The sequence below is a fragment of the Leucoraja erinacea genome, chromosome 27 (assembly GCF_028641065.1).
Source record: "Leucoraja erinacea ecotype New England chromosome 27, Leri_hhj_1, whole genome shotgun sequence".
Lineage (NCBI taxonomy): Eukaryota > Metazoa > Chordata > Chondrichthyes > Rajiformes > Rajidae > Leucoraja > Leucoraja erinaceus.
In genome coordinates, this window is record NC_073403.1 from 10,488,155 (window position 1) to 10,615,489 (window position 127,335).

At 41.7% G+C, this 127,335-nt stretch overlaps 6 protein-coding genes across 9 annotated transcripts; 3 read left to right on the top strand and 3 right to left on the bottom strand.

Annotated features, from left to right (window-relative positions):
- Window positions 1–3,513: 3,513 nt before the first annotated feature.
- kat2a (K(lysine) acetyltransferase 2A) lies at window positions 3,514–39,953 on the bottom strand. The gene is made up of 18 exons (XM_055657008.1): window positions 39,687–39,953; window positions 31,308–31,431; window positions 29,852–29,997; window positions 27,144–27,233; window positions 26,169–26,350; window positions 23,943–24,134; window positions 23,112–23,218; window positions 22,104–22,214; window positions 18,812–18,948; window positions 16,558–16,766; window positions 15,857–15,983; window positions 14,557–14,667; window positions 14,293–14,436; window positions 13,849–13,963; window positions 9,338–9,374; window positions 7,249–7,312; window positions 5,523–5,607; window positions 3,514–4,312 (listed from the first exon to the last, which is right to left on the bottom strand). Exons 1-18 carry the CDS (start codon window positions 39,936–39,938, stop codon window positions 4,119–4,121), a joined length of 2,427 nt encoding a protein of 808 aa, XP_055512983.1. The 5' UTR covers window positions 39,939–39,953; the 3' UTR covers window positions 3,514–4,118.
- A 2,091-nt stretch (window positions 39,954–42,044) lies between these two features.
- Window positions 42,045–50,589, top strand: LOC129710199 (uncharacterized). Of its 3 annotated transcripts, XM_055657011.1 has the most exons (4): window positions 42,045–42,174; window positions 43,824–43,846; window positions 46,354–46,594; window positions 50,380–50,589. In XM_055657011.1, the coding sequence occupies exons 1-4, from the start codon at window positions 42,163–42,165 to the stop codon at window positions 50,434–50,436; spliced, it is 333 nt and encodes a 110-aa protein (XP_055512986.1). In that variant the 5' UTR covers window positions 42,045–42,162; the 3' UTR covers window positions 50,437–50,589. The 3 variants fall into 3 exon arrangements, with proteins under 3 accessions (XP_055512986.1, XP_055512984.1, XP_055512985.1); XM_055657009.1 differs by lacking the exon at window positions 50,380–50,589 and having other exon boundaries at window positions 42,048–42,174; window positions 46,354–48,207; XM_055657010.1 differs by lacking the exon at window positions 50,380–50,589 and having other exon boundaries at window positions 42,056–42,174; window positions 43,824–43,850; window positions 46,354–48,207.
- Window positions 50,590–54,349: 3,760 nt separating this feature from the next.
- LOC129710201 (heat shock protein beta-11-like) lies at window positions 54,350–55,443 on the top strand. Its single transcript, XM_055657012.1, has one exon. It carries the CDS (start codon window positions 54,610–54,612, stop codon window positions 55,258–55,260), a length of 651 nt encoding a protein of 216 aa, XP_055512987.1. The 5' UTR covers window positions 54,350–54,609; the 3' UTR covers window positions 55,261–55,443.
- Window positions 55,444–58,431: 2,988 nt separating this feature from the next.
- On the bottom strand, window positions 58,432–59,491 carry LOC129710202 (heat shock protein beta-11-like). Its single transcript, XM_055657013.1, has one exon. The coding sequence runs from the start codon at window positions 59,296–59,298 to the stop codon at window positions 58,645–58,647; it is 654 nt and encodes a 217-aa protein (XP_055512988.1). The 5' UTR covers window positions 59,299–59,491; the 3' UTR covers window positions 58,432–58,644.
- Window positions 59,492–65,445: 5,954 nt separating this feature from the next.
- On the top strand, window positions 65,446–66,629 carry LOC129710203 (heat shock protein 30C-like). The gene has a single exon (XM_055657014.1). It carries the CDS (start codon window positions 65,600–65,602, stop codon window positions 66,251–66,253), a length of 654 nt encoding a protein of 217 aa, XP_055512989.1. The 5' UTR covers window positions 65,446–65,599; the 3' UTR covers window positions 66,254–66,629.
- A 13,878-nt stretch (window positions 66,630–80,507) lies between these two features.
- Window positions 80,508–111,471, bottom strand: rab5c (RAB5C, member RAS oncogene family). Of its 2 annotated transcripts, none has more exons than XM_055657016.1 (6): window positions 111,312–111,471; window positions 86,964–87,228; window positions 84,016–84,167; window positions 82,988–83,110; window positions 82,689–82,782; window positions 80,508–81,459 (listed from the first exon to the last, which is right to left on the bottom strand). In XM_055657016.1, exons 2-6 carry the CDS (start codon window positions 87,127–87,129, stop codon window positions 81,344–81,346), a joined length of 651 nt encoding a protein of 216 aa, XP_055512991.1. In that variant the 5' UTR covers window positions 87,130–87,228; window positions 111,312–111,471; the 3' UTR covers window positions 80,508–81,343. The 2 variants fall into 2 exon arrangements, with proteins under 2 accessions (XP_055512991.1, XP_055512992.1); XM_055657017.1 differs by having other exon boundaries at window positions 111,308–111,469.
- Window positions 111,472–127,335: the final 15,864 nt, after the last annotated feature.

Genomic DNA, 127,335 nt, shown 5'->3' on the forward strand with positions numbered 1-127,335 from the left:
GGGACAAGGTCCCATCATTTATTTATTTGCCTCCGTGCTCCACAATTTGAGATTTGTAATAGAAAAAAAAACACGTGGTTAAAGTGCACAGTGTCAGATTTTATTAAAGGGCATTTTTATACATTTTGGTTTCACCATTTAGAAATTACATCAGTGTTTATACTTAGTCCCCCCATTTCAGGGCACCATGATGTTTGGGACACATGGCATCACAGGTCTTTGTAATTGCTCAGGTGTGCTTAATTGCCTCCTTATTGCAGGTATAAGAGAGCTCTCAGCATCTAATCTTTCCTCCAGTCTTTCCATCACCTTTGGAAACTCTTATTGCTGTTTATCAACATGAGGACCAAAGTTGTGCCAATGAAAGTCAAATAAGCCATTATGAGACTGAGAAACAAGAATAAAACTGTTAGAGACAAACCGTAGGCTTACCAAAATCAACTATTTGGAACATCATTTAGAAGAAAGAGAGCACTGGTGAGCTTACTAATCGCAAAGGGACTGGCAGGCCAAGGAAGATCTCCACAGCTGATCACAGAATTCTCTGTATAATATAGAAAAATCCCCAAACACCTATCCGACAGATCATAAAAACTTTTCAGGAGTTAGGTGTTGATTTGTCAATGACCACTGTCCGCAGAAGACTTCATAAACTTACAGAGGCTGCACTGCAAGATGCAAACCACTGGTTAGCCGCAAAAATAGGATGGCCCAGTTACAGTTTGCCAAGAAGTACTTAAAAAAGGAACCACGGTTCTGGAAAAAGGTCTTGTGGACAGACGAGACAAAGATTAACTTATATCAGAGTGATAGCAAGAGCAAAGTATGGAGGAGAGAAGGAACTGCCCAATATCCAAAGCATACCACCTCATCTGTGAGGTAGTGGGGGTGTTATGGCCTGGGCATGTATGGCTGCTGAAGGTACTGGCTCACTTTTCATTGATGATACAACTGCTGATGGTAGTAGCAACATGAATTCTGAAGTATATAGACACATCCTATATGCTCAAGTTCAAACAAATGCCTCAAAGCTCATTGGTTCATTCCACAGCAAGACAATGATTCCTAACATACTGCTAAAGCAACAAAGGAGTTTTTCAAAGTTAAATAATAGTCAATTATTGAGTGGCCAAGTCAATCATCCGATCCGAACACAATTGAGCATGCCTTTTATATGCTGAAGATAAAACTGAAGGGGACTAGCCCCCAAAACAAGCATAAACTAAAGATGGCTGCAATACAGGCCTGGCAGTGCATCACCAGAAAAGACACCCAGCAACTGGTGATGTCTGAATTGCAGACTTCAAGCAGTCATTGCATGCAAAGGATATGAAACAAAACATTAAACATGACTTACTTTCATTTACATGACATTGCTGTGTCCCAAATGTTATGGTGCCCTGAAATGGGGGGGACTATGTATAAACACTGCTGTAATTTCCACATGGTGAAACCAAAATGTATAAATATGGCCTTTATTAAAATCTGACAATGTGCACTTTAACCAAGTGATTTTTTTTTCTATTACAAACTCAAATTGTGGGGAACAGTGGCAAATAAACAAATGACGGGTCTTTGTCCAAAACATTATGGAGGGCACTGTACCTAAAGAAGCTTTTACTATTCTCCTTTATATTCTTGGCTAGCTTACCTTCGTACCTCATCTTTTCTCCCCGTATTGCCTTTTTAGTTATCTTCTGTTGCTCTTTAAAATTTCCGCAATCCTCTGGCTTCCCGCTCATCTTTGTTATGTTATACTTCTTTTATTTTTATACTGTTCTTGACTTCCCTCGTCAGCCATGGTCGCCCCTTACTCCCCTTAGAATTTTTCTTCCTCTTTGGAATGAACTGATCCTGCACCTTCTGTATTAATCCCAGAAATACCTACTATTGTTGTTCCACTGACATCCCTGGTAGGTCCTCTTTCCAGTCAATTTTGACCAGCGCCTCCCTCTTGCCTCCATAGTCCCCTTTGCTCAACTGCAATACTGGCACTTCTGATTTTCCATTCTCCCTCTTAAATTGTAGATTCAAACATATTATGGTCACTACCTCCTAATGGCTCCTTTCCCTGATCAAATCCGGTTAATTGCACACAAAATTCAGAATTACCTTCTCCCTCGTAGGCTCCAGTACAAGCTGCTCTAAGAATCTATCTCAGAGACACTCCACAAACTCCCTATCTTGGGGTCCAGTACCAACCTGATTTTCCCAGTCTACCTGCATGTTGAAATCTCCCATAACCACCGTAGCATTACCTTTGCTACATGCCAATTTTAACTCTTGATTCAACTTGCACCCTATATCCAGGCTACTGTTTGGGGACCTGTAGATAATAACTCCCATTAGGGATTGTTTACCCTTACAATTCCTCAGCTCTATCCATACTGACTCTACATCTACTGATTCTTTGTCACCCCTCGCAAGTGATTGAATTTCATTCCTTACCAACAGAGCTACCCCACCCCCTCTGCCCACCTGTCTGTCTTTTCGATACCTAATGATCAACAGAACCAATGGCTTTAGTGAACTCAATAAAGGTCACATAAGTTCTCTGTAACCTTCTTGTATGTTTTCATGCAATGGGGAGTATGTCTGTCATGTCTCCATCCGGTGCACAGAAGTAAATGTAATTGCATAATAGCTTCTTCCCTGTTGTTATCAGACTCTTAGACAGAGTTCCCATATGTTAAGAATGTAATCCTGATCTTCCAATCTGCCTTGCTGAGGCCTTTGCACATTTTATCTGCACTTTCTCTGTAGCTGTAACACTAAGTTTTGCACTCTTTACGGGAAAATCATTTTTTATTTAAAAACAAACATGGTATATACTTTTCACAGCTTAATGGGCAAGCCTCTGAGGTGGAAGTTGACCATTTGGCATAAATAAACATTTGGATACTTAACATGTTGTTGAGGGAATTAGGGCCAACAACAAAGGTAGAAATAATACTTAATCTAGTTTTCCACATTTTTGCAGGCTAAAACTAAAACATCTCGTAATGTAAACTCCAATGAATTTGAATTAAATTCATGAAAATGAAAATCCAAATAAAGTTCAAATTAATTGCTAAATATTTAAGAATTCTTAAACATTAAATAACCTTACACTCAAGTCGTAGAAAGCAAAAAAAAAAAAAAAAAAATCAAAAAATCTCCACCAAAATCACAATCATTTGTTTCGGTTAATCTTAATGATAAAGATATTGATATTTTAACTGTTCATATTTAAATTATCAAGGAGTTCCTTACAACTATTTTATAAATTTCAATGAATGTTCATAGTAAATGCTTGTGCATTGTTGAAGACCGTTGTCGACATGATCATATGTGCAATTACATTTACTGCGTTACCAGATATTATAAAAGCACATTGCCTGAGTAATAGACTAATAAGTAAAACAAAATGTGCATTATTACTGAACCCATCATATCGCCCATGTGCTATGCATTTTACTTTGTATGCAAAAAAGGGCAATTTTTCTGTGAGAAATAAGAATTACAATTCTGGAGTGAATTTACTGCTGTATTTATTTACACAAGCAAAATGTTACAGCAGACGTACAAAATGCAACTCAGTTTAAAAAAATTACAAAAACTGAAAGTAGTCAGGCATCATCGCAACATGCCCTCATTGTTTACTGCCAGGCAATGCTTTGAAGTCACAGACTCCACAGAGTGAAAGTGAGAAGCTCACTGTGGTGTGTGTTTTGGTGAAAGAATCTGCTTTGTACAAGTTCCATTATTGATTTCAGTGTCACAATTGCAACTTGGTGATTATTTGTATGACGCACATCATCCTTGTCAAGACCATGGATCACCTGATGTGCAGGCTGAGCATGTAATGTCTCAATTACTCGAGTACTTTTGACAGTAGAAACTGCATGCAATGAGATGGAGACTTCAACAGTTAACACTGGGACACTCTGAATCTTTGTAAAGAAAACAATGCACTGTGGGTACCAATGGCCAGCCCATGCAACTACCATAATGGCATTCAAACAAATGATCCCATTTACTGCACAGACTGAATTACAGATTAGTAGTTTATCCTGCTATCTTCACAGTCTGTCAGATTTGAACGTCCAAGCTTTCATCCATCTCATTCACAAATGTTTTCACTTGTCCAAAAGCCCCATTTCTTTAATCTTGAAGTAGAAAAATTTCTCCAGCATGTTGGCACATTTGCAGTACTCGCTTTCAGGGGGGTTATATTCACGGCAATTTGTGATGATACGTTGAACATCAGCAATAAATAACTTCTTGGAAACATAGTAGCGATTCTTCAGCCGGTCACTCATACTCTTTAGGTCTGAAGCAACAATGAGAAACAACATAGGATTCTTTAGCCCACGGAAGGAATTTGGTTTGCAATTTACTCAAAACAGAGGGAGCAAGGAAATCTAAAAATGGCAAATAATTGAATTTACCATCACAATTACAGACTAAGTGTGCTGAATGGCCATCTTTCGTGATTCGCCTCCCCACTTTTGCATCTTATGCAAGATGGCAATTTTTTGTAATATTAAATGATACACTTATTAATGTTGAATTCACTGATCTACATTACAGGTGGAAATTTACATTTTTAGATCGTCAGTCTGCCTTATTTTGGATGGATGATTTATTAAAGGTTTTCAGGAAGTTGTGACTAGAGAATTGATTATAGATCCCACAGCAATAACTGCATGAAAATGACATCCAAGCCAAATTCTCTCTTTATAAAAGCATGGAATAAGCTAATCAAAAGATATGGTATCCATCAGAATAGACTGTGGCTCAAATTCAATTAACAAGAGTGGAATGAAAATGTGTTAAACTTACAGACTAACTTTTTAGAGTCACAGCATTACTGTGTACCCAAACAGACCCTTCAGCCCAACTGGTCCATGCTAACCAAGTTGCCTATTTGATTCAGTTCAATGCATTTGGCTCATATCCCTCTAAACCTTTGCAATCCATATACCTGGTCAAATGTTTTTTAAACATTGTAATTGTACCCATATCTATAGCTTCCTCTGACAATCATTCCATATAACCACTACCCTTTCTGCAAAAAGGTTGCCCATCACTTCTTTTTAAATCTTTCTATTCTATGCTCCCTTGTTTTAGACTTCCCTACCCTGGGCAAAAGACTGACCATTCAATATGTCCATGCCCCTCAAGATTTTAAGGTCTTTAAGGTCAGCCTTCAACCTCCTATGCTCCAGGGGAAATAGACCTAGCCTATGTTGTCCCTCCTTATAACTCAAATCCTTCATTCCCAGTAACATCTTTGTGAGCTTTTTTGCACCATTTCCAGCTTAATAACTGATGTCTTTCCCTTAGCTCTTATATTAATAGACCTGTTTTCCCCAGCTAATTAAAGTTGGGTTAAGAAAGAATCAACTGCGGTCCTTGATGAGCATTGGTACATAAACTAACTTTACTATTGTTCAAACATTAATCTGGCCAAATCAAATAGTTAATTAAAAATGCTCCTTTATAACAAAGATGAATGAGCTAACATTAATTAAACATACCAATTGGAAATCGAATAATTTCATAATAATCTGGAGCCTCAGACTTCTTCACTGGTTCCATGAAAGGCCAGGCACTAGGATGGCTCTGTTGAAAAAAGTTGAGGTACACAAGGTAGCCAATAAAGGAATGAAATAAGGATAATTTAAGTAACACAGTTAGGCTTCCATTCAATACCATAGTGAAGATGCAAACAGCTTGTAACTCCCTACATTGCAAGTTCAAATCACAGCAGAACTACTACTGGGGTGTACCCAGAGAAGCTGGTGCTTGCCTATGGGAACAACATCTAATATATCATAGGGTGTGTTATATCTAATGTATTTGTTCTGGGATTCAGGAAACTGAACACAGGTGGTGTCCAGAGATTACAATATTCTCCTCACCATCTCAACCAGAGTGTATGAGAATATGAAGACGTGGGGGTACTTTGGGATTGAAAGGGGTTAAAGTATTCTGTCTCTTGGAGATCATGGGATACTTAGTGGCCGATTGAAATAAAGTTTCACATTCTTTGCAGTGACATCATCATTCCTGTAAAACATGTGATATTTGATGCTGTTATGATTGGCTGAGGTATTATGCTGTGCATGGCTGTGATTGGGTGGAAAGACCGTCCCCACCTACCTAACCAGTGATATTTTGATTGATGATGATTATACTGTGGTGACTGGTTTAATAGGTTACTGTCTATTGTAGGGGACTGCCCATTGTATTAACCATATACATCTATATGTTCGTTCCTCTGTTCTGGCACATGCTGTCCTGTTCTCCATGATGAGTGTTAAAGTTTCAGCAGGGAGAAATGGAAGCAATGTCACCATGGTGGAGTAAAAGGATTTTACAGAATCAAGAATCTGTTTTTACTGAACCAGACGCAGGGGTGCAAAAACCGGAATTAACATGAACACCCAAAGAGTCAGAGACATGTTGAAGTTTTGCATTCAAAATCTATCACTTTAAAACTGTTGCACTATAACACGACATTGCTGGTGGTGTACTCCAGTTAATGTATTTGCAGCCCAGAGGTTAACAGAATCATGCATACAGTCAAAGAATTTTAACTGATTTACTGCATCAGTGATATATTTAACTGCTTGATCTGTCCACTACCAATTCAGCATTGAAAATATATATCTTATTTATTTTATGAATCCATTAAGTCAGAGATACAAAATAGAAACAAGCCCTTCGGTCTACTGTGACATTCCACCGATCACCCATTTACATTAGGCCCTTTTTCATTCTCCCCACATTTTTAATCAACTTGCGCAAGATGCTACCATACACCAATAAATGGAGGGGGAAGGTGGGGGAGGCATGGGGCAATTTACAGCGCTAATTAACCCACCACCCACATGCATTTGAGCTACAAGAAAACCAGAATAGAAACTGGAAGAAACCTATACAATCACAGCAAGAATGTGTAAACTCCATTCAGCAGCAGAGGTCAGGATTGAACTTGGGTCTTTGATGCTGACAGGCAGTGACTCTACTAGTTGCGCTACCATGTTGCCCATATTCACCCAATTCAAAATCTGATTGTACAAGTGGAATTTTATGACACATTAGAAAATGTCTAATGTGTCATAAAATTCCACTTGTAAATTGAAAATGTCTAATCAACGTCAGAAGCCTAGAAGTCAACTGCAGAGCTGTTGTTTTTACACATCAAGAAAATTATACAACCATGTGCCAGGTACATCTCTAGCATACTGTTCTCACAACCTTTATTTGTGCCAGAAGGTTTTTCAAGGAATTGTGCAGCTGGTCTGGGTCCTTCAATTCTTTTCTGGAATACAAATACAGTAGAAATTAAGAAATTAATGAGAATGTATATTAGCGTAAACAATTTTCACTGTTATAATATGAAAGATGTATAAGTGACTGACAGGTGGGGTCTTGATTCAAGCAGGAGAAATCATGTTATTTTGCCATTTATCCATAGGATTCATTTATTTAGTCAACTTTAAAATGCTGATTGACTGAACAAGAAATAAATCTTTCTTTTATGGCCGATTTGAAAAACCACCACAGTAATATTGCATCGAAATTGAAACCTCTCACTTTCTTGCACCGCTTTCACTTTCAAATGTCAATAAGCTCAATGTAAATATTTAGGAAACAGTAAAACAACCCGTTTAAGTAATTCTTACAGGTCCAGCTCTTCATTGTAGGACATAAACATAATGCCACTTTGCAATGCACTATGCCACACTACAATGCACTATGATGCACTACAATGCTGATAACTGTTTACTGCACTCTGCATGTTTCCTTTGCTCTATCTACTTGGACTTTGAAACAATTGTATATATACACAAGGTATATTTGGATAGTGTACAAAAAAGCTTTTCATTGTACCTTGATGACAGGTGACAATAAACAAACCTAAAACTAATTCTTAAATTTAAATGTAATTCATTAAAAAACGCCTGGGAAATATTCAAAATTAAAATGCAAAAAAAGTTTACATACATTTAAAAATAGATAGATTAATAGAGGACCAGATAAATTAAATTCTTCATTAATGAATGCTCCTCTATCAAAAGTGGGAGAATTCATTGCCCACAGCACCGCTCTCCCCTTCTGTGCACCTGCAACAATGAAGTGGCCACGCCAGTTTATAACAGGACTTGGATGATAAACTGTAATTAATATTAACCATTGAAGTGCTAGGTAATGATCACTCCCAAGAGAGAGCCCTGCCTTTTCTTTGACCTTCAGCAACACCAACAAGCCTCCAACCATCAACATATTCTGAACTCAAAAGTGAAGTGTACCAAATTGTAGGGGCTTGAAGAAAACTGATGCGGTCAGGTTATTAAAAAGAGATCGTTAACTGCTTGGGAACAGTTTCACTATACACGGTGGCAAAGATCAGCGTGTGTAACAACTGATAGGAGGAGCTTGGACATCACTGCAAACAATGGCCCCTTCATGGTGTGAGGTGCTTGATATATCCTAATCATTCTAAATAAATAAGGACGCCTGTTTTTGAGTAATGTGTTCTGTGTGAAAGTTGTTAGTTGAATGTCCCATGTATTTTGTCTCTAGTCATGTTCAGTCTTTAGTGTTTTATTTTTATCTACATAGTTTCTTTGTTTTGTTAGTTATAATGTGTTCAGTTTTTAGTTAAGGTCTGCAGATATTGTCATGCTTTGTTTTGATGCAATATAACTATTGTGCCATGTTCAGTCTTTAGTCTTTTAGTTTTTACATAGTTTCTTCGTTTTGTTGGTTATGACGTGTTCAGTTTTTAGTTAAGGTCTGCAGATATTGTCATGCTTTGTTTTGATGCAATATAACTATCGTGCTTGAATAAAAGTTTTTAAATGCTAGTTCAGGACTCGGCAAATCATTGAGAATTCAGTGATCCTACATAAATTAAATTTAACATTCTGGTTGTAAAAACAAAATTAAAAAAATATAAAATATATATTTAAAAAATTGGGCACTACTGTCAAATCCCATGTAGGAGGTGTTTCCTCTATCATCAGAGTGAGGCCATGTACAAACTGGAGGAACACCACCTCATATTCCACCTGGGTAGCTTATAACCCAACTGTATGAACAATGAATTATCTGATTTTAGGTCATCTCTAACAACCCTCCCTCCCCTACACTCCCCTGTGCCTCACCTGGTCTCACACCCATTTCTCCCCTCACCCTATACTTCCTCCTCTAGCTTCATAAGTTGCAAATGATTTTTTAACATTAAAATTCAGAAATACTTTGCATTTATTTTAATCCCTAATTTCAACCTACCAATCTCAAGTTATCTTGATATAATCGAGCCTTCAACAAATGTTCTTACCCTTTATCTTTGCCACTGGGTTTCCATCCAGTTTCCTCTATTGGAAGGAAAGGACAATTATTTCAGTTTGGGTTAATGATTTAAAATGTAACTTTGAAAATACAACATTCAAAGGAGCTGATGTAGAAAAGGCTTCATGGTTCTTGGCATCCACATCAATAGCAACCTAACCTGGTCCTTTCACAATAATGCAGCAAGCAATAAAGCACATCTGCATTTTTTTTTTACTTTCTCAGGCGTCTGGGAAGATTCAAGATTTGGCACGTCCACAAGGATTCTCTTGAATTTATCCAGAAGAGCTATTGAAAATAATTTGAGGAATGTATATCTCAGCCTGATATGGCAATTGCTCTTTGTTTGACCACCTCAACCTCCATAGAGATAGAGTGTACACATACACCAGTCCCTCGCAGACTTGTCACTTCACTGTATCCAGTCCATCTTCATGGTGTATTTGCATCAGGTAGACTGAAAGTATTGACAAGGATGCCCGTCACCCAGGCCATTCCCTTGTCTTTCCTCTACTTTCTGGCAATATATACGGATGCTTGAAAGCCTGGAGGTCAAAACTTAAGAAATAACCTCTCCATGGCAATCAAGCACCTGAACCAATAACCTTTCCCAGAGAAGTTGCTACACACGCTTACTTTCAACTCTACCTCCTTTATTCTGTTATTGCACCATTCTGCTGTGTTCCATTTATCATTGTATTTATTGCTGTATTATTGAGTTTACTGTTTACTTGACAGGGTGTTTCATTGCACGCTAGTGTATATGACAATAAACTACACCAATCAGAATCTTAAGTCCATGATGATCATTTTCCCCTTTTCCCTTGCTACCACATTTCAATTCAATAAAGATATTGAATTGAACTGTGAATTGAGCCCGAGCAACTGTGACGTGAACAGGAGTTTACCAAGTTGCACAGGCTGCAAGGATGCAGTCATTTCTTTTGTAATTGACCTTTTTAAATATTAATAATAGTGATAAATAGAGGTAAACAATTGTGTACAACTGAAGTTGAAGTATTGCAAGTGAGCATGCTTCAATATTTTATTAATTGAATAATTAGCACTAATTTTCCATGACGGAAAAGGTTTCAATAAACTGATTTCTGCATGAAATTACACATGGAACAAATCCCTAAATTACTGTCAATATCTTGGCATATTGATGGATAACAATAAATCTGCCATTAATTAAGATGCTGGAGAACAATATTCACAATGGAAGTTGGTAGACTTGTAAATCCTACAAGTCACCAATAGGTGGAGCTTACTTCAAAGCCTGCAAAGCACAAGGATACTCTGCTGCATGCATAAGTAAGTTGGCAATTCCAGTGGCAAGCCTCATATTTGGAAGAAATTTGTGAGATTTTTTTTTTTAAATGGATATTTGCAAAATGTTTAATTTGCTGCTATATTTAAGAGGGAGTTAGATGTGGCCCTTGTGGCTTAAGGGATCAGGGGGTATGGAGAGAAGGCTCCAGGATACCGAGTTGGATGATCAGCCATGATCATATTGAATGGCGGTGCAGACTCGAAGGGCCGAATGGCCTACTCCTGCACCTATTTGTTTGGGTGCATCCGTTAATTTATGTGATTTAAATGAAGTTGTTGGGCTCAAAAAGGTAGAAATTCATTTCACACTAAAGCATAAAAAAAGGCATTATTAGATGTTACCATTACAGGGTCTCCCCAGTTTACGAACACCCAACTTATGGACAACCCATACATATGAACAAGCATTTGGGAGACTAGCGGGATGAATTTGCTGCAGGGCTGCAGCCATATTCTGTCACGTAGGAACTCAGTACACAGCAATATCGTTGTATATTACAAAGAATTCCGTATGTATGAGTTAGAGACCCTGGTTTAACTACACGCTACCATTGGTTGACTTATATTTTTATTTAAATATATTGCTGGACACATTTGGGACATGCAAGCTGTTCGGTTATCAAATATTTCTCAGGAACAGAACCCTTTATTACCTGGAGAAGACCGGTACAAAAAATGCCTCAAATTTAAATCCAGAATGTAGAAACAAAGAACTGCAGATGCTGGTTACAGGGTCTTGGCCTGAACTGTCACATTATCTGGTTCTCCAGATTTGCTGCTTGGCCTGCTGAGTTACTCCTGCACGTTGTATTTTTCAAATTTAAATCCATTGCAGTCAATAAATACATAAGGCGGGGAAAGGGTAACTAGAGAGAGTGGGACCAAATGGGTCAATGAGGGCAGAACTGTAGATGTTGTGTACATGGATTTCAGTGTAGCATTCGACAAGGTTCCGCATGGTAGGCTGCTCTGGAAGGTTAGATCGCATGGGATCCAAGGAGAGATAGCTGAATGGATAGTAAATTGGTTCCATGGAAGGAAGCAGAGGGTGATGGTGGAAGGTTGCTTCTCAGACTGGAGGCCTGTGACTAGTGGTGTGCCTCAGGGTTCAGTGCTGGGCCAGTTACTGTTTTCATCTACATCAATGATTTGGATGAGAACATACAGGGCAAGATTAGCAAGTTTGCTGATGAGACAAAAATGAGTGGTTTTGCAGATAGTGAAGATGGTTGTGAAAGATTGCAGCAGGATCTGGAATCGATTGGCCAGGTGGACAAAGGAATGGTTGATGGATTTTAATACAGAGAAGTGTGAGGTGTTGTATTTTGGGACGTCAAACAAGGGCTGGACCTACACAGTAAATGGTAAGCTTCTGGGGGGGTGGTGTAGAGCAGAGGGATCTAGGACTAGCGGGGCATGTGTCCCTGAAGGCCGAGTCGCAGGTAGGTAAGGTGGTCAAAAAGGCTTTTGGCACTTTGGCTTTCATCAGTCAGAGTACCGAGTATAGACGTTGGGAGGTCATGTTGCAGTTGTACAAGACATTGGTGAGACCGCATTCAGAATATTGTGTTCAGTTCTGGGCACCATGTTATAGGAAAGATATTGTAAAGCTTGAAAGGGTTCAGAAAAGATTTATGAGGATGTTGCCAGGACAAGAGGGTGTGAGCTATAGGGAGAGGTTGAGTAGGCTGGGTCTCTATTCCACGGAGTGCAGGAGGATTAGGGATGATCTTACAGAGGTGTACAAAATCATGAGAGGAATAGATCGGGTAGATGCACAGTCTCTTGCCCAGAGTAGGGGAAGCGAGGACCAGTGGACATAGGTTCAAAGTGAAGGGGAAAAGATTTAATAGGAATCCAAGGGATAACCTTTTCACACAAAGAGTGGTGGGTATATGGAACAAGCTGCCAGAGAAAGAAGTTGAAGCTGGGATTAAACCATTATTTAAGAAACAGTTAGATAGGAACATGGATAGGACAGGTTTGGACGGATATGGACCAAGCGCAGGCAAGTGGTATAGCTGGGACATTGTTGGCCGGTGTCAGCAAATTGGGCCGAAGGGCCTGTTTCCACACTGTGCCCTAATAATTTTAAATACCAAAGGATGAATATACACAGGCAACTGGCCCAACGATGGCCTGCTGGTGCCACCTCTCAAGGCTAATTTCTAAAGCAGAATATAACCTTCAAGGGAATGAAAGCACGAAAGCTTTGCCAAAACTAATTTCCTAATTTTCATTGAAATAAACATGTTCCCATGACCCATATTCAGGTCCAAAACATGGTTTAAATGGACTGATATCTTATTTTCATATCAACATTTAAAAAGTGGTGTTCATATCTATCTGATAACAATTAAAAAGAAACACGGTCCACAAATCCAAGTTCATTGTGAAGTCAAAAGCAATTTTCCCAAGCTGTGTAAACAATGTTTACCGGAAGGCTGATTAGGCAAATACCATTCTCAGTCTTGATGACAAGTCAGTGACTTTGATCTGGATCGGGTCACTGCGAGAGTGAAATGAGATCAGCAAGATTTAGGATTGTCCTGTATAGTCCGAGATGTGTGTCACCAATGATCAACAAGAAACGCAGCTGTTCTGAATGAGGCAGACAGCTGAAAAAGACAGACTATAAAAATTACTGGTTCACAATAAGATTAAGTTTTAGAAGAATGAGAGGTTATCACACTGAAACATAATATTTGTTGGAGCTTGAAAGACTGATGCAAAGAGGATGCATTCACTGACTGTGACCAGGGGCTGCAGTTAAAATTATGGGCATGTCATTTTGCACATGCACAAGGAAAATGTCATCATTCAGTGCGTGGAGAATATTTTTGGAACACTCTCCCCTTAAGGGCTGTGGATGCTTAAAATTGATATCAAGGCATATCTGGAGAAAAATGGTGCTGAAATAGCTAGACTTTTATGACCAGTAGACCATGCTCCAAGCATCAGATGGCCTATTCTGGCTGCCATTTATGGTCTTGATTTTGAAACATTACTCAATGATAATCTGCATATAAATAGGCCATACATTCGTGCATGGTATTTACCGTGTACTTCTGGAGTAAATATATACCATAACCATTACATTCTCATATTCAATGTACCTTCAGTACTTCAATGCATTCTTTATTCACTCTTCCGAAATGGAATACTTACGAATTCCAGGTATACTCTCTATGGGTATCTGCCGAACTCCTTCCTTGAAGCAGGTGAGGCCTGGGTAAACCTTCCGGATCTGTGCTTGTTTTCTCTCGATCAGCTTCTTTATTATCTGAACTCAAAATAGAAATTTATTACTTCACTTGCAGTGGACGGTAGATATTTAGTACTGGTTCTTTTGGGACAACCGATTCACATTGTGCTAAAAAAATAAAATAAACTTTTCCATGTTCTGTGCTGTCCAGCAAGTGAAGCATTATGTCGCTAAGCCAGTTTCACTAGACTGGAACCCAATTCGTTTTTGAGTGGTGAAAGCGTTATTTAAAGTTATTGCCGTAATCAGCGCATGTCGGCATGATCACTCTCATGACTCGACGAGAAGCACTCACATGTGAGAGAGTTCAAGTCAAGTTGGCCTGCAAAGTTACACGATGGACGTACCTCTTTTTGCTTCTTGATTATATGTGACAGTTCTGTGTAGGGAATTCTGGGATTAAGTTCACATTCCATCAGCGTTGCTCCTTCATAATCCTTGATGTAACCCACATACCGGCTTTTAGGAACTTTTATATCCTTTGAAAAACCCTGATTACAAGAGAGAATAATGTACAAAAAAGTTCGATACCTTTTTCCAACTCCTATATTTGATCTTTTATTACATTTCTCTTTATTCTATAGAAAAAAAAAAGAGCTAAATGGCATTACCTGCTTTTTGAAGTAGCCAATGGCATATTCATCCGCATAGGTCAGGAAGTGTAAAATATTGTGTTTAATGTGATATTCTTTTAGATGATTCATCAGATGTGTCCCGTAACCCTGGGGTGAATTAAGATTTATTTATTTATTTATTTAATGTTCTATGCATTTATTGATGCTTATTATGGGTGTATGACATTAAATGAAAACTGTACTGCACACACACATACATATATATATATATATATATACAGGCACTCCGCGACTTGCATAATAGGTGAGTAACGTAAACTCATACTTAAACAATCCACAGTAGGTCCCTTTTCTTGAATGACGTGTTATTGCAAAGGGAGGAGGGCTTCCCATCAGCTTCATAGCTATAAAAGCGCTGCCCGTGCTCGCTGCTCTTCCAGTTTTGGCCACTTGCAACTCCTGGCTGAGTCACCGACATCTTACTCATTGTGCACCACTGAGCACCTTCTTCATCAGCTGCTGCTCCGCCCAGTTGACGTAGCTGTTGTGCGGCTCACATTGTAAACCCTGGCCAAAAGCGATTTCTTCATGCTGCTGCCTCCAACAAGATGCGCATAGTTATCGTGGGGCTCCCTCCCCCCTCAACAGCCACGGTGACCAAGTTCATCCTGTCAGTGGCAGCGGCCTGAAGAGACCACTGTGAAATACCGTGTATTTCCTTTAGATCTAACAACAAAGCATCCTCCACTCTCCCAACCATAAAATCCCATTCACTTTTGTGATCAATGGACCAATACACACCTACTGCTGCAATCAGAGGTAATCGCTCTCACTCCCCCACTATGCCCAGCAACATTCCTAGATTGCAGCCTTGTGACGCACCAGAAAAAAAAAATACCCGTGGGTAGGAACACAACAAAATACTTTTTAAAGAATCTTGTGGTTAAATCTGTAGGCATTCAAGAAACACATCCTTTACAGTTTTCCAACCTCACCTCATTCTATTTTAGTAGGCAACATGTAACAAAAATATCATTTTTAGTTATAAAACAAACTATGAAAGGCCAATAAATATGTTTAAAGGATGAAACCCTTCAAACAACCTTCATATCATTTTTTGCTGACTATAAATGGAGAAAAATGCTTCATGAAGAATTAATTGCAACACCCAGATTTAAGGATAACATGAGCTTGACCAAAAGAAAACGGAAGCAATTAGCATTTGGACAAATTCTGCCTCTAACTTTGAAGGTTCATCTCTGTACATGCCGATAACTGCTGAGTTTTGTATATCATTACAAATCACAGATATGCACTACAGGGACTTATCGCTTACCTTCACCTGCTCATTGGAAGTCACAGCACAAAATACAATTTCAGTGAATCCTTGGGTGGGAAACATTCTGAAACATATTCCTCCAATAACTCGGCCATCTTTAATGAGGGCCAGAGTCTTGTGCTTCCTGCAGTGAAAGTACGATTTTATGACATTTTGATTGAACAGCATTCGGAAAGTTTACTAAAACATTACAACATGTATTCAGAAAACTCGCGATTTCAAAACAATTATTTGCCAAGCTTACACCAGTAACAGTGAAATATTCACCAATTTGTGTGTTTTTGAGAAATTTAATCTCAAATTATATGTTTTAAACCGTAATTATACTCATACTGTCCAGTATGTGTCACATTCTTTTTGCTGTCAGCTAATGTTTGGTACTGGTTAAAATGGCAGCAAGTCCAGAACTTCCATGTAAAACATAGGAAACCCCAAAGTTAACAAATTTTGTTGTGATATAACATATGTAATATGTTCTTCCACTGAACTCCCTGCAACAGAACTGCATCACAAACATATAAATTGAAAAAAATTTGGCTGCACACTACTAATAATAACACCGCTTGACTTTAAAGTAACTATTAAGGCCAATGCCATATATTTTCTCATTATTTATAAAAGAGCACACATTAGAAAGGTTCATTTGTACACGTCTCTCTACAAATGTACGAGTGAAACAGAGCTCCAAATGTACGTACGGATCAAAGACAAGGCGTGTGATGTATTCTTTTGGCATTCGTGGTAACTGATGAGAGAAAACATTTTGCAAGCCAACCAGCCACATCATTATTTTCTTGTTTGATCGCTGAGAAAGTGAATTTCCTATGACATGAAATTCAATGACACCTCTTCGTTCTTCTAGACGTGCTGCTTCATCACGAGCTGCATTTGCTGACAACAGATTTGTCTGAAAGAGATCCAAAAAAAGTGCCATTGAAATTCTAATAATCATCTTAAATTGTTTCAGTTCTCCTTGGAGAATAAATGAGCTCAATACAGTGCATGCAAACCTATTCTGGAAGAGCACGAGAGCAGAACATTAAAAGAACTGCAGTGTTAATACAGCCTAATTTAAGCAATTAGCATTGGTTTATTATTGTCATGTGAACAGAGATACAGTGAACAACTGTGTACTGAGATACAGTGAAGAACTGCAGATGCTGGCTTATATTGAAGATAGACACAAAATGCTGGAGAAACTCAGCGGGACAGGCAGCAACTCTGGATAAAGAAGGGTCTCGACTCGAAACGTCACCCATTCCTTCTCTCCAGAGATGCTGCCTGTCCCGCTGAGTTACTCTAGCATTTTGTGTCTATCTACAGTGAACAACTGTTTTGCATGGTATGCACGCAAATCATATCATATGAAAACAACAGCGATAGGAAACAGAGCGCAAAATAAGGTTATAGCTACAGAGAAGGGGCAGATAAAAACAAGTGCAAAATCGCCAACGAGGTCAATTGGGAGATCATCCTTTACATACGAGCAGGTCCAGCCCGCCCGCCGCAGAACCGGGAAGCGTGCCTGTAGTAGGGCCGAGGCTCATCTCCTGCTTGTCCCTGAAGACCGGGAACTGGAGGGTGGAGAGAGTCGGCGACAGCAGAGGATGCTGGACAAAGGTCCAGTAAGGAGAACTGGGGGTGTCCCTTCCTTGCCCTCAAAGCCGGCTGTGGGCATGAAGGCTGAGCAAGGAGAGAACCAATGGTTCACTGGCGATCCGAATGGAAGCGGCGGCGACTGCAACGGACGTTCATAGCAAGCTGCAGCTGGGACTTTGAAAATGGTGACTATTACACATGAACGCAGTGGAATACAATACTTATTGGGATTGTACTTATGTAGGGCAATAATCTTACTGATCGGAATGCAATAAATGAATTCCACTGCACCTTGGTACATGTGATAATAAAAGAACCATTAACCACCTAGGAACTTTAAGCTCTCGTCCATCTCCACTTCTGCACCATTAAAGCAGACTGGGGTGTGTACTTGTAAATAAATATTTGGGAAACAGGTTATGTTGCATCAATTTATCTTTTGCTAAGCAACAAACAACTCACATCCTGAATCAGAATTTCCTACAATTTTTCTTCCCCCACCCCAAGTAAAACATGGAAGACATACAAAAAAGTAAAGTATCTTGAATGTCAATAATTGCAAAGATTCATCCAGGACATCTGTAGAAACATAGAAACATAGAAATTAGGTACAGGAGTAGGCCATTCGGCCCTTCGAGCCTGCACCGCCATTCAATATGATCATGGCTAATCATCCAACTCAGTATCTTGTACCTGCCTTCTCTCCATACCCTCGGATCCCCTTAGCCACAACGGCCACATCTAACTCCCTCTTAAATATAGCCAATGAACTGGCCTCGACTACCCTCTGCGGCAGAGAGTTCCAGAGATTCACCACTCTTTGTGTGAAAAAGGTTCTTCTCATCTCGGTTTTTAAAGGATTTCCCCCTTATCCTTAAGCTGTGAACCCTTGTCCTGGACTTCCCCAACATCGGGAGCAATCTTCCTGCATCTAGCCTGTCCAACCCCTTAAGAATTTTGTAAGTTTCTATAAGATCCCCTCTCAATCTCCTAAATTCTAGAGAGTATAAACCAAGTCTATCCAGTCTTTCTTCATAAGACAGTCCTGACATCCCAGGAATCAGTCTGGTGAACCTTCTCTGCACTCCCTCTATGGCAATAATGTCCTTCGTCAGATTTGGAGACCAAAACTGTACGCAATACTCCAGGTGTGGTCTCACCAAGACCCTGTACAACTGCAGTAGAACCTCCCTGCTCAAATACTCAAATCCTTTCGCTATCAAAGCTAACATAATTAACTCGGTGATGGTGCTAGCGATAGTGGCCTGGTGCTCGTCAGTGGGGTCCTGCCATAGTCCACATCAAATGACTAGTAGCATGCATTTTAATCATTTAAATTAAAAATTAACCCACCTCTGGACCTAACATAGCTGCTGGATCTGTGATTGTCAGCATTACTTCATTAACCAGCTCCATAGGAATGTCACCCATCACTCGCATTCTTTTTGCATCTTCTAGGGTCATGGTGTCAGGCAGCTTCCTTTTCTCTCCTGTAAAGTACAATACACCAACTAAAAGTATTCAACATTAATACATTTTGTCCCAGTTGGTCAGCTGAGCCACGGTTCACAATTATTTCACTGCCACACGAGATATGTGATTTTTAGTCTTGAAAGGATATTATGTACAAACTGGATTGGGATCAGTTCAATGCTTCCAGCAACGAAACACATGAGGTTGCAGGGCAGTGGGCTCTGGCACAGCCCTTGCCACCATCAAATGCATTAAAAGGTAGTGCAGCCTTAGAAGGTGGCATCCATCAACAAGAATTACTACCATCTGATCCATGCCCTCTTCTCACTGCTTTCATCTTGCAGGAGGTACAGAAGTCTGAATTGGCACACGGCTCTTTAAAGGAATATTGCTTTCTTATAATTATCAGGTTCTTGAACTAACCCACACAACCCTAATCCTACCTTGTCTAACTTCAATCAACACAACCTGGGGTCTCAGGATGAAGGTGAGGGAGGCGGTATAGGGACCCCAGGTTGTGTGGATTGAAGTTAGACAAGATAGGATTAGGGTTGTGTGAGTTAGTTGCCCTCTTTACCACCATCCAGGGATCCCAGCAATCGATCCAGCTGAGACAGAGGTTCACGTCCACCTCCTCTAATCTCATCTACTGCATCCGGTGTTCCTGAAGTGGCCTCCTATACATCGGCAAGACCAACTGTGGACTCTGCCATCGTTTCGCCGAACACTTGCACTCGATCTGCCAAGGCCTACTGGATGCTAACCATTTTAACTCTTCTTCCTATATTGAGCTTTCTGTCCTGGGCCTCCTCCATTGCCAGATCGAGGCCGCAGGCAAACTGAAGGGACACCTCATATCATATTCCACTAACAACACAAAGGTATGAACATTGAGTTCTCCAAATTTTCTCCACCCACACCCACCCCCCACTTCTTCCCCCACCCACCTCCCCCCTTGCACCCGACCTGGAATCACGCCTATTTCTCCCCTCCTACATTCCTTCCTCTAGCTTCACAATTCTCAGCCCGTCAATCCTTTTGACTCGCACCTCCTGTCTTTTCATCTCTGTCCTTTGTTCCACCATTTGCCTATCAAAATTTCCCCATCACCAATTTCAAACTATTACCTGCCAGGCCATGCACTGCCCCTCCCAGCTTTTTGCACTAAAAAACACAAATTACCCCATTAAAATGTCATTCATTATTCTCTATGTTTTAGGAGCAGAATATGGTGAGCTATCCTAAACATGTTAAAATATTTAGTAAATATGTTAACATATTTAGGAAAATAAAACAAATATTTCTTGAAGAATAAGAGTTTGAGTTATCCTGGCTCTATGTCATATTATTGAATTGCACTTGCAAAGACCATGGAATAAGTCAATTCAATATCCTTTTCAGGAGAGGAAAATCATTCGCAGATGGGACTGGTAAAAGGAGGGAATAGTCAGAAGTCTTGGTCCCCATTATTAGCCGTGTTGGAAATTTTAGGTAGTACAAGGGAAAGGGCAGATATCGTGCCGTGCACACTGCCAAAAGTTAGAGCAATTTCTATGTAGCCAGCAGGCACTACAGATACTGGAATCCTGTGCAAAAATACAAAATGTTGGAGTAGCTCAATGTGTCAGACATCATCTCTGGACAACATAGAGAGTCTGAAGGGTCCCAATCAAAAACTTTGCCTATCCATGTTCCCCAGAGATACTGCTAGACCTTATTCCAGCACTTTGATTTATTTGGAACAAGTTTTGTGGCTGCCCTGGAAGGCAATCATAGTAACTCTAATGTAATACAAAGAGAACCCAAAAGTTCATTTGTAGACAGAAGGAACTGCAGATGTTGGTCTACAAAAAAGACACAAAGTGCTGGAGTATCTCACTGAGTCCGGCAGCATCTCTTTCACCTTCCACCCATATTCCTTCTTCTGGCTTCACATTCTGTGCCTCTTCCATCCTTATCTCACTTTGTCTTTCGTCTCGGTGGCATGGTGGCGTTGTGGCAAACAGACTTATAGCGCCAGAGACCCGGGTTCAATCCTGACTACGGGTACTTGTCTGTGCGGAGCTTGTACGTTCTCCACGGGACCTGCATTTCCTCCCACAGCCCAAAGACGTACAGGTTGAAAGGTTAATTGGCTTGGTATAAAAATGTAAAATTGTCCCAAAAGTGTGTGTGTGTGTGTGTGTGTGTGTGTGTGTGTGTGTGTGTGTGTGTGTGTGTGTGTGTGTGTGTGTGTGTGTGTGTGTGTGTGTGTGTGTGTGTGTGTGTGTGTGTGTGTGTAGTGTTAATGTTCAGGGATTGCTGGTCGGTGCAGACATTGTGGGCCGAAGGGCCTGCTTCCGCAGTTTCTCTAAACAGATTACCCATCCATCTGCCAATGATCTCCCTCATTTGTTTCTACCTTTCACCTGCCCCCACCACTCTTCCAGCTTTTGCCCCTCTACTATAAACAGTCTGAAGAAGTATTCCAACCCAAAGCGTCGCCTTTCTATGTTCTCCAGAGATACCAACCTGACCCGCTGAGTTACTCCAGCACTTAGCTTCTTCCAGAAGTTAATTTCTTGGCGACTTGTATTTTCTCTACCATCAGCATTCCAAATCTAGCCCTCATGTCAGTACACTTAAGCAGAACATTTCTGAACCATGGTGTATTTTGCAGTAGTATAAATATTTTCATAAAATAGAATGTCGATTACCAATAAAACATATGTATAAACAGAGGACTGATGCCATCAAGTGTCAAAGATGCATTATTACAATTTTTGGGGGAAATAAAAACCAAATATTAGAGGCAACTTGGTTAAATCTTGCATATTTCGGTAAGCCTTTATCAACGTCGTTTGTTACACGATATTTCATATCCATTTGTTCAATTAAATGGCAGATGCTTACTCAACAAGTACCAAGCATTCCAAACTGACACAGATTCTCATCAATTTAAATAACCTTCCAATTCAAAGACTGACTTATGCTAAGTGGGTGTCGCCTAATTGAAATAGAACAAACTTTATAAAAAACATTCCAAGCAGATGCGACACTACTGAAAGAATTATATCATTATTTTATATGAAAAGTACAAGTAATGTAATCGCATTACAATGCTTTAAAATTGTCCAGCTCTAATATCAGATTTGAAAACATTACTTACAGATTACAGCAATGCAGCAATTACCTGATGCTGGCTCAGAAAGTCCCATGTCAACACTGATGGAAGCTGGACTTGAGGTACTATTGATGCTTCTGCTTGATGGAGGGTTACTAGGCACTGGAGATGGAGTAACGGCTGAAAGCAAAATAACAGTATTATTTTCCTAAATACAAAGTTTCATACACCCTGCATTAAAGCAAACAAAGTAATGTAACATGACCTGTTGACCAACATACATCAAGAGGATCCCACGCTCAAAACATTTATTTTTTATTTTTTAAATGACAATATTTTTTAATATTTGCAGTGCAGTTGTATTTTCAAATTAATATGTACAACGTACATTAATCCTTTAAGGACTGAAGCAGCATTAAACTACTAATTTTAAATCTGCTATATGAATATCAGGCATAAGTAAATATTCAAAAAAAAAAAAAACTGTAGATGATAGAAATCTAACAAAAACAATATACTGGAAATATTCGGTATTTCAAAACCATAACGGAGGAAGAGAAAACAATTAACGTTACAGTTCAAAGAGAAAAAGAAAATATTAATACAATCAGGAAGAACAACAAAGAAGAATAGGAGGGAGAGAGCATGTGGGCAAGGGAGCAGAATCAGGCCTGGACAACAAAAATAAAAAATTAAAAGCACAGGCAATTATACGGATATTAATGATTTTTGTACTCAGGGCAAGGTTTGTTGATACTGAGGAATTCAACCAATTCTCATATCAGGCATGCAAAATCAATGCACTGTTAAAGTTCCTTTTAATCTGAATTAAGATTGTTTCATTGCCTCCCATGGATGAGCACCCTCTTTCTACAGCAAGACATTTTCAATTTCACACACCAGTTATCTCATGTTATCACTAAATGGGATTACCAGCCCGTGCTGAATTAGGAACAATTTCATGCTTCAGCCCATGAACTGAAACCTCAGGGTACCAGGTAAACTTTCACTGTCTGGATCTCCACAGAATCTGACAAACATATACCTACAATGACTATTAACACAAGAGTCAGCTACCTGTCTGTTGTCCCAGTTGCACTCCTTCTGAAGCAGATAAAGTGAAATCAGAATCCCATATTGGCGAATTCAGCCCATAAATCTCTTCCTCCAGCATAGACAGAAACCTACGCAAATAAATTGAAATGGCTGATGAAACGGAGCAAACACCAGCGATAGCAAAGCTATAACAATGTTAAGTTAAAATCATACATCACGTTAAAAAGGTTTAAAAGTACAGTTCAATGTAAAAACATCTAAAGTTAAGAAGGCTGGTTACAAGAGAAATTTAGAACAATGATACAGTCAAGATTATACAGAAATTGGCTGGTTTGGAACAGGTACATTTCAGAGCAGAGCATCAAATAATCCAAACATTAACATATTTTATATCGACAAGAATACAGAATTGTTATATTTTCCAGAAGTAGTATTTTTAATAAAACGCGTCCTGGGGAGATAAACCAGGTCACAGACTTTTCACTGCGTGTATTTCATGCAATTAAAAAGATTACTGCTGGAGTAGATGTGCATTCAGGGAGCAATACCAAGTCCCCTTGATTCTGTCTTACAATTACTTCTGTCAAGAAATGCGTGCACTAGGTACCGGAAGCCCGCATACTAATTATTTCCCAAGATATGGCTGTTTATGCCAGCTCTTTCCAAATTTGTTTAGTTCAAGCATCTTGAAAATTGAGAGATTGGTGGGGGGGTGGGGGGAGGAAAGAGGAGAAAATGTTAGAGGCTGCTTCAAAGAAAAACTGTTCTGCTGCAGCTGCCTCTATAATAGTGCCAGATATTGCTTCTTTCATAAGCAAATGCTACATCAGAATTGAGGCATTAACCTCTTACTTTGGAAAGTGGGTCAGAATAAGCGTTCGTTTTTCAGGCATCAGTTTATCCTTCTCCACTCTGAACTTCTCGAGTAGCTGACGTCGGGTTACTGTGAAGATGGAACGAAGTAGCGTCCGTCCGAAGACATGTGTGGTTTCATACCGCGGAAGGCTGTCACAGCTTTGTGGTACATGACAGTAGCACAGCCACCTAGAATACAAACAAGTTCACAAAGTATTACTCTTTAGACTTTGGACATAAATATGAGGAAAATCAACATGAACAATTTTGCAGTGCATTCAGGATTATTATTTTTTTAATTTTGCAAGTGACAAACATAGTAAAAGCTTGTGGTGGGTGCCTGGATGCACTGCTAGGGGGAGTGGTGGAAGCAGATCCAATAGCAATATTTAAGAGGCATTTACACATGGCATGGATAGCAAAGGTTTAGAGGGATATGGGAAGAATATAAGGCACTGGGCTTACTTTGTTAGTATGGATAAATTAGCTGACAGATTGAAAGTTGTAACTAGCACAAATTATTGTTGCACCCTCAACTAGTTACAATCTATATTAGTGAGTTGAACAAAAGGACCAGGTACATAATAGCCAAATTTATTGATGATTCAAAACTAGATGGGAACGCAGGTCATGGAGGATAGAGAGTCTGCAAAAGGAATATTACTATGTTAAGAAAATGGAAAAGTATTCGTTTGGTGGTATAGAATGTGATGAAAATGCAAGGTTATCCAATTTGGTAATGGGTGTGAAAGAAGACTGGCACCCTGCATTTTTCACAGAGGTTACGTGCTTGAAATGCAGCTCATGAATCAAAAAGTGCGCAACTTTAACATATGCCAGACACCACACGCAACTACACCGTCATATGGTGCCAGGCAAAAAATTGAGCGTGTTATTTCAAAAATAGGAGCACATAAATTAAACTTCGATAGGAATTAAACAAGTGCATTATTCTAAAAACGCATAAATCAAACACACATAAAACACGAAGTGTCTATTATTAAAAAGGAACAAGACCACAGGATGCAATTGTCACAAAGTGATCTGGAGGTCTTCAAGTACAAACACAAAGTACACACGCAGCTACATCCAACAATTAGAAAGTCAAATAGAATGCAAGTCTTCTATTAAAAAAAGGGAATGGAGTTTAAAAATTGAGAAATCTTGCTACAACTCTGCATTTTAGGCAGTCCATCCAGATATAGAATAATTTGCTACCATTCCATTTCAATCGGTTCCATTGGCTTCCCATGTGATTTAGGAGGGGTCAGCTATCTTGTTTTTCAAGCCAGTTCTTCGTGACCAGTGAAAAATCTTCCCTTCATCTGCCCTGTCAAGCACTGTAAGCTGTTTCAATTAGATCACCTCCCATTCTTAAAAACCCATAAGAATATCCTCTACATAATCTCTTATTACATTGCAAAGCCGCCACACCAGCAACAAGTAATGATCACTCTGCTCCCTCTATGTTGAGTTTATGCTTTCTCAGGAGACCTAGGTCGTACACTCAATGTGTAATCTCACCAACATTGTACAGTTGTAGTAGAACATTTTTTGTTTTAAAATCCTGCTGCAAAGGACAATGTATCATCCACCTTCTATCATCAGCCACTTGAAAACCAATGGAAGCAAATCATCCTCAAATCGCACAAAGTGGCGCAGCTGAAATTGCTTACTTCACCTTCATGTTAGTTTTCAATAGCTCCCAACGTGTGCATAGAAGCTCCATAGATTTGAGACTGGACAGTTTCAGAAGACATAATATTTCCTTCCTCCTTCTGTGCGAGACCACCACAGGGGTTCATACTGCATCTGCTTACCAAGCTAAGGCTACCAAGAAGGATTTAAGATACTATGCCTCAGATGACAAAATCTTGTACTTATTTTCCAGTGATCATGCCCATTGGGGTTTAGACATTCCCATCTCAAATTAATTGTGGCAGAATCAACACAATTTCTGACTTCAATCAGTTGCAACGAAAAAAGAGACTCATTATTTGGCAACCTAAATCAAAGCAGCACAACAATAAATCCTACTGAAACCATAAATGTTGTAATGTAATAAGGACTTTACAGTACACGAGTGTTAAAAAGGACTGCTGGCATCTTAATGCATTCATAAAGTTTCTTTCCCTTACATCAACATTCCTGTTTGACAAAACAAATATGAAAGTAAAACCAGCAATAGCACCCTCATAAACCAACCTCTAACGCTTCCAATACCTGGTATAATTAACTTTGTATGCATCAACATCTTCATTCTGCGACCTCTGCCGGAATTGTGATGGAGTTTCCAGCTTCCAGTAGTTCAAACAGAGGAGAAACATTTTGGAAAGTTCAAACATAGTTTGCTTTTCTTTGGCAGGAATGTGACTGAATTTGTACTGAACAAAATTTAGAATTCCCTGAGAGAAACAGAACATTAAAGATTTACATTTGTGGCACATTTATGTTCAATATTTATTCTTATGTCTTCCTCTAAAATATATTTTTCCTTTGTTTCCTGTAAAATGGCCCATTGCACATCATCTAGTGAAATTGTTAGGCTCATTGTGGCCAATTTCAACTTCTGAGACTCCTGGCAGATTGAATAAATTGATTGCCAGCAAGAAAATATAAATGGAGCTATTTTATACCCAGGGCTCATTTATATTGTGCCATTCATCTGAAAGCTTCAGATCGTCTCCCAACACAGACTGATACAAAAGTGTCTAGCTTAACATCTGCTTGTATAGCAACCACGTAAATATCTGGGTGATATCAGGGTAGTAAACACAAATTATGAATATAAACCCAATTTCAGAGACCCAAGCACTTAATCAAGCCAGACTGCTCGGTGCACATCCAAATGGTATCAGTTTCAACCTCAAGGAGGTAAAAACATCAGCAAATGCTTCAGCAAGGTTTACTGCCCTTGGTTAGTTAAATTTCACCCAGGTAACTAGATATTGAACCAAACAATATACAAATTTAGAAATTTGTTGCAGAAAGAAACAATAAAGAGTGGTTTTTTTTCTCAAAGGTTTATCCTCCAAAATATGAAGCAACTTTTAGATTATCGCATCTTTATCATAGTGCCGATCTTTTAATCATAACTTATTTATGTTGCTCCTTTTCAATGTGGACATAAATGTAATAAGGATTGTCTTCTCTACTTACAATTGAATCTCACTTAAGCTTCCAGTGTTAAAATCTCACCTGCTCTATACTTGGTTTATCAAAGGGGGGGCTTCCCAACTTTCCTTCCACGACAGGACGTATCATTTGCAAGATGCATTTCCGTAAAAGCTAACAAGAGAGAAAACGTGTCAGCTTCTTAACTTAATTCAACATATTGAAGAAAAATAGAATGGAACAGTTTCAGTCTGAAGCATACATTATATTCAGATTTTTGCTATTGTTCTACATTTTGCATGACTTTCAAGTTCCCTCAAGAAACTGAATTGTAACAAGATCAAACACAAATTGCCCATTCCTCACAGTATAGTAACAGATTAATAAACACACAGATTAGGTAATAGGCTGATCAGGCCATTGATGAATTTGTCCCAATTCATTTGCGTTCCAGAATCAAAGTCAACTATCCCTCAAATTGGAATTTGCCATATTTAAAAAAAGGTTAAGCACCGTTTTTCAAAAACTTAATTGCCTTTATTTCTAACCCATTGCACAATCTATGGCCTTCATGACAGAAGATTTGAGATTTAAATTATGGGTGACAGAATAATGTCAATGGTCCTCAAATCATGAATCTGATTCAAAATGTACCATTGGTATGAAAATCCTCGCTCATCATTTTTCCCCATAGATAATAGCATCTTGTTCGTCTCCTAATTACGAAAACTATTTTAATCTCTCATTAAGAATTTGACTTTAAGATGCGGACAAATACTACTCAAAATTAGATTTAAATTAAACATCAATTAAATTAAATTAAACATGAGACCCGTCTCATTTGCTTTCGAGGTCTATCCAACCATCAGAAATTCCAAATCTGTTATCTCAAACGAATTCTGCTCATTGCATTCTTGCTTTCATTTAATTTTATTACATGGTTTGGCAATAATGTTCTGGAGTTATTGGATTGAAAATTATGAATTGAACCAAGATATGAGCACATTATCTAGGTTGTAATATCAATATAATATGGTATGGTTCCGGTGGGCGGCGCGACTCTCGTCAGCAGCGGCCTCTGCAGTCTGTCCGTTTTTTATTATCTTCTGTCTAAGTTTTTATGTAGTTTTTGTTAATTTTGTTGGGGTGTGTGTGTGTGGGGGGGGGGGGGGGGGGGGGGGGGGGGGGGGGGAACTTTTTAAATCTCTCCCTGCACGGGAGACCCGACCTTTTCTCGTCGGGTTTCCGTTATCGTTGGGGCTGCAACGAGGAGCGGCCTCCAACAGGAAGAGACTGGGGACTCTGGTGCCGACGACTCACCGTCGCCGTCGCGGGGCTGGCCGAGTCCGGAGCGGGTGGAGCGGTGGAGGAGCGCTGCTGCTGCTGCTGCTGCTGCTGCGGCCGACCGGAGAGTCGGAGGCTTCAACGGCAGGTCTGTGGACGGCGGCACCGGGAGCCCGCGGGTCCCTGGAGGGAGACCGCTTTTCAGGGCTCTCGCAACGGCGACTTCCCCCGCCCGAGTTGCGGGGTCGAAGAGCTCCTGGAGCGGGGCCTACATCACTGCCCCGCGCGGCTTGGAATGGCCGCAGGACTCTGCGAGCGCACGCCGGGGGCTCTAACATCAAGACCCGGTGTGCGACCTCGCACCACCCGGCGTGGCTTTAATGGCCGCGGGACAATCGCCATCGCCAGCCGGGGGCTTTGACTTTGACTCTGACATCGGGGGGGGGGGGGGGGGGGGGGGGGAGGGGGAGTGCAGTGGAGAGATAAGTTTATTTGGCCTTCCATCACAGCAATGTGATGGATGTTTATGTAAATTATGTTGTGTCTTGGGTCTATTTGTTTGTAATGTATGGCTGCAGAAACGGCATTTCGTTTGGACCTCAAGGGGTCCAAATGACAATTAAATGTATCTTGTATCTTGTATTGGTTTATTATTGTCACATGTACCAAGAGACATTGAGAAGCTTTGTTTACTTGCTATCCAGTGATATCAAACTACCGAGTACAATCAAGCCAAACACAAGAACAAAGAGGGAAATATCAGTGCGAAATATGGTATTACAGCATTACAGAGAAAGTACAGATTAGAGAGACAGTTACAGAGAAAATACAGGTGAAAGTACAAGCTCCGTGGTGAGGTATGAATGCTAGAATCTCCAAGACTCATCCCCTCTGACATCTAGGCAAAAACTCATTATAACATCTACAGATAAACTATTATAGAGTCAGAGAGAATGAATCAGCATTGAAACATTGTTAGTTATATCGCTGTATAAATATATAGTTCATCTCAACAAATCCCAGAGATAAAAGCAAGTATTTGGTCATTTATTATTGCTGTTTGTGGGACTTTGCCATTTGAGCATATCACCTTGCTTTATATCAGTAACTACACTTCGAAAAGGAACTTCAAGTACTTTCTGCATTGAAAAAAAATATCTGGGCCATCCCACACCTTCTCCCCGAAATAAAAACTAAGTGCAATAGTACATGCTCACTCAAAGCAATTTTAAGATTTCAAAAAAATTCAGGGACCAAGGGTTTATTTTAGTCCATAAACTTTAATCTATTAGTTCATTTATATTTTTTCTATATACTCAAGCCAAATGTTGCAACACACTGTTGTCACTGCAGCATTTCCTCTAGATATAGCAAAGGAAGCATGTCAAATGTCACCACTCATGGCTTTGCAAATGCTATATTTAACATAGGAAATATAGAACTACTGCTTCAAGTTCTCAGATCAAGATGAACTAAATCATTGACATTTTTTTTAAAATTAAACTTACTTTGAAAAGATAAAAATACACTTGTTTTGTATCAGTGTCCTCCTCTTTGTGAACGGACATGAACAGATTCTCCACATCCACCACCATCCCAAGCAGTCGGTTAATCTCATCTTCTGAAACATTATCCAGGTGAGAAACATGGTCCGCTAATGATCAAACAAATCACACAAACATAACAAATCCAAACATTAAAAGCTAAAAAATGAGTTAATTATTTTAAAACTAGATCTTATTTCTAAAACAACTTCAATATCAGGTTGATTTGCAGCTTTTGGAATGCAATCATCTCGGCTCCAGGCCATCCTCGGGATAATGTAATGGGCCCCAAACATCATCAGATGCTTCATCAATTAATTCCCTTCCACCATACGATCTGAAGTAAGGATCTTCAATGACGAGTGCACAATGTTCATTTTCATTTGCAAACATTCAGCAGCCCAAAAGGTTTAGCCAATAATGAGGCCTAATAAGTTGTGTAGGCAACAACGATCTCTAACAATCCTCAGAATATCACCAAAGATCAGAAACTCAATTGGACTAGCAACATGAATATTCACTGGAGCTATAAAAATGATCAGAGGATGGATATTCTGTCAGAAGTGAATAACTTCCAGTCGCTCAAAGTCTTCCTGCCACCTACAAGGCAGAAACCAAGAGTATGATGAAATGCTCCCCAATTTCTTGAACAAGAGCAGCTCCAACAATATTTAAAAAGCTCAACTCCACCCAGGACAAAGTATCCAAATTGACTAAAACTGCATGCACCACCTAAACATTAATTAATCCCCACCTACCGTGTACTGTGGAATCTATGGACCATCTAATAAATGCACTGGTTACTGATCCAGCCACCTCCTGAAACAGAGCAGTACAAGTGCTTCCGTGTTTGGGAACACAAACTGGTTTGTTCGCCCCACCCCATTCTGATTGGAAATATCTCACCATTTTCACCATTTCATCAATTCCACCATGTTTAATTCCTGGAGCCCACTTCCCAACTGCATTGTGGACGTATTTTCACCAGAATGACTGTAGTAGTTCAAGGCAGCAGCTAATCATCTTCTCGGGGGGGGGGATTATGGATGGGCAATAACATGCTGGCCTTGCCACTGTTGCTCAAGCTCAAAAAACTGAATGAGTTTAAAAATAATTGTGCAGCATCTTTGATTCAGCAAAGACCATTATCATGTTCCAGGAAGTTACCAAATTTTGATACACTGCCTCAAATGGAGATACTAGAAGAGTAGCCATTTTTTTGTATGCACCTTCAAAGAGAGGTGAAAATATTTAACAATTAAATTCTGGAGTGAGTAGTCAAAGTTTTATTCCATAACATAGGTTTTAGGGTTAACCCTATTCCCAGGATTGTCTAGACATCTGTCAAATTACTGCATCAACCGATTCCCTCAATAAGTTTAAGCGTCAAGGTGAAATCTCAATCTCCAAAGATATTTACCCAACGTGTGGCCACAACTGCGACAGGGTTCACTTAGGCTGGCAGCTGGCTGCTGAATATCCATTCTTGGGGCCGTAGGAGGGTTGGGATTTTTCCAGCCATTACATTTGCAGGTATCGTTAGCCTAGAGAGAAATGAGATTTAAAATAATACATTTTCATCAAACACAAGTCAGACCAATATATTATATATTCCAAACATATCATACATTATAAAACACATCATTCATTATAAAAAGATAGAGAGGAACACACTCTGCTGTTTTTCACCTCTGGAAAAGTAGCTGAAACAAATTAGTAAGATATCATAATTATATTGCTCAGCGGGTGAGGCAGCATCTCTGGAAAGAAGGAATGGGCTAAGTTTCCGGTCGAGACCCTTCTTCAGACTGATCAGTCTGAAGAAGGGTCTCGACACGAAACGCCGCCCATTCCTTCTCTCCAGAGATGCTGCCTCACCCGCTGAGTTACTCCAGCATTTTATGTCGACCATCGATTTAAACTAGCATCTGCAGTTCTTTCTTACACAAAACTATATTGCTGGTATATTATTAATTTAATAACAAGTTTCCTTAAAGTTTAAAAATACAATAGTTATTCTTGCAATTTAATGTGCTGCATTTTACTCTGCAGGTGTTTATTTTGTCAAATGCCAATAAATCAAAACTGTCCGACTTTAAAACATGCCCTAATTCTGTAGTTTCACTCTGCCCTACTGTGACAACCCCAAAGATTTTCCCAAATAAAGTTTCCGCTCTTGCCCCGCCTCCAAGAACATGCATTCCATCAGCGCATGTCCCATTCATTAACTGCACCTGGTTTCTAGGTTTCTCCCCCTGGTTTCTCAGGGAATGTTTGTGGTCACCGTGCTCTGCTTCACTCCTATCCCTAAGGACCTCCTCCGCTGTTCCTGTTCAATTCTGATTTATTTTATTGGCCTCTGGACTCTGCTCTTTTCACCCCAAAGTAAAGATGGTTGCTCACATTCCATTCCACATAACAGTCTGTGATTGCTCCGCAGGATTTTGCTGATGGACACCTTTATTCTGTGGTGCAATGGGGACTTTCCCTTCCTTTACCCAGTACAGTTATAGAAACATAGAACATAGGTGCAGGAGTAGATCATTCGGCCCGTCGAGCCAGCACCACCATTCAATATGATCATGGCTGATCATGCAAAATTAGTACCCCGTTCCTGCTTTCATCCCATATCCCATGATTCCGTTAGCCCAAAGAGATATATCTAATTCTCTCTTGAAAATTGCACTGGACACTATTTTGTTTCACTGGGACAAACACACCATCTAATTTTGTACATATAGCCTCATTTCCACAAATACCCCTCCTAAACACACTAAAGCCCATTTACACCATTCATTTAAATTTGAAATGTAGATATTCCTAAATCTTAAATGTTTCAATTTTATATTACTACAATACTCCCCAAGCTCCCCTGGTAATTCATGTAAAATCCTGAAAATCTGGGATTATTTATGTGGACCTAAACGTAGATGGAGAGCAAATTTTCCAAACATCTTGCTCAATTTACATTTCAACCAAAAGCAGATTTTCAACTTAATCAATTAATTGTTATATGCAAACTTTTACTGTGTACAAACTGGCTGCCACATCTTCCTCAAATACAATTGACAATGCTCCAATACATTGTTATGGTGTGCAAAAAAAGTAAATCGTCTCTTTTAGATTATCTTTTGCTGTTAAATAAATTCCTCAAATAAACTCCAACGAATTTAAATTAATAACAACGTTATTTTTCTGCCACCTCAAAACCATAGCAAAATGCAATTTAGTACAATGAAAATCAATAACATTTACAACTTTAAATGGACAAAGTCATTTTAGAAAAGTTAAATTGTCTTTTCTCCCTCAGTATGAAGGAAGAAACTACAGATGCTGGATTAAACCAAAGATAGACACAAAACGTTGGAGCGGGTCAGGCTGCATCTCTGGAGAAAAGGAATCAGTCTGAAGAAGGGTCTCGGCCCGAAACGTCTACTTTCTCCCTCAGTGTTCACTTTTTTTCAGTCTTGTACAATTAATAATTTGTCTTCTTTCCTTTTACAATTGCCCTGAACTATGCTCCTTTATGTGTCTTTTGTGCACCTGCAGGATATCCATCTTTGTCTGATTGCTAAAAAGAGACACAGATTTACTTTTTTTTTTAAATGCATTTAAAATTCCTACCCATGAAATAATAGGTATACAAAAAAAAAACTAGGTTTTAGAAAACTAAAGATATTGGAAGGCTCATGACATGACGCGCAATAAAATAACACAATCTTTGTGTTCTCCCATATGTTGTACATATCATATTCTGTCTGAACAAGGGTCACAACGCAAAACATCACCTATTCACGGCCTCCACGGATGCCGCCTGATCTACCGTTACTCCAGCACTGTGTCCTTTTGTGTATTAACTGGCATCTGCAGTTCCTTGTTTCTCCATATCTCCTGATTGACAGCCCCTCAAATTACAACATTCTTTGTTTAATGTCATTTTATTCAGCATCAGCCAGAATATCCAAAAATACAGCAACAGAAAAAAATGGCCCAAGTATGGACTGCAAATAAATAAATATGATATTAAATTTAAAGGAAAAGCAGCAAGGTTGACAGTAAAAGCAGGATTGAAAATATTTCATAATTCAGCAAAAGGCATTCAAGAATTTGGTTAAGAAAGGGAAAGTAAAATAAGGGAACAAATCTCAGAAACACAGACTAAGAGCTTCTATAGGTATGCAAGAAGAATCGATAGAGGGAAAACTATAGATGGAGTGTATTTAGATTTTCAGAAGGCATTTGATAAGGTGCCATACAAAAGCTGATGCACAAGACAAGGGATTGATGTATTGAGGGAATTGTGTTAGCAAGAAGATTGGTTATAGGATAAAAGAAAGAGAGGGGATAAATGTTTTTTTTTCCAGGCTAGAGCGATAGAATAGCGAAGTGCCCCATAGGTCAGTTATGACCCTCAATATTTTACATTTATATTAAAGACATGAAGAAGGGAAGAGTACAAGATATTCACTTTTGCTGATAGTACGGAAATAGCAGATAGGGCATATTGCAATGAGGATAATGAAAACTGTGCAACAGGACACAAATAGGTTGAGCAAGTAATTGAAAGCCTGACAAACTAAGTTTAATGTGGAAAAGTGTACATACACTTAAATAAGAATGTAACGGCAAACCATTTTCTGAATAGAGAAAGGCTGCAGATGAGTAAAGTACTGAGAAATATACTGTTTGCAAGCACAAATCATAAAGTTATCAGGCTGGTGCAGAAAGTAGTCACAAAGGCATATTGGGTTTATTGCAAGGATATTGGAACTTAGAAATAGGAAAGTATAGCCACAATTGTCTACAGTACTCAAGGCGAGTCCACACCTTGAGTACTGTAAACAGCTTTGGTCTCTTTATTTAAGAATGAATATTTTGAATTGGAGGCAGACATGAAGAGATTAATTAGGCCAATTCAAGTGAGGTTTACACTATCATGAGCAGCTAATGAATCTCAGAGAGTGGTAGCGGTGTGGAATGAGCTTCCAGTGGAAGTGGTGGAGGCAGGTTCATTGGTATCATTTAAAAATGAATTGGATAGGCATATGGATGAGAAGGGAATGGAGGGTTATGGTATGAGTGCAGGCAGGTGGGACTAAGGGGAAAAACAAATTTGTTCGGCACGGACTTGTAGGGCCGAGATGGCCTGTTTCCGTGCTGTAATTGTTATATGGTTATATGGTTAATGAAATTAGATCTATATGCGAGCCCAGGTGGAGCCCTGTGCTGTACCCGTTTTTCGTCTCCCACCTACATTCCTTCCTCTGGCTTCACAATTCACAACTCTTCTATCCTTATTTCACACCTTTTGTCTTTTCATCTCTGGCCTCTGCCAATCAAAAAACCCTCACCCATCATTTGCCAGGCTTTGTCATGCCCCTTCTCGCTTCCAGGTTTCCTTTCCCCCCAACCCCCACCCGTGTCAGTCTGAAGAAGGATCCCAGCACAAAACTTCACAATCCACGTGCTCCAGAGATGCAGCTTGTCCCACTGAGTTGTCCGAGCTATGCATCTTTTTTTGAAAACCAGTATCAGCAATTACCTGGAAGATCGCAGAACAGCAGCAGCCAGACCAGTGAGTGAAAGGATTGGCTGAAGGAAGGCTTTCTCCTAGGCGAGTAAAGTTCAGGAGGTTTAAAAAGAGCGCCAAGAGTCAGCCCGGGGCAATTACTTGGAAGATCGCAGAGCAGCAGCAGCCAGACCAGCAAGTGAGTGGATTGGCTGAGTCATCCTAATTAGTTGAGTGGATAGTTGACTTGATTAGATAAAATTAAGTTCAGGACTATGGAAGCGGCATTATTGAAGGTGAGGTAAAGTGCGAGCCTTTCGCTCAGTGAGGAGGGTGATGGAAGGAGGCTACACTTGCATTGGTTGTACGGTTATTTTAATATAAATAATTAAACTGGTGATAGCAGGAATGTTATTGTAGTGCATTTGTTGCAGGATGTGGGAAGTCAGGGCCACTACACCTGTGGGAACTGTGTCCAGATGCAGCTCCTCAAGGACCGAGTTAGGGAACAGGAGCAGCAGCTGGATGGCCTGTGGTCCATCTGGGATGACAAAAGCTTCCTGGACAGGACCTACAGTCAGTTTGTCATTCCAAGACTGCAGGAGGTGCGATGGGTAGAGACAGAAAGAAAGGGGATGAAGCGAGTGCAGGAGACTTCAGTGGAAGTACCTCTTGAAAACAGGTACTGGGAGCTGTCGGGTCAGACGACGCTTCCAGTCTGGGCGGCGGACAGGTCTGTGACTCTAATACTAGCGCTGAGACTCGACTGGCGAAACTGACATCAGGCAGAGCCATAATGGTGAGCGACTCCATTGTACGAAGGTGCGGACAGGAGGAAGGTGTTGCCTCCCTGGTGGGTCCAAGATGTCTCAGACCGACAAGAACATCCTTGAGTGGAAAGGTGAACAGCGGAAGTAGTTGTGCATGTAGGCACAAATGACTTGGGTAAGAAGAGGTAGGAGGTTCTGCAACGCGAGCATAGAGAACTAGGTAGGAGGCTGAAAAGCAGGACTTCTAGGATGGTTATCTCTGGGCTGCTTCCAGTACCTTATGCTCATGAGGGTAGGAACAGGGAGATAGGGGATCTGAATGTGTGGCTCAGAAGTTGGTGCAGGGGGCCAGGGATTTAGATTTCTAGATGACTGGAATCTCTTCTGGGGCAGAGGTGACCTGTGCAAAAGAGTCGGGTTGCATCTTAATTGGAAGGGGACTGACATTCTGGCAGGCAAGTTTGGGGGGGGGGGGGTTAAATGTGACATCTCTAAGTTTGCAGATGACACAAAGCTGGGTGGCAGTGTGAGCTGCGAGGAGGATGCTATGAGGCTGCAGGGTGACTTGGATAGATTGAGTGAGCATGGCAGATGCAGCATAATGTGGATAAATGTGAGGTTATCCATTTTGGTGGCAAAAACAGGAAGGCAGATTATTATCTGAACGGTGTCAGATTAGGAGAAGGGGAGGTACAACTAAACCTGGATGTGCTTGTACATCAGTCACTGAAAGTAAGCATGCAGATCACGGTGGCGCAGCGGTAGAGTTGCTGCCTTGCAGCGAATGCAGCGCTGGAGACCCAGGTTCGATCCTGACTACGGGTGCTGTCGGTACAGTTTGTACGTTCTCCCCGTGATCTGCATGTGTTTTCTCCGAGATCTTCGGTTTCCTCCCACACACCAAAGACGTACATGTTTGTAGGTTAATTGGCTTGGTAAATGTAAAAATTGTCCCTAGTGGGTGTAGGATAGTGTAAATGTGCGGGGATCGCTGGTCGGCGTGGACCCGGTGGGCCGAAGGGCCTGTTTCCTTGCTGTATTTCTAAACTGAAACTAAAGGTACAGCAGGCTGTGGAGAAAGCCAATGGCATGTTGGGCTTCATTGCGATAGGATTTGAGTTTAGGAGCAAGGAGGTCCTAATGCAGTTGTACAGGGCCCTGGAGTATTGTGTGCGATTTTGGTCTCCTAATTTGAGGAAGGACATTATTGCTTTTGATGGAGTGCAGCGTAGGTTCACCAGATTAATTCCCGGGATGGTGGGACCAACCTATGATGAAAGAATGGATCAACTAGGCTTGCATTCACTGGAATTTAGAAGGATGAGAGGGTATCTTATAGAAACATATAAAATTCTAAAAGGATTGGACAAGTTGGATGCAGGAAAAATTTTCCCGATGTTGGGGGAGTCCACAACCAGCGTTCACAGTTTAAGAATAAGGGGAAGGCCGTTTAGGACTGAGATGAGGAAAAACGTTTTCACCCAGATTTGTGAATCTGTGGAATTCTCTGCCACAGAAGGCAGTGGAGGCCAATTCACTGGGTGTTTGCAAGAGAGTTAGATTTGGCTTTTAGGTCTAGGGGAATCAAGGGGTATGGTGAAAAAGCTAGAAAGGGATACTGATTTTGGATGATCGAAGGGCCAAATGGCCTACTCCTGCACCTATTTTCTATGTTTCTATCTGCAGTTCCTTGTTTCTAAAATGTACATTGACCTTTACGGCAAAAGGCTTCAAGTAAAAGGGCAAAAACGTCTTCCTAATATCATGCAGAGCTTTGTTAAATCATATTCAGACTATTGCATAAATCTTTTGCCTTAAAAAGATTGTTGCTGTAGGAGTGCAGTAAAGATTCACCAGAATGTTTCTGAATGGCAAGTCAGTCATATGATGAGATTGAGTAGGTTGTGCTTCTTTGTAGTTTAGAAAAGGAAGAGGTGACCTCAAGTAAACAAAATTCTTAGAGCTCAATAGGAAAAACATGAGAAGGATGTTTTCGCCAGGCTGCACAGTCTTTACCCAGAGTGGGGTAAGTCAAGAACCAGAGGACATAGGTTTAAGGTGAGAGGGGAAAGATTTAAGAAAAAGGATCAACTTTTTCCACGCAGAGGGTGGTGGGTATATGGAGTGAACTGCCAGAGGGGATAGTTGGTGCAGGTACTATAACAATGTTTAAAAGGCATTTGGACAGGTACATTGATAGGAAAGGATTGGAGGAATATGGGCCAAATGCAGGCAGGTGGGACTGGTATAGATGGGATATCTTGGTTAACATGGGCAAATTGGGCCAAATAGCCTGTTTCTGTACTGCATGACTGTTTCCCCAGGCGTAATCTGGAATATGAGGGGGGTGGGGGTGGGAGGAAGAGGGGCTCAGAGTCTGAAAAAAATAGGGCAGGCCATTGGAGACTGAAAAGAGCAATTTCTTCATTCACATGATGAATGTTTGTAATTCTCTTCCAAAGTGATAACGTGCAGGTAGCGATTAGTTTAACTTGGCATCATATCCAGCACATATATTGTAGGGTAAAAAGCCTGTTCCTGCGCTGTACTGTTCTATGGGAGAGGGCAACGGAAACACATTCATTCACTACATTGAAAACCAATGTAAGAATAATCAATGAATGTTAGGATTGGGCAGAAAATGGCATTGAGGTACCATGATCTTGTTGAACAGTGAAGCATGTGCAAGAAATAAATGACCTATTCCAGCTCCCACTTCTTAAACTCTTTATCTCTCCCCAGGCTACATACTCAAGTTAAATTTAATAGCACAAAGAAAAGACCAGACTAAATCCAGGAAGTCTAAAATTAAAGCAGAAAATACAAATAATACTGATCAGGTCAGTACAATTCTATGAAAGTAGAGTTAACAGTTAAAACCCAACGTCTTTCCAATTACCATTGATATCCACAACTTCCAGTAGCATTGAACCATTCCGCAAATCCTATGCCCTCTGTTCTTTCCAAATACATCCAAATACTTCCCACCTTTACTGCAAATAAATGACTGCAGGCTGAAAACATCCTTTAAATATCTCCTTCACGTCGTCTCATTCCAATTTCTAAAACACACTCCAGCATCTGTGCTTCAATCGGTCACCTTTTACCTGTTGGTACATTTAAGTCATGTTCAAGTATGTTATTTTTATTCATCATGACAAGAAATTCAGAGGCGACAAATTTGCTGAATGCTTTGTCTAGCCACAGTAACTCTCTTGAGCCACAACACAACGTTAAAACAACGTTTTTGTCCGTGCCCCGTGTTGAATGCAGCCTCTCCTACTTTACCCGGTGGCCAGTCTTCATGTGTGATCTCTGGGTTATTGTGGGAGTGGCAGTAACTGAGTAATGGAGGAAGGAAGCTTTTCATTCACCACATGGAAACAGTTCAATTCTTGAATGATCACTGTGTCACCTTGTTAGTGAAAAGATATTGAATTGGGACCTAGCCCGAGTCTGCAGAGGCAGGATGATGATGAGGAGGAGGAGTCGTCCAGCCGGGCACACACTCTGCTCTTACCTTGCACGCCGAGAAAATCCCCAGTTTCTCCAATTTCTTGGCCCGTGGGAAAGCGCGGACCTGGGCCTTGCGCTGAACCGAGCGTTGCTGGCTGCTGCTGGCACCGGGCCGGGCAGGGTCGGCCGGGCTCGGGGCGGCGGGAGAGGCCGCCGTTTGCGACGGGAAAGGCGCTTGAGCCCGGCCTTGCGAGGCTTGCGCTGCCTCAGCCATCACCGTGCCCCCCTCTGCCATGGAAACCACCGAGGACGCCATTGCACATGCGCGCCGGGTGCACCTTGGGAGATGTAGTCATTGCTTTGTCGGTGGGGGCAATGCGCATGCGTATTGACGTGGGCATCTTGGGAAATGTAGTGTGCAAGATGGAATTGCAGATGCGGGTTTACACCATAGAAAGGCACAAAAAGCTGGAGTAACTCCACCCCCTATTCCCAATTCCTCCGCCTACGCCGCATCTGCTCCCAGGATGAGACGTTCTACACCAGGGCATTGGAAATGTCCTCGCTCTTCAGGGGACGGGGATTCCCCTCCTCCAACATAGATGAGGCTCGCACCAGGGTCTCTTCCATACCCCGCAACACTGCTCTCTCTCCCCATCCCCGCACTCGCAACAAGGTCAGAGTCCCCCTAGTCCTCACCTTTCACCCCACCAGCTGGCAAATACAACAAATCATCCTCCGCCATTTTCGCCACCTCCAACGTGACCCCGCCACTCGCCACATCTTCCCATCTCCCCCCATGTCTGCCTTCCGCAAAGACCGCTCCCTCCGCAACTCCCTTGTCAATTCTTCCCTTCCCACCCATACCACCCCCTCCCCGGGCACTTTCCGTTGCAACCGCAAGAAATGCAACATCTGTCCCTTTACCTCCCCCCTCGACTGCATTCAAGGACCCAAGCAGTCATTCCAAGTGCGACAAAGGTTCACCTGTATCTCCTCCAACCTCATCTACTGCATCCACTGCTCTAGATGCCAGCTGATTTACATCGGTGAGACTAAGCGGAGGTTGGGCGATCGTTTCACCGAACACCTCCGCTCAGTCCGCAAGTACCTATCTGAACTCCCGGTGGCTCAGCACTTCAACTCCCCCTCCCATTCCCAATCCGACCTCTCTGCCCTGGGTCTCCTCCATTGCCAGAGTGAGCAACACCGGAAATTGGAGGAACAGCACCTCGTATTCCGCCTGGGTTGCTTGCGTCCGGTTGGCATGAACATTGAATTCTCCCAATTTTGCTAGCCTTTGCTGTCTCCTCCCCTTCCTTAACCCTCGAGCTGTCTCCTCCCATCCCCCCTGCCCTCGGGCTCCTCCTCCTCCCTTTTTCCTTCCTTCACCCCCCCCTCACCCCCCATCAGTCTGAAGAAGGGTTTCGGCCCGAAACGTCACCTATTTCCTTCGCTCCATAGATGCTGCTGCACCCGCTGAGTTTCTCCAGCATTTTTGTGTACCTACCTACATTAACTAACTAACTGGTACATCTTGTACTAGAGAGTCAGGGGACTATCCTGACTCTCAGTCTGATGACTCTCATTCGGAAGAAGCGTCTCGACCAAAAATGTCATCTATGTTCTCTAGAGATGCTGCATGAACCAACATCTGGCAGTCCCTTCCTACACAGAGGCAGACAAAGGCATACAGTCAGTGAAATGAATCAGGACAGTGAAACTAGTCGGATAATTAGGGTGAGGGGAGGACGGAGATAGAAGTGATGTAAGGGTTACTTGAAGTTCGAGAAGTCAAAAAACCGCAGAATTGTAAACTGCCCAAGCGAAATATTAAGTGCTGTTCCCCCAACTTGCGTTTGGCCTCACTGTCAGTGGAGGAGGCCCAGGACAGAGAGGTCTGTGTGGGAATGGGAGGGGGAGTTAAAGTGTTGAGCAATCAGGTAGGTTTAGGCAGACGCAGACTGAGCGGAGGTGTTCAGCGAAACGATCGCCGAGCCTGCGCTTGGTCTGGCCGATATGTAGGAGTCTACACCTGGAACAGCGGAGGCAGTAGATGAGGTTGGAGGAGGTGCAAGTGAACCTCTGCCTCATCTGACAAGACTGTCGGGGTCCCTGGACCAAAGATCCTATAGCAATAGGATATTTGCCCTGGACAGAGTGTAGAGGGGAAGGTATAGGGACAGGTGCTGCACGCAAAGATCCGCTATAAGATCTTTGGTTGCACGGTCATGTACAAGAGACAACAGCGCGCCGGCGTCCCGCCCACGGCAGTTTGGGATATGTAGTCCATCACTTCTTAAAGCGCTACAAACGAATTAAAACTCACTTCTTGTTCACAGTTTAATTAAAGCTAGTTAAGCACATCTAATGTTTGTGCTTTAAGCAAAAAAAATAATAATGGATAGATGAGGACTTTAATTTGATTTGCAAGGCATTGTGGGTGTTGTAGTTTGACGGTTGGCATCGGGGCGCGTGCGCACACTTGCGAAGTTGACGACGTCGAGCCGAAGTTCGTTGGGAGCTTTTCCTAACCGACCATGAGGGCCAAGGTGAGTGAACAGTAACTGACAGAAAAATGATGGAATAGAATCCGGTCATTATGATAAAATAAGTGCTGAGTAATCAATTTGAGGGGGAAATGTGTTTTCTTTTTACTTTTTGCCCGTCGTATCCATTTTGAGGGCCGCGACCACGCAGTGGGTTCTTGTTCTGACCTGTTGATCGATAAACAGTAGGTGCTGGGGGAGAAACTGCGATCGACCGCACTTCAGGCACGATTCCACCTCGCTCAGCAATTCAAACTTTACTGTTAAACGATCCCATCAACTTTTCTGCAACACGCGGTCGACCGTCACCTCCAGCACTTCCTCCCTGCACCCGCTGAGTTTCTCCAGCTTTTCTGTGTAACCTTCCTGCACCCGCTGAGTTTCTCCAGCTTTTCTGTGTAACCTTCCTGCACCCGCTGAGTTTCTCCAGCTTTTTGTGTAACCTTCCTGCACCCGCTGAGTTTCTCCAGCTTTTCTGTGTAACCTTCGATTCTCCAGCATCTGCAGTTCCCTCTTTAACACTCCCTCAGAGTTTGTCGCTTTACAGGAGGCTGAAATGTTGAGTGAAAAACAACCTGCTGTATGAACTAATTGGGTCAGGCTGCATCAATTGATATCACATTGATGGTCACAATATTATGATGGATAAAGGCTGTTAACACTATCCGAGAGCCTACACCACTCTGGTCACGCTCTCGTAGAATCTGACAACATGGACACGGACCCCTCGCCCTTAGGCCCAACTTGCTCGTACATGTCCCATCTACTCGTCTCACCTGCCTGCGTTTGGCTCATATCCCTCTAAATCTATCCCATCCATGCACCCGTCTAACTTTCTCTTAAACGTTGTGAATGTACCTGCCTTCTCTGGTAACTCGTCCAATACACCCACCGCCCTTTGTGTAGAAAAGGTTACCCCTCGGGTTCCTACTAAATCTCCCTTCCTCACTTTAAACCTATGTTTCAGCCTATCCTCGGTTCCCCTACTCTGGGCAAGAGGCTGTGCATTTATTTATCCGATCTATTCCTCTCATAATTTTGTACACCTTTATCAGATCACCCTCAACCTCCTGCAAGGACGATCTTGCCACTTATATTGTGAAGACGGTACAGGAGGAGTCTGAGGAGGTTCAAGATCCTCAGATCCAAGAACAGTTTAATTAACCATCAGGATATTGACCTCTGCCATTCACCACAACCCTACCTTGGCAACTATGATCTGCTTTGTTTTGGTTGCACTACATGCTTATGGTCTGGTGACCTAATATTTGTGTGTTGGTTTTATTATCATATGTCCTGAAACGGAATAGTGCAGAGCCCCCAGTTCCACATAGTTTGGAACCTATTTGGTGGTTGTAATATATGGAATGTACAATCTGAACAATCATGGAAACAGAGACTACATTTATTATTGTAGGTTAGATGATGGATTTATATATATTTTTCTCTTGATTGTACCATAAGAGTGCTAAGAGAAAGTTATTTAATTTTACACAGGAGGATGCCAAGATAAAGTTATTTCATTTTACTGAATGTGTGTATGGAACTGCTATTTATTGGATATTACGTTAAACTTTATTTTGATTCTAAAATAATACAAGAGTAAATGTGCCAACTTTCTACTAAAACTAATTGATTTATTTCTTCTACAGTGGAGGAAGAAAAGGATGCGGAGGTCTGTATGTCTTTTACTTTTTTCCAGCTCTTTATTAAACTTAATAATACACTTAAAAATGGTGAAATCTGGTTCAGGTTTTCATTCAATCATTCATTAATATATTTAAGCATATGTTTTGAGACATAAATTTGATTTGAAATAACTGCCTGCTTGACATTTTTCAAAAGATTGTGCGTTTTATTGAAATGTTTCCTGCCATTTCCATTCAACATTAAGGGAAATTTGCATAATTTATGTAGATTGGTTATTGCATGTGACCAATCATAGTAGAGTAGTATCATTAACCCCACCTTACTGTATGCTTTATATTAGCATCCACTTCCTACATTAAGTAGCCTTGGAAGCGATAGTGATGAATTAACAACTAACAACCTGCTGTACCACTATACTATGTGTTACAATTAAACATAGAAACATAGAAAATAGGTGCAGGAGTAGGCCTGCACCGCCATTCAATATGATCATGGCTGATCATCCAACTCGGTATCCTGTGAAAAGGTTACTTTTATAACTACTAAACAGGTTCGCTCCTTAATAAACAGACACCACACAAACTGTTTGGTAGACCAGTTCAAACCTTTACTTATTATCGGCCGATGGAAGGAAGCGAGAATTCCAGTCAAGTGACCAATGTAGACACTTAACTGTGCTCAGCCACCTTCCCTGAACAACAGAATTATATTGCATTTTATAGTGTTTCTTTGTCACCTTAGCACATTCCACAGACGTTAGTCATGGTCAGAGGTACAGGAAAAGGTTTCTACAGAATGCATCACATCAAAGGCATTTTGTCACATGGTACAAGATATATTAATAATAATAATAATAATAATAACTTTATTTGTTAAGCACCTTAAAAACAACCAAAGCTGACCAAAGTGCTGTACAGAAAAAAGAAAACAAGCAAGACATCATAAAACAGGCAGAACAACAGAACATACAACTAACACGAGGCGCATAAATTACATACAAAAATCCAAACAATAAATTAAAAAACATAAAACACGAGTACGAACAACGCAGCAAAACCAAGCAAATAAAGCTAATAAACAAAACACATGGTGGCCATTCTTCAGGTTTTACAGCTAGACATTTTTATCTTTCATACAATCCCGACACAGCAAAGGCACGGTCCCCTCTCTTCTTCTTTGGCTCACCTCGGAGCCTGATCATCTGACCTGAGAGGCGGGGAGGGCACTAAGGGTGAAGAAGCTTAGGTAGGACGGGGCAAGACCACTTAGGGATTACTTAAAAGAATTTTAAAACGAATCCTATACTGAATCAAAGTGGAGAGAGTAAAAGGTGAGAAACATGATCTGCTTCGTTACCAGTCCGAACAGCCATTCTGTACCATCTGGATGGGCGAAGGACATACAGGACACTAATCCAGCCGGGTGGTAACAAAGGCGTGGATTACTCTACTTCAAAATCGATTTTTGCCAGCTGACTCTTTAGCCCTCCAGTCAAATCTAAGCTCAGGGTCCACTTATCCCCACTTGATGTTAGGTTTGAGACAATATTTTTACCTCATATTAAAAACATTGGCCATTGGGTTTACGACATTTTATCTTTCTATCTCTCACACCGTCCCTCAACCTGAGGCACTTGGTTTAGCATCTACTTTGAGACTCAAAGAGATGTAGCAGCTCTCGTAACCTCCTCCCTCGCTAGCCCAGACTTCAAAGCCATGACTTAGCTCCTTCTCTACTTATATTGGGAGACAATATTTTTTTAGTATTTATTATCTCACACACCGCAACCTGAGGCAAGCCTAATTTGAGACTAAATATAAGCTGTAAGCTAGCCCAGAAGCCAATTTAATATCTTCTTATATTTTTAACTAAAATTCAGCTTCATCACCTGTATCTGCCTTCTCTCCATACCCCCTGATCCCTTTAGCCACAAGGGCCACATCTAACTCCCTCTTAACTATAGCCAATGAACTGGCCTTAACTACCTTCTGTGGCAGAGAATTCCAGAGATTCACCACTCTCTGTGTGAAAAATGTTTTCCTCATCTCGGTCCTAAAAGATTTCCCCCTTATCCTTAAACTGTGACCCCTTGTTCTGGACTTCCCCAACGTCGGGAACAATCTTCCTGCATCTAGCCTGTCCAACCCCTTAAGAATTTTGTAAGTTTCTATAAGATCCCCCCTCAATCTTCTAAATTCTAGCGAGTACAAACCGAGTCTATCCAGTCTTTCTTCATATGAAAGTCCTGACATCCCAGGAATCAGTCTGGTGTACCTTCACTGTACTCCCTCTATGGCAAGAATGTCATTCCTCAGATTAGGAGACCAAAACTGTACGCAATACTCCAGGTGTGGTCTCACCAAGACCCTGTACAACTGCAGTAGAACCTCCCTGCTCCTATACTCAAATCCCAAAGACACATAAAGATGACTTTGAACTCCAGACCTGTGTAACATAATAATTTACATGGTGTCAGTCAGCGTGAAGTAACCCACTTCGTCCGTATATCGGGTTTTATTTGTGTTTTATCAGTTCCATTTGTATCACTATGGCTGAATCGTACCGCAAGCCAGCGCAGCTCATCTTTGATTCAGACATCGGGGAACGATGGAGGCTATTCGAAATCGAGTACGAACACTATATCAACATCGTCTATCGTAATGAACCAGATGCTGTCAAAGCTTTGATTCTACTAAACCTGGCAGGACCTGAGGCTCTGATGAGAGCACAGACTTTTGACTTCGCGCCAGCGGTTCTCGACGACAACAATCAGGTAGTTGTACCTGCTGAGACTATGCGTGACCCTAATGTTTTACTGCGTAAATTCAGGGAACTATGCGACCCACCCTTTAACCGTATCTTAAAAAGAGGAAAATTCTTCGCGAGACACCAGCTTCCCGATGAGCCTGTGGAAAGATTTATTTGTGATTTGAAAGATATGGCTCTGCAATGCCACTTCGGGGTTATGTCCAACAAATTAATCAGGGACATGCTTGTCATTGGCATGACTGATCAAAACCTAAAGATTAAGTTGCTGCAGAATGCTGACTTAACCCTTGAACAAGCTGTGCATGCCTGCCGTACGTCAGAGATTGTGGCTACACTTAGTGACCAGGTTGACACTCAGAAAAAGAGTATAAACTTGACGGGTTTCAACAAACGCCCAACCACGACAGCTAACAGAAGATTTATGAACGAACCGCCGCAAACGGCTAACCGGGGATTTATCAATGAGCCGCCGCAAAGATGTCCGAATTGTAACTATTTCCACAACAAGGGACGAATGTTCTGTCCTGCGAACGGCAAACCATGTAACTACTGCAAGAAAATGAATCACTTCGCCGTTGCCTGCAGGTCCCTTGGGAACAGACCTTCCAGCTCAGCGTCTAATCTGCACCTGTTGCAACAAGACTAAACATTTCCAGACACACAGGACCAGCTCGAAGCTGCCCATGAGGATGATCCAATTAGCGCATATGAAGAGTCCACTGTGCGCACACACTCCTACACTCCGCTGGTATGCTTTCGGATCCATCTGTATCGATGTTCATTAACAATAAACCTGTGAAGGCCAAATTGGAAGCTGGTGCCACAGGTGTTTAAACCAGCCGCGGTCCAGAAGTGCATCGAGGAGAAACACAACATCCGGAAACGATCCTATGACAAATCCAATAAACCACTGAAGCTACTGCTGCAGGGTCAAGTCGTCCGTCTGCAGACTACTCTGGGACATTCCCGTCTAGGTTTCGTTGTCGGCCCGTGCCAAGGAACCCCACTCCTACCTTGTCAACGTCGATGGTGCCCTGCACAGATGGAGCCGCCAAAACTTGCTGCTTGTAAAAGAACCCCGTCCACCACCAGCCGATCCTTTTGCTCCACCTCTGCTGTTCAACCCGTCTGCTGCTGCCACTATCACTAGTCCAAGCATGTCCCGTTCTCTGCCACGACCGGCGATCCCGTCTAACAACAACACTACCTCTCCCGCATGCTCATCCTACCGGTCGCCTATAGCGTCCCCAGCTGCCTTCTCCCTTCTGGGTTCACTGCCTCCCTCCCCCACTAATTCTTCTGGTACATGGGGAGAGGGGTTGGTTCGCACGCGTTCGGGTCTTATTAGTAGACCGCCTGATAACGGCGAGTACGTTTAAATTTACGCTTACCCGTGCGTTATTATATTCGCTCTTTATGGGGACGGATGTAGATTGGTTATTGCATGTGAACCAATCATAGTAGAGTAGCATCATTAACCCCACCTTACTGTGTGCTTTATATTAACACCCACTTCCTACATTAAGTAGTCTTGGAAGCGGTAGTGATGAATTAACAACTAACAACCTGCTGTACCACTATACTATGTGTTACAATTAAAGATGACTTTAAACTCTAGACCTGTGTAACATAATCATTTTAAATTTATATTAGTAACTAGACCAAGTGCAGATCTGTTCCCCCAACGTGCGGTTGTGGGGGGGGGGGGGGGGGGGGGGCGGGCGGCATGCAGCGTCACACACACTGACTACCCCCCCCCCCCCCACCACGCACTCACGCTAATTACCCCCCTTGATATTATATTGATATTATTAATTTGCTCCTTTTACCCCATAAACACCCTATCTACTGACGCATAGCCCCCAACTTGCAGTCACACCTAGAGAGGGGGGGGGGTAGAGAGTGGGGGGGAGAGAGATGGGGCAGAGAGAGAGGAGGGTGAGAGTGAGGGGGGTGCTGATAGGGGGGTGAGGGGGGGAGAGGTGGGGAGCAGTGAGGGGGAGGTAGGGTGGAGGGAAAGAGGGGGAGAGAGGGTGTGCTGAGAGGGGAGGGGGAGAGGTGGGCAGCAGGAAGGGGGAGGGGTTAGGGGAGTGTGGGGGAGGGGGGGGGGAGGGGAGGTGGGGGGGAGAGGAGGGGGGGGAGAAAAAGGGGAGAGGGGGAGAAAAAGAGGGTAGAGAGTAAAGGAGGGGGGAGAAAAAGAGGGGGAGAGGAGAGGAGAGGAGAGAGGGGGAGAACCTAAAAAACATTTTAGAACCAAAAAAGACACATTCTGCAAGCATTGTAGAACCAAAAGAGACACTTTTTGCAAACATTTTAGAACCAATAGACACTTTTTGCAAACATTTTAGAACCAATAGACACATTCTGCAAGCGTTTTAGAACCAATAAGGCCACTTACGTTTGAGTAGACATGTGTTCAGTGTTATTCACAGTTCAGAGAAACGTGACCCTCTGCTTTCCTCCATCTTGACGAGACTATGAGGCACACCACTTCTTGGTTTTATAGTCCCTCCCCCCTGCCGCCAGCAGGGGCAGCAGGGAGAATGGGAAATTTTGTAAAAACATTAATATCTGTCATTTTTCATCGACGTGAAAAATCATCAGCACACATACGGCGGAGGGGGGCTCTGAGCAAGATGGCCAAAAATGACGGCCGTAGGTGGCGCCGTTCTCTCGGAAATTGCAGCACAGATGGCCAAAACCGGTCAAGAACAGACTTTTAGTAATATAGATAGATAGATACTTAGAATGTTTGTAGCTATTTACAATGTCTTTCATGACAAAGCTTTCACTATAAGCTTAAAGATAAAGTATATTTTTGCACCCTTCCCCACCCAAATGGTCTGATATTAGTATTCCAGTAACAGTAAGCCCTTGGGTACTTAATAACGGAATGAGGCAAGTTTAGTTGAACAGACGAATGTTGTGATCAATCCATTGATAACCATGATGTGGTGTATCGACCCAAAACATCGATAATTCCTCTCCCTGACAGATGATGCTCAACCGGCTGAGTTCCTCTAGATTGTTTGTTGCTCCAGATTCCACCATCTGCAGTCTCTTGTGTCTCTGTTATTTCACATTTTTCTCTGCTTTACCATTTTTATGTAAGTTGCAAGCTTTAATATCTGCACTCCTCAGAGGTGTACAGCTATATAAAAAAACATTTAGATAGAGGAGTGGTTAGGTCAGTACAATGACCAAAAACAATTTGAAAGAATAGGACACGTTCTTAGAGATTTATAAGCACGTAAACAATATCAGTAGAGACAAATAAAATTCTGAAATGTCTGTATTGCTGTTGATAACAGGTGAACATGCAATAGATAAATACCTGGAATATCCCATTTTATCCCAGTATTTCATAGTCATCAAATCCAGCATTTGAGCACAAAGTATTTTCTATTTTGGCTTTTATGTGGTATTTTGTTTAGAAAGAATGTAAAACAAAACTGTGATGTAGTAAATACCATTGCTTCTCTGCCACCCTTAGACTCAACTCTTTTTTCTGTCTAATGACTTCAACTTGTTCCATCGCTTAACCTTATCCAGTTTTAATCCCAAAGCATTAGGAACTTGCTTTCACTTGACTAGCTGTGTAGTTCCAGCATTTGTTTTCATTGCATAAAATGGTTCATGGAGGACGATAAAGATTTTATCCACTTTGCAGCATATAAACATTATTATACATTTTTGCCAAAAGAATTTAAACTTTATTGCTGTCTGCATAATTTTTGTAAATGCACATGGCAGCCTGTGATTTATTTTTAACTTTCTATTCCTGAATAGACTGAAGCGCAAGCGGAGGAAGATGAGGGCGAGGTCAAAGTGAAACCTTGTTTATGACTGCAGTGATTGGCAGCTGCTTTACAGTTCAACTTCAGTGGTTAATGGATGATTTTCAAGCTTGTGTTCTTCAGAGACTCTTTGTGTATTGGTTATTCAACTTTTATGAATTGTTGGTTTTGGTATAACAATAAAATTGTTTTAAAAATCTGATGTGCAGTGTAAGGAATAGCTACATTGCTATGACATTTGTGAATTTTCTCATTTATAATGATGCCAAAGTAAGGTGATTTTTTGCCATTTCTATCTGGAACAAAAAAATGTTTTTCATTTTTTGATATTCTGGTAACTATTGGATCAGGCTGTGCCTTGCCTTGTTTAATGGTTTATAGATTCAAATTTCTTGCCCAATGGCAATCCTTTTCTCAACAGAAGGAAGATTGGGAATTATGAATGTTTATAATTTTCTGTGTCAGTGGATTATGGATGCTTAGTCGCTGAACTGAATTGCATGGCATTGTTCAATACACTTTTCAGCTGTTGAGGAATTTGAAATAAGGTTTGGTTGATGGTGTGGAGCTATAGTCCAATCTCAAATGGAGAGCAGGCTGAAGGTTAGCAAGTTTTAAATGTTAATATCATGCCGTTTATTATTTCCCTATGCCTAGACATTGATCTGAAAGGTCAAACTAGATAGATATCAGGAATACATTGATGTGCCTCCTGTTGTAAAGAGTTGCCCTATTTAGAAAATAGGTGCAGGAGTAGGCCATTCGGCCCTTTGAGCCAGCACTGCTGAATTTTGCATTATGAATTTGTATCCTTATCGATGGACACTTCTGATTGGAGTTCTCCAGCTGGGTTAACAGTATTCAATGTGACGGGTTTACTTGGGCAGTTGAACAAGTGTGCTTTTACCTGTTATGGTAAATTCCATGTACAGCGTCACAGTAGACACTGAATTGCATGAAAGGGGTTAATCAAATGCTGTTTTGTGTCAATCAAATTAATCTTTATCTGCCGTTAAGTGACCCATTTTATTCAACTTTTTTTGTAGGCAGGAATGAAAAAACACAATGTCAATATTTCCTTTTTTGTTCAGATATTGTGGGAATTTTCAGTGAATATGGAAAGTGTAATCAGTGGTGGGGTGCATCTTTTAATCCCCATGTTGAGATTGTGACTTTGTGTGAAATATTTCCAAAGGTATTGTCAGATATTTTATCTATTGCATTACATTTCTTTTTAAATTTTCATAATTTTTGATGAGCTGTGGTTGTCAATATAGCTGGTGGGTAATAGAATCCCTAACCACTTCTAGAAACATAATGGGACTTTGATCACGCTACAACTTCCAAAATATATTTTATTTTGCCCATTCTAAACTGGAATAAAGAGAAAATTTCAACTACAATTGAATCACATTGAATGTGATTCAACTGTCTTGTTGCATAAAATTTCTCACAAGTGCAGTACAAATGGTACAATTGATTTTTGGCAACAGAGTATAACATGCAGTGGGATTCCACGTGTGCATTTGGTGCAAACTACTGCTGGTGAATATAAATGCTGTTGGAATCAGACAACAACCTGTGTTATTTCTGCCAAAAAAGGATGAATCATAAGGAGCCATTTGACCGATTTTCATATTGAATTAATATTGTTTCTTTTTGCAACAATAGCAGATAGCAAGCCTCCAATACATGCAAGTGATCGAATTATAAGATTACAATGTTGCCCCTAACGATATCGCACAATGTCCATTGTTAAAGCTTTTTCCTTACTGGTTTCAAACCTGCAGCCTAAAATCTCATTAAAAGCAAAACTTATTGGGCTGTTTAACTGCTGAGGAAGCAGGTGATGGTTTGGCTCTAACTTTCAGTGGAGTGAGACAAAAGATGAACAGCAGTAGACAGAAAATGCTGGAGTAATTCAGCGGGACAAGCAGCATCACTGGAGAGAAGGAATGGGTGAAGTTTCGGGTTGAGACCCTTCTCACAGCAGTGTTGCTGATAGAGTTATATGAAATTACAAGTTGCATAGATAGTTTAAAAAAAAAAATCCACATAGAGATATAATCTTAATCTGGGGGTTAAGGCAAATTACTCAAGTTTTAGAAGGGATCTGAAGTAGACCATTTTCATCCAGAGTGTTGTTGAAATATGGAGTGCACTATCTTTGCGGATGGTGAAAACGCATGCACACCATTTAAGTATCTAGAAGCAGGTAAATTTGTATACGGTGACTGGATCAAATAAACTTGATTAATAAAAACAAGCACAGTATGGAAACAGGCCCCCTCTATTCTATAACACTCCACAGAACCTCAACGTTCACTGTGAAAGTCCTATCCTGGTTTGACTTCCCAAAATGTAATGCGTTACACTTATCCGAACCAAACTTAATTTGCCCTTGGCCCACTACTTAGCTGATCAAGATTTTACTGTGATTCTTGATAATCTTGACTGTCTACCTATTCCAGTGCCATATGCAAACTTGGCAACCCTGCCTTGCACATTCTCATCCAAATCACCAATATAGATGACTTCATACTTGATGGGTGTCATAGATATGACAGCCCCCTGTTTCTATGCGTTACACTATTTTGCACTGAATCAAATAAATGTCCCAAGTTGCAAGTTGCATCAGGAACGTCAAATATTTAAATGATGATTGGATGTTGATGAAGACTAGTGAAAATTAAGCTTAAAATATTCAACAAAAATAGCTCAAAAGCAGATGATGTACCAGATTGTACATTAGTTTTCATGACATTTCATCCGGCATTGGCTCTTAATACTAATTACTGTTCTGTACTGTGTAATGCAACATAATTTCAGGATTCACAATGTTTGACACAATAATGCTTAAATACCATTAACCTTTTCAAAATGTCCTGCTTGAAGTATCGCAGTCATTATGTTCTGAATCCGTGATCCAGTCGTCTAAATTAATAATTAGGAGCCAGGATTATTCTTCCAAAGTAGTAGATTTTTTCCTTCATTTCATCTAAAGGAATTAATTAGCAATGGTAGGCTGGTTTTGTAATGATGAAGGAATCTATCCGAACATCCGTCGAGTTTATTTATATCCTTAAGAAAAACAAGCATGCACCCTTCACTATGTAAGGTACATTAATAATTCCACACCCACATCAATGTGATTAACTTTAAAACTCTTCTATGAAATAGCCTTGTATGACAATCCAAGAGTAATGAGAGATGGGCAATGAATTGCCATTGCCGCCTATTTCCAATCAATGAATCAACAAGACACGATGTTGACAACTTTTATGAATGACAATTGAAGCAATGATAGAACAGTTATTCTGACATGACTAATGCTGATCTATTTTTAGTTACTGCTGGGTGTGGATTGCAAAGTAAAGCGCGAAATATAACATTGATGGGGGTGAAGTCACACCGAGTCTGAAATTGGTTGGTGGCACCGCCTGGTACAATGAGCCAAGTGCCAAGAGTTGCGTGTGACGGTAGCGTGGTCAGCATGCCATAGCAATCCAAATATCAGCATGCCATAGCAATCCAAATAACTCCCAGGAGCGGGACATGGTCTGCACACTCCTGGCAGCGAATTGTTATTCTTATTTCACCAGGCAGATTTGTACATAATCCCCAAGATAATGTTTGAACAGTTGACCTAGTAGTGAAAAGGGGACACAAAAGTGTTGTAGTAACACAGCGCCCAGGCAGCATTGCGGGCGAACATGAATAGGTGACGTTTTGGATCGACGTCCTTTTTTGGACTGATCAATAAGCCACCCCTATCCATGTTCTGAGACGCTGAGTTACTCCAACACTTTGTGTCCTTTTTTCACTAATAGGTCTGTTCAAACATTATCTTGTGGATTATTTACAAATCTGTAGTTCCGTGTTTCTGCACCTTACCCTTTAATAACATGCCATGAATGTTGTGGTTTGTACAGACTGACACAATGTTGTTGGCAATTTTGATGTCACTGTGTTAAAATAACTCCAACATTTCCTAAAGATCACTGAAGCACTTCATTCTTATTTAAAGCAACGCTGAGTACCGCTGTTATTTTCTGTCCATGCGTCCTGAACATAGCAATGTTGAGTTGATTCTGGAAGCGTCCGGAGCTCTGCCCGTGGAATATATAAGGCGTGTGTTCCGAGGGCTGCGACAGATCAGACACTGAAGTCTACGAGTTCATACCAGCCGGTTTTGAGCGAAGTGACAGAAGAGGCAGAGACGATGCTGAGCTGCCGGACTTTCCTCCCTTCCCGTCGGTGGCAGCAGCCTGTGCACACACTGTGGTCCGCTCCACTCGCTGTCTTTGAGCCGCTCGAGTGGCCCGGGTGGGAACAGCCGCAGGAAATGAGAAAGGGCTTGAACTTCATGGAGCGAATTTTCGCGGAGCTGGCGAGAGAGTTCTGGGGGGAAAGAACAAGGAATGAGAAGCAGAGAGTCGATGCCGGTGGAGAGGTTCAAGGGAAGACGGTGGACGAGGGTGGAGATGGTTTTTCTCTGTCCCTGGATGTGCCGCGATTCTCCCCGGAAGAACTGAAGGTGAAAGTACTTGGAAGAAAAGTGCTGGTGACGGGAAAACACGAGAAGAAGAGCGGGGACGGCAGCGGCTCTTACAGCTACAAATACGAAGAGTTCAGGAGGGAGTTCCAGCTGCCAGAAGACGTCGACGCTGAAGCTGTGAATTGCTGTTTGTCTCACGATGGCCAGTTAAAGGTTCGAGCCCCACGCCTGGCGCTGCCGGCTACGGATGAGCGAATCGTCCCCATCACCATTGAATCTGATACAACGAACGGTACCCGTCTAACTCCCGGCGGAGAGGCACAGACACAGGAGAATGGGAGAGTTGACGGGAACAAAGAAACTAAGGACAGTTAAGACTAATTTGTAATGCAAACCTAAAAAATGACCATAAAAATGTATGATGTGAATATATTTTCACATTAATGTTATATAAATTCGTGTTTGCTTGACAGTCAAAATTTGCTCACAGTACCAATACATTCACGTGGATTATTTTATATAAACGTATTGAAATAAATAAACATTTTGAAGAATAAAATCTTTGCTTTGGTTTGTTATCTTTCAAAATGCATGTTTGGAAACCATGCAATCACGTTCCAGGTATATGTGGGGGTTGTTTGTTTTTTTACACTGGTAAGCTATTCTACTAAACACAGTCACATCAGACACAGTTTAATAAATAATGTCAGTGCATTGCACCGGACCAATAGACTGCCACTTGTCTCTGCCCGGATGTATTTCCCGCGGAGTCACAATGACAGCTTCTTTCAACGCGGGGGACTACTGTCCAGCATTTAGAATTTAAGAAGGCAGTGATACCTTTTTTATTTGAACTTCACGGTTTAGTATCAACACTTGTGAGAGCGATAAAACTATTTCCTTGGGAAATTTTATACAGCCTGAGTTTAACCATATAACCATATAACATTACAGCACGGAAACGGGCCATCTCGGCCCTACAAGTCCGTGCCGAACAATTTTTTTTCCCCTTTTTTGTCCTCTTGTTTGAATCTTCCCTATTCTCAAAGGGAAAAGGTTGTCCACATCAACTCTGTCTATCCCTCTCATCATTTTAAAGACCTCTATCAGGCCCCCCCCTTAACCTTCTGCGCTCCAGAGAATAAAGACCTAACTTATTCAACCTATCTCTGTAACTTAGTTGTTGAAACCCAGGCAACATTCTAGTAAATCTCCTCTGTACTCTCTCTATTTTGTTGACATCCTTCCTATAATTGGGCGACCAAAATGTACACCATACTCCAGATTTGGTCTCACCAATGCCTTGTACAATTTTAACGTTACATCCCAGCTTCTATACGCAATGCTCTGATTTATAAAGGCTAGCATACCAAAAGCTTTCTTTACCACCCTATCTATATGAGATTCCACCTTCAAAGAACTATGCACGGTTATACCCAGATCCCTCTGTTCAACTGTAGTCTTCAATTCCCTACCATTTACCATGTACGTCCTATTTTGATTTGTCCTGCCAAGGTGTAGCACCTCACATTTATCAGCATTAAACTCCATCTGCCATCTTTCAGCCCATTTTTCCAAATGGCCTAAATCACTCTGTAGACTTTGGAAATCCTCTTCATTATCCACAACACCCCCTATCTTGGTATCATCTGCATACTTACTAATCCAATTTACCACACCTTCATCCAGATCATTGATGTACATGACAAACAACAAAGGACCCAACACAGATCCCTGAGGCACCCCACTAGTCACCTGCCTCCAACCCGATAAACAGCCATCCGCCATTACCCTCTGGCTTCTCCCATTCAGCCACTGTTGAATCCATCTTGCTATTCCTGCATTTATACCCAACAGTTGAACCTTCTTAACCAACCTTCCATGAGGAACCTTGTCAAAGGCCTTACTAAAGTCCATATAGACAACATCCACTGCTTTACCCTCGTCAATTTCCCTAGTAACCTATTCAAAAAATTCAAGAAGATTAGTCAAACATGACCTTCCAGGCACAAATCCATGTTGACTGTTCCTAATCAGACCCTGTTTATCTAGATGCTTATATATATTATCTCTAAGTATCTTTTCCATTAATTTGCCCACCACTGAAGTCAAACTAACAGGTCTATAATTGCTAGGTTTACTCTTAGAACCCTTTTTAAACAATGGAACAACATGCGCAGTACGCCAATCCTCGGGAACTATTCCCGTTTCTAATGACATTTGAAATATTTCTGTCATAGCCCCGGCTATTTCTACACTAACTTCCCTCAATGTCCTAGGGAATATCCTGTCAGGACCTGGAGACTTATCCACTTTTATACACGTATCCACTTTTTTAACAGTTATACTTTGTACACACTCGAGGCCAGTGTCGTCCAGACACAATGGGGTGCAGACCATTTCTGGGAGGGTCACTGATCCCTTATATTGAGTCGGTGAAATTATTGTAGCTCTGGCACTGGGTGAACGGGTGAGGTGGTAAGACCCGTAAAGGGAGAGTGAATCCCCAGAGTTTTGCAGGTTGCCTACATCACGTGGCCAATGTCATGATCTTGTATAAAAATAAACGTCATAGCCGTTGATAGAAACCAAGATCAAAGCCAAATCAACTCTTGAGTGTTCACTGTACCCTGGGATAGAGACTAAAGTATTGTAACCCATGTGGATACCAAATGCATAAACACTTATGTCAAAGATGGTCAACGACTTGCTCTTGTGTGACAACATGCCTGAATGTTGCCTCTGATTTTGTATCATTTTCTGACGAAATGCTAATTACTTTGAACTTTGTGCAAAACATCGCTTTCTTATGCGAGATAGTAGCCGGACATGGTTTGACTCGGGGTACAACCCAGGGGCAGTCCAGTAGGACAAATATCCAGGTCTCGGTCAAAAGCGGCTGGGTTTGTTAAAGCCATTTGCCAGTATATACTTACGAAGTTCAGGATTTTGCTTCATGTCTGCAATGAGAGACATAGAAACATAGAAATTAGGTGCAGGAGTAGGCCATTCGGCCCTTCGAGCCTGCACCGCCATTCAATATGATCATGGCTGATCATCCAACTCAGTATCCCGTACCTGCCTTCTCTCCATACCCCCTAATCCCCTTAGCCACAAGGGCCACATCTAACTCCCTCTTAAATATAGCCAATGAACTGGCCTCAACTACCCTCTGTGGCAGAGAGTTCCAGAGATTCACCACTCTCTGTGTGAAAAAATTTCTTCTCATCTCGGTTGCCAAGTGACCCATGAATCCCACTCTTTGTCTCTTCTCTTTGTCTCTCGATTCTTAAGTTATCCTCTCTGATGTAATTTTCCAATTACCCACCCTGGCTCCGAACCTCAGGCTCTCAGTTCACTTTTTATTGCCCTTAATTATTCCCATTAGAGAACCCGAGACTGACCCACTAAATAGAGTCATAGTCAATGAGATAGATAGCTTGAAAGCAGACCCTTCAGCCCAACTCATCAATGCCGATCAAGATGCCCACTTCGAATAGTCATATTTGAAACCCCAAATTTGTTTGTATAGCAAAAACACAGCTATTATCCATATACAAACACGTTTTATTTCCATATACAGCACACATGGAAATTACACAATAAAGTATAAAATTTGTTAAATGCTAATTAAAGCAGTGTTTTAGATCAGTCAAGGAGTTATATATTTTGCTGCTCTTGCAGAAGTTTGCACAAAGTTCAGCTCCACAGTAAACAACCAACGGGAAATTGTCGTTGTGAAGGAGCAGGAAGAGTTGCTCATTGTTGAACAGCCGATGACTTGTTCCCCACAACGTTCCCACTCTCTTGCTCCTGCGCCTCTCCACCGGGATTTAACCGCGGACTAGTTGTTGTATCAGAGGCGACGTTGATGGGGACGCCTCGCTCATCCGCAGCCGGCAGCGCCAGGCGTGGGGCTCGAACCTTTAACCGACCGTCCTGGGACAAACAGCAGTTCAGAGATTCAGCATCGACGTCTTCTGGCAGCTGGAACTCCCTCCTGAACTCTTCGTATTTGTAGCTGTAAGAGCCGCTGCCGTCCTCGCTCTTCTTCTCGTGTTTTCCCGTCACCAGCACTTTTCTTCCAAGTACTTTCACCTTCAGTTCTTCAGGGGAGAATCGCGGCACATCCAGGGACAGAGAAAAACCATCTCCATCCTTGTCCACTGTCTCCCCGTGAACCTCTCCACCGGCATCGACTCTCTGCTTCTCATTCCTTGCTCTTCCCCCCCTGAACTCTCTCGCCAGCTCCTCGACAACTCGCTCCATGAAGTTCGTGCCCGGTCTCGCTTCCACCGCCTGTTCCCACGCGGGCCACTCGAGCGGCTCAAAGACAGCGAGTGGAGCGGACCACAGTGTGTGCACAGGCTGCTGCCACCGACGGGAAGGGAGGAAAGTCCGGCAGCTCAGCATCGTCTCTGCCTCTTCTGTCACTTGGCTCAAAACCGGCTGGTATGAACTCGTAGACTTCAGTGTCTGATCTATCGCAGCCCTCGGAACACACGCCTTATATATTCCACGGGCAGAGCTCCGGACGCTTCGAGAATGAGCCAGTCATTGCTGGGCTCCGGGCTCGTCACTGACGCTTGAAACAAGAATGACTCGGCACTGACGCCCACAGGGCGGTTCCAGAAACGGCGGGATGTGCTCAGCCCGGGCGATTGACAGCCCGGCCTGAGGTAGCAGGCACTCGGGAATGGCGAGCAATACACCAGAGGAACTCAACTGGTCATAGGTTTAGATATATGATTGTCACCTGTGCAGTTACAAGCTTTGTGTTGCATGCTGCCCAATACCATACATAGATACAATCAGTTCAATCTCATGTACAATAGATAGAACAATGGGGGAGATACAAAGTGCAGAATATAGTTCTCAATATTGTAGCCTATCAGTTCCTTAGACAAAGTCCAATGTCCTCATTACGGTAGAGGTGAATCGAAAAAATGTCATAGTTTAGATAGACACAAAATGTTGGAGTAACTTACTGTGATGGACTGAGCATGTTACAGAAGTTTGAAAGCCCCTCGACCAGACTCAGGAACAGCTTCTTCCCCTCCGTTATCAGGCATCAGGACGGTCCTTCCATAAGCTTTTCGCATTTCACACGTCACAATAAAGTAAACCAAACTAAGCCAGGTCTGAAGAAGGGTCTCGACGCGAAAGATCACCCATTCCTTCTCTCCAGATATGCTGCCTGTATTGCTGAGTTGCTCCAACATTATGTGTCTATCTAAGCCGGGACATTTTTTGTGCGGTAGCTGTTGGTGAGGAATGAAATTCAGTCCCTTGAATTCAGTCCCGGTGACATTGAAACAGATGTGGAGTCAGTATGGATATAACTAAGGAATTGTAAGTGTAAAAAGACCCTAATAGGACTTATCTACAGGCCCCCAAACAGTAGCCTGGATATAGGGTGCAAGTTGAATCAAGAGTTAAAATTGGCATGTAGTAAAGGTAATGCTGTGGTTGATATGGGAGATTTCAACATGCAGGTAGACTGGGAAAATCAGGTTGGTACTGGACCTCGAGAAAGGGAGTTTGTGGAGTGCCTCCCTGATGGACTCTCAGAGCAGCTTGCATTGGAGCCTACCAGGAGAAGGCAATTCTGGATTTAGTGTTATGTAATGAACCGGATTTGATAAAGGAACTTGAGGTTAAGGAGCCATTAGGAGGTAGTGACCATAATATTGAAATAGTTTGTTATTAATTGATTGTTGTCATATTTAAGTTTTCCTGTTGTAAAAGGCCAATTGTAATGCTTGATGGGATTTGGACAACTTCCATCGTGACAAGGGTTTTTTTAACTTAAGGTGAAAAGTTCGCAGCTCTCTTGCAAGGTTTTTTATGTAAGTTGAAGAGGTTAATCAGATCCGAAGGGGCCTAGAGGATGCCATTGGGGTGACTGGCTTTTGGCAAAGAGTGAAAAACAACTCCATATTTGGAGGTGGATGATGGTTTACATTACATCATGCAATTAGTTTTATTTCAGTACGTATATAAACTTGCGTGTTCTGGTATTTCTTTGTGTGTGCTGCTGGAGATTCAGACGTGAAACTTTTGCCTCTGAGTCTCTCAGTCCACACCCGTCAGACGTTAAATTAAAGCATTGTATGGTCTTAAGAATTTGTACTTTGTCTATCTTTTAAGTGAACTTTTTCAATATGGTCTGGTTTAATCTACAATCGGAGAGGGAGAAGGGTAGATCGGAGGTGTCAGTGTTACAGTTAACTGTAACACTATGGAGCCATAAGGTAGGAGCTGGCCAAAGTTGACTGGAAAGATACCCTAGCAGGGATGACAGTGGAACAACAGTGGCAGGTATTTCTAGGAATAATACAGAAGGTGCAGGATCAGTTCATTTCAAAGAGGAAGAAAGATTCCAAGGGGAGTAAGGGGCGACTGTGGCTGACAAGGGATGTCAGGGACATTATATAAATAAAAGAGAAGAAGTATAACATAGCTAAGATGAGCGGGAAGCAAGAGGATTGGGTAATGTTTAAAGAGCAACTCAAGATAACTAAAAAGACAATACGGAGAGAAAAGATGTGGCACGAAGGTAAGCTAGCCAAGAATATAAAGGAGGATAGTAAAAGCTCTTTAGGTATATGAAGAGGAAACAATTAGTTAAGACCAAAGTTGGACCCTTGAAGACTGAAAAAGGTGAATTTATTATGGGGAACAAGGAAATGGCAGATGAGTTGAACAGGTACTTTGGATCCATCTTCACTAAGGAGAACACAAACAATCTTCCTGATATAGTAGTGGCCAGAGAATCTGGGGTGACGGAGGAACTGAAGGAAATCCACATTAGGCAGGAAATGATGTTGGGTAGACTGATGGGACTGAAGGCTGATGAATCCCCAGGGCCTGATGGTCTGCATCCCAGGGTACTTCAGCAAGTGGCTCTTGAAATCGTGGATGCATTGGTGACAATAATGTTCTATAGATTCAGGATCAGTTCCACTGGATTGGAGGGTAGCTAATGTTATCCCACTTTTTAAGAAAGGCAGGAGAGAGAAAACAGGGAATTACAGTCAGCCTGACATCGGTGGTGGGGAAGATGCTGGAGTTAATTGTAAAAGATGAAATAGTGGCACATTTGGATAGCAGTAACAGGATCGGTCTGAGTCAGCATGGATTTCTAAAAGGGAAATCGTGCTTGACAAATTGTCTGGAATTTTTTGAAGATGTAGCTAGGAAAATGGACAAGGGAGAGCCAGTGGATGTAATGTACCTGGACTATCAGAAAGCATTTGATAAGGTCCCACATAAGAGATTACTGGGCAAAATTAGGGCACATGGTATTGGGGGTAGAGTGCTGACATGGATAGGAAATTGGAAATTGGTTGGCAGACGGGAAACAAAGAGTTAGGGATTAACGGGTCCCTTTCAGAATGGCTGGCAGTGACTAGTGGGGTACCGCAAGGCTCGGTGCTGGGACTGCACCTATTTACAATATACATCAATGATTTGGATTCAAAGTAACATTAGCACATTTGCAGATGATACAAAGCTGAGTGGCAGTGTGAACTGGGAGGAGGATGCTATGAGAATGCAGGGTGACTTGGACAGGTCGGGGAGGGGGCAGATGTATGGCAGATGGAGTTTAATGTGGATAAATGTGAGGTTATCCACTTTGGTATCAAAAACAGGAAGGCAGATTACTATCTAAATGGCATCAAGTTGGGAAAAGGGGAAGTACAATGGGATCTGGAGGCCCTTGTCCATCAGTCTATGAAAGTAAGCATGCAGGTAATAATAATAATAATACATTTTATTTATGGGTGCCTTTCAAGAGTCTCAAGGACACCTTACAAAAATTTAGCAAGTAGAGGAAAAACATGTAAGCGGAATGAAATAAATAGTAGAGACATGACTAGTACACAAGTTAAAGATAGAATTCAATTCAAAACACAATATGAGGCAATACAAGCACAGATGAAAAGGGAGGGGGACGTGGGGCTAAGGATAGGCAGAGGTGAAGAGATGGGTCTTGAGGCGGGACTGGAAGATGGTGAGGGACACGGAATTGAGGATCAGTTGGGGGAGGGAGTTCCAGAGCCTGGGAGCTGCCCTGGAGAAGGCTCTGTCCCCAAGACTGCGGAGGTTGGACTTGTGGATGGAGAGGAGACCGGTTGATGTGGATCTGAGGGACCGTGATGGTTGGTAGGGGGAGAGGAGGTCCGTGAGATTTGGGGGGGGGGGGGGGGGGGGGGGGGGGGGGGGGGGAGATGGTGGAGGGATTTGTAGGTGAGGACCAGGATTTTGTAGATGATCCGGTGGGAGATGGGAAGCCAGTGAAGTTGTTTGAGGACTGCAGTGATGTGATGCCAGGATTTGGCGTGGGTGATCTGGATCGGGCGGCTGCGTTCTGGACCAGTTGGAGTCGGTTGATGTAGGTGGAGCTGATGCCAAGGAGAAGTGAGTTGCAGTAGTCCAGTCGGGAGGAGATGAAGGCATGGATGAGTCTTTCAGCAGCGGGAGGTGTGAGAGAGGGTCTGAGTTTGGCGATGTTGCGGAGGTGAAAGAAGGAGGTTTTAATGACATGGCGGATGTGAGGCTCAAGGGAGAGGGTGGAATCAAAGATCACGCCAAGGTTGCGGGCATGGGGAGATGGGGAGACAGTGGTGCCGTCGATGGTGAGAGTGGGGTAATTGATTTTGCTGAGTGTGGATTTGGAGCCTATGAGGAGGAATTCTGTTTTATCGCTGTTGAGTTTGAGGAAGTTATGTTGCATCCAGGTTTTTATAGCTGACAAACAGGAGTTGATATGGGAGAGGGGGGAGGTTGTGGGGGGATTTGGTGCCGAGGTAGATCTGGGTGTTATCGGCGTAACAGTGGAAGTCCAGGTTGAAATGGCGGAGTATCTGACCAAGGGGGAGGATGTAGATGATGAAGAGGAGGGGGCCGAGTACGGAGCCTTGGGGAACGCCTTGAGTGACTGTGGCTGTAGCAGAGGTGTGGTTATGGAGAGAGATGAAGTGGGATCTGTTGGAAAGGTAGGAACAGAGCCAGCTGAGTGCAGAACCTTCAATGCCAAGGTCCCCAAGTCTGGTAAGCAGGATGTTATGGTTCACTGTATCGAAGGCTGCGCTCAGGTCGAGGAGGATGAGGATGTTGAGGGAACCAGTGTCAGCAGAGGTGAGGAGGTCGTTGAGGACTTTGAGGAGAGCAGTTTCTGTGCTATGGAGGGGGCGAAAGCCAGGTTGGAGGGGTTCAAATAGGTTATACGCAAGGAGGTGGGAATGAAGTTGTGACGCAACGATACGCTCCAGGGTTTTTGAAAGAAAGGGGAGGTTTGAGATTGGGTGGTAGTTAATGAGAGAGGAGGGATCAAGACCAGGTTTCTTTAAGATAGGTGTGACAGCAGCAGTTTTGAAAGCGGAGGGGACAATTCCTTGGGACAATGAGGAGTTGAAGAGATTAGTGAGGTAGGGGCAGAGAACGGGGAGGCAGGACTTCAGCAGGGGAGTGGGGAGAGGGTCGAGGGAGCAGGTAGTGGGTTTGGAAGAGCTGATGAGTTTGGAGATTTCAGTAGGGGTGACCAGGTCAAACTGGGAGAGGAAGCAGTGTGGAGGAGGGGTAAGGAGGTCAGTGGAGATGTTGAAAGGAGGGGCCTTGGTAGGTGGTGAAGTAGATGCTGGGGAGTCGGGTACAGGGGATAAAGATTGATAGATGGTGCTGATTTTATCAGCGAAAAAGTGGAGGAATGAGTGGCAGCAGGCAGTGAAGAAAGCGAATGGCATTTTGGCCTTTATCACAAGAGGAGCCGAGTATAGGAGCAAAGAGGTCCTTCTGCAGATGTACAGGGCCCTAGTGATACCACACCTGGAGTATTGTGTGCAATTTTGGTCCCCTAATTTGAGGAAGGACATTCTTGCTATTGAGGGAGTGCAGCGTAGGTTTACAATGTTAATTCCCGGGATGGCGGGGCTGTCATATGCTGAGAGAGTGGAGCAGCTGGGCTTGTACACTCTGGAGTTTAGAAGGATGAGAGGATATCTAATTGAAACATATAAGATTGTTAAGGGTTTGGACAAGTTAGAGGCAGGAAACATGTTCCCGATGTTGGGGGAGTCCAGAACGAGGGGCCACAGTTTAAGAATAAGGGGTAAACCATTTAGAACGGAGATGAGAAAACACTTTTTCTCACAGAGAGTTGTGAGTCTGAGGAATTCTCTGCCTCAGAAGGCGGTGGGGGCCGGTTCTCTGGATACTTTCAAGAGAGAGTTAGAGAGGGCTCTTAAAGATAGCGCAGTCAGGGGATATGGGGAGAAGGCAGGAACGGGGTACAGATTCGGGATGATCAGCCATGATCACATTGAATGGCGGTGCTGGCTCGAAGGGCCGAAGGGCCTACTCCTGCACCTATTGTCTATCTAAACCTAAACATGACCAGTTGAGTTCCTCTGGTGTATTGCTCGCCATTCCCGAGTGCCTGCTACCTCAGGCCGGGCTGTCAATCACCCGGGCTGAGCACATCCCGCCGTTTCTGGAACCGCCCTGTGGGCGTCAGTGCCGAGTCATTCTTGTTTCAAGCGTCAGTGACGAGCCCGGAGCCCAGCAATGACTGGCTCATTCTCGAAGCGTCCGGAGCTCTGCCCGTGGAATATATAAGGCGTGTGTTCCGAGGGCTGCGATAGATCAGACACTGAAGTCTACGAGTTCATACCAGCCGGTTTTGAGCCAAGTGACAGAAGAGGCAGAGACGATGCTGAGCTGCCGGACTTTCCTCCCTTCCCGTCGGTGGCAGCAGCCTGTGCACACACTGTGGTCCGCTCCACTCGCTGTCTTTGAGCCGCTCGAGTGGCCCGCGTGGGAACAGGCGGTGGAAGCGAGACCGGGCACGAACTTCATGGAGCGAGTTGTCGAGGAGCTGGCGAGAGAGTTCAGGGGGGAAAGAGCAAGGAATGAGAAGCAGAGAGCCGATGCCGGTGGAGAGGTTCACGGGGAGACAGTGGACAAGGGTGGAGATGGTTTTTCTCTGTCCCTGGATGTGCCGCGATTCTCCCCTGAAGAACTGAAGGTGAAAGTACTTGGAAGAAAAGTGCTGGTGACGGGAAAACACGAGAAGAAGAGCGAGGACGGCAGCGGCTCTTACAGTTACAAATATGAAGAGTTCAGGAGGGAGTTCCAGCTGCCAGAAGACGTCGATGCTGAAGCTCTGAACTGCTGTTTGTCCCAGGACGGTCGGTTAAAGGTTCGAGCCCCACGCCTGGCGCTGCCGGCTGCGGATGAGCGAGGCGTCCCCATCAACGTCGCCTCTGATACAACAACCAGTCCGCGGTTAAATCCCGGTGGAGAGGCGCAGGAGCAAGAGAATGGGAACGCTGTGGGGAACAAGTCATCGGCTGTTCAACAATGAGCACTCTTCCTGCTCCTTCACAACGAACATTTCCCACTGGTTGTTTACTGTGGAGCTGAACTTTGTGCAAACTTCTGCAAGAGCAGCAAAATATATCTCGTGTTTCTTGCTACATTTGGAAACAATGTCCAATAATTAATCCCTTTCCCTATTGATTTGTATATTATTGATATAAAATAGATGTAAATGAATGTCAGCCTGGTATGCTTAAAAGTTGTTGATTTTGTTCAAATAATTGTATCATCAATTGACAAAAAGTAGATAACATTGAATGTCGACCTGTAATGGTGAAATGTTGCGTTATTTCTCTTGAAACCAGCTTCGTTGTTTTGTACGATTGCTAATTGTGAAAATAAACTTGCATTTTCCTAAACTACGATAGCTTGGACTTCGTTTCCTCGCCCGTCAGGCGAAGTGGGGAAGAAAGGGAGAACTAAAGAATGGATGGCGAGTCTGGTCAGTCGGAGTTTGGAGGGCGTTGGAGAAATTGTTACTTACTAAAGAGAGGAAAGACGAAGGATAGACAGGCAGAAGAAAGAATTGGGGATAGTTTCAGCACCACTTGACAGAGGGAGTTGGGGAATGAGCTGCCAGAGGAGGTAGTGGACGCAGGTACCATAACAACATTTAAAATATATTTGGACAGATACGTGGATAGGAAATGTTTAGAGAGATATGGGCCCAAAGCGGACAGGTGGGATGGCAGATGGGGCATCTTGGTCAGCATGGGTACGTTGGGCCAAAGGGTCTGTTTCCATGCTGTATGACTCTTCCTCCCCGTCTCCTTGCAGTCTCGGTGCAAACAAAAACCAAAGAGTTGGCCTTCGCGTTGGGGACTCTATGGCGGGAAAAACCGGGAGGAATAGTGAACGATGGTGGCCACTGATGGGCCAACGAGGAACTAGAGGGTGGAAGCGATTTTCATTGGAACAGTAAACATGGAAGTATTTTTTTGTGTAGTGACTTATCAAATTGTTGAATTCTTCAACAATTCTACTCAAGCTCTCCCTAGGGCTCAGACCCTCTAGTCCTGGCAACATCCTTGTAAACCTTCTCTGAACCCTATCAAGCTGACAATATATTTCGGACAACATGGTGCCCAAAACTGAACACAATACTCTAAATGCGGCCTCACCAACATCTTATACAACTGCAATATGACCTCCCAACTTCTCTACTCAATACCCTGACTGATGAAGGCCAATGTACCAAAAGCCTTTTTGACCACCTTATCTACCTGTGACTCGACCTTCAAGGAACCATGCACCTGCACGCCCATATCCCTGCTCTACAACACTCCCCAGAGACCTGTGTAGGTCCTGCCCTTATTAGATGTCCTAAAATGTAATACCTCATAATTACCTGTATTAAATTCCATCAACCATTCCTCAGCCCACCTGGCCAATCGATCAAGATCCTGTTGCAATCTTTCACAACCATCTTCACTATCTGCATAACCACCCACTTTTTCATCATCAGCAAACTTGCTAATCTTGCCCTGTATGATCTCATCCAAATCATTGATGTGGATGACAAACAGTAACGGGCCCAGCACCGAACCCTGAGACACACCACTAGACACAGGCCTCCAGTCTGAGAAGCAACATTCCACCATCAACTTCTGCTTCCTTCCATATTTACTATCCATTCAGCTCTCTGCTTGGATCCCACACGATCTAACCTTCCAGAGCAGCTACCATGCGGAACCTTGTTGAATGCCTTCCTGAAATTCATGTATACCTCTACAGCTCTGTCCTCGTTGACCTTTGTGCTCAGGGGTCTTGGTGAATTGTTGCTATGCATCCTATAGATGATACAATCCACTGCGACTTTGCATCGGTGATGAGTGTGAATGTTGTGTATGGGATGCCTATCAAGCAAGCTATGTCCTGTATGCTGTTGAACTCCCAGTGACATTGGAACTGCACTCATCAGGGAAGTAGAAAGTGTCCCATCACACTCCAGACTCAAGCCTTGTGGATAGTGGACAGGCTTTGGGGAGTTAAGGGGGAGCTACACCCTGCAGGGCTCCTTGTCTCTGACCCGTTATCTGATTTGACCTCTGGCCACATTGTAGCCACATAAGTTCAGTTTCTGATCAATGGTAATCATGTGGGTATTGATATTGAAGACCCAGTGATGGTAAATCCGTTGAAAGCCACGTGGGTAATATGTGAATCACATATGTGAATGTCAGGTGGGGAGCCCGCTTGTTGAATAGCGTCATTTACTGGCACAGACATTAGTTGTCATCCATCAGCCCAGGCCTGGATACTGCCCAGCTCTTGCTGCATTTGGATGTGGGCTGTTTCATTATCTGAGTTGTGGTGAATGATGCGGAACATTGAAATTATCAAAGAATATCTGTCCATCTGATCTTACAATTGAAGGAAGGTCATTGATGAAGTAGCTGAATTAGACCGAGGACACTGTCCTGAGGGACAAAGGTGCCTTGTGAATGAGATGATTGATCTCCAGCCACCACAACCATCTTCCTTTGTGCTTGATCGGATTCCAGCCACTGGAGAGTTTTCCCTGCGATTCACATCGCTTCAGTTTCGTCAGGGATTCATGATGCCATCCTCTATCAAATGCTGCCTTGATTGCAACGAGAGTTATTTTTTAATGTATCTATGGAGCTCAGCACTTTAGTCTATGTTTGGATGGAAGCTGTAATGAGTTTCAGCAGGCATAGGGCTGAACATAGCATGTGTATGGAGGAACTGCAGATGCTGGTTTAAACCGAACATAGACACAGAAAGCTGGAATAACTCAGTGAGTCAAAGAGCATTTATAGGGACAAGGAATAGTTGATATTTCGGGTTGAGACCCTTCATCAGACTGAACATAGCACCATCGATTATCCCTTCCATCACTTTGCTGATGATCCAGAGTAGACTAATGGGGTGTTATATAACAAAAGTAGACTAATATGATATGCTGCTATATTGTGCATAGGTCACATTATGTAAACCAAATTACCAATAGTAAATTTGCTGTTTAATTGCTGATGTACGTCATTCTACCACCTACTGGAACATTCAAGCAACTGCGGGCCAACATTAGCCTTTTTCTTACTCATAAACTTAAACTGTGGAAACACAATCACCCCCACAACTACCATGAGCAAGGCTAATATCACTTGTCCCAACTTATTTGTACAAAATCTCCAACAGCTCCAGGTGAGCACAAATGTTCTGATTGAAAGGGGAATGGAAAGTTGGTCAAGACTTTCAAGTTCCTTGGTATTAATGTTATCAACGATCTGCCATGGACGAACCCCATGATGCGACATTCAAGAAGGCACACCCACACCTTTGGTTCCTTCGGAGACTGAAGAAATTAGGCATGTCTCCAATGACTCTTACAAACTTCCACTGATACACCATAGAAAGCGTACCGTCACATTGAGTCACAGCTTTGTTTGGGAACAACACTGTGTAAGACCGTAAGAAATTGCAGAGGATTGTGGATGTAGCCAGTCCATCATACAGACCAGACTACCAACCATTGACTCCATTTACACTTCACTCTGCCTCAGAAAAGCAACCAACATAATCAAAGACTTGTCCTATCTTAGTCATTCCTTCTCCCTGCTCCCAGCCGGCAGAAGGTACAGAAGCTTGAAAGTCCGCAACACCAGACTCAAGAGCAGCTTCTTCACAGTTATCTGGCTTCTGAATGGTTTTCCTACAAGCTGGGGTTCTGTGATTCACCTTTACCTCTTTAGGGACATTGGACTTTGTCAATGAAACTAACGTGCTATAATACCAAGAACTATATTCTGCGTTCTATATCTATCCCTTCATTGTATTTAAGTTTGACTTGATTAGATTTATGTATTGTACATCCAATCTTGTTGGATAGCATACAAAGCTCTTTACTGTAACTTGATACACGTGACAATAATGGACCTAAACCTATACGTTTTCTGCCAGAGATGCACAGAGCTTCTGTAGCTAACCTCACAAAATGGCATCTCCTTGTGTTTTTAGTTATTTGTGTCCCGATTCTCTAAAGGAATGAAATAAAACACTAGTTATTCTTATGGAAGCTAGAGTCATAGAAGTTAGAGATGAATATATTATATATTCTTAATATATATGATAATATATATTATATATTAAACATTGTTAAGATGGAGACACAAGAAACTGCAGATACTGGAATCGTGAGCAAAAACACAAAGTGCTGGAAGAAATCTGTGGGTCAGGCAGCATCTGTGGAGGGAATGGACTGAAGGTGACTCAGGTCGGGATCCTTCTTCAGAGTGCCCATTCCCTCCAGATACTGTCAGACCTGCTGAATTTCAGAAGCACTTTGCTTTTGAACGACATCGTTACTCCCATCACAGTATACCCTCTACTCTCAAAATAAATCGGAGTTTTCTTTCCTAACTCTGAAGTCCTGCAGACTTTTCACACAAAAGCCTGCAGACATCGCTTAGCAGACGGGGGCATATCTGCCATTTGGTTTCTTTTTGCTGTTATCCAGTACAATTCCTTGTTGGAACTAAATAATTTTATGTTCTATTTTCCCAATGCACTGCTTCCCCCTTAAACTTTAATATGTGTACAAATATATTAATCCATTTCCTACATTTAAAAAGTTTAAACGTTTCTAAAAGCTTCACTTCCTAAGTTAATGCACACTTTTCAAAACAAAATGAAGCAGGATTAAATATTTAAATGTTTAATGGACCAGGCTTAATTTTGGGAAATAAAGGTGATTTTCTGGCAGATTTCTGTACTAGTGAATTAACAATCGGGGAGATGTTGTTCTCAAATGGGAGCCGCTTCAGTTGAAAAGGAGAAGTGCTTAAACTGAACTAAACTCTCAAAATATCCATGTGAGCAAGGTAACAAAGCCTTGACTGATCCTACTTCCTGTTCGGCCATCTACGTTTTTCAAAGCAAACCACAGAGTGAACTTGTTCTGAAACAACTATGTAAATCGATTTATTTTTAAAGTAACAATTTTAAGAGTCTAGAGTGTTTGTAAAATTCTGAACAATCGGGGGGAATGTTGTTCTCATCCTTATAGTGTCAATCACTTTGTTTACTCCAAACTTCTGCCAAATTATCACTAATGGTAGGAATTCCATTTGAAAACAAAATACCTTTCCAGTGTCACATGCAATTGCCCCTTGGGTTCTGATGAAATCTTTTCCCTTTCATCTCAAACCTAGTTCTAGATACCCCTACTCTGTTCATCCATCCTATCTATGCCCCTTCAAAATGGGAGGAGAATTTATTTAGACCAGACATAATTTTATACACCTCTACAAGATCGCCCCACATCTTCCTGCTCTCAAAGGAATAATTTCAATAAGAAAAAACTTAATTTATTTCTGATAAAGAAATTTGCTGCCTATTGTTGCTGCTTTGCTCAATATCCAGATATACCGATTTTATACTGCAAAAAACTGCCTCTTCAATCCTTGCAAAGAAAGACAAACCATACAACAGAGAAGTCACACAAATTTCCCCACCCCCGATCGGTCTGAAGAAGGGTTTCGGCCCGAAATGTTGCCTTTTTCCTTCGCTCCATAGATGCTGCTGCATCCGCTGAGTTTCTCCAGCTTTTTTTTTTGTACACACAAATTAAGAACTGCTTTCACAAGTTTTAGTAAGCGTTTGAGACTTTGCTCTTCAGGTATTCTTTTTACTTAAATCTTGGCCACAAAATTCCGATCCAAATTTTCAAAGTTTTGTTGTCCTTTGAGGCACTCTAAAATTTGTTTTCCATCTTTTTTTTTTTTTTTTAAGGATACAGCAAGATCAATCTCCCGATTCATCCTTGATATGCTGGGGGTGAGCTCTCTTCTTGATCTGTTGCTCCAGAGATGTTATTAGTTTGGGAGCTCTGGGATTTTAAGATATAATGAGGGCACCCTCATCAAAGGAACTGCAGGTTCCCGAGAGAGTCACTCACCACCACCATGAGGGCATTTCAAACACGTATCACATGAATGAATAAAAACTAAGTTGAAAGGTACTCCTTAAAGAGACCTTTCCAGAGGGAATTCCCCAGCTTAGCCCTTACGTAGCTGAATAAATTGTTGCCAGTGGTAGAGGGGAATTTTGGATTTTGCAAGAAAGCAGGAAATGGAGGAGACACAGGTAACTGCAAATGTAGGAAACTGGATTAAAAAAAACAAACTGCTGAAAGAGCTCAGCAGGTCAAACAGTATGTGTGGAGGTAAACAAACAGTCAACATTTTGGCTCAATCTTGGAATAAGTGTGTGGAAGAAAGATAGCTAGTAGGGACAAGTGATAAACAGTGGTGATGCAGACAGGGTGGTTAGGATGAGCAGAAGGAGCGAGGTGTGCGAGGTGGGGAGTGAAGAGGCAGAGGTCGGTAAGCAATAGATGGTACCAGAAAGGAGGTGGGGATGTCGGGCAGATGGAGGCTATGGAGCTGGAAGAGTAAAATCTTGCAGAGTAAAGGGGGTGGCAGAGACAGTGAGGGGTTATGAAGGATTTTTTTTTTAAGTGTTGATATATGTAGGTTGTTTGTTATACTTGTTACAAACTATAAATGTAAGACAAGATTATTTTGTGAAGCTTGGGAATTTCACTCAAAATGAACATTTCATTTTCAACATATATTCATCATTATGCATTTTATTTGCAAATTTAGTTATAAAGCACATTAATATTGGATATTAGCTGAAGAACACCTAAAGAATGGAATATTAAACTGGAAAACCAAGTTTGAGGGGTAAATGACACACTGCCTTTAGTTTGCAAAAGAAAGGACCAGTTTCACCATTCACTGGACAGAAACAGCTGATGTTTGAATTCGTTCAGTAAAGATGGTGGTTGGAATATTTACTGAGAGGCCAGACACGATTCAGATAGACAGTCACAAGGTTTACTACAGCCTATAATTGTGGAATGTGGTCAACCAGAACCATTTAAAGAGGTGGAGCACTACATAAGAATAGAGTGCAAGCTAAGGGCTGGTGCTCCAAGATCCTTCTGTTCAGCAACACACCCCAGGACCCCCAACTGTGAAGATCCTACACCAGTTTGACTTCTTAAAATGCAACATCTCACACTCATCTGAATTAAATTATATTAGCCATTCCTCAGCCCACTTGCCCAGTGATCAAGATTTTTCTAAATCTTGATTACTATCTTCACTAGGTGATGGAAGATGAAAGAAAAGCATTAAAAAAAAAAATTATTAGGATATCACTGTCTGCAATACCATCCACCTTAGTGTCATACTAATTACGCCTTATACGTTCACATCCAAATCATTGATATAGATGACAAACAGCAATGGGCCCCGCAGCAAACCACGAGGCATGAATCACAGGGCTCCAGTCTGAAAAACAAATTTTCATCACCACAGTGTGAAGAAGGGTTTCGGCCCGAAACGTTGCCCATTTCCTTCGCTCTATAGATGCTGCCTCACCCGCTGAGTTTCACCAGCATTTATGTCTACCTTCGATTTTCCAGCATCTGCAGTTCCTTCTTAAACATTCCATCACCACTGTTTCCTTCCATGAAGCCAATTTTTAGCTAGTTCGCCTTGGATCCCATGCAATCTAACCTTCCAGAGCAACCTACCAAATGCCTTAGTGAAATCCATATAAACAATGTCAACAACTCTGCCCTTATTAATCATTCGGGTTATATCAAAAAAACTGTCTATGTTAGAGCATGTAAACATAATCCCGCAGAATACTCTCTAGTAATTTTCTGACCTCTGACGTTAGACTCACTGGCCTATATTTCCCAGAGTTTTCCTTGCTGCCCTTAAATAGAGGCACAACATTTTCCTCCCTCCTGTACCTCAATGATATTTAATGAGGTTTCATAAATTTCTTCTCTAGCTTCCCCCTGATATATCTGATCACTCGGGAGATTTGTCGACCTTCATACACGTTAGGACCACCAGCACTTCCTCGACTGTAATACTGACTACCATCAAGACACTTCCATTAACTGCCCCAAATTTTGTGGTTGTCATGTCTTTCTCCATGGTAAAAAGAGGAGAAATATTGATTGAAGACCTTGCTCATCTCCTGTGGCTCCACAGAGTTGACTGTTTTATTCCACAAGGGGCCCTATTGTCCATGGTTACATTTACCCTGAATGGACATAAAAACGATTAGGATTATCCTTAATATTGCGATTTCCTTTTTAGTATGTTCAATTCCCGAAAATCATCCAGGGATACACTTGATCCCAGTTGCCTCTACCTGCTCCATGCCTCCTAACTCTTGACCAGAGCCTCAATTCTTATCATCATCAAAGTTTCCCTACACTCATCTGCCTTGCCCTACACCCTAACTGTAACAAAACATTGGACCAACGAGGACCTGCAAATTAAAACAGCAAGTGAAAGAAAATAATGTACAGTGAATAACTCCAATATGAAAGTGAAACCACACCCAAGAAAGCTTGAAGGTGGAACAAAAATTATCAAAGTTGCAGATGCAGAAATTCTAACGTAAACAGGAAAGACTGGAAACACTTTCAAGAACAGATTAAGAAGCATTAGCTGTCAGGAAAGAAATTATTACAGGTCAAGGTCATTTAATCAGAACTGAAATGAGAAAACAAGCTTAATTTCAGTGGAAGTGAGAGTGAGAGATGGAGAGGTGAAAGAGAAAATGCTTGAAATATTCATCAGCTCAGTCACCATCTGTGAAGAGATTGGCAGAGCTAATGCTGCGAGGCATTTTTTTTATTGGAACCAGGGAAAGTTATAAAAAAAGGTTTTGAGATTCAGAGAAAGAGGGCAAGGGAAGAATGATCAAAAGCAACAGGTTGGAATGGGGGTCAGTAGAAGTTTAATGACAAAGGGGTGATAGTGCAAGACAAAAGAAGACAGTGAAGGGACAAGGAAGATAAATGCATTCCAAAGGAACTGTGAATGGAAATGCAGAAGCCTAATTGGAAATTTAAAATAGGTTTGCTTAAAATCTGAAACAAAAATATTCATTATCTGCAACCATATTGTTGAATTTGAAAGGATGTAATGTGCCCAGATAGGTGACCTGCTATTCTTGGAGGTTATGCTGAATTCTAACGTTGGAGTAGGATGGAACAGAGAATCAAGGTGTAGAGGCGACATGTTTTTCTTTCAGTGTCATGCGTGCAGAGAAAGTGGATATTCTAGAATGTATTCATTTGATTCAAATTCAGTAATCACAATACATAGATGCTGAGTGGAACTGAGCAGTATAGATGGTGGGCAGCTCTGAGAAGAATTCTCTGCTCCCCTCCAAAAAAAAAAAAATCACAAGATCTTCCGTATCTCCCCGACAGGACTGATTAGTTTATTGTTTGCATGCAGCAGCACCACATACACTTCCACCTCCTCCAACCTTGCAGATTGCAGAGGTGCTCTCGATGGGGCATCTCTACATAGCAGAGACAAAGCATACACTTGTGCGACCATTTTGAGAACATTTACGTTCTGACCTCAAGGGCATGTTGGAGCTCCTGGATTCAAGCTATTTAATTCATCCTCTGTGTACTCCTTTCCCGCACTAAACCCCCAGCCCATCGATTCTACATTTCACTCCCCATCTTCCTTCCTCTATTTCCACACCTGCAACCTTTTGACATGTGCACATAGTCTCCACCCAACCTCTCCCCCACCCGACTCATCTAACAATTCCCCCTTCACTGGAATCCGCGTTACTTACCAGTTCTCGAGTCCTTCCCCTCTTTCAAACCAGCTTTCCCCACTCTCCTTCTTCATCAGTCCATCTGTTCATTTTCTTCTACAGATGTTGCTTGACTCGCTGAGCTCCTCCAGCAGCTTTATTTTGTTCAAAATTCCAGCATCTGTAGTTTGTCTCCATTTAAATAGTGTCACTTGCATGTAAAAGCTTTCTATATTAGTTATACAGTGCCCTCCATAATCTTTAGGACAAAATCCCATCATTTATTTGCCTCTGTACTCAACAATTTGAGATTTGTAATAGAAAAAAAAGGAAAAAAAAGAACACAAGAAAAAAGAAAAGTCACATGTGGTTAAAGTGCACGTTGTCAGATTTTAATAAAGGCCATTTTTATACATTTTGGTTTCACCATGTAGAAATTACAGCAGTGTTTATACATAGTTCCCCCCATTTCAGGGCACCGTAATGTTTGGGACACGGCAATGTTATGTAAATGAAAGTAGTCATGTTTAGTATTTTGTTGCATATCCTTTGTATGCAATAACTGCTTGAAGTCTGCAATTCATAGACATCACCAGTTGCTGGGTGTCTTCTCTGGTGAGGCGGTGATATTTACCTTATGCTTGTTTTGGGGGCTAGTCCCCTTCAGTTTTCTCTTCAGCATATAAAAGGTATGCTCCATTGGGTTCAGATCGGGTGATTGACTTGACCACTCAAGAATTGACCATTTTTTAAGCTTTGAAAAACTACTTTGTTGCTTTGTTGTCTGAAGAAGAGTCTCGACCCAAACGTCACCTATTCATTCGCTCCATAGATGCTGCCTCACCCACTGAGTTTCGCCAGCATTTTTATTTACCTTTGTTGCTTTAGCAGTTTGTTTGGAATAATTGTCTTGAGTTTTGAGGCATTTATTTGAACTTGAGCAGATAGGATGTGTCTATACATTGCAGAATGCATTATGCTTCTACCATCAGCAGTTGTATCATCAATGAAAATAAGTGAGCCAGTACCTTCAGCAGCCGTACATGCCCAGGCCATAACACCCCCATCATCATGTTTCACAGATGAGGTGCTATGCTTTGGATCTTGGGCAGTTCCTTCTCTCTTCCATACTTTGTTCTTCCCATCACTCTGATATAAGTTAATCTTCGTCACCTCTGTTCACATGACCTTTTTCCAGAACTGTGGTTGCTCTTTTAAGTGCTTCTTGGCAAACTGTAACCTGGCCATCCTATTTTTGCAACTAATCAATGGGTTGCATCTTGCAGTGTAGTCTCTGTATTTCTGTACATGAAGTCTTATGCGGATAGTGGTCATTGACAAATCCACACCTGACTCTTACAGAGTCTTTCTCATCTGTCGGAGAGGTGTTTGGGGATTTTTCTTTATTATAAAGAGAATTGTTCTGTCATCAGCTGTGGAGGTCTTCCTTGACCTGCCAGTCCCTTTGCGATTAGTAAGCTCACCAGTGCTTTCTTCCTAATGATGTTCCAAACAGTTGATTTTGTAAGCCTATGGTCTGACTGATGTTTCGAACAGCTTTATTCTTGTTTCTCAGTCTCATAATGGCTTCTTTGACTATCATTGGCACAACTTTGGTCCTTGTGTTGATAAACAGCAATAAAAGTTTTTAAAAGTGAAGGAAAGACTATGAGAGCTCTTATACCTGCATTAAAGAGGCAATTAAACACACCTGAGCAATTACAAACACCTATGAAACCATGTGTCCCAAACATTATGGTGCACTGAAATGGGGGAACTATGTATAAACACTGCTTTAATTTCTACATGGTGAAACCAAAATGTATAAAAATCGCCTTCATTAAAATCTGACAATGTGCACTTTAACCACATGAGATTTTATTTATTACAAATCTCAAATTGTGGAGTAGAGGCAAATAAATAAATGATGGGCCTTTGTCCCAAACATTATGGAGGGCACTATAAATTGTTTTAAAAATTCTAATTTACACATTTAGAAAACTAAATGCAATGTTTTATTTTTCTACATTACATACATTTACTAATGCTAGAGCTACCACTGCAATTTTGTGGGATAGATTTCATTCCATTTCATTTAGTTGGAGCATTGAGTTCTCATGGGATTGTGGAACAATTTGCCAGGCGAGGTAAAAAAAATCAAAACGAACCACTGCCATTAAAAACAAGCTTCAATCAGAAAATCCTAATTTACTTAATATTCACCTAACTTTGTAAATGTTATACTACCATGCACTTGTTTTTCTAATTCTTAATTTAGATAAATTCTGAAGCAATTAAAGGAAAATGGAACCACCTGCACATTGACAAGGCACCCCATCACTGCAGTACAAACAGTTTTATCTTCCTATCCAGTGAGAAGTGAGAAAGTTGATGAGGATGGCAAGTAAATGATAGAATAAGGCCACATGAAATGGAGCCAGGTTTCCAATTCTGTGTAAAGGGAAATGGACCATACATTTACACCACAAATTTATTAATAGGGTGCTAGTCAAGAACAGGAGACAATGAGAAAACAATGATAATCCGTAAAATTAATTGCTCGAAGACCAGAAAAAACCATGATCTTCAAAGTCTCCAAGAAATGTACAGATGCAAGACAGTGACGTGATACATGTAAATCTGGAAACTTACTTTGCATTAAATTGCAAATTTATAGATACTAGGTCCCACCTATAAAAGGCATTAAATATTAATATATATCACTTCAGACAAATAAAATACAGATAGGGTGAAGATTTGGAATGTGAATTATTGGACACTACCATAATGTTACAGCTTTTTGATGTCACAGCCTTGATACAGTCAATCGAGAATGTATGGTGTATTCTCTATTTGACTGGTTTCAAAAACTCATTACCATTGTTAGCCTGTTCAATAATAATATGTAGGCCATGACTCTCAGTGGTAGAAACTAATGAACTCAGATGTTGGTTTACAAGAAAGGACCTGCAGAGTTACTGCAGTACTTTGCATCCTCCTGCGTTGATTCATCACAACCAAGTTCCATTGGAGACAGCCATACAAGGCTAACTTTTGCGCCAACTATTCCCAGTATTCTATGCTGCACGAGTCCACATCGCTTCATGAAATCTGGACACTCTAGACACCTTTAGGGTAAGTTTTTTTTTTTTAATGCCTTCTTCAATGAAGCCAAACAAAAAAAAAAATGTAAATTTCACTGCCATTCCGTTATTCCCAAATATAATCACTTGTTATAAATGATCTACATTAACTTTGCTATTTTGGATTTATATATCAGAAGCTTTTATAATCTTCGTGTTTCTCACTGAAATACATACTATCCATTTTCAAGATGTCCCTTGTTAAGTTATGCACTGCGGCCAATTTCATGTTATCAACAGAAATTTTAATCTTTAGCTGGACCACTTTTTGTATTTTAAACTAACAGTAAACTGGTTTTCCATCTATCAGCTGAATTATACTTCATGCATTCAAGCTAACTTTGTTTAGATTTAAGATGTTAAACTTTATGATATTTATACAAATTCTACATTGGCACCACCCTTCCCATAATGACCAAATTTATTTTACCAACTCATCGCATATTAGATCCAACACAGACCTTTTCCATCATTGGCTCTTTAATATGCTGATCTCGAAAATCATCTGTGATGCATTCCATTGGGTTTTAGATGGGACGAACACATTTGTGGTGGTGTAACGCAACTCAAGCCATACAATTGTAAAATGGTTGAAACTCTTGGGACTGCTGATTTCTTGACCTCCAAATGCAAGCTAGTTGACAGTGACAAAAATAATGTAATACGGTCAAATGCACCAAGTTTCTTGTGCAAATATTGGGGTTGTGTTCTGATAGAGATTGATGTCCTCTGCACATTTAAAGAACCATGGTTTTATGCAGGAAACCACAGCTTACTTCAAACTGGTTTTGTTTATTGCAGGTTAACAGCGTTAGTAAAAGGAGGCTAGATACAATTTTTTTTGTTTTTAAAGTTGATAGTTTATTAGAAGTCATTGGCACTCATCTTTGGGGTACTAAACTACTAGTGCTTGGCTACCAAAGTGTGCCTTACTTCCAGAATGTTAAGAGATGTTGCATAGTGGCATATACAAAGCCACATTTGATACCAATCGGATACAATCATTTGAAATCTACAGATTGGAGATAGTGGTGCGATTAATGCAAACTTTACCAGCAACAGGACAAGCACCAACCCTCTTGTACTCAGCACAAAACATCCCAAACTAGACTAATTACGGAAGCTGGTGAAAACAAAATATATTCACTGTCAGAGGACATTGGGTTTCATTATTACTACCAGTTTAAAGTCTTTTTCAAATTTATAACATTCCAAATCTGTCACATTAGCCCATTTCAAAAGAGCTGGCAGCAACATCTGAAGATGTCAAAAACATTCCAGTGTGCAATATTGTTCTTGAAGCATATACTCTTGACTTTCACCCTTATTCATTTGCAAAGGTTGTAAAGTTAATACTTCAATACACAAATGACATTGTCGTTTACCTGACATCACTTGTAATACTTTAAGTAATGCAATTGCAATGGAGTTGATAATTAAGTTAGATTTCTTTATAGAACAAATACAAGCTGGAGTTAATTTATACCTCCCTCTATTTTTATTTGTCAAATTACAGACTTGTTTTATTACAGACTGGTATCTCTCACACAGACAAACATGTTCTTTCACTGCCAACAGTGTTAGCACGACTGAACACCACAAATCCGAGCATTGTGTAAGATTGCAATTGCTAACATTAGGGACATCACATCACCTCCATGGACATTGAAATTTACAATTATTGCAAGATTTGAACAGAATTGTGCATAACACATGAAACCAAAAAGAAAACTCCATGCTATCCGAACACAAAGAGGAAAAACAAAACAGCTATATTGGAAGGTGCTGTATGGACAATGGTTTACTGATTGAATACAAAGAAAACTTACATTACAAATACAGAGATCTTTTTCAAAATTCATAATTGTGATTTGGTCAAAACCACGAGCATTTAACCGCTGATTCCCCTTGTTAAATTAATTTGTTAATGTTTATTGGAGGGGTTGCATACTAAGTAGTTCTTTAGGCAGATTTTCACAAAGACACCTAATCTATTTTTTTTTTTTTAATATCTTCGCTCTCCAGAATAATATACAAGATTGTAGAGTCTGAAAATGAAGGAATTGCCAGGTAAAGTTGGCTCAAAGTAACTGGTGCATGCATCCGCCGCTGGAATTAGAAGGGAAGAGCTAAAGGTTGATATTAAGTGATTAAGACTTAAAATTTCATATGGAAAAAGTGTTGGTGAACTTCCTCCTGGATGATTGGAGTGGTGTGAAGAATCAATGCAGCGATCTGCAGCCGCTCTTGCGGTAAGTGCGAGTGGTAAAAGGGGATTCCGGTCGGGTTTTGTGAGGACACCTGCAATTACCAGCTTAATTACTGCAGCACTGGCTCCGATTTTGCGGACTGGTCTCCTGGAGGTCCACACCTCTGGTTCGGCCCGAGGTTCCACCTGCATTCTGAGGCTCGTTTTTCGGCAGCTTCTTGGCTATATCAAAAAGTTTAATTAAAAAAAGTTACTGCAAAATTTATTTTGCACAATTTGAGCAATTATAGATCTAAATTTCAGTAGCTATCATTTAATGAGAAACAGTACTCCCACCCACAATTTGGAGATAACACCAAGAAACAGATTAAATATAGACTCATGGTTGTGTATCGTTTCTATTTTGTCCATGAAGCAGCAAACCCATTCTGCCCTGGATATCCATTCTGCCCTGGAGATGTCCTCCTGTGGTGGGTGCTCCACCAACCCCGGTATATTTATATATAATGCCCACAGGCCTTTTCCGGGTGAAATTCTTGAAAGTTAAAAAACCCCCCAAAAAAACATGCAGATGTTAGAAATCTGAAAACAAAAATGTAGGAAACACTCTGGAGGTCAATCAGCATTTGTGGAAATAGACAGTTAACATTGGAGAATTTGGTCGGCTTCCGAATTGACTAAAACATTTGCAAGGACAGGCCAAAGTTCCGATGAATGGTCTTCAACCTGAAATATTAACTGTTTCTTTCCACAGGTGCTGCCTGACCTGTTGAATTTTCCAGAATGAAGTTTTTATTATAAACAGTCGAGGCTGGAATAGGGATGGCTAAAGAATGGGGATCTCTAATTATAGGAAATGGCATGTTTAGGCCAGGCTTGTATTTATTGCCAAGTACTAATCACTCAAGATGGTGATGGCAATGGGAGATAAATATTTTACTTGCAAATTTCCTTTCATATTTTCCCACCAATATCTTTTTTCTTCAATCAACCCAAGGACGACTGGTGCAACGATCGCATATTCATAGCCAAATCATTATCATTATTTTTCTTTTTTTTTTTAAACGGATTACGTTATCTGGATAGCTTAGGAACGGATTTTACGAGTACGACATAAATACACAGAAACGCTTAATACCAGCATGTAACATCTAAAGGAACGATTTAATATTTGTCTTAAGACAGAAACAATATCCTGGTAATGATGCAACAAGATAGGGATATAGCCCTGTGATTTCACATCAGTCTGCTATGATCACAAAAATAACATTTAGTGCGAGTGGTAGTAACTTACCATTTAAAATTAGATAAAACCGAAATTATGCTGTCACTATGAGCACAAACTCAAACCAAATTGATTCCTCATAGCAGATATAAAAAACTAGTTGCAAGCAACTCAACTGACGGAAGATAAGAAACCACATTTAAAAGAATCAAGAATAGCCACATACCTATGGCCATAAATATTTCATTCACATTCATTGCAGTCTTTGCTGATGTCTCCATGAACAGCAAGCTGTTGTCTTCTGCATATGCTTGTGCTTCCTGAATGAGAAAACAACTTAAATTCTAAATAGCAAAGTCCAAACATCTGCAGTACACACATCCAAAATGCAGAGACAATTTCAGTAAGAATTGTGCTTTTATATAACTGGTTTGGACTAGTCTTCTCTCTCGGGAGGGAAGGAGTTGGGAAAAATGGTTGTGGCAGTAGCTGAAATACCAAATGCAATTTTCCACAGTAACCTACCTGAAATTCCACTGCTCGCTTATTTGCAAGGTCAGCCTTGTTCCCAGCTAATGCAATCACTATATTCGGACTGGCTTGTCGCTGTAGTTCCTTTACCCAGTTCTTCGCCCGTGCAAATGTGTCCTTCAAAATCAAACGTTAAATTCAATTGAGTAGGACTGAAGGCCGACATCATTTTTCATCCATATCAATGGCTTTTTAGGGGAAGTGGTACACTACTGGCCAATCTGCACACGTCAATTTAGATGATTGGAAAATGACATTTCAATTAATGATGCTCTTTCAATCTGTGTTCCATTGCAGGACTATGTTTACTGCTACACAACTGCTCGACATAAAGTACACCTGTGCAACTAAACCCGACTTAACCAAGGAAAAGTGGTCGTAATCTAAATTAGACAAGTGCAGGCACACAAATATGCCAAGTTGCAAAAATGTTTGACTGGGGAAAGGAACAAGCAGGTACAGCTCGAGACGTTAGCCTCAGGTACTGATTGGAACTTTACAACATTGCCAAAGATTTTATTTAGCGCAGTGCTCTAGGTCAGTGCAGACCTAGCGGCCAGAGGGTCTGTTTCCAAGCTGTATCTTTGACTAATACATTGCATGTTTTAAAAGTCAATTAAGCATGCAAAAAATACAATGATTGCCATACCTAAATTTGAGATTCAAGCACCAGTATCAATTTATAATTTATTGATGTCATGATAAAATGGGTAATATGTGTCTGTGGTGAGAGGGACATCATGCAGTATTGTGCAAGGCAAAACCAACCACAAACAAGAACAAACTTTCACATTTTTGTACTTCGACTGCTTTTGTTGTGTTTTAAGGCCCTCCAAGAATCTTAAAACCAATGCTTTTAATTACGTTAATAAGGAGTGTGCACCATCACTGAAGGTACTTGCTACATGTGTCAATCTGGAGAGGCTCAATGCCTGCTTCAGTGAAGTGGATGGCTTCTGTTTAAAGGGCAAGAACAGACATATAGAATGTAAAAGCAAAACTAAGCAAGAGGAATTACTTACTGTGTTGGTTATATCATAGACCACAATGGCAGCTTGCGCCCCCCTGTAGTACATTGGTGCCAAGCTGTGATACCTCTCTTGTCCAGCAGTATCCCAAATCTCAAATTTAACAGTTGTGTCATCCAAACAGACTGTCTGCGTTAGAAAGGCAGCTGAAAGTGAAAATTGACACTCATTTCAGCTATGAGAGAAAAAAATCAAACTTATGCTATTTGTTCAATCTCAAACAAATTTGAAAAGTTCACATGTAAAATTATCCCTATTCTGCCATGTGCCCTCAAAAATCATAATGCTTTGTTAATATTATGAAACCTGAGCGATATACTAGAAGGCCTTCAGTACATGAACTGGCCCAGTCCTACTCATGGTCATTGGATCATTTCAGCCTGTGGATATGGGATCGTACTCAAGAAATGGGGTATTGCCTCCATTTGCATTGAGCAACCAATGAATATTTAAAAAACGGAACAAAATGTCTGTTATTTCATCTTCATGCACGGGAGGTCTTACTTACAAATGATTATGTCTATTCCCAATTACCCCAAAATGTTTAAAGTGTTTTGGAATCTTATTTCATCTATTTTTAAATACCATAGGCTAAATTGCAGATTTGTACACTTTTCTCTCCTCAAAGTTGAATTCTTAAATTTATCACTGGAGTGAACATGCTGACAAATTTCCACACTCCAAAGACAGAGTTGTGAGCAATTGCAGAACATTCCATCAAAGCAATTTCACAATTAAAAATCTACTATAACCGGTCATAATTTTATCTCAAAGTACGAGGTCAATTTTCCCAATTACCGATTTCACTAAATGTTACGGCAATGATTCTGCTTTAAAAGTAGTTATATACCAAGATCTGTACCACATTGTGTGCTTTAATACTACCTGCTGTTTTCAAGTTCAATGAACTGAAGCAACTTATGGGAAAAACACCCAATATAAAACAGGATTTGAACGGATTAGTTTGAATTGTGCTTACGCCCCATGTACAAGAATAAATAATGAAAGTTCACAAATTCTTAAGTCTTTCTCTGCCAAAATTGAAATAAAAGGAAAACAATGAACAGAATCTTGGCAGTCTGAAGAAAACTCGAAACAGCATAATTTAGTCAGACAAAAATAAGCCATCTGGGAACAGAAAGTTTAAGGTTTATGCCTTCTACGGTGGATTTTGTAGAACTTATGTAATTTAAAAAAAAATGGCCATATGTGCTTATTTGTTTGAAAGTCTATTCTACATCTCACTTTACTTGGAATCTCAGCTGTAGAACTCAACAATTCAGTAATCAGAGACATCATGATGGTGATTCACAAGTTAAATATTGGACTAGTAATCCAGACACCTGGACCAACAACTTCCACCATAGAAGCCAAGGAATTAAATTTCTGATAATTAACTAAACTTATAAAAGCTAATCTTAGTAATGACAGCCATAAAACCATCGGAGCGTTCCAAAACCCCCCTCAAGTTTACCAATGATCTTTATCGAAGTCAATCCATCTTCCATACCCAGAATGGTATAAGTGACTTCAGACCCACCAATGTGGCTGACCCATAAACATCCTCTGAAATGGCCTCGCTTGTCACTCAGCACAATGGCACTTAGGGATGGGCCATAAATGCCGGTCTCGTCAGTGACACCCAGATCTCAACAAAAAACTAATGATAAGTTTTGTTCCTCTCCACCACAAGTTCCTCTCAACCTATCAATCCATCCACTCAGGAACATGATCCAATATCACCACTTGAATTCCCATTGTATCCTCGCTTGTTCTTATTAATCAGTCATTAAAATTATGGTTATTCATCATATTGTTTTTGCGTTGGAGCGTTTGCCAAAATCCCCCAACTTCAGAACAGTGCTGTTGGTATTGGAAGTACAAAAAGTGGAGCATTCCTCAGGTGCCTCTAACTTATATAAATATCTTTTTATCCAGGATGGGGGTAATCCTTTTTCATTTGGTTGTGCAGGATGCGCTATTCTTGATAAACACTGCACAGCAAGTTTGATGTAGACATTTGTATACCCTGTGTATTCAGATAAACACAGCTTGTTCTGATACCACAACCCTGAAGGAATATTACCCTTTAACACTGATCTGCTGCAATTTATCCAAGACAAAAGGAAACTTGAATGGAGCTGCAAAATTTATGTTCCTACCCTCATGACAAATAAAGAAATTATAACTAAGTCTCCATTTCACACTATGGAAGCAATAAAACACAATTGCTCACTGAATAGTTATCTCTGGTGCTTCCTTTGATGTTTAGAAGCCATTCCCAAATCTGCTGAGGGTTAAACTGATTTACACAGGCTTATTACTAAAAACTCATTATGAAACATCAAATTAGAAATGCAAATTCAGGTGCTATACAATTTGAAGACAGAATCGGAACTTGGGGCCTTTAGATTGGCATGGATACACAGGGAATGGATATGGATCATGTGCAGGAGATGAGTTTAATGTATCTTATCATGTTTGGTATCAACACTGGGCCAAAGGGTCTATTCTGATGCTGTACTGTCTACGTTAAGTGTAGAATGTTGCCTTCCACTCCTTTGCTTTGACGCAGAAAGGAGCAGTATTATGGTGCAGCGTCATATCTGGTTTAACAAATGTGATAAGCTGTGCAGAACAATGTAAACTACCAAGCTACTTTCAGCAGTGACAAAGATCCTTCGTAGCTTACTTAACATAAACAAATGCTTAATTTATGCAGACAGCACTATTCATGTATTCATGAAAGCACAACATTATCTACGTGGAGAAGTTGAAATTCCATCAAGTTGAAACCAAAGGGGAAAACAGCTCAGCATGGAATACTCATTACAATCACTACCTACACTGTTTCAAAAAGCCATGGCTGGCGAACCAATTAATGGTTAAATAACATTAAAACCAGAGCTAGTTTACCAACAGAATCAAAGTCAATCACTTACCTCCAATTGTGCTTTCTTGGTATTCATGGAACTGTCCTTTCACAAAGCGCAAAACGAGACTGGATTTGCCCACTGCTGACTCGCCCAGGAGCACCAATTTAAACTGACAGATTTTGTTCCCAGCGGCTGGTCCATTGGATCGAGCCGCGTTACCCCGACCCGTCATGGCCTAAAGTGCAGAGGCTTGAAGAAACGTTCCAAGTTTCAACAGCAGAAGTGATGCGTCAAGGCTGAGACTTCAGAGGCCGCTATCAGCAAGTTCGAACTGCAAAACATATCAAATTAATCTTGCATGATAGATTAAGAATTTGTTGTAGAGTCAAATTTCACGTGCACTAAATGCATAAAAATTATAGCTTTAGAACAAAAACCTCAATTGTTTGAGATCAGCCAAATATTTTTCTAAGCACTTTGAGAAAGAAAGTGCTTAGAAAAATGTGCTTTTCATGTGCTAAATAAATCCAAGATTTAAGAATTTGAGTTGCATTGTGAGAGAAATCTAATGTTATTCATTATTACATTACTCCCTGGTCATATTTTCAGTTGATTTGAAACAATACACTACAGGGAGAATGTCCAACTCCATTCAGACAGCACCTGTAGTCGAGATCGAACCAGGGTCTGTAAGGCAGCAACTCTACCGCTGCACCACCGTGAACGTTCAAGAGGTTTTTAGATAGGCACATGCAGGAATTGGAGGGATATGGGTCACGTGCAGGCAGAGGAGATTAACTTAGCATCGTGTTCAGCACAGACATTGTGGACTGAAGGGCCTGTTCCGGCACGGTACTGTACTTTATTCAATGAAACAGTGCAGGTTTTTCCAATCCTTGAACTCTGAAATTAAATGCCCTGCTAAGGTCTTTGAGTCTCCTGAACCAACTTTTACGAAATAGAACCACGCCAAGGAATACAAACAGCACAAATGATTAAAGGTCCAGTGCAAAAGAAGTCTAATATTGGCAAGCTTCAGGTGGAACTTGAAGAAATTATCAAATACGGCAACTTTTTTGATTTATTGTCCTCTTCCAAATTGTCACTCATCGTGGCACAGAAGCCATTTTATATAGCTAGATTCTACGTCAAATGGCCAATCTGTGTTCACGTCAAGAATGAATACTTGCCAGGATTTCGCCGAATAGTGCTAGCACATCATGAAATACATCTGCTCCAATGCATCTAAAAAACACAGCTCTTAAACAGAATACACCATAGAATTACTTGAACTCATTGTTTATACCTCCTAATCTTTTGGATAATGTCAAGTGTGTCCACAAAGCTGGTACTAGGACCAAACAATACCAGTGAATTCAAAATTCCCACAGAATTCTAGTTATGCAGCACCCAAGATAGACACAAAAAACTGGAGTAACTCAGCGGGACAGGCAGCATCTCTGGAGAGAAGGAATGGGTAACGTTTCGGGTTGAGACACTTCTTCAGACCAATATAGATTCCATGTACGTAATGTATACATACAAACACCAGGCAAATAAAATGTTACAGGTAACGGATTGTATCTTGGGATATATTATTATACTAAAGACGCCATACAAAAGTAAAAGCTGTTCTTAATCATAGATATAATTTTCATCATTAACCAACTATGGCCAATTGATATTCACAAAAAGCTGTAGTCCCCCATTCCTTCTCTCCAGAGATGCTGTCTGCCTCGCTGAGTTACTCCAGCTTTTTGTGTCTATATTCAGTTTAAACAGGCATCTGCAGTTCCTTCTTACACAATGGCCAATAGATGCTCATTTCAAAAGGATATCTGCTGATAAATTATAACAAAGTATCCCAGACTAGATGAAGAGAAAATTTAGGTATTAGAAGAGGTAGGCAGAGATTAAGATGGAGAAGCTGCAAAATAAAAGTATTAAGGAAATAACTTTACATTTCAAATTGCAGTTGAAGGCTACATTTTGTAATGGCAATCAGAAGACCACGATTGTGTAAGAGCACAAAGCAGACAAAACTTCTGAGACAGATGAGAGATAAGCATGCCTAACCATATTTCAAAGGAAAACACCAGAGATATTAACTAGGATGAGAGTTTCATTCTTTCAAACAGTTGCCTTTACAGCATCACTCATCTGCACCAGTTTTCTCGTGGAAAATAAAATTCAAAAAGTTAATTGGGATTAACATTTTCTCAATTGACTTGACATTTACAAGTGGTTCTGATGAGATTAATTACCTATGCATAACCACTTTAACCGTGAAGAGCAGCTTTTTCTGCCACACTTAATTAAAACCAGCCCAGAGCCAAATTACGTAAACATTTACACAGGCCAGTCAGGTTCAAAATGTTATGTGAATATGTTTTTAATAGCTTATTAATGAATATTCAGAAAGCAAAACTGACAAGAAATCACTGGACATCTCTTTTGGAAACTATAACTTCTACCCCCAACATAAGTGGATATACGTCTGACTTCACCCAGCTAGATGCAAAATAATCTCAAACATTGGTTGTTTTCAACATGCATATTACATGTCGTTGGAAAGTCCCTTGCCTGAATAAAAAACATTTTGCAAAATTTTGCCATGTTGACAATACTTGGTCTGAAAGGGGCTCAGAACATAGAACAGTGCAGCACAAAAACAGGCCCTTCGGCCCATGTCTGTGCCAAACATACCGCCAAGACCATCACTTATTTACAATGCCCTCCATAATGTTTGGGACAAAGACCCATTACTTACTTATTTGCCTTTGTACTCCGCACTTTGAGATTTGTAATAAGAAAAAACAAAAAAAAAATCACATGTGGTTAAAGAGCACAAAGCCAAGACTGCTTGAAGTCTGCGATTCTTGGACATCACCAGTTGCGGGGTGTCTTCTCTGGTGAAGCTCTGCCAGGCCTGTATGGCAGCCATCTTTGTGTTGGGGGCTAGTCCTCTTCAGTTTTCTCTTCAGCATATAAAAGGCATGCTCAATTGAGTTCAGATCGGGTGATTAACTTGGCCACTCAAGAATTTAGCATTTTTTAGCTTTGAAAAACTCCTTTGTTGCTCTAGCAGTATGTTTGGGATCATTGTCTTGCTGTAGAATAAACTCCTGGCCAATGGGTTTTGAGGCGTTTGTTTGAACTTGAGCAGATAGGATGTGTCTACACACTTCAGAATTCATTATGCTACTATCATCAGCAGTTGTATCATCAATGAAGATAAGCGAGCCAGTACCTTCAGCAGCCATACATACCACAGCCGTAACACCCCCACCACCGTGATTCACAGATGAGGTGGTATGCTTTGGATCTTGGGCAGTTCTTTCTCTCTTCCATACTTTGCTCTTGCCATCACTCTGATATAAGTTAATCTTTGTCTCCTCTGTTCACAAGACCTTTTTCCAGAACGGTGGTTGCTCTTTTAAGCACTTCTTGGCAAACTAACCTGACCATCCCATTTTTGGCAGCTAACCAGTGGTTTGCATCTTGCAGTGTTGCCTCTGTATTTCTGTGCATGGAGTATTCGGTCTTCCTGAAGAGTGTTTCTGATCTGTCGGACAGGTGTTGGGGATTTTTCTTTATTAGAGAAAATTCTTCTGTCATCAGCTGTGAAGGTCTTCCTTGGCCTGCTAGTGCGCTCTTTCTTCTTAATGATGTTCCAAACAGTTGATTTTGGTAAGCCTAAGGTTTGGCTGATGTCTCTATAACAGCTTTATTCTTGGTTCTCAGTCTCATAATGGCTTTGTTGACTTTCATTGGCGCCTCATGTTGATAAGCAGCAATAAAAGTTTCCAAAGACGATGGGACGACTGGACAAAATATTAAGTGCTGAGAGCTCTCGTATACCTGCATTAAGGAGGCAATTAAACACGCCTGAGCAATTACAAATACCTGTGAAGCCATGTCCCCCAAACATTACGGTGCCCTGAAATGTGGGAACTATGTGTAAACACTGCTGTAATTTCTACATGGTGAAACCAAAATGTATAAAAATTGCCTTTATTAAAATCTGACAATGTGCACTTTAACCACATGTGATCTTTTCTATTACAAATCTCAAATTGTGGAGCACAGAGGCAAGCAAATAAATGATGGGTTTTTGTCCTAAACTTTATGGAGGGCACTGTATCTGCACATAACCCATATCCTTGCATATCTATATGCCTATTCCAAAGTCTTAAATGTCATCAACGCATCTGCTTCAACGACCAACCCTGGCAGCAAGTTCCAGGCACTCACTTTCTTCACACATCTCCTTTAATCTTAGCCCCCCCTCATCTTAAAGCTATTCATTCTAGCATTTGATTTTTCCATCCCGAGAAAAATATTCTGCTTGTCTACCATTTCTCTGCCTGTCGCAATGTTGTATACTTCCATCAGGTCTCCCTGTAACCTCCGGCAGTCCAGAGAAAACAATCCAAGTTTGTCCAATCTAAAACCATCAATCCAGGCAGGCATCATGCTGGTAAAGCTCCTCTGTACCCTTTCCAAAGCCGCCACATCTTTCCTATAATGGGGTTTCCAAACTGCACACAATACTCCAAAACGTCATTTGAACACTGAAGAGTACAAGTAATGTGAAACAGTTGATATTTTGCTCAAAAGCATGGCATTGATTGTTCATGGTTTGTGAAAAGCAACAAAAAGTGAAAAGGACAGTTCCAAGCTATTGCTTTGAAGTATCCTTCAAATCAATGATTGCTTTGTTGTTTGAATCTTTAATCCATTGCAATCACAATTGCTACTAATGTCTGTTTAAAAATAAACTAAGTTATAAATCAAAAACACTGTATTACATAATGTTTCAACAAAGTGTAATAGCCTCCAGTTTTCACATTCCATAATGAACCTAAATAAAATTTGAGTGGCCATTGTTTTGCGAATTAATCAGAAGTTGACAGTGTTCAATTGAGAATGTGGAGATGAAAGGAGGTGGTGTGTGGGAGATTTGATAAAGAAAAAAGCTAAAGGGCAGACAAAAATGCTGGAGAAACTCAGCGGGTGAGCAGCATCTATGGAGCGAAGGAAATGGGCAACGTTTCGGGTCGAGACCCTTCTTTAGACAAGGGCAAGAGTAAGGGCAAGTTAGTTTCAGAGACTGCTGACCTAAAAGGAGGGAAAGAGTGGGAGATTTGAAAAACATCCATTAGTTCCTGGGAGTGGACGCCTGCAATGGTGTACAAAAGGCAGATACCAGTAAAGTGGCTGTGATTGAAGACAGGTGCTGAAGCTTGGGCTCAAGACATTGGCGAGAATGCGGAAGGTAAGTCTTGTTAACCTTTCTTCTATGACCATGGTGCTGTCTGGATGTTCCTGCTGCAGAATGATGGAATTTCCATGATCCCTAGAGACTACACCTGTGGGAGACATGCAGCTGAACCTTTTGACTGACTGCATGAAGGAACTCGATGCACTCAGGCTCATCTGGGTGCTTGCTGATAGCAGAGATACTATTTTTATTGAGGTGGCCATACCCAATGCGAAGCTAATGCCACTGTCTCACTTAGGAAACCCAAACGGAAACCTCTGGAGACTTTGCGCCCCACCCAAGGTTTTCGTGCAGTTCCCGGAGGTTGCACGTGGTTACCGTAGGTTGCAGGTAGGGAGACTGACAAAAACCTCCGGGAACCACACGGAAACCATGGGTGGGGCGCAAAGTCTCCAGAGGTTTCCGTTCAGGTTTAAGTGGGACAGGGCACTAAGGTTACTGGCCGACCACCGGGAAAGGTAAAGGCAGTAGGCAGTAGGCAATAATCCGCTCTGGCCATTCCCCACAAAATCAAATATACCCTTTTGATACTTTCTTTATTGGGCGGAAAAGAGAAAGGGGAGACTACTTCAGGAGAAAGTAAGTAACAACAGCAGCCAGGTCAGTTCCACCTAGACTGGCTCTGATGCTTAGCAGATAAAGGATGAAGTCAAACAGGGCTATAATGATAAGGGACTCCATAATCAGAGGGATAGACAGGAAATTGCGGCTCCAATATGGTATTGCCTCCCTGGTGCCAGGGTTAAGGATGTCACTAAGTAGATGCAGAACATTCTAAAAGAGAGGGTGAGCAGCCTGAAATCTTGTGCATACTGGCACAAATGACATGGCTAGAAAAGGGATTGAGGTCCTGCAGAGTGAAGATAGGCAAAGGGTTAAAAAAAAAAAAAAACCCAAGGGGCATAACCTCAACATTTCTCCCAATGTCACATGCTTGGGATGCTAAGAATTGGAGGATACGTCAATGTACATGTGGGCCTGAAGAGTTAGTGCAGGGCTTCAGATTTGTGGACTATTGGGACTTCTTCTGGGGCAGATGTGACCTGCAGAAGAGGAATATGGTGCATTGAAGTGGAGTGAGGCCAACATCCCACCAGGCAGATTTGCTATTGCTGCTAAAGAGGGCTTGAACTAAATTGACAGGAGGATGCTTTCCTAAACAAGAGGGAGGGAGAAGAGGAGAGGCAGGACGATCGTACAAAAGACAATGACAGTAATTTCAGTCGATGAGACAGGCAGGAGCATGTCAGGCAGCGAGGAAAGATTTTTGGATTAAATTGCTTTATTTCATTGCCTGGAGGCTTGACAGGCAAGTCAAATGAACTCAAGATCATGGAGGTAAATACGAGGCTGGGATATTCTTGCCAATACAAAAACACGGGCAAGGGAGGGACAGGATTAGCAATTTAATATTCCAAGATACAAGTGGGATTGAGGTGGAGGAAAGAGGGGAGAGTTGCATTTCTGGTTGAGCATATTCATGTAGTAGTCAAATATGAAATGACTAAAGTTTCATTCATTGAGACTTTATGGGTGACGCTGAGTAAAAGGGGGATGGTAATTTGTTGGGATTGTACCATACGCACTCAAATAGTCAATGGAAATTAGAGAAACAAATGTGTAGTGTGTAGAGTGTTACTTGAATAATAGGGTTGTCACAGCAGGGGATTTTAACTTTCCTAATATAGATTGGGAACTGCCAGTGGATAGTATAAAATTTGGAAAGCGTGTGAAGGAAAGTTTCCTCGGGCAATATATAGAGGGCCTTACTGGGAAATAAGACAGAGCAAGTGACTGAGGCGTCAGTGAGAAGAGCACTTGGGGACCAGTGACCACAGTTCTGGTATTTTTAAAATAGTCATGATAAAGTGCAGAACTTGTTCATGTTATATTTCTAAAATAGGGCAAGGTGAAATTTGATAGATTAGACAGTAGCTTGCAAAAATGCAATCCATGGAGTATAGTTCTGCAGTGTAAAATGAGAGCATGAGATAACTTTCAGCACAGCAAATTAAGAAAAACCCAGAGAGATTTTGAAAGTATAATAACATTAAAAACCAGGGAGATGATAGGGTCCATCAAAGACTAAAGTGGGCACCTGTGTGTGGAGTTGTGGGAACTTGAAAGTTAACAGGATGTCTTCGGGAATCCAGTAAAGGAGACTGCTGTATGTCTTTCAGTGCCTTGTAACAGTATCTTTTGACTGTTGACTGTCCCACCGGGATAAATACACTTGCATCTGTAATGTATTCATACATACTCATGTATATGATAATGAGCTGGTGTTGTATATAAGCAGGGAATGTTGGGTAATAAATTCTCTCATAATCCAGGCAACCTGCGTGTAAGTTGTTATTCATTCTGCCGTCCGGAATATAACAAAATTGGCGACGAGGAGGGTGGGATAGAGTTTATGAACTCATCCTTTAAATACAGCGCTAAATAGAGTTGTGTGTCGCAGTTGTTTGCAAGCTGGACACGATAGGCCACAGATCCTTCTATACAGGGGACTGTAGTTTAAAACAGCAGCTGGACAAATCGTCAATACTTTGTCAGGCTCTCTATGTTGTGTCTACGTGGCAAGATGCCGTCCTTGGGATTGTATCAGATTTTTTTTTGTCGAAATCATCAAGCTGAATAGACTTTGTACAGCTAAGTTTTAGGTGAATTGTTACACCAGAACAGACAGGAATTCAGGGTTTGTGAATGGACTTCAACAAAAGGAGAATGACACGATGGCAGCATCCACGGGCTACATCAGAAACCTTGGCACTTTTGAGAAGAGAGCCGTTCAGCTCCTATATGGAGAGAGCGAACATGTATTTCATGGCAAACAACATAATGGAGGTTCGTGAAGGAGAGATGGTGACTGAAACAAATCAGGCAGTTCGCAAACGCATGAAAGCGATTCTGCTCATGGAGATCAGTCCTGAAGTGTACGGCGCACTCCTGAATCTCCTTGCGCCCATGAGCGCCAAAGTGCCAATCAATTACATTATGGAGAAGCACTTTAACCCAAAGCCTCTGGAAATTGCAGAAAGCTATAAACCCAGCACTAGAAATCAGAAGCAGAATGAGACAATCAATGAGTACATTGTAGCCTTGAAAAACTTAACTTTGCATTGTAATTTTGGAACCTTTTTCGGACGAGCACAACGCGACAGATTTGTTTGTGGTCAAGTGGATGAACAAATTCAGTCCAAATGCCCTATGTGAATCTCCAGATTTTAGAGAAATCCAGAGAAAGCATGCAAGATTGCTACCACAATGAAGATGACATCAAAGAATGCTCGCGGGTTTTGTCCATCACGGACTGCAGGGGCCGGTTACAGTCACAAGGCAGTGCCTATGGCCAAACCAAGAGGTGCTAAACCAAAATCAAAGTATGGCGGGGAGCCAAGTTCCGCCAGTTGTTATCGTTGCAACGGTAATCACTCATCCCAATTTTGTCAGTTCAAAATGGCTAAGTGCTATAATTGCCAGAAGAAAGGCCATATCGCCTCAGCATGTCGGGTCATGCTTAAAACAGGAAACCAACAATCTGCGGGAATCAAGCGACAACACCAGCGAGGAGTTCACAACTTGGAGATGAACCCAGGTGGAAATGAACTTGGGTTGTACACCATTTATGCAACCAACATCGATAAGCCTACAACCAGCCAAGGCAAAGACTTGCGAACTAAACTATTGATAAATGAACAGTTAATCGATATGTGTATTGGCACAGCAGCAGATTGTTCGGTCATGAGCAAAGACCTGTACGAAACAAAGTTCCCACAGATACCATTGTTTGAGAGTAAGGTCAAGCTGAGAACCTACTTGGGCGAAGTTTTGGAGACATGTGGACAAATGAACTGTAAAGTTCAGCATAACAGTCAGTCAGTAACACTGCCCATCATCGTGGCCAGCTACAGAAATAAACCAACCCTCCTTGGAAAGGATTGGCTGAGTATAATAGACTGGAAGAACATTTTCAGCGTCGATTTGTCCAAATCACGTCTTGAAAAAGTCATAAGCAAACATTTTTGCTGACAGTTACACGGGAATAACAGAGTACTCTACACACATTCAACTTAAGCAAGATGTGAGACCTGTGTATTGTCGACCAAGACCTGTATCATATGCACTAAATAAACAAGTGGAGGAAGAACTCGACAGATTAGAACGGAATGGAGTACTCGTGAAGCCAGACCAGAGTAACTGGGCAACAGCAATTGTGGCCGTACCCAAGGCCGACAAAGCTGTTCCGACTATATGGTGACTACAAAGTCACAATCAACCAAGCCGTTGATGACGAACAATATCCGTTATCTACCTCGCAAGATAGGCAAGCAGAACTTAGCGGAGCAAGAGTCTTCACTAAACTGGATTTGTCTCACGCTTACGCCCAACTCAATGACAACAAGGTAAGTCAGGAGTACTTGACTATCAACACACATAGAGCTTGTATTCATATACAAAGCTACCCTATGGTGTGAAATCCTCCCCGAAAAATTTCCAGTTTGTCATGGACAAAATGTTACAAGGCATTCCGCACTGTGTGCAACCAGGATGACCTACTGATATTCACAGAGGGCATCGTAGAATATCTGGAAATCCTTGAGCAAGTTCTCACATGACTGAACTGCCACAATATCAAACTGCGACAAAGTAAATGTGCATTTGCATAGAGGTGGTCTACCTTGGACTCAAAGTAGATGCCAACAGACTTCGCCCTGTGAAGGTGAAAGTGGAAGCAATAGTGAATGCTCCAAAACCCAACAATGTGTCAGATCTACGATCATTCCTTGGGATGGTGCAGTTCTATGCACGATTCCTTCCAGTTCCTGCCACTACTTCATCTGCTACAAAGAGATGTGAAATGGACGTGGGGAAAGGAACAGCAACGTGCATATGACATCTGAAAGGAAAACTTGACAAGTGACAAACTCCTTGTTCACTACTATACGACACACGAGATGAAACTTGCTTGTGATGCTTCAAGTTATGGTGCAGGTGCAGTGATCTCCCACGTAATGAATGACGGACAGGAAAAGCCTAATGCTTTTGCATCCCGCACCCTATCACCGAGTGAACGCAATTATGCAGATAGAAAAGGAAGCACTCAGCATCGTGTTTGGAATCAAGAAATTCCATCAGTTATTTCTCGGCAGACCATTCATCCTAGTGACTGATCACAAGCCACTACTAGTGATACTTGGTCCCAAGTCAGCTATACCTTCCATGGCGGCATCGAGGATGCAGCGCTGGGCAATTTTGCTGTCCCAGTTTGACTATAACGTTGAGTACAGAAGCTCCAAGTGCAACAGTTGCAGGTGCCTTGTCCCCATGAGAACTCTGACGTGGGAAGTGAGAACTCCATCTACACACTGCAAGTTGTAGATGAATACTTTCCAGTGACTGCAACAGAAATTGCAGCAGAAACAAAGAAAGACACTGTGCTAAAGTGGGTCTATGAACAGACATTGAATGTTTGGACTGAAATTGATAGTGGATTAAACTCAGTTCTGAATTCAGAGCTGAAGCCTTTCCATAATCAACGCCATGAATTATCATGTGAGCAGGGATGCATTAAGTGGGGTTACAGAGTGCTTGTACCAGAGTCTTTGAGAAACAAAATTATGAATGAACTTCATGGCATAGTAAGCATGAAGTCAATTGCCAGAAGTTTTGTGTATTGGCCTGATATTGAGTGAAATCGAGTCACTGGTGAGCAAATGTAGAGCCTGCCAAAATTGCCAGGGTAAACCACCATTGCAACCCTGGTCATGGCCATGTAGACCTTTTCAGAGAGTTCATGTAGATTTTTGTGAAAAAGGTAATGATCACTTTCCGGTACTAGTAGATAGTCATTCCAAATGGATTGAGGTTAAGCATATGGGGTCAAGCACTACTACTGAGTGTAGCATAGACGAGTTGAGATCAATTTTTACATGCCATGGTGTATTGGAAGAACTTGTTTCTGATAACAGGTCTCAGTTTCCTTCAGAACGGTTCAAATAGTTCATGCAGCGGAATGGTGTAAAACACACACTTGTTCCCCCATACCATCCAGCCTCCAACTGGGCAGCGGAAGGGTCTGTTAGAGTTGTCAAACATGCTCTCAAGAAACAGGTTTTGCAGGGTAGTTCAAAGCTCAGCATGAAACATCGTTTGGCTAGTTTCTTGCTGAAGTACAGAACCACACAACAGGTTTCTCACCCACAGAACTGTAGATGAAGAGAAGGCTAAGAATACGCCCAAGTCTAGTTCAACCCAATTTGGCCTTGAGAGTTGAGCAAAAACCGTTGTCAAAAACCCATTTTGACTCCCACAAAAAGGAGAGGTACTTCAAGCCAGATGAGCAGGTACTTGTACTCAGTCCTCCCAACAAGTCCAGTCGAGACAAATGGGATGTTGGGAAAATTGTAGAAGTGTGTGGAACAAAAAGATAGTCAATTGAAATTGGAGATAGGACCAAAAGTGTTCATGTTGATCAAATGATTCCAGCCAAAGATGAACCAAAAACTGAGCATGAAGTCCTAATCCCTGAGTTTTCATTTGAAAGCGAGTTGGAAGAGACCACTGTGATTGAAACACAAAGTTCAGTTAGTACAGACAAAGAAACAGATTCCTCTGGTCCAAGTCAGGGTACTAAATTAGAGCCAAGCAAGCCAACAGTTGAGTCAACACCTAAACCTGTTACACCTGTTACTGTTAGACGATCAGGCAGGATCCGTAAACCAGTCTGAAGAAGGGTTTCGGCCCGAAACGTTGCCTATTTCCTTCGCTCCATAGATGCTGCTGCACCCGCTGAGTTTCTCCAGCTTTTCTGTGTAACCTCCGTAAACCAGTAGTTAGGTTTGTAAGTTAAGTAACTCACTGCATAAGTAAAATGAAAATGTGTAGATATGTAAAATAAATATTATGTTTATCATTTAAGATTTCATAAGTACTGGTTTAAATAGAGTATCACAACAACAAAATTGTAACTGAGTACTTAGATTTAATACTTAAAAAAAGGAGCGCAGTGTAATGTATTCATGCATATTCATGATATATGTTAATGAGTTGGTGTTGTCTATAAGCAGGGAATGTTGGGTAATAAATCTCTTTCGTGATCCAGGCATCCTGTGTGTAAGTTGTTATTCATTCTGCCGTCCGGAATATAACAGCATCGTATCATCTTCAAGCTTATGAAGGTAAGTAAATCTCAGTGGCCCCGATCTGGTATACCCCAGATCACTGTGGGCAGTTAGTAGAAATACCAGGAGCCGTGGTTGAGATATATACATTAGCCACAAACATGTAACTGGAAGTCTGGAGGATGGCTAATGTTACATTTTAAAGGGCTGTAAAAGAAAATGTTGGAATTATAGACTCAACTGTGGTAGGCAAGGCACTAGAATAGTCAACATGATTTTGCGCATGGAAGATCAGGAAAGGTGTCATTAAGTTACAAAGCGCACAGAAAAGATTTGAGCATTTTGTCACAACTTAATGGAGTTATAGGGGCAAGTGGGTCAATCTAGTGCTTTATTCCTTGGATCATACAAGACCGAGGGATGATATTTTGGAGGTACACATGGGGCATAAAAAAAGTAAATTTACAGACTTTTTGCTAGGAATAGGAAACTAGAAGCTCTAGATGGGAAAGATTTAATAGGAATCTGAGGGGAAACTTTTTCCCCCACAAGGGTGGTACATAAATGCAACAAACTGCCAGAGGAAATGAGTGACGTAGGTGGAATAACTGCATTTAAAATGGACTAATAAATGCACAGGAAAGGTTTAGTGATATGGGTCAAACATGGGCAAATGGTACCAGCTTAAAGGGGCATCTTGGTCAGCATGTTTCTGTTTTAGTTTAGTATATGGTTACAGTGCAGAAACAAGATCTTCAGCCCACATCGACTAGCGATCCCTGCACACTTGCACTATCCTACACACAGACGAGGGACAATTTACAATTATACCAAGCCAATTTGCCTACAAACCTGTACGTCTTTGGAGTGCAGGAGGAAACTGGAGATCCTGGAGAAAACCCTCACAGGTCACAGGGAGAACATTCAAACTTTGTACAGACAGCATCTGTAGTCAGAATCGAACACAGGTGTCTGGTACTGTAAGGCAGCAACTCTACCGCTGTGGCACTGTGCTGCCATTTCTTGGTAATGGTTTTAAAAAGCTTTGGCTAATGACAAATCCCTATTGTGTTGTGACTTATGTCACTGCCAATCACCAATGGAGGATCAAAGCAGAATCGTTTAAGAGCATGTCTTTCATTGCCAGTATAGCAATTTCTTCGGTATGAGATTCATGAGGGGGGGGGGGGGGGGGGGGGGGGGGGAGGGCAGTGCAGAGCCAGTATAGCAATTTCTTCGGTATGAGATTATTTTCTTCGTGTGTAATGTATGGTGCAGAAACGGCATTTCATTTGGACCTCCAGGGGTCCAAATGACAATTAAATAGACTATTGACTATTGAGATATTGAACAGTTTCTTTTCTTCGGTATTCACCAAGGAGAAGGATATTGAATTATGTGAGGTAAGGGAAACAAGTAGAGTAGCTATGGAAACTATGAGGATCAAAGAAGAGGAAGTACTGACACTTTTGAGAAATATAAAAGTGGATAAGTCTCCAGGTCCGGACAGGATATTCCCTAGGACATTGAGGGAAGTTAGTGTAGAAATAGCAGGGGCTATGGCAGAAATATTTCAAATGTCATTAGAAACGGGAATAGTGCCCGGAGGATTGGCGTACTGCGCATGTTGTTCCATTGTTTAAAAAGGGGTCTAAGAGTAAACCTAGCAATTATAGACCTGTTAGTTTGACGTCAGTGGTGGGCAAATTAATGGAAAGAATACTTAGAGATAATATATATAAGCATCTGGATAAACAGGGTCTGATTAGGAACAGTCAACATGGATTTGTGCCTGGAAGGTCATGTTTAACTAATCTTCTTGAATTTTTTGAATATGTTACTCGGGAAATTGGTGAGGGTAAAGCAGTGAATGTTGTGTATATGGACTTCAGTAAGGCCTTTGACAAGGTTCCTCATGGAAGGTTGGTTAAGAAGGTTCAATGGTTGGGTATTAATGGTGGAGTAGCAAGATGGATTCAACAGTGGCTGAATGGGAGATGCCAGAGAGTAATGGTGGATGGTTGTTTGTCAGGTTGGAGGCCAGTGACGAGTGGGGTGCCACAGGGATCTGTGTTGGGTCCATTGTTGTTTGTCATGTACATCAATGATCTGGATGATGGTGTGGTAAATTGGATTAGTAAGTATGCAGATGATACTAAGATAGGTGGGGTTGCGGGTAATGAAGTAGAGTTTCAAAGTCTACAGAGAGATTTATGCCAGTTGGAAGAGTGGGCTGAAAGATGGCAGATGGAGTTTAATGCTGATAAGTGTGAGGTGCTACATCTTGGCAGGACAAATCAAAATAGGACGTACATGGTAAATGGTAGGGAATTGAAGAATGTAGGTGAACAGAGGGATCTGGGAATAACTGTGCACAGTTCCCTGAAAGTGGAATCTCATGTAGATAGGGTGGTAAAGAAAGCTTTTGGTGTGCTGGCCTTTATAAATCAGAGCATTGAGTATAGAAGTTGGGATGTAATGTTAAAATTGTACAAGGCATTGGTGAGGCCAATTCTGGAGTATGGTGTACAATTTTGGTCGCCTAATTATAGGAAGGATGTCAACAAAAATAGAGAGAGTACAGAGGAGATTTACTAGAATGTTGCCTGGGTTTCAGCAACTAAGTTACAGAGAAAGGTTGAACAAGTTAGGGCTTTATTCTTTGGAGCGCAGAAGGTTAAGGGGGGGGACTTGATAGAGGTTTTTAAAATGATGAGAGGGATAGACAGAGTTGACGTGGAAAAGCTTTTCCCACTGAGAGTAGGGAAGATTCAAACAAGGGGACATGACTTGAGAATTAAGGGACTGAAGTTTAGGGGTAACACGAGGGGGAACTTCTTTACTCAGAGAGTGGTAGCTGTGTGGAATGAGCTTCCAGTGAAGGTGGTGGAGGCAGGTTCGTTTTTATCATTTAAAAATAAATTGGATAGTTATATGGATGGGAAGGGAATGCAGGGTTATGGTCTGAGCACAGGTATATGGGACAAGGGGAGATTATGTGTTCGGCACGGACTAGAAGGGTCGAGATGGCCTGTTTCCGTGCTGTAATTGTTATATGGAAACTGATGTGTAAAAAAATTAAGATGGTTTGAAAATATTCTCAAAAGATATAGCTGTGATTTATTCCGTAAGTGCTTGTTGAAAATCCACAGTGCATTGTTTTTAGCGCATCAGGCTACAGCATTGTCAATGAATGACTACATTGCTAATTTGAACAATTAAATTTCTTACAAAACATCTGTTTGCAGACTGTTCAACAAGTCTAGGGCTGTTTGATAGATGGTTTTACTCTTTCTTTTGCGTTGCAACACGAAGGCAGGGTAGAGGTAGATGATAAAAGAATGTTGTTCAACAGGCCGAGTCAAATATCAATTTGAGTCTCCAAACACCAAATTATAAAAATGTACCTTCAGCTCTATTTGAATCCTGGGCCAATCTGATCTAAATAAAATCTCAGCAATATGCTGCAAGTCATCACCCCATATGGGAGTGGAATGCTGCATGTGGCAATGTGAAGAAAAAGTGCACACACAGTAGAAAAGACAAACAAGGGTCCCTCGTTTCTCATCACTATTCAGACGCTGCCCGAACTGCATGATACAACCTCCTCATACCTGAAGCAGCTTCCAGATTCATAACACCTCAACCCCATGTGAAAGTCTTACACAGAGGCTTATGTCAAATACTTTATCATACGAAGATGGTATGCAGAGGAAAATCAAAAGCTATACTAAAAAGCTATTCAAATCGTGAAGAATGGAAAGCGTACTTTAATCGGTATTACTGCCAAGATTGCTCTTCCAATGCATTACTAACCATGATAATTCCCCTTGGACACATATTATAACAATTCAAATCTGAAATTCTGATACAGGTAACAGCAATATATAAATATCTGACACTGGATAGCAAGACAATTGCCCAGTGGGAGAAAACAACCAACTTACAATGTCTTTACATAGAAGGAGCCCTTATCTCCCCAACATCAAACTACTCCTGACCACTTTCATCATAATCACATTAAATTTGGTGTTTCAATATAATGATTACCTAGTCCAAGAGTACCACATGCAACACCATGAAAGCCAAATACTGTTCTAACCTTTAACTGTACAGCCTGTTCTGGGTTATTGCAGAGTTCCATACTGGTGAACTGTTTGTAACCCAAACAGTTCTCAAGTTGGAAATGCAGACAGGAATGCCTACAACCCCACAACGGCTGTCAAATCCTTTCCACCAGTTTCACAAATGCTCATTCTAATGCATGGGTTGTTCATAAGTTATCAGAAGCTGGAAGGACCTGTAGTGATTAGTGTTTCCAAGCATTCAATCAAATACAAACTTTTACAGTATTTTCACACTATTTCCCCTAAAATGATTACTAATCCTATTAAAAATTAGTACGTAAAAATGCTTAAATTAGCCAACTGCCATTAACGAATTAAGTTTAAATGGGGTTTAAGAAATTGGAAAAACAGTCAACTGATTAATGGTACATGTTTCATTGATTATAATAAAGTAGTTCATAAACAGCACCAGCTATCACATTTTAAACACCTTTGGCAGAATGCTCCAAGCTGACCAGAAACCAAATTACTACTACAATCTTTCTCCAATGCCAAAGCTAACTTTGGAGAAACCTACCCAAATGAATAGTTAATGTTTCAGATTAGATGTAAGCATACTATTAGTCAGCTTTCAACTAAAATAGTACTATATTGAAAAAAGTGCATGTTGGCTTTGGTTGAAGCTGTAAAGGTTTTTTACGAGAATAGTTCTAGGAATGAGAGATTCCAAGCTGACCTCCCGGTGGCTCAGCACTTCAACTCCCCCTCTCACTCCGTCTCCGACCTCTCTGTCCTGGGTCTCCTCCATGGCCACATCGAGCAGCATCGGAAATTGGAGGAACAGCACCTCATATTCCGTTTGGGGAGTCTGCATCCTGGGGGCATGAACATCGAATTCTCCCAATTTTGTTAGTCCTTGCTGTCTCCTCCCCTTCCTCAGTCCCCCTGCTGTCTCCTCCCATCCCCCAGCCTTCGGGCTCCTCCTCCTTTTGCCTTTCTTGTCCCCGCCCACGATCAGTCTGAAGAAGGGTTTTGGCCCGAAACGTTGCCTATTTCCTTCGCTCCATAGATGCTGCTGCACCCGCTGAGTTTCTCCAGCTTTTTTGTGTACCTTATAATTACATTGATGGAGTACAAAATTGGTTTTATCTCTTCACACTAGATGTGAGAGAGAATTGGTAAATGGTTTCAAAGATAAACAGTTTGGATAGAAATAAAGTTTGTTCCAAAGGTTGAATTGATAGCCATGGGGCACAAATATAAAAGTTTGGTAAAAGAGCAAGAGATGACAACAATTTTAATACCACTTGCTTCAGATTTGGAATACATTTAAAATACTGAAAATTGATTCAGAATTTGGCAAGTACTCAGCAAAATAAATTGCACGGATTTGAGACAAGTGAAGGGGATTGCAACTAAGCAGACTGAACTTCAAAAGAGCCACCGCAGAATCAATAAAGCATTAGTTAACGATTCAATGAGGTCACAGCTGAAGTCAGTTACTAATACCACTTGACACATGCACCAAAAATGTGTTCCTGCCCCTACTAAACTGACTTCAAGCTGCAGCTTACAAGAATTTTGAGTAAAGTCAAAACCCCACTAATTTACAGAAACTCATTGAAAACAAACAAGCCGACATCTGAAGTGATATTAGGACCAGCCTCAAAATGGATCAGATCCTAATCTGGCTTCAGATGTCAAGCAAACATTTTCTTGTACTTTTCCATTCTGCTTAAATACCTTTACCCTTTAAGCATTTCTAGGAATTGAAACATTTTTGCAATCTATACAGAAATGTAAATGTATAAAGTTATTTTTATATGAAGGAATAAGGTTTATGCCTGTGGGGCAAAACCATTTTTAGAAATGCCAGTTTTTGCTTTGGAAATATAAAATCTGAGAAATTAATGGCAAATAAATTATAACACAACGTGAATTTATCTGCTGTAATTGCAAGTAATGGATTTTAGGTATGTCGTTTGCATGAAGTAAAAATAATCAGTGGGTGGGGCTTTCATCATTTTGATCTTGTAATTGGGTAAACTGAAGTGGCCCAATGGGCTGGACTCAGCACTGACACTGTCTGTTTCAAGGCTTCGAAAGTCAACCAACCACAAATGGACAAGGGCGTCCAATTTCAAGGATCAGTAGATCCTGTAATCCGACTGGTCTAGCAGCTATAGACTGACAACTCAACATTGGGGGGGGGGGGGCCTGAAGATATACCAAATCCAAAATAAAAATTAAATTCTAGAAATATTCACCAGGTCAAGCAGCATCTGTGAAGAGGGGAATAGAGTTAACACTGCAGACTTCTTTGACTCTGGCACTGCATATTGCCATTTACAGTGAAATTTACAAAGAAATCATTAATAACCTAACCACTTCTTTAATCTCCCATTTCCCCTTTGCGTGAAAGTCCTTACCAGCTTCAGATCGCACTTTGATTCCACATTGCAAAAAGGGAACGAGCTACTGATCTACAATTACAATATGACTGGTGCAGTCTAACCACCAGAGGGTTTGCAATTAATACATTTCTGGGCTAATTTTATAGGAGGAAATGTGGACAGTGCTATAAAACCCAGATTTACTAATTATCTGGACCTATATGGATAGGAAGGGATTCGAGCTAAATATAATATGGGCAAAATGCAAGCAAGCAACTTGTCCAGTGAGTCAACTTGGTTGGCAAGGATATGGTGGGCTAAAGGGCCCCGTTTCCGTGCTGTGTGGGTATGTGACTCGTGTCGTTTGTCAAAGAGAACTTGGTAAAACTGCCTTGCCTGACTTGCATCGATTCATTTAATTGTTATTTGTTGACCAAATACATTAAGTGTTGCTTCCGATTACCATTAACTATAAATTAGCAATAAAATATGACTTTTAGAGAAAGCCGATAAAAAGGAAGCAAAATAATCTTTCCCTATGATGCTAAGAAGTCAACCAAAATAGTTCAAAGGTAAAAAAAAGCTTTTTTTTCTTTCTTCTCCCCGCCTCCCCCCCCCACCCCCATCAATCTGAAGAAGGGTTTCGGCCTGAAACGTTGCCCATTTCCTTCGCTCCATAGATGCTGCTGCACCCGCTGATTCTCCAGCATTTTTGTGTATCTTTGATTTTCCAGCATCTGCAGTTCCTTCTTAAAAACTTCTTAACCAAAATAGTTCCACCTGTTATTTGCAGTTCAAGAACCAAAGACCCACCAATTGATTTGATGCACATTTGAGAAACCAATATTTGCATTTAGGGTTGCTTCATGAAGTTAATTATGTTGCAAGTGCAGTTGTATATATTTACATTTATGTTCCTACTAAGACCAAACTAGTGATGAGACTCAAGGCAATTTGTGGAAGAATGCAGTGGGCACAGTTTCAGCTAAAATATTTCCATTAACATCTTGTTTGATCATAAATAGAGCAATAATTTGGAAAGAAATGTACAAATTTAGACAGGCTATGGTTCAATATTTTGAATCTGTGCATGCCCCTGAATCCCCAAGATAGATAAAATGGCTGGGTTTCTCCACTCTTATCTAGCTAGTCTGTCTAAAATGCACGCATGAACAAACAAGTGAAATATAATATACACAAAGATAAGCATGCTTCTGGCTCAAATGTGATAAAAGGCCACTTATGGAAGGAACTTCAGGCATGTAAAATGAGGCTATAGATGTTTTAGAAGCAGTGGGTTTAAAGCGTGGACGTATCTTGGGACTCAGTTTTAATTAAATCATTTTCCTCAGATGAAAAAATATCTTTATTCTGTAAACTGGAGACATTTTCTAAAATAGTTATAGAGAGTGCTCCAATTTCTAGCAAACTTGGGCCCACAGTGCAAAACTGGTCTTAAATAGCAATGTGAAAGGTCACAGAAGTCTGATATCAGGAACCTGCCCCTCACTTAAGATGGCATCATGGACTTACTGAGCAACTGCCATTGCTATTTAGGAGTTTGAGACAACAAATCCAATCCAAGGCGAGAATTCTGTTCTGCACTACTAATTCATGCAAAAATGGGATGGAATGAGGTGAAACGGGCAGAAGTGGGGTGGGGGGGGGTGTGGGGTTAAGAGAAGGGGGTATGGTGCAGCCATAAGTGGGTTACGAGAATGATCCCAGAGATGATCGGGTTAACGCATGATAAGTGTTGATGGCTCTAAGCTTGTACTCGGTAGAGTTTAGAAAGATGAGGGGGGACCTCATTGAAACTTACAGAATCATGCGAGACTGGATAGAGTGGATGTGGAGAGAATGTATCCACTAGTAGGACAGTCTAGGACCAAAGGGCACAGCCTCAGAATAAACAGATGTTTAAAGGGTATCAAAAGTTACAGAGAGATGACAGAAGAATGGAGTTGAAGGAGAAAGATGGGTCATTTAATCATGGCTGACCTAATTCTATTCTTGGAACATATGAACTTAAAGAAATCTGTCTGGTGCCAAAAAAAGCTGTTACAAACTAGAAATAGCTAGAAGCCCTGAAACAAACACTGAAGCAGGTTTAAAACCCTGGAAACCCTAATTTTAGTCTATGTATACATGATGTTTGTTCAGGCAATTGCATTTCACTGGAAATATGTTTGGCAGCACCTGCCAGCATTGATGAAGAGTTCTGAACACGAAATGCTAGCTGCTCCTCTTCTGATGGGTCCTACCTGCTCTGCTAAATGCTTCTAGCATTTTTGTTTTTACTTCAGACTCCAACATCTATAAAATCTTGAATTTCAAATGAATGTTACAAATTCAAAACAAAATCTACTAAACTAAAATATACTGTATAATTGAAATAAAGTTTGATCAGGTGAAAAAAATGCAAAAGTTAAATCAGATATGAGCATCACGTTCCTCCCTGACCTTGAGCTATATCTGGTACATGCTCATCATTTCCACTTCCTCATATGCTATGGGAAATTAGAAAGAGAGAAAGTCCATTGTCACGTCAAACAGACAACACCCAACAAAAATGGATCCAACAGATCAGCAAAGAAACTAAAGTGTGGAAGCGTTCTGGATGAATCATGGAGTGTTTATGTTCACTCTCCTTGATCCCTCTGGAAAACATTTTGGGAAATTCAAATTATATCTTATTCACAGATGAAACATGATTATAAAAGCTACTTGCTGAAGAGAGGATTAAAGCCAAACAATTATAGATCAGGAGGGTGGGGGAGAGAAGAGAGTGGAAACAACGTGACAGAGCAGACTTAAGGTAGCACTAAAAAGGCAACATCTCAGGTAATCAACTATGCTCCAACATTCGTTGACACTAAATATTTAAGTGTACAAATCGAAGTTTTGAAATAATGCCTATAAAAATACAAGTTGATTCAAACTAGCATGACAAAATGCATTTGAAATTCTCCATTCAAATGATTCATAGAACTATCCTTTGAAAGTTCACTGCAAGTTTATTGATGAGAACCCAGTGTCTCTTGCTTACAACGCCAATGTCATTCAGTTCATTTTCAACACCAAAATTGTACTGCTGCAATTATGTCTTTCCTAAAACTGGGAAATCTCTTTGACACTAAGTAGAATGTAAGGCTAGTAAAAGCAAACATTTTATATTAAATGCCCAGCAAGAATAACGTTTCTTATTCTTATTACAATTAATACACCTTTTATTTGATTGGTTAATGTTTCAATTCAGGAGTGACACTGCACAACTTGCAATTTTCTCATTCTTGCATTTAGGCAAGTCCAAAAGCATCTCCAAGTACCAACAAATTGCATATTTCTAATTAAAACATGCCATATTTTGCACAAAAATACCAGTATAACTGAACTTTTGCATGAAGCATCATCACATTTAAAATGAAAAGCTCTTTAGATTCCCTGCCCCATGTACCCAAAATCTGGGGGGAAATGCATTCAGCTTGGTGGTGATAGTGAACGATGCCAGGCTTGTAAGGAAAATCTTGCTGTAAATCTCTGAAACTACACTAGCTACTGACAAGACATTACAAACTACAAAATTCACATAGCACAGGAACCAGGCCCTTCAAACCCAAGCTTTAAATTCATCATTCACTGCTCATTTCCCCATGTCCTCTAAGTGTTTCCTTTTAAACTACAAATGTAATGCACTTTTGAAAGTTACTTTCAAATCTGGCCCCACCATCTTTTCCGACAATTCCCTCCAAGTCACGATCTTCTACTTAAGAATGTCCTTACTACTTCTGGTTCTTTTAATCAGAAATTTCAAAACTGATGATTGAAATTTGATAGTAGAAACAATTTAACAGTTTATCAAAATTAATGTTTTATTCAGCCCACCAGAATCTCTACTTAATCTTGGCTGTTTTAAGCAAAATAAATTACATTTATTTTCTCAAATTGCCAAAGTCATTTATCCCTTGAATCACTTTGAAATGAAAACTGGATTGCCAACTCAATCCATTTCTCTTCGGCGTTTCATAACCTTAAAGTGAGAAATTAAAAACCAAGTAGACACGAAATGCTGGAGTAACTCAGCGGGTGAGGCAGCATCTCTGGAGAAAGAATGGGCGACGTTTCAGGTCGAGACCCTTCTTCAGATTGGTAAAAACCTAGTACCTTCACCCAGAATTGAATGAAGGCATTAGGCAACCTGTCATTTGGCTGATGAACAAGATAATTTATCTTTGCTGATCTGAGGAATACATCCTACAAAACAGTCTTACAAGCCAAATAAAAATCAGCCTGAGGTTTCTGCCAAAAAGGAGAGCAATACTAACTGCAAGGAAGGAATGCAATATTTGCAACAACCTGGGCCACTCTTGGACCGTCTCATGTGTACTCAATATTGCACTTCCTGTTTTTGTTTCATTTTGTAGGTTGAAATGGGAATTGTGGAAGAGAGAGCCTCTTAACTCAAAACAAAATTGCAAATACTCTGGTTACGTAGAAGCAAATAATTATATACGTTTTGTTTTTTTGCAGGACTGACAAACCAATACATTTACCAACAATTCAGAATTGGTAAAGGCAACTATTTTTAGTTTTGTAAAAGGTTCTGCATCTTTGAAAACACCCAATAAAGTACACTTTACATTTTGTAGTGTTAAAACAATTATAATGGGTATTTACTTAAAATCATGCTAATCACACATCCAGAAACCAACTATCACACTCTTCCAGATAAAGATGTATATTTCTCCCATGAATAATCTTTCCTTCCCCAGCCACCATCCCCACAAACATCAATTTAAAAGGCATACCACACACCTTTACTGATCAAGTTACCAGTTTAGACGATGGCTCAAGATCAATTTATCACCAGGCATAACAATTGCTAGCAAAAACATTGTTTGTTTTAATCAACATTAATTTTGAATACATCTTTAAGGCACAGAGAGAGCAGATTGTGAGAAACCAAAAACAGATTCCAAAAGTCAAACCAGCTCGACTGTGATCAAGGCGCCCGAATAAATTCAAACTGGAAAAGAGGAAGGCAGGGTGAAAACTTGAGCAACCGAACTAACAAGTAGAAGGGGGATTTGTTTCAATCAAACACAAAACAGTTCATATCATGAGATTAAAACTTCCCACTGTGCCTCACAATTGTTTCGCAATCCATTTTTTAAAAACAGCTGACAGCATAAACCGTGAACCACTTGCTCCAAGTTTGTGTTGTTTACATGCGAGTTCCTTAAAGTAATGGAGTTTTAATATATCCATCGTCGTGCTAAAAATCAGGAACAAGGCACCATGACACGCAGAGTGGATGCAATCTCTTCCTTCGATGTCACTGGAGCATGGCTTCACCGCGAAGTTTCTTACCAATGTCAGGGAGCGGAGGAGGCCTTGACATCCCTTCTAGTGTACGTTTTGGGGTTGGAAATGCCCGGTTGCGCTGCCAGCTAAACTTGGCCCTCCTCCTGGAGCGGTCACCTCAATGCAAACAGCAGCATTTACCTCAACAGCGTGCTTTTAACCCACAAAGAAAACGTACTCACACGGTGGCAACGGAGCAAACAAGGGCGGCGGTGTCGGCGGCAACGGCGTCGCCCTTCTCCCAACTCTTATTCCACTTCTCTTCACTGCTTCAGATTAAACAAAACTCCGGGCCCAAGTCTCGGCCTCCACTTCCGCCTTTCCGCCTTCGCGTCGCCGGCCCGCCCATACCTCCTCCGGAAACCACGTTGCGAGGGAAGGGGGCGGGATGTTTCCTTGAGCGACATTGAATACACCCAATCAGTGAGCGAAGCTGACGGACGCTCAGCCGGAGCAGTCGGGTGACACGAGGGGTCCAATAACAGCGGCGCTGTGCGAAGTCGGGCCGATGACGGAGAATCAGCAGCACGCTGCCAGCCCATGAGGTCATCACGTACAGACGGAGGTTATGCAGACTACAATTCCCAGAAAGCATTGTGCAGAGAAGCTTAGCCACTTCCGGTGTCTAGAGGTTTCGTTGACAGGTGCCGCAGCTGGTTCGCTTCTACCTCTTCCCAGGCGAGATAACATTTCATCACCAAAAAATGTTCTATCTGAATTTGAATTCCTAATTTGAGGAAGGACATCCTTGCTATTGAGGGAGTGCAGCGTAGGTTTACAAGGTTAATTCCCGGGATGGCGGGACTGTCGTATGCTGAGAGAATGGAGCAGCTGGGCTTGTACACTCTGGAGTTTAGAAGGATGAGAGGGGATCTCATTGAAACATATAAGATTGGTAAAGGTTTGGACACGCTAGAGGCAGGAAACATGTTCCCGATGTTTAAGAGGGAACTGCAGATGCTGGAGAATCGAAGGTTACACGAAAAGCTGGAGAAACTCAGCGGGTGCAGCAGCATCTATGGAGCGAAGGAAATAGGCAACGTTTCGGGCCGAAACCCTTCTTCAGACTGATCGGGGGTGGGGGGGTGGGTGGGGACAAGAAAGGGAAAAGGAGGAGTAGCCAGAAGGCTGGAGGGTGGGAGGAGACAGCAGGGGAGCTGAGGAAGGGGAGGAGACAGCAAGGACTAACAGAACTACACCCCCGGGGCATGAACATCGAATTCTCCCAATTCTGTTAGTCCTTGCTGTCTCCTCCCCTTCCTCAGCTCCCCTGCTGTCTCCTCCCACCCTCCAGCCTTCTGGCTACACCCACCCCCGATCAGTCTGAAGAAGGGTTTCGGCCCGAAATGTTGCCTATTTCCTTCGCTCCATAGATGCTGCTGCACCCGCTGAGTTTCTCCAGCTTTTCTGTGTAACATGTTCCCGATGTTGGGGGAGTCCCGAACCAGGGGCCACAGTTTAAGACTAAGGAGCAAGCCATTTAGAACGGAGATGAGGAGACACTTTCTCTCACAGAGAGTGGTGAGTCCGTGAAATTCTCTGCCTCAGAGGGCGGTGGAGGCAGGTTCTCCTGATGCTTTCAAGAGAGAGCTAGATAGGGCTCTTAAAAATAGCGGAGTCAGGGGATATGGGGAGAAGGCAGGAACGGGGTACTGATTGGGGATGATCAGCCATGATCACATTGAATGGCGGTGCTGGCTTGAAGGGCCGAATGGCCTACTCCTGCACCTATTGTCTATTGAACACTTATGTCTTTTTGTCAATTTTAATTAAGCATTTTGCCAACCTCTCCAATCTTATTTATTGGGGATGACTATCATTTTAGGTTAAAAATATTATTTTTGGTGAGTGGCACTGATATAGCTTTGCCTTTAAAAAATGCTTTAATGTCTTACTGGTGTTTAAATGTTCTCTACATCCTCTTCCACCCACATAACGACCCCTCCTTTCTCCCCCACATCTCCCCTAAGCACTGACTGACATGACACCTATCCAACCCCTCCCTCTCCACCTACATTTCTAAACAATTCCCATTTTGAGTCTCATACCTTGTGTGCACACTGTGTACAGATACAAGATAAAGAGAATAACGTTTAGTAATCTTAGATAAAGTCCAGTGAAGTCCGATTAAAGATAGTCTGAGGGTCTCTAGTGAGGTAGATGGTAGGTTAGGACCGCTCTCTCGTTGGTGATAGGATTGTTTGCTTGCCTGATAACCGCTGGGTAGACACTGTCCCTGAATCTGGAGGTATGCGTTGTTACACTTCCATACCGCTTTCCTGATAGGGGAAGGAAGTAGAGGAAGTGATCAGGGTGTCACTTGTCTTTGATTATGTGAGTGGACTTGCCGAGGCAGCACAAATGTAGATGGAGTCAATGAAAAGGAGGTTGGTTGACGTGATGGTTTACTCTGCGTCCACAATTCTCTGCAATTTATTGCGATCTTGGAGCTGTTCACCATGCTGTGATGCGTCCTGATAAAATGCTTTCTGTGGTGCATCTGTAGAAGTTGGTTAGAGTCGTTGGGGTTATGCCAAATCTCCTAAATGTACTAAGAAATTAGAGGCGGTGTGTTTTCTTGGCCATTGCTCTGAGTTGGCTGGTCTTGGACCAATTGCTGGTAATATTTTCTCCCAGGAACTCAAAGCTTTCAGCCATCTCTACTTTGGCATTGTCATTGTATACTGGGGTATGTTTACTGCTTTGCTTCCTGAAGTAGATTACAATCCTCTTTGTTTGGGGTCTGGATTGGTGCCACGGAGGCGTCTGGAGAGGACCTGGCAGCGATGGTGGAGACGTTGGTGCGACGGTCGATGATGGGGCCAACTGACAGACGAGGACTGACACGTGGAAGTGAGGATGACACTGCCAAGGGAAGGAGCAAAAGAGGACCGTGAGGGAGGGGGGAAGATCAACGGGGACCCGCCGTGGAGGTGGGGGGAGAACAATGGAGAATGAAGGAACCTGCGTGGGGGACCACTGTGAGGGAGGGAAGTACAAAGGGGGAACTGGCCCAAGGGGGGGGGGATTTGTAACTTTATGTGCCCTTTATGGGTGACTATATGCGAGCACATGTCACAATAAAGTATTCATTTCAATTCGATAAACATCAAAATGCCAAAATGCCAAAACACCAAAACATCAAAAGAGTAACTCAACAGGTTCGGCAGCATCTCTGGAGGAAAGGAATAGGTGATGTTTCGGGGTAAGACCCTTCTTTTGCTCTCCCTCCATCAATTAAACTCCCTTGGCTCTTATTTATATCTTTCACATTTTTATTGTTCTTTGACCTAAACTCCTGAATAGTTATGATCAGATGTTTCATTACTGTGACGTATTCGCGCTTGGAATGGACTTTAAATAAGACTCGGACTCGGGAGTAAACTAACGAGCTTCTTTTATTCTGAACGCCACGATGAGTCTCTCTTGCGCATGCGTCAATTGCGCAAGACCTTAAATATGTTAATCATATTTCATACACAACAATTACCTAATCTCACCCCTTCATAATTTTAAACTCTTCTCCCAAGCTATGAATAATCTCTTTTCCTATAACAGGATTCAAATTTTTTGAGCTTTTCTTTATATTATCCACGAGAAAATATAATTTAAAAAATTGTTAAAGGAAATTAACACTAAGGAATCTTTGTTGTGATTTGTTGATGTGCCGGTTTCTCCAATATAAATAGCAGAACAGCTCTATTTGAAGAAGGGTCTGAAGAAGGGTTTCGGCCCGAAACGTTGCCTATTTCTTTCGCTCCATAGATGCTGCTGCACCCTCTAAGTTTCTCCAGCATTTTTGTGTAGCTCCATTTGAAGGCCATCCTCTCTAATGGACCCAATATCCCCCTTATTGTGCTGAACCTTAAACCGAGCACAGTATTCTTAATAAGATTTGGTGATCTTATCTGTTATCTTAATATGAGCTTGTCTAGATTAGACTTCATTTTGATTTTGCAGGTTGTCAGTAAGAAAGGTCAGCGGGTTTGAGAAATCAGCCTCGTTAAAATATGGTACTAAATTGATTATATTTTGCCAAAGCACCTGTCGTTTGTAAAAATGTTTTTCTACAAAGTACCTTGGACCACAACTCCATGAAGTGGTGATCAGCACAATACATGATTACACTCGAGTTATCCACAGTGCACAAAAACATGATAAAGGGAATAATGTGAATAGCGTTTAATGCAAGATAAAGCCAGTCAAGTCCGATCAAAGATAGTACGAGGGTCTCTAATTATATAGATAGTAGTTCAGGACTGCTCTCCAGTTGTTGGTAGGATGGCTCAGTTGCCTGATAACAGCTGTGGAAAAACTATAGCTGAATCTGGAGGTGTGCGTTTTAACACTTCTATACCTTACAGCCCGATGGGAGAGGGGAGAAGAGGGAGTGACTCAGGTTGTTCAATGTTGTTGAATGCACATTCCAAGATTTAGGAGTATCTGCTGCATCTTGAAGTTCATTTGGTTACAGCTGTAATTGGCTCTGTTGTACTTGATTTTGTATCTAACATTGTTTCAAAGGTGAAAATCAAATAAAATAATTGAATACTGTAAATCTGAAACAAAAACTGAAAATGCAGACAAAATTGATCCTTCTTACACTCATTTTGCACCCCTGTCCGCAATTTCCCTATGATCTCCCCTCTGTCTCGTCGACCTCTACCCACATCCTCCCCCCCTCCTGCTTTGCATTTCACTTCTCCATTCCTCTCCGTATTTGACACACTTTTGTCTCCTTTTCTAGCCTTTGTCATTTACTCGACCCATCTGCCAATAAACCCTTACCCCCACCTCATCCCTTTCACTTCTATCTATTTATCCTTGTCCACACTTTTCCAGCTTTCTCCCCCCCATCCCCCCCCCCACCTCCCACTACAATCATTTGGAAGTAGGGTCCTGACCCAAAACATCTCCTGTCCATTCCTTCCCTCAGTGATGCCTGAGCCGTCGAGTTGTTTGTGTTCTGCTCAAGATTCTGGAATCTGCAGTTTCCTGTGTATTCCCAAAAATGTGTTTCAATATGCAGATGTATTCTTGTCAGTCTAGATGTGCTCCCATTGTCAATTCTATGGAGTAATTTGTCCCCACCTGAAATGATGAACTTGAAGGTAGACAAAAATGCTGAAGAAGGGTCTCGACCTGAAACTTCACCTATTCCTTCGCTCCATAGATGCTGCCTCACCCGCTGAGTTTCTCCAGCATTTTTGTCTACCTATGATTTTTCCAGCATCTGCAGTTCTTTCTTAAACATGATGAACATGAAGCTTTATTTGATCACCTGTTGTTATCTTTGTGCAGAAAGAATGTAAAAGCTTACTGTACTTTGAGTTAGAGGGATACTTTTCAGAATTTTCCAACAGCAATTCTTCCAGAATGCTTGCTTGGCCTGCTGAATTAAAACAGCACATCTACAGCTCTAATCTCCGTGCAGCTCATTCAAATTCACACAGCGATCAGATCCCATGACTGGCCTCACACTTCCTCATTCATCTTTCAACAATTCTTTTGCGCAGCTTTGGAAATCTTCCTGCCCTGCTTCCCTGTGTCATAGTCAAAATGAAACATAGTCGACATATTCCAACCACAGTGATCTCTCATCAAGTAACAGGAAATTTGCTGCACATTTAACTGCTCAATGGATGACATTTTTGAAGACACAGCACTTTTTTGTTTGAAACTTAGCTGCTTGGGTAGCTGTTGATGGAATATTGAGTGAAAGGTACAGCATGGAAACAGGCCTTTCAGCCCACCGATTGCATGCTAGTTCTATGTTATCCCACTTTTTCATCCATTCTCTACGAAATAGGGGGAATTTGCAGCAGCCAATTAATCTACAAACCCACTCATCTTTGGGATGCAGGAGGAAACTGGAACATCCGGAGGAAACTCACGCAGCCACAGGGACAACGTGTAAACTCCACAGAGACAGCATCTGATCTGAGGTCAGGTTTGAACCCGGATCTCTGGAGCTGTGAGGCAGCAGCTCTACTAGCTGTGTTACTGTGCTGCTGGAATATTGGCTGGGACCAGTGACTGTGGGAAGCAATGTTTTATTCTCATGATATCTGAGAATTATGCAATTATCATTCCATCTTTAAAATTAGATACATTACCAATTATTATTTACAATCCCAAGACTAAATAATAGAGATTTGCCATTGAGTGTGCTCCATGTAAATAAAAACCATTCCCAAAAAACTGGTTGGATCTAACGAGGTGGGAGTCGAAAGCAAACATTTGAATGTTCCGTTGTCAGTGGATAGGAAGACCAAGAAACCATTGGCCGAAACATAACCTTCAGTTGCCCAGCTGAAAATAACTTCATAAGTTATAGGAGCAGAATTAGGCCATTCGGCCCATCAAGTCTACTCCACCATTCAAACTCGGCTGATCCATCTCTCCCTCTCAACCCCATTCTCCTATCTTCTCCCCATAACCCCTGACACCCATACTAATCAGGAATCTATCGATCTGTGCATTAAAAATATCCATTGACCTGGCCTCCACAGACTTCTGTGGATGTAGGAAACCTCTTTATTTTTGGCAAAAAAAAAAATAAGGAGAGGCACTAAACTCTATACAGCATTTTTCTTAAAAAAGTGCAGAAGTAGAGAGTGTGGGGGTAAATGTAGTGGCAAGAGTTGGTGAGGTTGTGGTTAATAAAGGATGTGGGATCTTGGGCTTTATAAACATAGGCAAGAAAGTTATGCTAAAGTCACTTAAAACTCCAGTTTGACCATGGCTGGAATATTGTATCCAATCCTGGTCATAAAGCTTTATCAGGGATGAGAAACCTCTACAGAGGGTACAAAACAACTGACCAGAATGGTTCGAAGGGTCAGGGAATTCAGACATCTGACTGAACTGGAGAATCTCGGGTTGTTTTCCTTGGACATCCTGTTGATACATTTTTGGAAATCAAATAGGGGGTAGGAGAGATATAGTTATGAGTAGGGCACGATGGCAGGTCGATGACTTGGGAGGGTTCAAGTCCATCTGGCAACACTGGTATATAGAGTAGTGAAGAAATCATTTGGCAAACTTGCCTTCATAGGTTGGGGCAGAGGGTACAAAAGTTAAGATGTAATGTTGGAAATGTACGTGTAAAATCCTGGTTAGACTATACTTAGCATATTGTGTGCAGTTCTAGTCATCATACAGTAGGAAGGATGTGGTCTACTAGCAGGAGTGTATCAAAACATTATTGGGAAGTGGCCCAGATTGGAGGACTTTAGTTATGGAGCGAGATTAGGTAAGATGGGTTTGTTTTACTTGGAACAAAGGAGGCTAAAGCGTGACTGAATGGAGGTGCATGAAAATGACAAGAGATGATCATCTTCCACCACCTTATTCTCCATACTTTAGTCTGGTTTAGAGATAAAGCACGGAAACAGGCCATTCAGCCTACCGAGTCCGCACTGACCAGCGATCCCTGCACTTTAACACTATCCTCCCCACACTAGGGCCAATTTACGCACACACCAAGCCAATTAACCTACACACCTGTACGTCTTTGGAGTGTGGGAGGAAAACGAATATCTCAGAGAAAACCCACTTGGTCATGGGTTTGGTCATGGAACGTACAAACAGACAGCACCCATAGTCGGGATCGAACCCGGGTCTCCGGTGCTGCAAGCACTGTAAGGCAGCAACTCTACCGCTGCGTTACTGGGATGGCCACCGTCTTTCTACTCGATACACTCACATCCCATCCCTGAGTCCCACATTTTTTTCCTTTCTGCTTTGCATGTGTCCCTTTCCACTCATGTACCTCCCTCTAGCTTTACATTTTGGTTCTCTTCTTCTTTATCTGAATCCCTTTTGTCTACTTTGCACCTCCTGCATTTGTCACTTACTCCACCCATCTGTCATTGCCCCCCGTTCACCTGCATCCGCTTTTCACTTGTGTAGGAGAAGGGTCTCGACCCGAAACATCATCTGTTCCTTTTATCCAGAGACGCTGCCTGACCCGCTGATGTACTCCAGCATTTTCTGCGTATCCATTTATCACTTGCTAGGCTTTCTCCCACCCCGTCTCACTCTGGGTGAAAATAAATCTCCCATATCAGTTCTAAATCTCTTCCCCTGTGGTTTGAGACTGTGACCCCCAACCTTCAACAATCCCACCACTGCCAGCCAGAGAAAAAATCCTCCCCCCTCAACATTAAGACTATATAGCCCTCTCATAATTTTGAAAGTTTCAATTAGATCTTTTCCTATTTTTCAAATTCTAGTAATGTAAGCCTATGTTACTTAATCTTTCCTCCTACTGCAATCCCACCATCCCAGAATCTGTGTGATGTATTATTGCAGTCGTCTATGACAATTAGGTACTCTCACAAGGTAGATGGATGAGCACTTCAGATTCAGATTCAAACTTTATTGTCATTGTGCACTGTACAGTACAGAGACTATGAAATGCAGTTAGCATCTAGAAGAGCGACATAGAATATGAGCAATAAATGTGGTTGGGGTGAGAGCAGTCCTTGACGATGCTGAATGCCCTTCGCAGACAACGCTTGCTTTGGACAGACTCAATGGAGGGGAGTGAGGAACCGGTGATGTGTTGGGAAATTTTCACCACCCTCTGCAGTGCTTTCCGGTCGGAGACAGAGCAATTGCCATACCATACTGTGATACAGTTGGTAAGGATGCTCTCGATGGTGCAGTGGTAGAAGGTCACCAGAATCTGAGGAGACAGATGGACCATCTTTAGTCTCCTCAGGAAGAAGAGACGCTGGTGAGCCAGCGTCTTGAATTACCAAGGCATTGAAGGAACTGGAGCAAGTGCTGGTGAATGGGACTAGTCTCGATGGGCACTTGATGGTTGGCATCAAAGGGCTTGTTTCTGCACTGTATGGTGCTATGATTCTAAATCTTTTCTTGGATAAGACGAGCTAAACTGCACAAGAACACCAACTGATGTGTAACAAAAGCAGTGTAAATTGTAGCCTGACACCCTTGCTCCTGTAAGGAAATCCTCTCACTATAGATGCCAGTGTACCACTTCTTCTTTATTGTTTGCTGCATTTATTACCGGCTGAGGTCCAAACATTAATTTCTGCACTATATCTTATTTACGTCATGCCACACTTAGGATGACCCATTTATTCCTACTCTGTGTTTTCTGTCAGTCAATCAATTTTGAATCCATGCCAATAAATTGCTCCCAATCCCATAAGCTTTATGCTTATGCAGTTGCTGTTATCCGGCAACTGAATCATCCTACCACAACCAGAGAGAAATGCTGAACTCTCTTTTTGGTGACCCTCCGGATCTGACTTTGCTGGCTTTACCTTGTACTAAACATTATTCCCTTGTACTGTACTGTAAATGTACTGTAATATACTGTAAATACACTGTATGACTCGATTGTAATCATGTATTGTCTTTGTACTGACTGGATACCACACAAAAAAGTTTTTGTCTGTATCACGGTATATGTGACAATAAACTAAACTGAAACTGAAACTGAATTTTGCCCACTAACCATTGTTTGTGGGACTTTAGTACAAGATAGGCGGCGCGACTCTCGTCAGCAGCGGCCTCTGCAGCCCGTCCGCGTTTTTATTATTTTTTGTCTATGTTTCTATGTAGTTTTTGTTATTTTTTGTTGGGGTGTGTGTGTGTGGGGGGGGGGGGGGGGGTGGGGGGGGGAGGGGTGGGGTGGGAGGGAGGGGGTAACTTTTAAATCTCTCCCTGCACGGGAGACCCAACCTTTTCTTGTCGGATCCCCGTTGTCGTTGGGGCTGCAACGAGGAGCGGCCTCCAACAGGAGAAGACCGGGGACTCTGGTGCCGACGAGTCCAGAGCGGGTGGAGCGGTGGTGGAGCGCTGCTGCTGCTGCGGCCCGACCTCCGGAGATTCGGAGGCTGCAACTGCGGGTCTGGCGGACGGCGGCACCGGGAGCACGCGGGTCCCTGGAGGGAGACCGCTTTTCAGGGCTCTCGCAACGGCGACTTCTCCCGCCCGAGTTGCGGGGTTGAAGAGCTCCTGGAGCGGGGCCTGACATCACCACCCCGCGTGGCTTGGAATGGCCGCGGGACTCTGCGAGCGCACGCCGGGGGCTCTAACACCAAGACCCGGTGTGCAACCTCGCACCACCCGGCGTGGCTTTAATGGCCGCGGGACAATCGCCATCGCCAGCCGGGGGCTTTGACTTTGACGCTGACATCGGGGGGGGGGGGGGGGGTGCTGTGGACAGTTAAGTTTTTTTTGGCATTCCATCACAGCGATGTGATGGATGTTTATGTAAATCATGTTGTGTCTTGGGTCTATTTGTTTGTAATGTATGGCTGCAGAAACGGCATTTCGTTTGGACCTCAAGGGGTCCAAATGACAATTAAATTGAATCTTGAATCTTGAAGATCTGTGAAAATCCAAGTACCCTACTTTTTCTGGTTGAGACTGCAGATGCTGGAAAAATCAAAGGTAGACAAAAATGCTGGAGAAACTCAGTGGGTGAGGCAGCATCTATAGAGCGAAGGAATAGGTGACTTTGGGTCGAGACCCTTCTTCAGACTGAAGTCTCGACCCGAAGTCACCTATTCCTTCGCTTCATAGATGCTGCCTCACCTGCGGAGTTTCTCCATCAGCCTGAAGGGTCTTGACCTGAAGTCACCTATTCCTTCGCTCCATAGATGCTGCCTCACCCGTTGAGTTTCTCCAGCATTTTTGCTTACCTTCTTTTACTGGTTCTCACTTATCTGTTCTCTAGGTTACACTCACAAAAAAAACTCCAGTAGAATCTTCAAACACGATTTCCCTTTCATAAATCAAAGATGACTTCTCTAATTCCATTGAGAATTTCTGAGTGTCCTGGTGCCTCTTCTTTTATAATTGCTTTGAGAATTGTCCACACTATTGATTTTAGGTTAATCACGCATAAGGATTTGCAAATAGGTTTATGTCAATGCTGTATAGTTTAAAGGGTGCAGAGCAAACCATTTAGGAAGGTGCAGCCAAATAGTTCATTAAAGTTATTGAGCAATCCCCACTGTCATGATGCCACAGACATGAATAATAGCAAGAAGTGTCTTGACCCGAAACGTCGCCAATTCCTTCTCTCCATAGATGCTGCCACACACGCTGAGTTTCACCAGGATTTTTGTCTACCTTCGATTTTTCCCGCTTCTTCAGTTCTTTCTTAAACATGAATAATAACAAGTTGTGGGTGTAGCATTACTGCAGGCAAATGGGTGGTGAATAGGAGACCGTTGTATTTGATAGTGTAGCTCACCGAGCCGAAGAATCCAACGTGCCGAGGACGATGCATACAACTCCCAGGGATATTACACAGGATAAGCAAAATTTGTCGACCTGAAAGTATCAGCCAGGCTTGGATCAGTAATGATTTACAGCAAATATATGAAGCATAAGTTCATGTGATAGGAGCAGAATTAGGCCATTTGGCCCATTAAATCTACTCTGCCATTCAATCGTGGCTGATCTATCTTTCCCTCTTAACCCTATTCTTCTGCCTTCTCCTCGTAACCCCTGAAGTTACGCATATTGGCCACAAAATATTTCCTTCATTCCTTTTCTCTTTGTCAGCTGTTTCATGCACGACTTAGAGTTACTTTGATTTCTTAATATGCTTATCCATAGCAAAGCCAGATACAAATTGGAGCTGAAATTTATTTTTGAACCACTTGCACTGACAACTTCAAAGGTTTTATAGTAAAAGATCCAAATGCTTTATTATGGACTTGTGTCCATCCTAGCATTAGATATTATTTTTAATGTTTGTAATATTTCACACTATTAGTTTCCTTCAAGCCGATGGAGAAAAATAACTTTAAAGGGCATTTTTCATGACTTCAGTACTATACAGAAAATGCGTTTGTCTTATTGAAGAAGAAGGCTGAGAATACATGGGCTTTTTTGCAATATTTTATTGAACTTTTTGTTCTTTTTGTTAACTATGAATACTGTTTACAAACCTGTTATGCTGCTGCAAGCAAGAATGTCATTATTTTGTTTTTGTTACATATGATATGACAATTAAAAACTTTTGACTCTTTCCCTTCCCATCCTCTTCTTCGCATTTCCCTACGTCTGGATGTACATTTCACTCCTTTTCCTTCCTTATCTGACACCTTTTTGCCTTCTTTTCACCTTTAGCCTTTGTCACTCTCTCCATCTGCTAAGGTGGGCAAGACAATTTCCCAACTATCTGGGCACTTGTACTATGGCAGTAATCATTCCTACAATTGACTGCTTCCCATCAGATTTTCTCTACATCTGGGAACATTTTTCGTGAACTGGTGACTGTTGCAGGACTTTACTTATCCAGGGACATTGTACCCTACGGATGAAGTTTGAGGACATGTCACATCATCTGTGCGTTCCCTCCCCAGATGCTGCCTGACCCACTGAGTTCATAGAAACATAGAAAACAGGTGCAGGAGGAGCCTGCGCTGCCATTCATTGTGATCATGGCTGATCATCCCTCATCAGCAACCTGTGCCTGCCTTCTCCCCATATCCCTTGATTCCGCTAGCCGCTAGAGCTCTATCTAACTCTCTTTTAAATTCATCCAGTGAATTGGCATGTACCTTCCGTGGCAGAGAATTCCACAAATTCACAACTCCCTGAAAAGGTTTTTCTCATCTCAATTTTAAATGGCCTCCTCTTTATTCTTAGACTGTGGCCCCTGGTTCTGGACTCCCCCAACATTGGGAACATTTTTCCTGTATCCAGCTTGTCCAGTCCTTTTATAATTTTTATACTTCTATAAGATGCCCTCTCATTCTTCTAAATTCCAGTGAATACAAGCCCAGTCTTTCCAATCTTTCCTCATATGACAATCCCGCCATCCTGGGGATTAACCTTGTGAACCTACGCTGCACTGCCTCAATAGCAAGGATGTCCTTCCACAAATTAGGAGACCAAAACTGCACACAATACTCCAGATGGGGTCTCAACAGGGCCCTGTACAATTGCAGAAGGACCTCTTTACTCCTTTATTCAAATCCTCTCGTTATGAAGGCCAACATGCCATTAGCTTTTAGCTAATGTGTTCCTCCAACACTTTGTGTTTTGCTCAAGATTCCAGCATCAGCAGTCTCTTGTGAACCCCACGGAAGAACAGTTCCGCAGAAACCAGGAAATAGGCCTCCCCAAACACTAAATGATCTCATGATCTCTAACTGTTGTTATTTCGTTGGCACTTGCTGTTTAATGACAAATGACCTGACTTCCATAGCAGCAAGCACCACTCCCTCCATTACACGCTCTGGAACTGAAGTTTGCAGCAATCAGCCTGAGAAAACCACCAGGTGGTGCCAGATACACGCAGTAGATTGTTGCAGCTTGATGATCAAAGGCCAGGGGAACATTCACGAGAACACAAAGCAGCAAATGCTGGCTCCTCAGCTATGAAAGTCTCCCTCCAAGTTAAGTGCTCATCAACATTGACTGAATGCAATTTCTGTATTCCAACCAAGTTATTCAAGCACTGGATGAATTTTAAAGGAAATGAGTTTAGTTTAGAGCTACAGCAGATAAGCAGGGCCCACCGAATCCGCGCCAACCAGTGATCACCATACACTACGTAGTGTCCTACATACCAGGGACTATTTACAATTTTTACCAAAGCCAATTAACCTCCACACCTCTATGTCTTTGGAGTGTGGAAGAAAACCAGAGCACCTGGGGAAAACCCACACTGTCATTGGGAGAACGTACAAACTCTGTACGGACAGCACTTGGTCGTCAGGATCTAACCCGGATCTCTGGTACTGTAAGGCAGCAACTCTACTAATGCACCACTCTGCAACCCCCCCCCCCCCCCCCCCCCCCCCCCCCTCCCCTTGTATAGGGTGTCCTGTATAGTTTCCCTGTATTAAATTCCATTCCCTCAGTTTTTCTTTTTCTGTTCCAACGGCACTGCTATGCCGCCTTCCACACCAGGTCGAATGTTTAGCCTTAAATATTGCCGGAAATGGCAATTCGCCCTACACAATGGATACGCTGTTCCATTTTGTGCACTGCTACTCTCACAATTATTACCCCCTTCGTCAGCGAGACAAATCTACTTGAGCCAGGAAGACGAAGGAGCTGGTCATTGATTTCAGGAAACCAAGTGGTCACCCTAGTCAGATTCAATGGTGCTGAAGCAGTGATGGTTGTGAGCTTCAGATTCCTGACATAAATATCACCAACAATTTGTCCTTGACCAATAACTTTGAAACTACAGTCAAGAAATTACACCATGCCTCCACTTCTTTAGAAGACTCTGGAAACTCGACATGTCCCCAATGATTCTTTCCAATTTCTTCAGATACAACATAGAAAACATCCTGGGGTGCATTGCAACTTGGTTTGGCAACTGCTCTTCGCAAGAAAATTGCAGTTGTGGACGCATCCCAATCCAACAGACAAACCGACCTCCCCTACATTGACTCCATTTACACTTCATGCTGCCTCGAGAAAGCAGGCAACATAATCAAAGATCTCTTGCACCCCAGGCAGAAGATATAAAAGCTTGAAAGCATAAACCACCAGATTTAGATACAGTTTATTCCCTGTTGTTATCAGACCTCTGAATGGGTCTCTCTAAAGTAAGGGTGCAACCCTGATCTTCCAACCTATTTTTTTTCAATCTTCTATTCCAAATTAGCATCTGCAGTTCCTTCCTGCACATTTCCTCAATGTTTCTGTCTAAGGAAGTATGGAAGCCATTTTGTCCATAAGAAAGACCACACACATTCTTAATTGGGCAGCAATCAGATTATCTGTTTTAGTTAGGTTGTTTGGTGGATAAATATTGAACAATTTTCCATATGGTGCCTGAGGACCCTTTACATCCATTGGGGAGAGTAATTTGTTTACGTTTAATGTCTTATTTAACTAATGATAGACCAGCAATTCAGCACTTCCCATACAATGTCAGCCTGTTTTTTCTTTAGGTTAGATACAGAGCAGAAACAGGCCCTTAGGCCGACCGAGTCCATGCCATCCAGCGATTCTCGAATACTAACACCATCCTACACACACTAGGGACAATTTACAATTTTACCAAGGCAAGTAGCTTACAAACCTGCCTGTCTTTGGAATGTGGGAGGAAACCGAAGGTCACAGAAAAAACCCACGCACGTCACAGGGAGAACATGCAAACTCCATATAGCCGGTACCCGTACTAAGGATCGAACCTGTGTGTTTGGTGCTGGAAGGCAGTAACTCGACCGATATACCGTGGTGCTGCCCTGAAATTGGTTCTGAACTAGAAAGTCTGAAGTTGGTTCTGGACCAACAACATTCTGACTCAGAGGAAGCAGTCCTAAAGAGAGCTGCAGTCAAGTAGACACAAATGACTGATGACAGGAATAAAGTGGGGTTATCGGGGTGTGAGTGGCTTGACCTTTTGGGCTGATCTGAGCTGTACCTTTTTATCATGTATAAATCCTGTATAAGGCGTTGCATTCACGCATTGGTCCTATGGCTAAATATAAGAGGCCCAACATAGACACTAAACCACACTTAATGAAAGAGTCAAAGCATATCGCGTGCTCTCTGCAGTCCTGAGTTAATGTTTATCCTTGAACCAGCAACACTAATATGTACCGTGACTGCATGTCGGACTTTGCTGTGTTTTGCTTTGCTTTGCTGTGTACTTGTGAACTTTCATTAGACACCACAAAACTTCTGGAATAGCCAAAATCCTCAACTCAGACAATGTTGCCTTGATGCCCGAGAGAAATTCAGAGAGTTGAATAAATAATGCGGTAAGACTGGTCCTGAGCAAAATCAGAAGTGTTAAGACAGCTTCTGCATATGACAGATTGGGCAGTAATGTACTTATCTGATTGTTTACAAACAGTACCATTGAAATAAATCTGGTGCAAAGGGAAATGCTGACCTGCATTCGCAGGATCCAGGTTTTAATGCTTGACTTGAGAAAACGCCATTGGCTTGAGACAGACAGTAAATATGTGGCCACTGACTGGATTGATTTACCAAGCCATTTTAAAAAAATAGTACTGATGTTGGTTAATTAGACATCAACAAGAATTAAAAATCAGACAAAAATCGACAATATTTCCTGTGAAGCAGATCCACTGGGGTTTGTGTCTGATAACTGTTAGTGCAAGGATCCCGAGAAAGTAACTTAATCGCCTAAATGCCAAACACTTTGTGACTAATTACCCAACCTAGCAATAATCGTTGATCTTTTGGTGGTTTGCAGTCATCCTGAAAGTC

Coding starts and splice junctions, on each gene's coding strand:
- kat2a (XM_055657008.1), bottom strand. CDS start 39,938: ATGGCGTCCTCGGTGGTTTCCATGGCAGAGGGGGGCACGGTGATGGCT. Junction 29,998..31,307: donor CAGTTGTGGCCACACGTTGG/GTAAATATCTTT, acceptor TTTGATCATTAG/CGGACCATGTTTCTCACCTG. Junction 5,608..7,248: donor ACCTTCTGGCACAAATAAAG/GTTGTGAGAACA, acceptor TTTTTTCAACAG/AGCCATCCTAGTGCCTGGCC.
- LOC129710199 (XM_055657009.1), top strand. Junction 43,847..46,353: donor AGGAAGAAAAGGATGCGGAG/GTCTGTATGTCT, acceptor GTGTTTTATCAG/TTCCATTTGTATCACTATGG.
- LOC129710201 (XM_055657012.1), top strand. CDS start 54,610: ATGCTGAGCTGCCGGACTTTCCTCCCTTCCCGTCGGTGGCAGCAGCCT.
- LOC129710202 (XM_055657013.1), bottom strand. CDS start 59,298: ATGCTGAGCTGCCGGACTTTCCTCCCTTCCCGTCGGTGGCAGCAGCCT.
- LOC129710203 (XM_055657014.1), top strand. CDS start 65,600: ATGCTGAGCTGCCGGACTTTCCTCCCTTCCCGTCGGTGGCAGCAGCCT.
- rab5c (XM_055657016.1), bottom strand. CDS start 87,129: ATGACGGGTCGGGGTAACGCGGCTCGATCCAATGGACCAGCCGCTGGG. Junction 82,783..82,987: donor AGCGAGCAGTGGAATTTCAG/GTAGGTTACTGT, acceptor TTTCTCATTCAG/GAAGCACAAGCATATGCAGA. Junction 81,460..82,688: donor TGAAATATTTATGGCCATAG/GTATGTGGCTAT, acceptor TTTTTGATATAG/CCAAGAAGCTGCCGAAAAAC.